General features: G+C 45.3%; 3 protein-coding genes across 4 annotated transcripts; all 3 read right to left on the minus strand.

The window, feature by feature from the left end:
- Positions 1 to 1549: 1549 nt before the first annotated feature.
- On the minus strand, positions 1550 to 80196 carry LOC119445821 (PAX-interacting protein 1-like). Of its 2 annotated transcripts, XM_049663659.1 has the most exons (22): positions 79863 to 80196; positions 78321 to 78704; positions 71480 to 71764; positions 69747 to 70001; positions 63370 to 63673; positions 61718 to 61842; positions 50083 to 50406; positions 37912 to 38074; positions 34881 to 34972; positions 34161 to 34256; positions 32078 to 32212; positions 28048 to 28169; positions 25404 to 25579; positions 23278 to 23321; positions 21985 to 22076; positions 20645 to 20759; positions 16592 to 16760; positions 11077 to 11177; positions 9476 to 9607; positions 8596 to 8671; positions 4170 to 4260; positions 1550 to 1994 (listed from the first exon to the last, which is right to left on the minus strand). In XM_049663659.1, exons 1-21 carry the CDS (start codon positions 80040 to 80042, stop codon positions 4184 to 4186), a joined length of 3447 nt encoding a protein of 1148 aa, XP_049519616.1. In that variant the 5' UTR covers positions 80043 to 80196; the 3' UTR covers positions 1550 to 1994; positions 4170 to 4183. The 2 variants fall into 2 exon arrangements, with proteins under 2 accessions (XP_049519616.1, XP_049519617.1); XM_049663660.1 differs by lacking the exon at positions 50083 to 50406.
- Positions 80197 to 92330: 12134 nt separating this feature from the next.
- LOC119445822 (rhomboid-related protein 2) lies at positions 92331 to 120867 on the minus strand. The gene is made up of 9 exons (XM_049663662.1): positions 120589 to 120867; positions 120340 to 120500; positions 120124 to 120147; positions 119823 to 119993; positions 118728 to 118898; positions 113198 to 113340; positions 108976 to 109088; positions 104008 to 104108; positions 92331 to 103647 (listed from the first exon to the last, which is right to left on the minus strand). The coding sequence occupies exons 2-9, from the start codon at positions 120412 to 120414 to the stop codon at positions 103336 to 103338; spliced, it is 1110 nt and encodes a 369-aa protein (XP_049519619.1). The 5' UTR covers positions 120415 to 120500; positions 120589 to 120867; the 3' UTR covers positions 92331 to 103335.
- A 19311-nt stretch (positions 120868 to 140178) lies between these two features.
- LOC119444030 (uncharacterized) lies at positions 140179 to 142735 on the minus strand. The gene is made up of 2 exons (XM_049663661.1): positions 142526 to 142735; positions 140179 to 141499 (listed from the first exon to the last, which is right to left on the minus strand). Exons 1-2 carry the CDS (start codon positions 142635 to 142637, stop codon positions 140310 to 140312), a joined length of 1302 nt encoding a protein of 433 aa, XP_049519618.1. The 5' UTR covers positions 142638 to 142735; the 3' UTR covers positions 140179 to 140309.
- Positions 142736 to 144179: the final 1444 nt, after the last annotated feature.

The following is a 144179-nucleotide window of genomic DNA, read 5'->3' on the forward strand; positions in this document are numbered from 1 at the left end:
CTACACGTGCTTTGATTTCGTGCTGACCGCAAGAACTCAAACATATTAAATACAGGAACAAATATCGCTGTGCTACACTGATCTTGCATGGTGACAAGTGATTTTTCTGCCGAATCTGCATTGCATCCCTTGTGGAAAAAAAAAAAAAAAAAAAAAAACGAAAACATATGCAGGCTACTTAATAGTTTGTCCTTGAGGTCCTAGAGTTCCACCATAATTTCAGACACTGTGGGCTACTTACAAGAGCCACATAGACCTACAAGAAATGTTTAGTAAAACCTTGGTTTTACTAAACACAAGCGAGAGTCTGTGCAATCACCCCACATACTACTTCAGGAAAAAGAACAAAAAAGCAAGGTGCAGGTTGCGCCATACTGATTGTTAGAAAGGATTTCCATGATGTGTTTAGCCTGCAGGTGGCGTGACCTTCGCTTGTGCCTGCTGGATCGCTATCTTGCACGCATTCGAAAAGCCAACGTACTGTTTTGTCTCACATGATTGTCCTAGGCCGCACCTATATCATGGCCTAGGCCAGTCTAGGCCAATTGCACGAGGCAAACGCGAACGTCAGCTTTTCGAACGCGTACAAGATAGCAGCCCTGTTGTGCATGAGCAGCTGTGTCGAGTACTGTTGTCTGGTCTCAGCACAATTCTAAGTGAGCAAAAATTGTAGAGCGAACTGAACAATGACACTGCATAATGCTTTGTTCTAAGCTTAGTTGTAGCTATACAGAAGCAATGTGGAAAACTTTAACTGCGTTTGGAGATGATATTCTGGGTATGAAGCAAATATGCACGTGGTACAACCGCTTCAAGGAAGGCCAAAAAATCTGCGGAGAGGAAGCCACCATTGCGGAAGCTTTCAGCATGTCAATGGCTTTAATGATGAGATTGTTGATGAAGTGCAAATCTTGATAATAACAGATCAGTTAACTGTGAGAGAAATTGCTCAGCAAGTGGATAGCAAGAAATATACTGTGAATTTCATTTTGATGATGATCTGGGTACACAGCGGGTACTTGCAAAGTTTGTGCCCAGGATTTTGACAGAGGCCCGACAACTGCAGCAGGGCAATGCTCCTGTTCATGCGGCTTATGAAGTTCAGTCTTTATTGGCACAGCACAAGTATTTCATCAAGTTCCTGACTCTCTGATTATGACCGCACGCAACTTTTGGTTGTTCTCAAATGAAAGGCACGTGAAAGAAACTCGTTTTCAAGCCTGACAGCACCAAAAGAGGATGAGTTCTAGTACTGTTTCGAGAAATGGAAGGACTGCATGACTTGCTGTGCAGAAGCAGGAGGGAAATACTTTGAAAGCGATAAGGACAACGAATACATTAGGCAACACTTTCTTTTTCTTTCTTTTTTCAGAAGCATGGTTAGATACTTTTTAGACAGGCCTTGTATTGCCAGTAAGCTAATTGTACGTCCACTTTTTAAGCTTCAAACAGCATGCAAATGCATCAGAATATTTTTGTCGTAGTAGTTGTAAGCATCCAAATGTGGCAAAAAGTGCTGCAGAGATGAAAAATCAACACAGCCTTTTGTAAAACCAAAATCAGCATTTAATACACAAAATGTCCAGACTGAACAACAGGTGGCAAATGCACTCTCAAAGTGCAGAACAAACACACATACAAAGAAACAAAAACAAAACAAAATGAGAGATAACATCATGATACTGACTAGACAGCTGGCATATGTAACCACTGCACAACACCTAACTTGTAAAATGACATATAACCGGCACAAAAACAAATCATTTGCATCTGCTGCTTCTATGAACACAATTTACAAATGAAAAGTGACCTTATGGGAAACAACCACATATACATAACACTGCAAACGTACGATTCTAAAAACATTGCATAGAGTGCTACTTCTTTGCACATATTAAATTTGAACATTGCATGAATCGGGCAGTTCTTGCAAAGGTTTGGTCGATGGTTTGTGTGTCACATCTGTGCATTCTGTGCATAAATTGCTCGTACATCTGCAAAAGAAAAAAAAAAATTAATTTTGGACTTTTTTTTTCTTATTTTTCATTAACATGTAGGTAACTCGAGTCCTCACCAAGCCTAAGCAATCAACATGCACTCATAAAGGTGCATGAAAGTAAATCGACATGCACTCATAAAAGAATAACACCCAAAAGGGCAATAAACACAAGCAAAAGAAAGAACGCTTGTAACAAATTCACAATGAGATACTAATCAGACAGGAGTCACTTTCCCAATGTTGTCAACAAAAAATTTCAACAGGCAAAAAAAAAAAAAAGTTAATGTATGTTACCGAAACTGATGAGCTGACAAATCATATCAGTTACTGATCCTTCAAGTTGGATGTTGGTATTTAATTAAATGTTTAACACTCAACCATGTTAGTAAATGTGGAGTATTGTATAGTACAATGGTAGTGGTCTAAGACTATGAAATGAAAGTTAAAAAAAAAAATGCAAAACACATGCATTAAACATCGACGCAATATATGAACAGCTGACGGCTAAAAAAATGTTCATGGTGCAGTGTTGCCAGAGTACAATCCTGGTGGATTAAACCAGCTGGGACTGAGCTCACTATATCCCCTTCAAAGGCGGTGTGTACAATTGTACACATCAAATTTGGCACCACGTCGCGCACCGGCCTTTGCTTAAATGGGATGACACACTTGTGAGTATTTAGCCATGCCTTCTAAGTTGACAGCTAGCACCGTATAATTTTTTCGCACCAAAGCTGAAGCCCAAACAAACACTCAAAATGAACGCCTGGAACTTTTACGCATCGGCACGTGAGTGCATTGCAATTCTTTTTCTTTTTACGGGTGTAAAATACTTTTACAAAACTGATGTTCATATCAGCTTAACACAGAAGGTTACGGCTTGTCACAAACGAGAAGTTTTTGCAGTTTTTTTTAAAGATGGCTCTGTGCCGTGCAGTGAAAAATGTGTGTGTACAATCATACACATGGCGCCTCAAGGCTGCCTGACAAGATCGCCTTGTTCTTGCATTTTGTTTTGTTTCTAACTGGTAATACTGAACTTATACGCTTACTTTATGCGTTATGGGTCTTAAGAGACCACTCAGTATGCTAGCAAAAGGCATCGACTACATTGGCTCAGGCTCTTTTTGCCAGAATAGCTGACGGGAACATCTGAGATGGAGACTTCTCGGAAGATGAAGTTGAAGAATCTGCCGAAGTTGTGGTTTTGCCACTACACAAAAGCAATTTAAAAACTTTTAACTACTTTAACTACATTTTATTTATGGCCTGCTTCAAATGAACATTCTATGCTCATTGACCACATAATCAGCAGCAGTGACGAAGAGAAGAAAAAGATGAAGTGTATTGATGAAGGAGATGAAGTGTATGAAGTGAATTGGGTAGCACCGAAATGTACAACTGGTCAAGAAAGTTTCTGGAATGTGGAAACCACACAGAAGACCAAATACAACTCAGGCTAAACACATTTGCAAAGTGCACATTGCAGGCCCCAAAGTCAGGTGTAGAATGCCATTCTCAACTTTAACCCTTTCTGGTCCAATGATTCCTGCAGGAATCAGAATGTGGTGCAGGAAAAATCTGACAGAGGAAAACAAACAAGACTATTTTCAGAAATGCAAGCGTCAGCAATGCTAATTAGATAATTTGTTCATTTTGAGCCACCGATAAATATGGCTCTCCCTGAAATTTCACACATGGCCATGCGTTCAATCGCACCGAGGGTTAGCCTCTGCACTCAATTTTTGGAGCCTGCTCCTTTGGGTGGTACAAAAGTGGTAATCAAATATTCAGTGGCCATATTTCACATTATGATATTGAATTGAGAAGTCTGAAGAACCACATGCTACTTGCAACACATTGAGTTTTTGGCAGTTAATGAGAAAAACCTTTGATTAATTTCCAAAAACTCTAGCGGGGAATTTTGCCTTTATTTTTCTCCCAAACTTTAGTCATTCAGATATATGTAACAAATTTTTCACTTTATTAAAAAAATTCGAACCAGAAAGGGCTAAGCTGCGAAGTATTGAAGCTTTCTCACAGCTTCTGAAAAAAACATGACAGACCGATTTCCAAAAAGAAAAAGTCTATGCAAAATTAAAAAAAGAAAGAACAAAAGGGGGGGGGGGGATGGAAAAAGAAAAGAAGAAATAAAGGTGGAAGCACTCACACGTCCCCCGACTGTCATGAAAGAAGAAAGGCATCAGACTCAATGCATTGACGCAGCACTCCTGTGAGGATGAATTCGGCTGAGTAGATGTCTGAGGAAGAAATAGAAAAAAAAAAAAAAAAGAAAGGCTTTCAGTCGACAGTTGAATTATGAGCTGCAGTATGCAGCAGAGCTTCGAAGGAAACATTCAATGGTACCACCGAAATTGAGACTTAGAATGCACAGCGTTCTAAACTCGAACCCGGATAAATCGAACCCACATATAACAAATTAGTATAGTGTATAACGAACAGCAGTAAAATCGCCTTTGAAAATATTTGTATAAAATCTTATTTTATATATTGAATTACCTATATATTGAACTTTTTTGTGATCCCCTTCGGATTCGATATATCCGGGTTTCACTGTATTACCAAAACAAGCAAAACACAATTTTTTTTTTTCAGATGACAATGAGCCATCAATACTAGGGGTATGTGAATACTTGAATATCACTGAATCGAATTGAGTAATGAATGTTCAAATAATTCAATGTGAAAATTGAATATCTATCATTCGATTTCTCGAATATTAGGTATATTCGATGTAGACCCAGCGCAGTACCGCATGTCGCGGCCCGATGCGGAGATTACGCACACAGTGCCCGAATGCTGCAATTCGCAGAACGGCAACGCGTTGGCTGGGGCCGCCTCTGTTTGTACAAGGTTCGTCAGGTCTACGGACCAATTCAAATGATAATGCGGCGCGTATAGAGGAAATGGCAACAAAAGCAGCGCTTATTTTGGAAAGTGAGGAAGCATGTGCGAAGATTGGGCCAATTCAAGACATGCAGATAGCGTTGTATACGTACGTGACGACGAACTTATCACTGCTTCAACAGTTGTCAATCTAACCCGTATGCGTGACCTCGGACCGATCACTGACGAGGCAACCATACGAACATATTAGCGGCAAGCATTCTGCGACAGTGGCCCGTTTTACCACATCGGCCAGTGGTAAATTTTCGTCACGGCGACACTACCTAGGCCATTAAGCCTAATCGGTACTGCTTCATTGGGTGTCAGCGACTTGAAGGGATAGTGAACAAAAATACAAAAAAATGAGGGAAGCATCCAAATTTAAATCGGAAGACGCGACTGTTCCGATGTGCAGTGTTTATTTAACATATTTTTTAACGGATGGCTGTATTTTTGGTGGATTGTGAGCGTGCTGTGGCTGCACGCTGGCATGCATGGTGCTGCGCGCCAACTGCTGTGACGTCATGTGTACCTGCTTGCAGCAGCAGGCGTAGTACCAAGGCGTTGATGTTTCGAAATTGTTCGCGTTTAAGTTTCTGAACACTGTACAGAATCAGGGCTGAGATTTGCAGGTTGTGTCGACAATATACACACGCCGATACAGGCAGTCGACCCTTACACAATAGCGAGCGTACGCAAAGAACACCTGTGGCGTCTGTTCGGTGTCTGCTCCAGTCCACCTAATACTTGCACCAGCGCTGTGGTGCGTCCACTGTGGGCTTTATATGAAGCTCTCCCATAGCATTACGCGGAAGTTTCATGACCAGATCAAAAGTATTGAAGGACCCTGCTACTACGATGCCATAGCGCCCTTTTGCTGATATGCCGCAGCTCTGCAGAAAAGCCGGCTCGTCTGATAGTCACTGTGCTCAAAGTGTTCGGAGTACAGAAAGTCACGCTTTGATGAGTCATGCTCCTTTCTGCAATGCTAGGAGACTCTCGAGCATGTGCAGCACCGTGTTTTCGTGCACAAAATTTGTAAACATTAAATTTTGTGAAACATTTGCTGGTATTCAATATTCGATTCGAAATCTGCAATTTGGTATTCACACACCCTTAATCAATACTTTTACAATCAAACTCACTTAAAGCGATTACACACATAACAATCGATTGATTGTAATGACCCCATTTCGAGGGCACTTACAGTCTTCGGGCCACCCCTATTTAAACAGCGTCCATGTTACAACCACAAATTTTTTAATGTGTTGTCCTGTTACAACGAACACTTTAAACCTGGTTGTGGTAAAAAGTAGTCAAAAGCATCTCTAATGCATGCCAATCGAAAACAAGACCGAAATGGGTGTGCGCCGCATGCGGACACCCATTTCTTGTTTTTGTTGGATGTGAAACTGAGGTGTACATTGCATTTCCTTTATATTACCTGTGTGATGCCACTGCATCAGGAGATTTTGCATTCGTCTTTCTCCTCTGACCGTGCTCTCTCTCTCAAAAAAAAAAAAAAAAGAGCTAGTCCTGCGCTGAACTTTTTCTCCCTCGTCGTTTGTTCCTACTCTTAAATCAACAACTGAAGCTTGCTGCTTGTCACGCAGTGTTGGCCGAAGACTCAGTACTCAAAGCCGGAACTCCGAATAAAAAAAAAAAAAAATATATATATATATATATATACCCACATATATATACCGTATTTATTCGAATCTAGGCTGATAGTTTTTTTCAAATAATCACATACGAAACTCTAGGGTCAGCTTAGGTTCGAGGATTTAAAAAAATGCGCCAGATTTTAACTGAAACTGATAAATACGGTGCATAGTTATCGCCATCTAGAAAAGTCAGTATCACAGCCGCTACTAGCCGCGCCAGTAGCCAACTGAAGTACACGAGCGACGTCGCCATTTTGACCTGCGTCATATCGGTAGTAGAGAGTTTTAGATTAGGGGGACGCAAGCGTAAGGGCCCCCTAGCGCTTGGGGCCGCGGTACTGCGCACGCGCAGACCGGTATGCTGCAGCATCGGCGCGCGGTGTGGCGTTATCGTAATGGCACCAAATGGGTGATGCCACTATAGTGCCGCTTTCTAAACGAATACTGTATTTACTCGAACCTAACGCGCTCTTTCAACACGACCCTAAATCTGCGTCGGCATTTGAAAATGGCTGCCTCGCACGAGCGTCGCGCCTAGCTACCGTAGCATGCGGAAGCTTCCTCCGTGTGCTGCAGTACACGTGCTTAGGCAATAGTCTACCGTCTGTCTTCACGTTCTCAGCGTCTGCTCTATCTATCAGCATGAAGTACCGAGTTCATCATGATGCCGCGTTTAAAAGGAAAGTGATCATCTGTGCGGAGACGGACGGAAATCGGGCCACATCACGGGCGTTAGGAGAATCCGAAACTTGCGAGCGGGGCTGGCGCAAACAGAAGGAGAGGACTTTCACCAGCAAAGCAATGCGGAACGGTTTCAGTGGACCGAAGTAGGACGTAATCTGCGACGATCCACTCCGGCGATACGATCGCCTTGGCCCTATCTTGAAAGCAATCTGCGACGGGGAAAGTGCGCCGTGCACCGTGTTTTCGCTGCGTTGAAGCGAGAGGCATGCTAGCACGAAGGCGCGCTTAGTCTCCAGTGTTCTGACAGTTCGTTTCCGCGGTCAACGAGTGAGATGTGTTCATGTTTTCTTGTGCGCGCGTGACACCGTGCTTGTTAATAGCGGTCTACTAATTTGCTATCGCATTCGATGCATTGCCTTTCGGGCGAAACTGCGACTTTTTTTATTCATCGCAACTTCAGTGCATCGGGAGGAAATCTATTTTTCCAAATGACAGAAAGTAGCATTTCTGTTTGAAAGCATGAGGTGCGCGGTACTGTAAAGGACTTTTTTTCTTCCTCACAGAAAACGGGCGCGCGTTACAATCGAGGAAGCGTGAGAATCGAGTAAATACGGTAGTTGTGCTAGCTGTAGAGACACCATCAAACGTTCAAGCCGGGAGGAACTTCAGCATCGGTCTGTCGTTGGAGGGGGCCACGGGAGATGCTTTTTGCGTGCGCCGCAACGAGAATGACATTTACCCAGGAACATTGATCATGCGCTCCTTCCAAAAATGCAGCATCTCTAATGCGCTTGATGGTACTGAATATAGCGCACTGTTTGAAGATGTCAGCAGCAAGGAAGATAGCGACGAGGCTAGCAGCGATGGTGACATAGAATGAGCTCGGCATGTTCAAATTTAATAAATGCTGTTTCATTTTGTGAATGCTGTCCTCGCCTTTTCGTTCGGCCTACATTCGAGGTAAGTTTTTTTTTTTCTGACTTCGAACTTTTTGGGGGTCGGCTTAGAATCGGAGTCGGCCTAGATTAGAGTAAATACGGTATATATATATATATATATATATATATATATATATATATATATATATATATATATATATATTTTTCTTTCCGGGTATGTTGCTATAGGCAACAAACGTTTATAAAGTGTTGAACTGCTTATGTGAGCTTCTGTGAGGGCAATTTGTGCATGTTTTGAAGGACACGTTCACATATAATTAACTGCTGGTATAGCAACCACTTTTTGTGGAACTGTCGTATTATAAAGGGGATCAACTGTATAGCGCATCATCAGAGTCAAATAGGAGCAAACTGATTTCAAAATTCAGCGTGTTTTTCTTACTGATGTTCTTAGACATGTAATCCCGGCAGAGATGCAGGTCGTTGTCACAGGATATGACTATGAACTTGGTTCCACCCTGAAAGAGAAAGAAGAAAAAAATTATGTAAAGGAAGGTTACAATAAAGTATGTCATGCATCAATGTCTACTGTAATGATCAGACTCGCAAGCACACACCTCAAAGGCACCATAGGTTTGAGAATCCAAACATATTTGCAGACTATGGCACTTTTTCTGCAGCAAAAGCATAAAAAAAAAAAGGTTGTCAAGTTGAAGTTAATTTTTGACTGCTATGAAATAATTAATTCTATTAAGTAAACAAAACTAATATAACCAACAGCCGAACAGCCTGGATCTGATGGTGCCATTATTTAAGATGTTACAGACCTGTTTCGGAACCCAAAGGCATTGTCGACACATCTCGTTAGGTCATTTCTTAACATACAAAGTTCCGGTGTCGGTAAAAGAAAACTAGGACTGTATTCAGTAAGGATTCGTTTCCTATAATTCTATTCACATCTTATGATCCGCCTCGTCGAGTGGCTGATAACAGTGATATCGAGGATGCGGCTTCGTGTGAGCCAATGATTAAGAGCAAATAAAAAAACTAAACAAAAGAGCCATTACTTGCTTACCTTGAACTAAAACACAATGCAACCAACCTTTGTTGATAAGCAATCAACAAGCATTATACGATTTACAATTTTAATTAATTGCAGCACAGGGAGCTGACTTTAGAACATTGACTTAGCGGTACCACCAGTCTCCCATAGGCAGTCTCCCATAGGTACCACCAGTAACCCATAGGCAAAGAGAACAAGGCTACAATTGGACTCTGTTGTCCCACCTGCGTCTGGCTTTTCAAGTATGCATGTGAATTACCTGTGTGACCGATGTGACCTGCTTAAGAGAAGGCCTCTTCTTCAGGTACACCATTCCGCCTGAACACTCGATGACTTCCTTAAGAATTGGGGGTGATGGGTAGACTCCAGGCGTGATGAAGAAGATCATGCCCTGCGATTGTTTAACACAGCATATGAAAAACGTAAAAATGGCCCTAGCTTGCATTAAAGACTTGCAAAAAAAAAGTACGCGCAGGGGAACATACTGTGCACTCTCAGCAGACAACGGATACGAGAGGAGCTTCTGCATTTATCTAAACGTTCACCATGACTAAGCAACCCATGAGCTAATGGTGGAGCAAGCCAACAGAGTAGTAGTATACCTGCCAACCTGTGAATTTTAGGATTTGTAAAAATTCCACGGACCAGACACCGAGGAAGGCAGTGGAAAAGGAGAGGGGATAGCATGCTATAAAGCTTGCCCCAAGCAGATGGCTTTTACGAGATACACGGCACACAAGCAGCAACAAACTTGGAACAGGTGACTCTGACAACCAACAGATTGTTTTTAGATGACAGTGACTTTCAGCGAATCCGCTGTAGCCAATTTCACCTGCTTCAGGAACTTTTTCTGCATAACTAACTCGAAACAAGTACCCCTCCGCTGTCTTTTCGCAAACAGAAGACTTCCAAAGGTAGGGTCTGAGACTTATGAGCAGAACTTTTTGAGTGCAAATTTTCCATAAAACTTGACCTAACGTCTGCAAAATCGTAAAACGAGTCCAAATACTTACACCCTATGAAAAATTTGGGAGAGTTGGCACATATGCATATAGTGTGAAGCAGAGAACAGGACAGGAAGAAACGAAACTGACAAACACGACGACTCGTGTTTGTCCGTCGTCGTCCTGTCCACTGCTTCACTCTGTACACCTCTATGACAACAGTGGGTCACCAACCCAATCAACCATCCTCCTAAGCTACCAAGACTTGCAACGGCCGGCAGCCACTCAACTGCTCCTCAAGGTAACATGTCACTGAGTATGCCAGACTAAAGCACAAAGTGCCACTGCTCTCTTAATGCCACAGCCAGATGATGGCACCCAGACCTGCTTGGTCCTCTTCTTTCTGGGATTTTCGTGCCAGAACCAGTTCTGATTATGCGGCAGGCCGTAGTGGAGGGCTCCGGATTAATTTTGACCACTTGGAGTTCTTTAACATGAACTACAATGCAAGCACATGGGCGTTTTTGCATTTCACCTCCATCAAAATGCGGCCACCCCGGCAGCAGCGCAATGCCTTAGCTAACTGAGCCACCACAGCGGGTGTTGGACCACGCGTCATATTACTTGGTGTTTCTTGTCTGTACTACCCACAACAGCTCTGCAGCGAGCTTGCAGGTGGCACAGGTGAGGAATGCAGGCTCGTTTTTTTTCCCTGGTGGTTGAGTGGATCTTTGGAGTAACTGTAGCTGCTAGTTATGATGACAAGCCAAGCTCTTTTGCTGATATCTTAAGTGAAATTCCTATGTCAGTACTTGAAGAAAATGTATTCCTAAACTCTGATGCCACGCAGAGTACCTCTTACTCTCTCCAGTGTGAAACAAATGTCTTCTCAACAGTAGTTCTTGCATCTACTTGCCTTGAACAGTGGTGTCCGGTCTGTTCTCTGTAGAACTTGATCAAGGCTAAAACCAAACGTCTTTTCTGCATCTGGGTCATCAACCTGGTATGGCCGCTCTTCTGCAAGTGAAGTGTACGAATGGGTGAGATGAGAGGGAAGTAAAAAGAATACTGAAACAGGGTTCGTACAGATCTAGGAGACAAAAATTCAAGGATATTCAAGGACATTCAAGGCCTCATCAAAGCTTTTTCAAGGATGCACAGCAGCATCCCATGAAGCTATTTTTTACTACAACCTTTCCAAAACACTCTACAGTTGTACTTATCTAAACGAAGTCGGTAAAAGCGGCACTTTACTTCGTCATATTAAAATTTCGTTACATTGAAATTGGACCTTTTATGCAAGTAAGTACACTGGCTGACATAGTACAGTGTAGACCGCTTATAACGCAAGTTGCCGGAGTCGCGAATATCTGCACTATAAGCGGTACCGCACTATAACCAAAGCAACAATTTTCAAGGCCCGCACATAGGCAAAACATGTGCACTGAGCCACCATGCGTATGTGACAGTCGAGGAATGCAGCTAGAACGTTTGCATTCAATTTACAGTCGAATCTCGTTAATTCGAACCAAATCACGTGGCGGCGCCTCCGGCACCGCCATAAATAAAAGCTTAGGAGAGACCCCTCAATGTCGCGCGCGAACAAAAAACGGCGGAAATTTCATCCTCTCTCAAATGGCAAGGTCGCCGATTCTGCGTTGCGCCGGAACATGCGTGTACGTGCCGACGTCTCAGCCACGCTACCGTAGCCACGCGTAGAAAATGGCAGAGAACCCTTCTTTCTCCTTTATGCTTCCTCTACTTCCTAGTCACGTGTTGACCTTGCACGCTGCAGCTACGGCGCAGAGGGAAGCAGCGGCGCTGCCCCAGGCCGGCCAACACCCGCTTCCCGATAACGGCAGAAAACGAAACTTCGGGGAGCTGGCGCCGGGCCGGCTGTAGCAGCGGCGCCTGCATGGCGGCGGGCGCGCACGGTGACAGTCGAAAGTAAGGGAGGTGCAAGGGGGGGCGAGGGGAGCCATCGAAGCGGGGAGTTGCCGAGGCGAAATCCGCTTCCCTGCCGCCCTCCTCCCTCACATTCCACGGTCTCTGCGTGCGCCCTTCCCCGTGCTGTGCTGGCGCCGCCCGCTCCCTGAAGTTTCGTTTACTGCCGTTATCGTGAAGCGAGCGTTGGCCGGCCTTGGCAGTTTCGTGGCCCTCGCTCGCTATGCGCGCCGTGATATTTCACGACTCGCACTCAAGATGCTGGTTTCAGCCTCACTGGCTGTTCGTTCGCACCACGTGCCCTTCTCCTCCACTTCGTCTCTCTTTCTTCCTCGAGCGCTCCTTGGGGCACCTGTTTGAGGGGAGCGTTCGCCGTCTCCGCTGACTTCTGTACTCCCAGGCAGCTGCACTGTAACCGGTATTTCGTTTCCCGCAACTGCACTATAAGCGATACGTGTATACATAGAGTGCTATGGGAAAATTAACGGGAGTCTGAAAAGACTGCACTATATCCGGTCCTGCACTATAAGCGGTTACGTTATAAGTGGTCTATACTGTATTTTCCTTGCATGGATGTGACCATACAGCTTTTCGCATTAATGCGCAATCCGAAAAAAAAAGAAGAAAAGAATGAATTTCACAGACGAAAAAAATAATCTTGTTGAATTTGAGAGTCCGCGACCAAAGATATGGTTTCATGCTATGTCGATATCTTTACATCGACGGTATGCAACGAAGCATGTGAAGCTTTCGCATCCACTCTGCCACCACGGCTGATAGCATCACCCACAGTGGGATGACGCTATCAGCCATTTTGGCTCGCCCAATGTTTGCACCCGCCGCAGATTACCTCCAAGATAAGGCACGAGGGCCACGTGAAGAAACAAATGCTAGCCGCTGTACCCACTTTTGTGCTGTGCACCAGATGTAGCATGATTTCGCCACATCGTCAGCCTCGCGCACCTTTCTCACGTCTCCCTCCCACTCCTCCAAAACACATGAGTCCAACAGCACCGACGGGGAAGGGGTGGAAGGAGGCAGGTGAGAAGCGCAAGAGGGTGTGACTGTGACAAAACGTGCACCGTACAGGGCGTGCAGATTAAAGGCGTGTCTGTGTGGACCTCGGGCAGGTGTGACGGCTCACATTTCTTTTCTTCATTTTTACTTTACTGTACCATTGTTTCTAAAATGGGAAGTTAGCTGGATTCATGCTGATCCGCCATAAGAAGCAAGTCACGAAATTGATCTTAAACTGTATTACTCCGGAAATTCCAAGGGTTTTCAAGGAGGAAAAAAGGAATCCCAGGACTTGAACACGTAGTTTTCAATTTTGAGGGTTTCCAAGGGTTTCAAGGACCTGTGTGCACCCTGTGAAATCTGCCCTGATCTTAAGAAGGCAGTCATACAAAAGCACAGTTAAGAGCAGGTGCCAGGTGCCAGAGATCATCATCATCCTATACATGTGCATTGAAGGATAAGTCTTTCCCAGTAATATCCAATGAAATAATCTTTGCTATTCACTTCATGTTTAATTTGAGAATTCACCATTCAAAGTTGTTGAATATTGATATGTGTTCGAATGTAAGGGATAACAACACTTATTGGAGTCAATAAGTGTTAACGCTGAAACAAGCGGGAACTGTTCTAAATTATCTTTCTGCAGAAGAGCTGTGGTTATTTCGTAGAAGCAATGGTTCTTGAGCAAACACACGAGGCAGGGAACTTCTGCTCAATAACATCCACTCATTCAATAAGAATGTCTTGCTTTTAGGCAGACTACGCGTGATTTTGGTGTCTTGATTTAAGAAAAGTGATTTGTTATTTGGCCGCTCTCATCGTGGTGCACCTCTTTAAAACAATGTGTTGTGCTCTATAGTACCACACTTCTCTCCTTCAGTGAACACAATGATCATGTGCATCTGACGAACTTGATAACTGAAAGCAATTTATCATTTATAAGCTCCTCGGTTGACCAGATGTCCAGCTGTGAAAATAATTAAATACGTCTATCAAACAACACAGATAGGCTTTCTTGTTACCAGACTTCACGCAAGCTTTGCACTATTTCACATTGTTTAAAAATAAGGAAACATTCTGAATTCGATTCAATTAGGAGAATTTCACTAACACCCCAGAACATTAGCTACACACCTATTAAGTCTATAATCTGTATTGTCGTCTTCCTGTTGCTTAATGTTATTTTTATTGTCTTAGTGTTATTCACTGAAAGGCAGTGAACATACAAAACATGTGTGTCAAGATGTGGCAGCACATAACTGCATGATGGCAGCCACAATGATGAAATTAAGATATTGCAAAGTCCCATATCGAACATTTGAGGTACCTCATCTGTGTCCTCCACCTTGTGCACAATATAAAACAAGTATAAGCTGGCATTCTGCGCATCTACTTTGTTCACGAGTCTGACAGGCCATATCACACCCTCTTGCCAACAGAATAGAAAACTGTGGTTATATATTGACTTGAAAACTAATTGCATGTTCACATCAATAGTGCATAGAACTGCTCCTTTTCTATGCCTAGCCTTCTCAGACTCAACAAAATTGTAGTGACGCAATGCATTTTAAAGCCGGTTCTTACTGGCAGCCAGTCTCTTACGAACAGGAAAAACTATTTACTTCCTTGTTCAGATAGCACGGCTATGTACAGTCGAACCCACTTATAACAATATTAAAGTGCCTAGAAAATTTCATTGTTATAATCGATAATTGTTGTAACCGGGTTACATGAAAAAAATCAAAATAGAGGGATGGCAGAGCTGTTGTGAGAAAACTGTAACGGCGGGGAGGCCAGTGTCCCGCCCCACCACCTTCCTCCATCTGGCTGCCGATTGTGTTGACTCGTTTAACTGTCTCTGCTTCCTGCACGTTCTGAACGCATGTCTGAATGCGTGTAACACGTTCGTGGCTGTCGGCGTTCAAGGATGGCACTGCTATATAGTAAAACCTCGTTAATTCAGATTTTACGGGACTGAAAAAATTTCCGAATTAACCGAATATTGAATTATCGAGGGTATCAAGAAAACAATAAACAAATGCTTTCTACGTCAATACGCTTTCATTTATTGAATGAATGAATCGGCAAAATCCTGTTTCTGTTTTGCAAAAAAGCAGTGCGGAAACTGCAATGCTCGTCATCTCGTGACTCATACTGGCGAAGGCCTTGCAACTTCTTTCACAGGGCGGCCGCGGCGCGCGTTTTCATCTGAAACACGCTTTTCACTACCGCGCGCACATCCCGATTATTTTTTCGCGACTGTTGCCAGGTTGCTGCCCATCGCGACGTAGACAGTGCTCTTCATCCTTGATAGCTTTGTACTGAGTAAAAATGAAACTATTGTTTTCTGCAACTGTGGCTGCTGTCGACGCGATCATGGACGGCGACCTTACGGTCCTGAAGGCGCACTGCCGACGCACGCACTGTGTCAAAACGAAACTATCGTTTGCTGCAACTGCGGTCGAAATCGCAGTCACTATCGACGTGATCATGGGTGGCGACTACACAGTCAAAAAGGCACGCGGCCAACACGGTGCTATGCGTGGCGGTAATTGCAAAAATAACTGCTTTAAAGGCACAAATAGGCACGAAGCGTTCGGGCGTCGCTGTCATTCACGTACGATTTTCACTGATGACTATGGCGATGCGAACTCCGTCGCTTTGTTTCGGTGGATGCTAATGCTGTTTTGGCGCTATTGCGTCGCACATATTTGCGGTGCTCCGCCAGCCAGCCAGCGTAGTTGGCGCGGTCCCAGTAGCCAGACTTCATCGTTATAACCGATAATGCGGCATGGGGGCATTGTAGTAAGCGGGTTATTTCACCATAGAAAACATACAAAAGTTGACGGTGCAGCAGCAACATAGCGGTTATAACTGATATATTGTTAAAACCGGTATCGTTAAAAGTGGGTTCGACTGTATGTCGACAAAAATATTATTTCTCCATTTAAAGATAAAAGTGTCTTTCATGAGCCTAAACACATTGAGACAAGTTTAGCATCACATTCGGGGTCGCTGCTTTCACTTCAGCCTGGATTGCCATGCCATTTGAAATGTACTTTTAAACGTTTATTGTTTCGCCTCACACAAAGTATCAATCTTCTCAAAAACCAGTGGCAAGAAAAATATTGAACGCTTGACATATGATATCACCTGCATCTAGTAGCTTTATGTTATGCCAAAATACTTAAGGTTATCATTTGTGTTTCAATTTTGTAAATAATGAAAGCCACCGTCCACAGTAGTGGACACTGCATCTGAGGAGGCTAGTGCTTCACTCTAGTATATTAAGTTTTTTTTTTATTTCCTCATCACAACTACAGCAGTGATATATTAATAAACATACTTTAATAGGCATCTAAAAAAAAATCCTTTTGAAAACCTTCATGCGCTAGTAATTGCATCATTGCATGCCGTTTTCTCCCTTGACAATTCATCAGCTAGGTTCAAAACTTCTGTGGCTTCCTTACCAACAAATGCATTGTTAGCAATGCTGTCCTGGATCCAGCGTGGCGTGACAACAAATTTCGCTGACCCAAAGGCTGAGAGCAACTTCACCGTTCGCTGGATCTTGTTTGTCACCAAGTGTGTGCATTCCTTGGGTGACTTGGCCAATGCACCGCCAAGCTGAAGAACACCCTGTATATGGGGGACACAATGATAACTCGTTAGCATGAGACTGGGACCCCTTAGTAAAGAGACTGATAAGCTGATCTAGTTTATTCAATGTCTCAAAGAAACACAGGTGCTTTTAAGACAAGCCATAGTGGAGGACTTATTAATTTTGGTCCCCTAGTGTTCTTTAACATGCACTCAAAGCTCGGTAAATAAATGCTTTTGCATTGCATTGCACAGATTGATTCCTAGCCGAGACTGGGACTTGAACTCATGGCCTCAAGATCGGCAATGAAAAACCATAGCTACTGAGTCACCACATTACGTACAACGGGGCACTTTGCTTTTGCAAGCAGTTCCCATACTTGCTTAAGGTTATTGATTTCCACTGCTTTAAAGGGGCCACATGATGCCAAATTTTATAGCTTGAATTATGCATTCCATGTTAAACTGTGTACATCCCACAGCAAGCTGGCAAAATTTGAGCACATTCGGCTAGGTAGAAAATTTGTATGCGAATGTTTTTTGTCACAGTTGAACCATACACCAAGCCAGCAACACTGGCGGTTGTGTGGCCTACGAGTTGTTTCGTTTTAGCATGTGCATCTTGGCTGTCAGCCTGAGAGTTTCTGCAGGTGTTCTCTGGCTTGTGCTGTTCTCATTGGATGAGTGAAAGAATTGCAGGTATAGTGCAGTGACGACGCCCTTGCTGCACCGTTGTATGCCAGTGTACAAGAGTATGGGGAGTCCTGCACAGCATGCACGTGGTTTCTGAATAATTAAAGAGGACGCAATGATGGCCTTGCACTTCTTGATGCCACAAAAGCCATGCCAATATGGTAGCCATTGTTGGTGGGAGGGCCTTAGGCACAACAATATTAAATTTAAATTACGAGTTACTACAATGTTTGCTGAGTGCCCAGTCGTTTATGTGTGTATATTGGGCATATTGGACCATCTACTCAGTCACAGCGATAGAGAATAGTTGGACGAACATGTCATGCCCCTTTAATGCAAAATTGTACCCTTTCTATTCATATTGTTACGTTGCAGAAGTGAAATATAAAGATATATTTACACAATTTACAAGGAAGGCAATGATGTACAAACAAGATGGCTGTAGAGATCGATTACCCCTCGACACGTCAAATCGTCGTCTTCCGACTTTGGCGCCACTCTCGGTTGCGCCGTAACAATATACAGTAAACTGTCGTCGTAATGAACTGATCGGGATAGGAACTTGACTTGGCCATGACCCTCCAGATTTCAGAAACTCTGACAGGTGGCAAATCATGCAGACAATGAAACGGCAGCCTGCTTTTAGATGTGAAGCAGCTCATGGTCGGGGCTATGTCACTCTCTCCCTCCCTCCCTCCATCCATCCACCGTGCGGCGTCCACACCTGCACTGCGCATCCTCCTCCCCCTCCTCTCCTTGTCTCATCATCTCCTGTCCTCTCGGCATTCCTCCTCTCGTCTCCGGTTTGCACAACGAATGGCAACACCTGCGGCTCCGCGTGCGATAATGCGAAGCAGCTTAGGTTAGAGGCGCGACGGTAGGCGCTGCGTACTCCGCTGGGGGCGCCACTGTAGCTCGCGGTATATTGACGCGCGCGCGCGCTCCGCTCCTCTCATTCTCCTGCAACGCCGCTAAGAGTGCCACGGACAGCGCCAGCGTCAACGCCAGTGTCAGCGCCGTGGACAGCGCAGTGGAGAAGAGGGCTCGACCCCATGGCTGCTTCGCATACTACTCAGGGTTGCCCTACGGGAATATGGTGTAATTTTATTGGCCATCGGCGCCAGCTACGCGCAGGGGCGGTGATCGAGTCACATGATGTGCGGTCCTTTCGTCTGTTACGCAGACAGTCCTTAAATACCTTCCGTAAAGTTGAGATAGCGCTTCTATATGTTGGAGAAAAACTGGAAAGCAAAACTTTCTATGCAATAAATATAAGATCGCTGCAAAACACTGCAGGCAGGTCCACTACTAAAATGAGAACCTTGCATTCAGTACAACAGAACGTCACTAGTTCATTAGTTTCAGAGAGGAAAAAAAAAAAAAAGCACTTGATTTTATTCAAAAGAAATTCTACTGATAAAAAAAAAACATTTTCCAGACCTTCTATTGATAAAAAAACATTTTCTAGACCTTTATATACTAGAATTGAGCTGTAATCAGTGATGACATACTAATTTGGTGTTCTAATTTGGCATACTAATATTGTGTAAAGAATTTCCTGATATTCAATATTAAATCCGACATTCAGCTTTCTTTCTTGATTCAATTCGATATTTGTTTCCAAATCTACTCTTTGGTATTCACACACCTCTTAAATTTCATTAAAGAACAATGATATTTACAAAAAAAAAAAAAAAAAAAACGCTTAGAAAAATTAAACACTAAGTTCACAACAATTGTAAGAGTTTGAAGAAGGAAAAACTTGGCATGTTGGAGGTAAATCTAGAGAATATCACTATTTTGAATAAAGCTTTGCAAGGCTCACGTAAACGAAACTGTAAAACAATTTTAAGCAAATTAAAAATTATATTTTCAGCTTCAAACATTCGATCAGTTGCCATTTACAAGACTGCAATATCTGTTCTCTCTGTGGAGTTGCATGGTTGTGAACATGATGCTTCATTCTTTAAAAATTTGCAATTTGTTTCAGGTTCTGCATAGAATCTGAGAGCCTTAATAAAATTCTGGGCCTGTATTGATGAAAAACAATTTATGCCAGAACTGTTCATAAAACCAAGTGCCAGCCAATGGCAAGCAGCTCTTACAAAACGAAAAGCTTCGTCAACTCAGCCTTTGCACTACAATCACTAGAATTTGTCTTTTTATTTTAGGTGCAACAAATTTAATTCAAGAAAGTTCGGTGCTTGCCGAAGGAGACTACTTCTGCATTTAACATGTATGTGAGTGAGAAGAATAAAGCAACCTCCGTAAGAAATTAACTTCCGACATATTTTTGGTGCAACATTGCCCAGTGTCAGCGCTTCATTTTATGTCGCCTGACAACCATGCCATTTTCACTGCAAAAATATTTACCACTGGGTTTCCATTTCAGTGCTGTCATCATGCAGTGTAATGGACGTTATGCACCGTGGACATTACGGCACTGCCCTAACCCCCCCATGCTGAAATTCATTCGAAACGCATCCCCTGAATTTGCTTCGTAAGAGCGAAAACTTCCTCATAAGTACAAGTTGTGACCCAAATCTGATTCCAAATCACAAAACCTTGGGTACAGTCACATTTTCAATTTGTTATTGCTTTGCATACTATGTCTGTACCGGTCCTGCCAGCCACAAACCCTTTGGGGTAATGTAAGCATCAAGAGCAAAGTAAACTTATCGTATACACTAGGCTTTAAAGTGCATTTTTTTTTGGTGCACAGCTGTTAAACTCACATTCGAAAAAAAAAAAAGCCTATCTGGCCATAATCCCCAAAACCCTCCTCACTTGCGCTGCCCCTCTCATCTCAGAGGTGGCACTCTCTCTTCACGCTTCACTTAATCAAGCAATCAATGCTAGTGAATAACACTGTACATATGCCTACACAATTTCACGCATAACCTATTTAACAAAATGTTATATCTAACAAATATAAGCAAACAAAATAAACCAGCAAACAAAATGCACGGTACCTTTTTTCACACATCAATTGTGCGTTCGAAGGTAGCCTGTTGCCATAAATTTTAGAACAAAAAAAAAAAAAAAGGTACATATCTATTCAGGTAAGTGCACAGTCACCTCGACCAGCGGCCCTTTCGAAGCTAAGGCCAACAATTTTTCTTTTTCAGACATTATCAAGGCACAAGATCTTTAAGACAGCAGCTGAGTGAAAAGGCTTAACAATGTGCCATTATTATGCAAAAACAACACAGTGCGGGATGCCAACTTGCCTTTTTCAGTTCTTCCACCTCCTTCAAGCCTGTGATGAGAACTTGTGGGACTTTGTCTTCCGGAAGAGTTGTGGTCACTGTCACCGGTATGTTCTCTTCCTCTTCAGGTGTTGGCCTAATAATAAAGATTACAGCACTCCTGTACCCGGCAGATGTGGCTGCTATATTTTGTGTGTGTGCACACAGACATATACATGCACACAGATCCATACACACACAGACACAAACACATGTTGACTCCAATGCCATAATTGCCATACCGCTTAATGCATGTAGCAAACGTTCAGTGTAAGCAGCACTCACAACAGAATTTACAAACATCAATAAAATTAATTGCATTGCTCTCCTCGAAATAATGCCATGGGACACACACACACACACACACACATAAACTGATGAATAAAAAAAATTATGAAATGAAAAAAAAAATTTACAAAAAATTAAAGCAGTATTGTGTGAACCTGCAATACAGTCACAGCAATAACTGAGCCACTTTGTCAAATCCCCATGTACTATTCTGTCGGCAGACCTGTGATGACCCTGCGGTTAATTTGCATGAACAATGTGACTGCACTGCACCTGCACATCAACACAGGCAGCTGGTTTTGGTTAGCTTCACCGCATACATAATATTGAGCTGAGGAAGAGCTTATAAGAACTATCGTAAAGCAATAAGCCTGCAATTTAGGAAACCACTGGCCAAGCATTTAAGCAACAATGTAGGAGCATGCCAATCACAAAATGCTAAACAGGGGCATTCTACTCTGTCAGAGAGGAAGGACAAAAAAAAGTGAGAGGAAGCCTCTGTGTCACTCTCTGTAACAGAGCTGGAGCACCTCTGAATATAGGCGAACTCCTCTCCTTTGCCCGCAGCCAGGCACGTCTCCTCCATACTCCCTGACCAAAGCCAACAAACACAAAGGCCCTATGTGCCAATCACCGAGGTAAGAACAGCAAATTCTACTACTGCCACCGTGCTAGGCACAGCAAGGTTACTATGAGCCGTGGATATCTGCCAGCTCCTTAAGGCAAAATGGTGTTGTTGCCAACGCTGTATAGATTATGCCTAAAACGACGTGCGACTTATGCCACTGTTTTTGAAATGCATCTGGAATTGGTACGAGCTCTCCACGGTTCCCTTCTTCCTTGTCTCGTATTAACGACTGCACTCTATAGAGTTTGGTTGCTCAGCAATACTGAACAAAGTTACAAAACTAAGGGAGTTGACGATTAATGCGTTAGCAGAATTCTACAGCAATCTAATTGTCTGCGGTACAACGAGGACAATGCTGAACAAAGCCATAGTAAAAGCTCTGCACAAGGCACAAATGTGAACAGACCTTTGCTGTTTTGGAGCCGTTGCTTCAGACTTCACTGGGTTTTCTTGCTTCCGCTTCTGGGCTTCCTTGAAGGCCTCCGAAGCTGTGAACCGCTGCAGACAGCGAACAAGAAAGAAAAGGAACAGCGAAACAGTTAAACGAAAGAAAGTAACAGAGCATAACAAAAACAGAAACATGCAAGGAAACAAGAATAAAAGACATCAGAAAATGAAGCTTCATACTTAAAGGAAAACTAGGGAACAATAGTAACATTGATCACATTGAGCTGACTAAAAAAGTCGCAGTTTCTCCAGAAAGGCGAAGCATCAATTGTGATAGCAAACTAGTAGACAGCTAACTAAGGACAGTACATTTATCAACCGCATAAACTTGTAAGCAGTCGCTTACTAACTAAATTAACAAGCATGGTGTCATGTGCGCCCAAGCAGACATGAACACATTTCACTTGATGACCACGGAAACTATGTCAAAACACTAGAGTGAGGAAGCGCAGCAGCAGCAGCAACCGAATTGACCTTTGTGCTGCCTCTCGCTTGAACGCGAACTAAGCAGCGAAAAACACAGCGCACACAAAGCTATCAGCACTCGGCGAACTCTGTCCACATCGCAGATTGCTTTCAAGATAGGGCCCACGTGCACCCTAACCATACGCAGCAACCACCAGAGTATGAGGCAGATGAAGCGTTCGCTCCCCTCTGCTTGAACTCTTAAAAATAGTGTAGTTCCACTGCAGGCGATGCTATAAGCTATGATGGTTGAGTGGATGTGCAGGATTCGCTTCATACCGCCAATGTGAAGATATCGTCGACACAACACGAAACTGCCTCTTTGGTCGGCAACTCTCAACTTCAACAAAATTATTATTTTTTTCCTCATTGAACATCGTTTTCCAATTGCCCGATAATTTGGCAAATTTTACAGGCACTTCATTGGTAAGAAACATCCATTGGCGACTGGTTATTTGCATAAAAGGTTGAATTTCAATATAACAAAAATTAGTTAAACCGAAGTAAAGTCCTGCTTTTACCGGCTTCGTTATATATCGAGGTTTACCTGTATACAGTGGAACCTCGTTAGTACGATTCTGTGTAATACGCTTTTCGGGATGATACTTTTTTTTTCTCTTTTCTCGATAATACGATTTGGTTGGATAATACGTTGGAGATAAGATTTATTTTCCGGTTCCCGTGAAGATCGTATCAACGAGATTCCACTGTATGTATTCTGTGTAAAATTTGTTCCTTAGATTTTGCTATGCAGGTTATCAATGGCTTCTGCCGCCATTTCACGTACCTTCCAGACCTCTTCTGTGAGCTTGATGGGTATTCTCCACGCCGCTGAAATATAGACACGACCAAAAGTGAAAACAGGCACATCAACCGAGGATTAGGAAAAAAGAAGAGTGCACTTGATTCCAACATTTCATTTCTGTTTAGACCAGATCATTCCAATATGCACCCAAACATTCTTTTCAAAAGTGTCATAACAGTGAAGTTCTAGTACTGGTATCTGTGAGAGGTGCCAATTCAGTTCAACAGGCATTTCAATAGACAAATGAAAAATTAACATACAACAAGCTCTAAGAGAAGCTGTCTTAAGCTGAACTTCCACTGAGGCAAACACATTTCCAAAGTTACTTTGCCTTTGTAAGAGAATTCATTCCAGAAGATTGCTGGGCTAGTTCCTGCTGTTGCTTTTGCTGCAACATAGTTTATAGCATGAAAAATAAATTTTAAAAGAAAAAAAGAGAGGGGAGCGGACAGAGCACTCCATTCTTTTCCCTCTCTATTTTTTGTTGAAGTCTTTCTTCTGCGTTTGAAAATATGTTGCAGCGAATCCACTCTAGCGCTCACTCCAACATTAACTGAAGAAGGACAGTCACTAGCTGCATTCTAGTAACCTTTGCCTAAACTCTCCAGGGGTGCCAAACCCTTTAGTCACAGGAAATCCCCTCAGCCTTAAGCATGTCTTTCTCATCTACATCCCATTAAGGGACATGAACAAGTGTTCTCTGATGCAGAGCACTCAGTCAAGCACATGGGGAAAGTGTTTGATCAGTCACACTGCAAAAGTGCTGGTTCACAGCATGTTAACGAGCATGTAAACTTAATCAAGCATGCCGAGTAGATATATGGCCAGTCATGCTGCAGTGTTAAAGTAAAGAGTGAGAGGGGAATAAGCACATGTGCAGATTTGTGTGCTTGCAAAACCCAGTTTCAGATTTCACCACAGTATCGAACTGGATCTGAACAGGAACTTTGCAATTCTTTTCACTCCAGAATGAAACAGAAAAATAATGGTTTTAGCTTCAGTTGCCAACCTTTCTCTGGAGCTGTTGATCCATGCATTGCCTGCCTTTGTGGAGCTCTTGTACGAATCAAATTCATGCTGTTTTCTTGTAATTATTCTTCAATTATGGAAAAGTACATAAACTGGTTCAAACCAGTTTGAACGGTTATTTTTTCACTACCATGTTGAACTAGAACAAAATCATTTTCTCTTAACGCGAACGACAACCGGAACAAAAAAAAAGTTTTGGTTTAACACTGGGTCTTACGCATGCCAATGTGGAGAGAGTGAGGATTACAGACTATTAGGCTAGTTGGTTTGATACAGTTATTGGGACCAATGCACTGTGTTACGACTGTGGTTGTGAACTAATGTTCAAGGAATGTATCGTGCTGCACAGAAATGTGGATAAAGATATGCGGGATCTCGTGGAAGCGAATTTGATAGCAAAAGCAGGTGCACGCTGCGTCAGCGTCTTGCCCCGTTCGTAACTCTGAGTGGAAGTGAAATAGCCTGTCTCGACATTGCAGGGATTCATGTGCGCTGATTGGTAACCACTGTATCCATGTGGTGGTATTTTGTCAATATAAATATGCTCCTTATGGAAACAAAAATCAGTTTAAAGTTAGCGCCCGTCCTTGTCGTTTTTCCTTGTCCGCGTCACCTACCGTATTTATTCGATTATAAGGCGACGGTGCAATTGGGGGGACCCAAGAAAAAAAAAAAAAGAACGAGTATGCACACCAATATAATACGATACAGAGCAGCCGTCCATTTATCGAGACTCGGCGGGAATCACCTGAAATACTGAATTACTAGCACAGCCAAAATGCAAAATGGCGACCATGAAATGGAGGGGGAGAAGGGAGCTTCAACATGCGGAGTGCGAGTTATATACGAATTTTGCCTTAAGGTGTGACTTCACGGCAGCGCGAATTTCTCCTTTCAGTGTGGCTTCACGGCACCACGGCGCGCGCTGCCATGAAGCCACACCTAAAGGCAAAATTCTCTTATAAGGCGGGGTGTGACTTCGAGGTTAAAAATTCTGGAAAATTCCTCGCCTTATATACGAATAAATAAGATAAGTGCTATTGTCCCAATAACTGGAGAGACTGGGTCCAAATGTTTACCCATCAGGTGCGGCACGAGCCCGTAGTCCAGCCGGACGTCCTCAAACTGCTGGTACTTGGGAGCTGTGGGCAGCCGCAGGGCCTCGTAGTGGCCCAGCATCACGTCCTGCAGCCACTGTGTGTTCACAATGCCGATGCCCCATTCTTGGGCTTTCTGGTACTTCAGACCCTCCTTCCTGCTCGGACAGAAGAGACATGGGGACCGTAAAGCCACCATTCCTTGTAGCAGCAGCTCTCAACAAACTGACCTTGTTGCCAGCTGAATAAAATAATTCGGACAGATTTCAGTGAAATACAAATGAACAAGCTGAACTGCAATTACCCACACAAAGAAAGCTTGCGTTCCATTCACGCACACAATTAGCGCTAGTGTGGTGTCTATCTTGTTTCTGTCTTCATTTTTGCGCTGTTCCTCCTGCTTCATATCTGTGTGAGGTGTACCATAAGTATCGTATATACGCGATTGTAACACGACTGCGATTGTAACCAGAGGGGTGACTTTTCATTGTGTCCATCAAGAAAAAATAAAACTGAGAAAGTAAGGCGAGGGGTGACATTTTGTTGCGTCCAGCAACAAAAAAAAAAAAAAAAAGAAAACTGCTAACGTAACACAAGACCACTGGATGCATGAAAAAGTCGCAGTTTCACCCGAAAGGCGAAGCATCAATTGCGATAGCAAATTAGCAGAGAGCTATGCGGAGTAAGGATAGTAGTTTTATCGACTGCATAAACTTGGACACATTCGCTTACTAACTGAATTAACAAGCATGGTGTCAGCGCGCACAAGCACACATGAATAGATCACACTCGATGACCCCAAACAACCACTGTCAAAACGCCTGCAGCGCCGCCACAGAACTAACTCCACAGAGCTAATGTAGAAGGGCGACTGAAATTTCGGATGCCATATAGTGACTCGAACTGATCCGCGGTGTCGAAAACATGGCAGCTGCAAACGAAGTTGCCACCATTCAAATGTTGCCCGTGACATCTGTGCCCTCATATTCGTTGTCGAAGCGGTTCCTCTCCTTTCCAAGTGTCGCACTGCCACTGCGACATGTTCCGTTGACTCGGCATCAAACTGCAACTTTGGTCAGCTACTCCTGATGAGGTGCACTGAAGCCGGCGGTGGTGCCCGACGGCATGCCGTCACGGGAAGCTCGCTCTTGATACGTTCAAACCCGTGAAAGATTGGGCTCATGAAGTCGCATTATAACCAGCATTTTGTATCACATGACTGCACCATAAGCAGCGTGCGTATAAGTGGAGTTGTGTGGGAGAGCAAGCAGGAGTCAGAAAAAGCAGCATTATACAGTGTAGACCGCTTATAACGTAAGTCGCCGGAGTCGCGAATATCTGCACTAGAAGCGGTACCGCACTATAACCAAAACAACGATTTTCAAGCCCTGCACGTATGCAAAACATGTAGACCAAGCATGTAGACACGCTTTGTACTATCGCGCGCACATCGCGATTACGGTTTCGCCAGTGAGCTGGCGAAAACATAATCGCGATATAGCCGGTGCTCCTTAAGCTCGACAGCTTTGCATCAAGTCAAAACGAAACAACTGTTTCCCGCAACCGCTGCGTAAAAAACCGTGACCGCTATCGACGCGATTATGAACGGCGACTTTGCGGTGCTGAAGGCCCGACGCACGCACCGAGTCTGGACGAATTAACTACCATTCGCTGCAACAACTGCAGTTGAAACCGCGGTCGCTATCTATGCGATCATCGATGGCGACTACGCAGTTTTTTAGGCACGCGGCCGACGCGCATACCGAGTAAAAACGAAAATACTGTTTGCCGCAACCGCTGCGAAGAAAACCGCGGCCGCTATTGACGCGATCGTGGATGATGACTACGCAGTTACAAAAGCCCGCGGCAAACGCAGGTGTTATGCGTGGCGGTAAACGCAAGAATACAGGCACAAATAGGCTCGAAGCGTTCCGGCGTTGCTGTCATTCACGTACGATTTTAATTGATGGCTGTGGCGATGTGGACTTCGCTGCTTCATTTCGGTTGGACGCTAGCGCTGTTCTTGCTTTTTTGCGTCGCACATTTGCGGTGTTCCTCGCTCACCGAGCTCCGAAAGTAGTCTGAATTAACCGATGTGCGGCCAAATAAGTCTGATTAACCAGAGTTTGATTGCATTGAATAATGCATACGCCGGCCGGCAGCACGCACCTTGTTGAGCAGCGTGCTCGCTGCCGCCCTTGTCGGCGAGATTTTCCTGCGGAAGCCGCATTATAACCGGTATTTCGTCTCATGCGGCTGCACTGTAAGCGGTATGCGTATACATGGAGTTATATGGGAGGGTAAACAGGAGTCGGGAAAGGCCGCGTTGTAGCCAGTTCTGCACTACAAACTGTTCCCTTATAAGTGGTCCAAGTTGTACTTGTTTCTATTCTTTTTTCTAACTGTGTGATTTGAACAGGTGCTCAGGGCCAACCGCCAAATCGACACACACCTAAATAAGAACTTCTTTAGGTGACAGCTCCTTCTATCCCCATAATTGCTAGCCCCCAGATGAATCTATGGAATACTGTGCACCCCACCGTGCAAGAATGGCTCTTCTAACACCACGCAATAGAGATGCACAGGTTGTGAACAAAGCCTGTGCTCGACTTTAACCAGCACTCACTTTTTGGTGATGAGCAGAGAGTTGAGACGCGTCAGGTAGGTGGTATACTTGGCACCGGTTGTCAGGACCATCTGTTTTAGCAGCTCTCGTTCTTCCGTGTTAAAGCCACTGGTGCAGATAATCTGCAATGCAGTAGGTGGACAAGACAAGGATTCACTGATAACTTGCCCGTCTAACGTGCCAAGCACTTCCATTTCTCAACCGCTATACCATTCTGGAAAGATTAAGCTCAAATACCGTATTTACTCGCATAATGAACGAACTTTTTTTCCCGAAAAATGTGCGCAAAGTTGGGGGTTCAATCGATGGTTCGCCCGAAAAGCGAACCATTGATTGCGATAGCAAATGCGTAATCAGCAACACGAAGTAAGGATAATGGTTTTATCGACCATATAAACTTGCAAACATTCGCTAATTATATAAATTAACAAGCATGGTGTCAGCACACACAAGCAAACATGAACACATCACACTCGTTGACCACGGACGATCACTGTCAAATCGTTGGTGTGAGAAGCGCGGCAGCAACAGCGAGCGAAGTGACCTTCGTGCTGTGTATCGCTTCAACACAAACTCAACGGCGAGAATGGAGCACGCACAAAAGTATAAGCCGCCATCGCACTTCTAGACGCAGCCCCCGATGCGATCGTCGGTGCTAACGGCAAAAAAATTATGCGTGGCTCTGCTATCACAAATACCAGGGACTAGCGGAGATGGAGGAAGCCCAGCAAAAGTTAGACTAAGTGTGTGGTTTGCCACTACTTCACTAGGCTTTCCCCAACTTCGCTGGTCTCTGGTGTTTGCGATAGCAGAGGCACGCATAATTTTTTTGACATGCCAGTGCAGATTGAGAATGCTAAGATTAGCAATATCTCGCTTCAATCTTTCAGAAGCGACGAGTGTCCAGTTCTCTGGTCGAAACCTGCCTAACCGCCGCCAGAGGCATCGGCTGCAGTCACGGACACAGGGCACGTTCGGCGCGAACACGGGGAAACGCAGTCGGCATTGGCAGCAGCTCTAAGCATGACACTACCACCTGCCTCACTCCTCCTTTCCACCTCACATCCGCTATGCTGCGCAATGCTATTTTTATACTCTGCTTTCACTCTCTCTCAGCTCTCAGAGAGAGTGACGACGCTGCGGACGGCGGAATGATCTTTATGGCGAGGTTCTAACAGCTCTGCTGTAAAATGCGCCTGGAGTGTCCATTACAGAATGTCCCCTCTGTAATGCCTCCGGGCTTTGAGGGTACTAATAAATGAAATGAAATAATTCCTATCACGATAAAAGTAGGAGACACACGGTATGCTTCGGCATCCGATTTGGCATCTGATACGGCATCCGATGCAATCGTACCTGTCGGATGCCATATCAGACACCGAATCGTACCGTGTCTCTCCTACTTCACGGCAGCAAGTTCAAGGAGCGTTCATTATGCGAGGAAAAGAAAAAAAACACACTTCTTGATTGTAAAAATTGGGGGGTGCGTTCATTACGCGAGTGCGTTAATTATGCGAGTAAATACGGTATAGCAACAGCTGATTAATGCAAAGGGTCCATCATTGTCAAAACCAATATTTGAGCAAAACTGAGAAGTAACAGATGGCCAAAGAAGAAAGACTTGTGCCAAGTTCCTCCACCCAAATGCATAAAGAACATATTTTGTCTGCCAACAGCTTGATTGTTTAGGGTGAAAATAATTACAGTCTGCAGTAGAAAATGCAAGTCCTGACACAGTGGTGAAATTTTGTGCTAAAATAAAGGTATTCAATGATAGTAACACTGGTTCTGTAAAAAATCTGGCTTTTGCATTCTAGAAAGTACATTTAAAACTTCCCATAACATAGCTTTAATATTCCTCTCTGATCAATAACATTGCTGCACTGCGTTCAGAAGCACACAATGAAATCACTTCGCAGGCAATTGTGATGGCTGCGCCATCCTAAAACGGGCGCAAGGGGCAACTGCGTCACTGCTTCTCAATTGACTAATCCATTTATAAAGGAAGGAAGGAGGAATACACAGAAAGACAGGGAGGTTAGTCAGTTCTCAGACTGGCTGGCTACCCTGTGCTGGGGAAAGGGCGTAAGGGGAATAAAAGATAATAGAAACGAGTATTACAAAAAATAGATAAGAGCAAAAGAAAAAAAAAAGAGAGAGAAAGGAAAGGAGAATACGGCACTGCTTAAAGTCTGTCTCTAAGACTAGTTCTTCGCAAAAAGTGCAACAACGATTTAAAAGCATTGTGTGCTGAGGACGGTCTCAGCCAGTGTGCCAGGACCCTTTCCTCCGACAAAAGGCATTTGTCAAGTCTATCTAATACGTAGTCTTGAAAGTTCTTTCCAGTGTGCACTGAAGCGGGGACACTCACAGAGAAGGTGGGCGATTGTTTCCTCACAGCTAGTTATCGCATGTATGGCTGTCGGCCATTCCGATTAGAAATCAGTAAGCATTTGTGAAGGCCACGCCAAGCCCCAAGTGGCACAGAAGCGTCTCCTCAGCTCTAGATATTCCTGACGGAAAACGAAGCCGCAGATTCGGATCCATTCCTTGGAGTTCCACTGTGCAAGTGTAAGTTCATGTGGGAGCAAACGAAGCCCTGCAGCTGCATCTGTTCTGGACAGCTGTATAGCTACACAATGGAGACCTGATCCATCAGTGCTGGATAGCCAACTCTCGGCAGTGACCGGCAACCGACTGTCAGCAGCGACTACCAGATTAACACCACCTGCAGCAACACGGTGTGTTACCGCTACCGCTGGCCAAAACATCCCGAAATTTTAAACTTCGAAAGCATGCAAGTCAGTGCAACTGACATACTCAAGCAACTTCACTTTCCGTAACAGCGAAGTCAAATGTGGAATAACAGGTGGGCACCGTGAGTTCTTTCTCTGCGCCGGGAATGAAGCAGCTGAGCAATCGCTTGGCCTCTTACTTGCACCATATTTGTCTACGAATACATGAATACATTTTAATCTGCGCTGTAAGTAACAAGAAAACCAATTCCCAAGTTATCTATCAGGGCTGGCGACAAGAATTACGTGATCGGAGCAGTTTGCAGACGGACATTTCCTGCGTGCACACAGGCCTCGTCCTGAATGAAGTTGTTGCACACGCAGGTAACGACAACAGGCACACGGTCCGTAACAGCCCTCCAAATCTACCGCTTTAATGACTAGATCATAAAGGGTAAAAGGCTAAAGCAAACATCAGGCTGCTAGACTGGTCACCTTCAGCCGGTAAGCTTGCACACAATAAGATTAAAATGCTGTTGGAACGGTTCGGCTTTAACCAAAGTTTTGTGTAGTCTAACCACTCACTGCACACCGTGGCCGAAATAGCCGCTGTCCGAGCCGTGCCTGCGGATGCTGTGGCCATATTAAACAAGAGAGCAAACGCTGATCAGAAGGCACTCAATGACGGGCCCTGTCACGTGAGCAAATATGGCGGCGCCCACTGCTACGGTGCTGTAAAAGGTCTATACCGTCAAACAATAAATAATCATGTGGTGACAACATTTTAAAAGAAAACTCTGACTTCTACTGACACTACGTTTTGTAGCGAAAGCTACACTGGCCGCATTCTTGCCGTTTCGCTGTGGCCGGTGGCAGCATTTTTTTCTCTATGGTCTGACCACCCTGCGGCATCTTACCGGCGTCTGACACACGTCTTTAGCCGGGCGAACTGCTTCGCTGGAGAGGGTCCGGAATGCCAAGCGCGCGAAGCTAGCGTCTGAGACTGAGGAAGAGCTAGCCGTTAGGCTCGCAAAACGCTTGGACTTGTCGGCTTATAATTTATACATGGCTTATATCGATGAGTGTATACCTAAGTATAGTAATTACAGCTAAATCAAAGGCTAACCAAGCTTAACTTAACCAGGCTAAACCAAGTTTTCGCTTTGCATATCCAGGGCTAGCTGAGCTAAGCTGCAGCAATTTTTTTCCCATCCACCTCGCATGTCAAAGTGCTCCAACAGCATCCAGTTTTATGCATAACAAAAGTTACATCAGATAATAAAGGGTATCCGCACCTGGTTCTTGCAAGGCTTGTTCTCCAGGTAGGGCGAAGGAAAGTGCAGGGCGTGCCAGGGAGCTTGCAGCTTCTTCCGCAACAGCACGTCATTCAGCCAAAATACTGTGACGCACCGTTTGCTTTCACGCAATGCCTGGAGAAACAAGTGAGACCACATGCCCAGAAAATTGAATGCACACACAGAGTGTAAACATGCAGTAAACTAGAGAGGCTAGAAAGAAAAACAAATATTACATAAAAATGCAGGTCCCAGCTGCTGGACATAAGAAAAGAAAGCAAAAGAACCAGACAGACAGCTGCCATTGGGCTTCTTGGTTGGACACAGTGCGATGTCGGTGCTAGGGGACAGGGACACAAAAAGAAGACAACACAATGCCTCGGTGGTGGCATAGTATTGACATGACACCATCAGTGCCATATTGTGTTGCCTTCTTCTAGCGTATCTCTCCCCCAGCACTGATATCACATCAGCTGCCAACATGCTTATCCCAAATGTGCTTTTGGTGTACTTAACAGGAAACATCTGCCTTTGCCACATTTTGTGATGATTCTGTCTGTGCCTTGAAAACCCTCATAGCTCGCGGGAGACTTGTGCGAGACAATCACTTTCTTTATTCAAGGTAAAAAAAGTGCAGTGCTTCCCTCATCCCCAGCTGTAGTGTAATGCATGAGGCAGTCGTAAACCAGCAATGAGGTAAAAAAATTAACCCCGTAAAGCCCAATGTATCATATATAATACACTTAGTTTGATACTTCAAAGTGCTCATTTAATGTGAAACGATGCAAGAGCCATAGCAGGGTTGCTGACACGCTGGAGTGAAATTTCAGTTGGGGATAATTAAGCAAACTAATGATTTATATATTAGTTCCTACACTAATTCAAATAACATTTCATTGTCTTTTTTGATACGAATGTACTCTCCATGGGCTGAAATATAGGTAACCAAGTTGTTCCAATTTGCCTTGATGTGGAATGGTGTTTTTTTTACTTTCTTGGCTTAAATGATACTGGTAGCTGTTGGCTATGATCTGTGGTTGCTGAAAGTTATGCTTTTCTCCCAAAAATGTCTGTCTTTTCTACAACAAGATGCAGTTTTTTGCAGTTGGAGGGCAGCAGGTTCAGTTCCCTGCTATGGCGGCCACATTCTGACGGGGATGGAATGCAAGAAATGTTCTTGTACCAAGATTAGGTTACTGTTGTAGAGCCCCAGGCAATCAAAAGCTACACTGTCCCTCATTACAGGCTTTGGATATAAAACACCACAAATTATTGTTGCAGCCCCTTAAAGTGCTAGCGCCTTTTAGTTCCCAAGACAACCGATGTTTGCTTCGTATGTGCTGCTTCTGATATATAAAACTACCAGAAGCATGTCCTGCATATTTGGGTTAAGTATGGCAGTGGCTGCAGATGAGTACAGCTCCAAAACTTCGAAAATCTTGGGTACAAACAGCAAAAAATTCAGCTTACTATTCTTTTTTCTGCTTATAATCCATGCTAATTGCAAAGCACGGTGGAGAATCTCGAAATTATACGCACCCAAAACATTTTCATTCTGTTACTTTGTACCTAGTTTCATACAGAAAACAGCCATCACCATTATGCCCACATGCACCAGAGCTTTTAGCTTTTTATGAACATTGTGAGCGTACAGCGCAAAGGTCAAACATAGATGTAGAAGAGACAAAAACAAGTACTTGTCTTTGTTTTGCCTACGTCCACGTTCAACCTTGGCGCTGCACACAGACGATAATGGACCACCAACTATCCCAATCAATCACCATTCTAACCAATTTTATGAGGAGTCTACTTCAATTTCTCTGCAGGGTAACAACCATTATTTATTGCTAGGACTTTGTGAAACATTGTTCTTACTCAATGCAAAAATTTGCTTACTCAATTTTTTTATTAGTGGCCAAGAAATTACACTTTAATCAGCCTACTACAAATAAGGTGTGGATCAATGATTGATGTGTAGTTTTAGTGGCGTAAGGGCCAAATATGGCAAAAGAGCGCCATGCACAAGTGTCAAGCAGTGTTAACTAATTGTGTGCTACACAACAAGTCAACCATATGTACCAACCTGCTGGACAACAGCGCTGCGTTGTGTCTCGCAGATGACATGAGTGCAACGGGGACTGTACATCTCCTCCACTTCACCGCCTCGCTGCATTATGACCTGGCCGGCCAAATGAAGACAAAAGGAAAAGGAGCCATTGAGCGTGACATGCCACAGGCAAAGGACGCATTCAAAAATAAAAGTACATTTTAAACCAGGGTTCATGGCACCTTTTGGGCAAAAATATATTTTTTTAACTATTAAACTTTTTAACTATTAAAGCACGAGGATGCACGACAGCTTGAAATCAAAAGTCTGTCTGACTACTTAAGGCATCTCTACAAGCACAGCTCGTAATGAGTGATTGTCACTGTTTGGCTTATGATAAGCTGTCCTCACAACATAGATGGCATTCATCATTGCCTTAACTGAATTAAATTTCCCACAATATTTGCAGACAAATTTCTGTATTGCAAAGATGTTATTGAGGCATATCATGTGTTCAAAAAAGGTTCAAAATACATGGTGTTCTATGGACAAGAAGTTATAAAAAATGCTTCTTTATATAGAAAATTTCATTATAGTATTGAAGTTTGTTATACCCAGGTTTAACTTAGATTGCTTCTAAGCCCCAAATGCAGCAGCGTCACTGGAAGGTCTAAATAATGGAAGACCTACTAAGAATTGATTGGTGACTGACTGCGCAATTCAGAAGCATTGGTCTAGCACTCAATAACAACTCACCTTTTTCCACTTCAATATCTCGGAAGATTCGTAGAGGCGGTCGTAGTCCACAATGCAGAATACACAACCCACTAGGCACATCTCCGTAGGCACTGGAAAGAAACAGAATGGTTGCCTCAAAATGCCGCTGGACACTCAATCTCTGGCAATCAATCAGACAAGAGGGCAAGCGGGTGCAAGTAATTATAGCAAACATTCACTGTTAATGCAGAAAGCTGGGTTGGTTGGAATTTAGACATTCAAGCCATTTCCAGCACTTCGGAGAAAAAAAAGGAAGCTCCTTGAAAGAGCACAGAAAGGACGACCATACAGTACAGTGTCCTTCTGTACTGTCGCATTTTCTGTACTCTTCTAAGTGTTCCTTTTCTCCCCTCAAGCTTGGAAGTTATCTGCAACGTCCTTGCTGTTAATACCACAATCAACAGTGATGAAGAATGACAAGCAAGAAAAACGGGCACATGGTGCAACTAGCAATTTTCATTGCACTGAAAAATACCACAGAAATGTGTACACGTCCGGGATGCCACGTAGTTATGACTACTCTACATATAATTATGGCTATGACGGGGCAAGGCAGAAACAAGAACCAACAATTGCGTTGAACGAATCTTTTGCTGACCCTTTTGCAAACTTGCTCGTGTGTGCGTTCTGCACCACAGCACTTCCATTTTCCACCTGGCATGCACAGCCAGTTGTTTCTTTAACATTTTAATTTGCTTCATTCTCAGCAATAATAAGGGTGAGCTCAGTCACATTTCACCCTGTGAGGACAACAGTCTTGCTACTGCGACTAATCTTCCTTTGCCTATGTTATGATCACAACAGGACAATCATGGCCCAGAATCATACTCATGACGTCGCCTGCACTGTGTGGAACACATGAATTTGCTCCAATTAGCAGAAGTTCTTCATTATTGCATGTCTACTGTAACCTTGATCTTCTCCTTTTCTTTTTTTTTTTTAAATGTGTATTCTGTATCTCCCGAACTCCTGGGTGTGACTGCAATGTGTTAATCATGGCTTGACAAGGCAGCCTCACTGGAAGTGCTAGGCTTTCTGTCCACCTTTTGTTGCAAAAGCAATTATATAGACACCCGAGGCGCACTTGCGCCGTTGCTGTTGGAGCAGACACTGGTGCCACCAGTCGTGCCAACGCTGTCGTGCTGTCCTGGCACTGATGGCTCACGCGTGGCTCGCATGTAGGTGAATAAAATATCTCTAGAGAAGCATAGTGTGTCTGGCTGAAAAAACAACTATGCCAAGCGGACGCACTGTGCGAACGACGTTTTGTGCGAACGGCTCTGCAGCAGAGCCAGGGCAGCACTCCGATTTCTTCCGCTGGCACGAGCATTGTGTGCGCACCCCACCACAGCAACACTGAAACGCTAGTGCTCGCGTTTCAGCGCAGTTGTGACTCGTGGTTCATATAGCAGTCTGAGCAGAATGTACGGTAACGTTCAAGCTACAAACGACGACGGTTTTCCTTCAGGTCCTCGTCTCGCGCACCGACAAGGTGCAACGTCTGCAATGCTGGTGGTTCCTCGTCACGCCAGTGTTAGTGAGACGCCTGGTAGCCGCCAGAGCGCTGTTTCTACTGCGCAGCAGCAGTTGTTACGCTTGCTGCGTCGCACCTACATGTCGCTCTCGCATATTGTTAGAAGACCGTCCAAGAAGCCTCAGCACAAGGCTAAACCTTGCCACTGCTTTCAATGCTTCGCCCTTCGTGTGAAACGGCCCAATTTTCTTGCCTTCACTCTCTCACTCGTGCACACGCAAGCTTGCGCGTTTATGCAAAGTACAAGAATGCGAGGAAGTAACGTGCATTTAACATGGCATGATTTTACTAAGGATTTCTCATGTCTGACCTCACCGGTTGCTACAAATGAGCCATCACACCTTCATACGTATGAATTTTAAAAAAAATATTCGAAGGTGCTAAACTTTGTTACGAAATCAGCAGTGTGGCATGAACAAGGAAGCCATATTGATGCAGCTTGCAGCTTGCTTGCCTAGATTTTACTGTGATCAAGTAATGGGTTAGAGATAAGACTACGAATCTTCCATTTTTTTTTAAATTTAAATCAAATACGAGGTGGCCAAATAATTGTATTCCACCTTTCAATAGCCAAAATATAATTTATGTATAATTCAAACTGCTGAATAGACTATTTTACCAGCACAAGTTCCAATATTGATACGAGGCAGAATCACAAATTTAGCAAGTCACAGCACTGTGCATGAATTGAATCAAACCTTGCTTTTTTTGTTTATCGGAAAACTCATGGTGCACACCATACCATCAGTGCTGCTGCGGTGTATACTGTACGTACAGTATGTGAATGTGTGGCGTCTCTAATCTGACACTTCATGCACCACTGGTTGCTGTTCAGCAAAAACATGTCCTTATAAAAAAAAGATGCCATGGGCATGGCAATAACCAATTAGATATGTGCAAGACGTTACGACTAGTTGGCATCCAAGCCTAGAAATAAAGCAGCGTTTGACATCAAGTAATAATTCATGTTTTGGAAAGTAACAGCGTTAAATGGACAAGGCCTTACTTTTACTTGTAAAGGTCAGCGCTGTTACTTTCAAGTGGTGTCTGCTGCTGCCTAAGAAACACTACGCCTAAATGCTGCAGCTAGCAAAGACGAAGAGCACTTTAGGTAAAAATGCTTTTAGGCATGCTTACCCTAGCATGCTTATTGGCCTGTAAACTTCTAGAATGTTGACATTAGCTCAAAACTGTGATTTCTTCAAAAATTAATTCAAGAACCAAAATGCGAAGCACTACACAATAAGATGAAGGCTACCAAGTCTTAAAGAATATCCAGTGGCAAAGTCACCAGCCAAAGCCAATTTCAAAGTTATCACTTCTTCGTTCACGTTATCTTAATGCCGCATTATTAAGCAACCACTTCCGTATGTGCCAGCTCTTGTCCATTAGTTTTTATAAATGCGATGAAATAAATGCCAGATAAAAGCTAGTGAAAAAAAAGTACTTTAGACTGTGCAGGAAACAACAGTGTACCTTGTGTTCTTGGATCATGTCCATAGAAGTGAATTTCAACCGGGGCATTGGCATTCACAGGAACTTCAGTGCCAAAGTTTCTTGCATCATTGGCCAAGTGCTGAGTTGGTGGTGGTACAGGTGCACGAACTGACCGGTAGGCTGGGTTCATCATGGGACCTTCCTAAAAAAGTGGGTGAGAAGAACAAATAGTAAATAAAATCTAATGCAACACTTAAATGATGTTCAGTAAATGCTACCTTTACTTCCTGAAGTATTAACCCTTTCTGGTCCACTGATTCCTGTAGAAATCACTGTTCTACAAGAAATATACGACATCAATAAAAACAAACAGCAAACCTATTTTCAGAAATGTGAGCATCAGCAATGCAAATTAGTAATTACATAATTTGCAGACTTTATGCCGCAGATAAATGTGGCTTTCCCCGAAATTTCACAAATGTCCATGTGTCGCATTGAGGACAGGTTAGGCATCTGCACTCTATTTTTGGAGCCTGCTGCTTAACACACATAACCCACCTTAAGCGACAGAAAAATGGTCTTCAAATAATTTGTGGCCATACGTAATTATGATCCCGAACTAAGATGTCTGAAAAACCACATGCTGCTTACAACACATTTACTTTCTGGCAGTTTACGAGAAAAACCTTTAATTATTTGCCAAATGACTCCAGTGGGGAATTCCTGCTTTACATTTTCCCCCTAACTTTTGTCATTCAGATGCACGTAATAAAAAATTTTCACTTCATTAAAAGAAATTTCAGACCAGAAAGGGGTTAGTGGTTATGGAACACCTTCAGCCCAAGATGGCTCCTAAAACAGGCATAGGTAAATGTAGAGAGGTATGGCAAAAAAAAAAAAGAAAGTAAAGAATCTCATAACAAATCCTTGCAACCAAACATGACTCATACAAATAGGTATCAAAACAGAGCATACAGGATTTAGTGTGAAGTAAGTAGATCCCTCACGACCCATCAAGAGTGCTTCTTAGCTGCGAGTGAAGACCTCGCTGTTAGAAAGGACGCCAAGATTGGCTCAAAGCACCAGAGAGCCCATTGCTCCCCTACTGAGCACATCCACTCTTCCAAGACATTAAGACAGGCTTGTTAGTTTTTCAACCAGTATCACAACACAGAAAACACAAGCAAAAAGAAAAGAAGCAGGCAACAGAGTTGATGTTGTCTGTTTTCTTTGTCACTAGATTGTCTGTGCTGTAGAAAAACAGTTACAAGAAAATGCAGATCGTTAGTTGCTGTTGTAGCAGACGAGGCCCACATGATGTACTGTACGTGCCGTCAACTGTGGTATTTTGCATGCCAAATAACGCTTTCATCCTAAAAGGCGGATGTGGAATGCAAAGCAGTCCATTTACACAACAATACAACTATTCAATGACAAACAACTACCTTTGTCTACTGCATAATATATTTAACTGTATAACATCTGTCCAGACACAATGATATGCAAATATAATAATCAGATAATTGGGTTTTGTGAATATTGTTGAGAGTGGACTACCCCTCCTTTTCATGTCGCCAAAGTCTTTCCCCGAAATCATGAAGATTCCAAGGGGAGTGGTGCGAACACAAAATTCAACATGCGTGAGTAACTGCTGCGTGCAGTTAAGCAAATCAAGTATTTTCACATTCACATGCGCTGCAATCAATTTTTTTTAGGAATCATTCAAGTACAGTATAGAAGCTTCTGTTGTGCACACGTGCATCTTAAGCTACATAATGGAATGTCCCGTATCAAAGCATTTATGTTAAAAAAAGAAAATTACATTTTTTTCTTCTGAACTTGCAATTTCTTAATACGAGCACGGCTTATTTCCAAACATGTATTTAGATGGTATCGGATCTCTTCTCATTCATATTGGTGCATGCCTTGCACAATGCTGGCGATAAACAGAGTGACCTAGGTATTTCATCAAGACAAACCGTGAGGCATAGTAAGCAGACCTTATACTTGACATAACCCGAGAGAGAAGCAAAATCACTAAGGCTGAAGTCGGGAGACGGTGGAAACTAAAAAACACAACTGTTGACACAATTCAAGCCAGAATTTTGATGCTTCCTTCTTTTCTTGTTTGGAAGACTCCACTGAAAATGCGATGGGGGCGCCTGTTTATATTGAAAGATCTATAGTCAAGAGCAAGATCTCCAGCAAACTTAGCAAAGCTTTTTTTATCCGCATGGCATAGATGTTCCAATGAATTCCTCTCATCTTGCAAAAATACATCAGAATCAGCTGTGCTCTGCACATGGGCATACAACGTGAGTTACTATGCAAAATAAATTTTAAATATCTCTAATTATTATGATCATATTTGTGCAATGCAATAATTAAAATGGGGAGATAAGATGTGCACAACTTGTACTATTTTTTTTTCCCTCAGCAACATGTAATTATTACAGACTGCAACCAGATTCATGTTGGCAGGCTTCCAGCCAAACAATGCACTCATGCGGAAGGTTGCACCTATGACACAGTGCCCTTTAACAGTGCAAATTACTTCACGCAATGCGAGTGTAAATGGCACATGCAAGTGAGATTCCCAATCAATGCATAACACAACCGGCAAAACCAATGCAAGCAAAAAAAGGGTCAGTAACAGAAGAGCATTATGCTGTGCATTTGAATTACTTTAAAAGTGGGGTGTGCTAATATTCGAAAAGTTCGAATATTATAGAATATTACATATTTTAAAATTCGTCTGTGATTAGAAAAATAGATACTTGAAAATGTTCTAATATTCGGTCGGATACGAATATTCGAATCAAATCGAATACATTGCTCGCTGTGGGGGAGCAAACACGGTTCTTAGCATTTGTTTCTATCTAATCTAAGAATCTATTGGGACGATTTTGGGCTGAAATTTGTGATGACTTCGTGCTGCTAGCGAAATTCCTCCTGTAAGGCACACTTAGCCACTGAACGTCTAAACATTGCGGGAAAGCCTGCCTTTCAGTAGCAAGGGGCACGGGTTTGCAGACAGAGAGGGTGCGCTTTTTTGCAGTAACTCCCCCACTCCCAAATTCTGAGCTTATTGCTTGACAGCAAGTGCGATGAGTGACGACTGGCACCGGGTCAAATGCCTCCGCGTTCACGGGCATTTTATGCGATATAAGACACGGACAGGCTGGCCAGGGCAGCCCCTAGTGGGAATTCCTAAATTTTCCAAGTTAACATGAGCCAAATACACAATGTTTTAGTATAACAGCTTACTAGTCAAATTTTTTAACATTTACAATGTAATTGCAATGTACCAACATAACAAATTATCCAACTTGCAAATAAATGCATGTGCATATCATTATTCGATATTTGATTCGTTATTCGAAAATTTTTATAATCGCACACCCACACTTTAAAGTACGAATAAAAGAATAACATCGATGTTCACTTCAACAAGGCTCGGGGTGAAGAGGAAGTGGTGCATCTGTGGCGCTATGTTTTGGAACAGTGCAAACAATTTCATGCAATGCAAATATACATATGTACGCAGTACATATGAACGTTTCCAATCAATATATAAGACACCCGGTGGGACACTTGCATAGGGACAGGGGGCATGTAGCACTTGAGTGCTGTTCAATGCATTTCAAGTATGTACAGAGCACATGGAATGAAACGCATTAGGGAGATTTTAAATAGAACACCAAATAAGCGTATTTACTCGAGAGTGTGATGTCAAGGCACTATGCATATGGTTGCTAAAGATGGCACTGACTCTGATCTAAGCTTAAGAGCAAAAACTATGCCGATGTAACACGAACTGGAAACAATGGAAACGTAAGTGCTCATATTGGCTGAGCCTAAACTGATGTGCTTTATTGCATGAGCATAGTACACTATGACAAAAACCCAGTAGGTGCACTCAGTTTAACATTGCGTCATTGCGTGCAGCATGCGGCTGCACTGCACTGCCCCCACAACGAGTGCAAACTGCTTCATGCAATGTGCACATGTACAGTGCATGCAAATCATACTCTAAAAATCAATACACTGATCACAAGAATAGACTATAGGGCCAATCTCGTTCCTAACCACTAACTTGCAGAACACGAGAACAGGACAGAGACATGCACATACTAGTATACTCATCGGAATGAAACGAGACAGGCAAATTTTGAAGTACAATATCGAATAATCGAAATTACTTGAGAGCGCGATGTCACGTCCGTATGCATCTGGTCGTTAAAGGTGGCAGGAACTATGATCTAAGCTTAAGAGTCCAAATTATGCCAATGTGACATGAACTCGAAACATAGGAAACGAAAGCATGCATATTAGTTAGCCCTAAATTGATGCATTTCATTTCTTTAGTGCAGCTTATACAGTGCAGAATGGTACGTATAACCTTCATGAAATTACAAGGGCTATGCCGTGTCTTCATTTATATGTTGTTTGGCTGGCTATGTGCTGCAGTACCTGTAGCACTCCTGACATTCTAGGCCTCTGGATGGTGAGTATGAGAGTGCTTTTCATTCCCCAGAGCGTTGGAACTTTTGGCATACCATAAGAACTCCTTCAAGATTGTAGTGAGCATTGTGGCCACAGGCAACAGAGACCGTATATTTTTGATGAAGACTGCACATGCGTACATGCAGCACTGCCTTTTTCGTGTGCTGCAAGTTAGCGAGTTGTAGTCCTATGACATAGCTATGCCACTCTGCCCTCACAAGTAAGGCTAACAATATCATGCAGTGTTCATGCGAGTTGCATGTGCTAATGAGACTCCTTGTCAATGCATAAAGCATCTGGTAGGACAAATGCAAAGTGACAAGGAAAGATAAGTGTTTTGTCTGCACCTCATAAATACTGTGTAGCGAAAAATACGAACACCATAGTGGGTCACGCTCTCCAGCCCTTTCTAGTGGGTCGATCCCTCCTGCGCTTTCCTCGAGAAACGCCGCTCAGTGCTGAGAGCTCGGACCTTCAAACAACGGACGGCCCAAACGGCTGGTGTCTAATAAACGCCTTTGCAAGTGGTGGAGAGTGCTTCTGCCTACAGCGTAAATCCTGGAGCTTCGATCCCGTACCCTAGGCTCAACCATGCCCGAAGACGCATCCCAGCAAGTGCCACCTACCCCATCCCAGCAAGCACCTCCTCAGTCTGTCATGTGCTCTGGTGTGCCTCGCCACAGGGACCCTGCCATTTTCAGCGGCGCAGACGAAACCGATGTGGAGGACTGGCTGACAACGTATGAGAGGGTAAGCGCTCACAACAAATGGGACGACCCCGCAAAGCTCAGCAATGTGATCTTCTATCTCACGGGTGTAGCCAGTCTCTAGTACAGCAACCATGAGACCGATTTTCCGACATGGTCCTTGTTCAAGACTTCTTTGGTGGCGGTGTTTGGTCGCCCTGCGGTGTGCAAGCTGCGAGCAGAATCGCGTTTGCGCGAACAGTGCACAGCAGCCGGGTGAATCATTTACCAGCTACATTGAAGATGTTCTAGACTTGTGCAAAAGAGTCAACGCGACTGATGTCGGAATCCGACAAAATACGAAATGTCATGAGAGGAATCGAAGACGATGCGTTCAACATGCTACTTGCGAAAAATCCTCAGTCCGTGTCAGACATCGTTACTCTCTGCCAAAGCTACGAGGAGCTACGAAGGCAGCGCTCGTTGACACGTCGCCCTTCATCGCGTAACGAACACATTGCTGGTTTGATCACCATCTCCGACCAGTCCGCATTGCTTACAGAAATGAAAGCGTTCGTTCGGGAGGAAGTTGTGCGCCAGCTCTCTTTGCTAACCTTCGCTCAGCCACCCCATGTGCAACAGCCCGCAACGAATGTTATGCCCACACTCCGTCGCGTGATCGAGCAGGAAATCGCCGAGGTCTTGCCAGACCAGCATCCCGCTCCACTAAGCTACGCTGATGTCGTCGCGACGCCCTAACAGGTCCCGACGGCTGCACCACTCAGCTACGCTCTCTCCGAGTGTGCCTCTCGGTTATGCCAACATCGCGGCTAGGCCCCGACCGCAGCCCGCCATGCTGTCATACCAGCAGCCGCCCTGCACTACTGCGAACTCTTACATGGATGGGACTTACCCCAGCGAACCAGTGGCGTACTTCCGACAACCGGCCGATATGCTTTGCATGCGGCTATGGCGGTCACATCGCTCGTTATTGTAATCACATTCAGCCACCTAGCGCCGCGTCAGCCGTGACAAGCCAGTTCAACCGTCCATATTCCGACCCCCATTCGGCTATGTCACCGTCTCCACGCCGTCGCTCAGTCTCGCCGACGCGACCCCGTCCCGTAACTCGGGACGAGGAAAACTAATCGTCGCAGTCCAAGAGGCTAGGGCTGCGGCGCCATCGAAACGTGATAGTCCTCAACGCAGTCCTTCAAATGTGATCGAAGTGTTTGTTGACGGTGTTCGTGCATCTGCACTCGTGGACACTGGAGCTGCCGTATGTGTTATGGACGCTAAGCTTTGCAGCCTACTTCGGAAAGTCACAATGCCCCTTTCTGGACTGTCCCTCCACACAGCCAGTGCCCATATCCACATATCCACCCCTTAGCGGCTTGCACTCCTCGTGTTGTTATTGACGACCTTCTGTACACCATAGAATTCATCATCCTCACCTTGTGTTCTCATGACGTTATCCTCGGCTGGTATTTCCTCTCGCGCCACAACGCCGTTATCCATTGCGCACGGGCCGAGATGGAACTCTCGCCGCTGTTAGATTTGCCGCTCACCAACAATACTTCGCTGTCGAGGAAGGTACTTGTCCAAGACGACACCCACGTTCCTCCCAACACATCAATGGTCGTGGCCATGTACTGCAGCGGCCTCTCCGACGCTGTTGCACTACTGTCTCCATCTGACCGCTTTCTCACCCGTACAGGCCTGCTGCTACCTTATGCGACAGTGGACATCAAACAGGGCTACAGCACCATTTTCGTTTGCAACCCATTTCCATACTCTGTGATGCTGCTCCGAGGGCAATGTCTCGGCCATGTACAAGCGATTGAAGACGTACAAGTTATAGAGCTCCCCGATGACCATTGATGTGCTAGTCCCAGTGCGCTCACTGCTCTTTCTACCTGTGAGGGACCTTCCAGTGATGTGTTCAGTTTTTCTATCGCCGATGACCTTACGCCGGTCCAGCGATCTCAACTTTTGTGCCTCTTAGAAGAATTTCGTTCTTCTTTTGATGTCGGGCAAACTTCCCTAGGCCGGACATCCACTGTTACGCACCGCATCGACACTGGCTCGCAACCGCCATTGCGGCAACGACCGTATCGTGTATCTCCTGCAGAGGGTCGTGTAATCAATGAACAGGTCGACGACACGCTTCGCCGCGAGGTGATACGACCTTCCAACAGTCCATGGGCATCCCCTGTCGTCCTCGTTACGAAGAAAGATGGTTCTGTGCGGCTCTGTGTCGACTACCGGCGCCTCAACAAGATCACCACACAAGGACGTCTCCCCTCTCCCACGCATAGATGACGCCACTGACAGTCTACAGGGCACAGAATTATTTTCGTCTTTAGATCTGCGCTCAGGGTACTGGCAAGTACCCATGGCAGACGCCGATCGGCCAAAGACAGCTTTTGTAAAACCCGACGGCTTATACGAATTTAACGTAATGCCTTTTGGACTTTGTAATGCGCCCGCAACTTTTGAGCGCATAATGGACACAGTTCTGCGTGGCTTGAAGTGGCACACATGCTTGTGCTATCTTGACAATGTTGTTTTTGCGCCAAACTTCACAACACACCTTCAACGTCTACGGTGTGTTTTGACGTGCTTAACAAACACTGGCCTACAACTAAACCTAAAGAAGTGCCGATTTGCTGCTCGGCAGCTGACAATCCTCGGTTACGTCGTATCCAAGGATGGGATACTCCCAGATCCAGCCAAACTTCAAGCCGTCGCCGAATTCCCTAAGCCAACGTCTGAATTGCGCAGTTTTATTGGTCTGTGTTCTTACTTCAGACGCATTATTCGCAATTTTGCCACCAACATCTCACCCATGACGAAACTGCTGTCACGTAACGGGCCCCTCACTTTGTGGTCGTCCCCGTGCGATGAGGCCTTCATGACGCTCCGGCATCTACTTACGTCTCCGCCAATTTTACGCCACTACGACCCGACAGCTGCTACTGAGGTGCACACAGATGCCAGCGGCGTCAGCCTCGGCGCTGTTCTTGCCCAACGCAAACAAAGGTTTCCTGAATATGTCGTCGCTTATGCAAGTCGTACGCTTACGAAAGCTGAGACAAATTACACTGTGACAGAAAAAGAATGCTTGGCCATCATCTGGGCTCTGACTAAGTTCCGGCCTTATTGATATGGTCGTCCATTTGACGTAGTCACGGACCACCATGCACTATGTTGGCTGTCGTCCTTGAAGGACTCCTCGGTCCGTCTTGCTCGATGGGCACTTCGCCTGCAGGACTACGATGTCCAGGTGCTGTACCGCAACGGACGCCAGCATTCTGACGCAGACGCCCTCTGCCCTTGCCTGACAATGCCTGCTCCTCACTATCCGAGAATATTGTTTCTTCGCTCGACCTTAACACCATCGCTTCTGAGCAACGCAAGGACCATTGTATTGCCTCCCTTATAGACTTGCTTTCTAGTTCGTCGGCACAACCAAGCAATCGCACGTTGCTTTGCCAAGCACGTCATTTTGCCATTTGCGACAACCTTCTTCACCGACGCAATTATAACCCCGACGGGCGCCAGTTGTTGTTAGTGGTACTCCGCAGTCTGCGTTCCGAAGTATGCGCAGCTTTCCATGCTGATCCACAGTGTGCGCACTCCGGAGTTTTCAAGACTTAACAGCGCCTTCAACAGCGGTATTACTGGTGTGGGATGTACAGCTACGTTCAGAAGTTTGTTCGCTCTTGTCCCGATTGCCAGCGCCGGAAATCTTCACCCGCATTTCACCCGCCGGTCTGCAACCTTTACCTTGCCCTACCCGGCCGTTTGGGCGCGTCGGCATCGATTTGTATGGGCCCCTTTCCCTGACGTCGGCTGGAAATTGCTGGGCCACCGTGGCCATCGACCACCTGACGCGATACGCCGAAACAGCCACCTTACCGGCAGCTACAGCGCGTGATGTTGCCTCCTTCCTGCTTCGACGATTCATCCTGCGATCATGGGCCACCCCAGGAACTACTCAGTGATCGTGGGCGTGTCTTTCTGTCCGAAGTAGTTGAAGCCATTCTCAAGGAGTGCCACGCTGTTCATCGCACAAATGCGGCATACCACCCCCAAACCAATGGCCTTACAGAACGCTTCAACCGTACGCTCGGGGACATGCTTGCTATGTACGTCGCCTCCGACCACACTAATTGGGACGCCATTCTGCCCTTTGCAACTTACGCGTATAACACTGCCACTCAGAGCACCACTAGCTTTTCACCTTTTTTCTTACTGTATGGTCGGTGTCCTTCGCACACCATCGACACAATTCTACCGTACCGGCCAGATGCATCTGAATGTGCGCCCATTTCTGCCACTGCAAGACATGCTGAAGAGTGCCGCGATCTCGCACAGGTCTTTACATCCGCGGTGACACCACTTCTGCACCCATCTTCCTTCCTGGAGTGCTTGTGTGGCTCTCGATTCCTTCCCCTACACCTGGTCTCTCATCCAAACTAGTGCCCAAGTATGAAGGCCCCTACCGTACTGTCGAACCACATCTCCCGTCAACTGCGTGATCGAACCAGTTGAACCTTCCGCGGTCATGCGCCGTCAGTGGACGTGACACTGTCAACGTCGAGCACCTCAAGACCTACTATGACCCTGTCATAGTGACCAGCTGTTAGGTCACCCGACAGGCTCCCTCTTCGTTCCTGGGGGTGACTGTAGCGAAGAATACGAACGCCATAGCGGGTCACACACTCCAGCCCTTTCTAGTGGGTCGATCCCTCCTGCGCTTTCCTTGAGAAACGCCACTTGTGCTGAGAGCTCGGACCTTCAAACAACGGACGGCCCAAATGGCTGGTGTCTAATAAATGCCTTTACAACTGTAATAGTACCACTATGTGGCAAGTCCAATGGGTAATATACAGAAGATACATGTCCATGAAAAATATCGCATCAGTTCTTTTCATTTTCAAACGCAATGCAGCTTTTCTTCTTCTAATCAACAAAGTTGTTGCTGCAATCTGTAACACAAGCAAATTGCTTGGAAATAATAAATGTGGCATAGCCACCTGGAGCGAGATTGTGCAAGTATTTCGTCTTCCTAACGTTTGCTTGCCCTCTTGAGATTCGCTTTCGTCACCACACATAAGCGCAACGGAGTGGGAGTGCAGTGCCCGGCAAATCACGAGAGGGCAAGCAAACATTTGGAAAATGAAATGCTTGCACAATCTAGCCCTTGTCTTTTACTCATATGTTGACTCGTTTATTTGGCATGCCAAGCCTCTAGGCTCATCTCCTACTAAAGGCATTATCTATCCAGCTTGGCTTAATTAACATGTACTCCTTGATCATATTGCCAACCCGTGAACTTTAAAACTTGATATGGCGTCTTATGCTGCCTCAAGAGGGTTGGCGCAGGTACCATTACAATTCATTTTTGTATGCACATTACCACCTTTTACCAACGTTAAAGCTCTTTTCGCCAAACAGGATGCGCAACATTCATAAAATCATTAACGAAAGCAAATTCGTGGACTCTACGAAAAATTCAGGAGAGCTGGCAGGTATGCTTGAGAGTGTTGAAAGTGTGTGCATATAGAGAAGCTACAAAATGCAACACCACATAGATATAGTAGTGTTGCAGTGTTTTGGTTTAGGCAGAGGAGGTAGCTATTCCCACGAGCATGAACAAGTGAGCTTGTGAACATAACCAGCAGAGTTACATTATATTTTACTGATATAAGTTTGTTTTTTTTTTTTAATGCAAACAGCTACTTTTGGGTAAGCTCTAAAAAATTTTCTGCTGAAGGCTATCATTCAAAGCAATGCATAAATAACAAGTGGAGAGTCAATGTATGTGTCTGACATTTCTGCTTATACCCTGAACCAGTGTTCCGAAAACAGCAGTTCATAACTTCCCAGAGGTCCTCGAGACAAAATAACTGATAGTTGGATTTTGGTTTGCATTTGAAGCAGCGTGAAAAGAAATTAAACCAAAGGTCTGCTAAGCCTGAGTTACGAAAAGAGCCCACAGAGCAAGAAAACTAAACTTCTGGAGACAAACACCTTAGCCACCTGCAAAAATATTGTTCAGTGCTCCATGCAAGCACTTCTGCAGGGTTCAGAAATTCATGGCAGATCTTGGCTATCTAGATGAACTCTCACTCCTTTGAATTAGAGTGAATGCAGCTATTATGCCGGCTATCCCCTTGACTTGTAGTTACATTAAGGCTTTCGACCCCTGCACTTTCTGCCTTGCCACTGTTGTTAACATAGGCCTTATCATTTGCAGATGACGTATTCCAAGCCTTCACACAAGTGCGTCGCTGCCAACTTCGCCCTGTAGGCCTCCACACTAACTGATCACCAGACTTCGGATGTTAGACACCCTATGAACTTCCTTTAGCAGTTGGGCTTCTCCTTCGCCTTAAAGAAGCATCACTCCATCTATGCTGCAGGGTGAACTAAAGTAATAATTAATAAACAAAGGAATGTCTTGTGTCCTAAATTCCAGACTGCTCACAGCATTCACAATATAAGTGTGCCATGGACGAATGTCTCTTGAAATGTCCACGAACAATGTTTCCATGACAACCTGTGCGAAGATGTATTCTTCAATTTGATTGAAATCAAACCAAGAACAAGAAACCGTATTGATATTAAATCAGACTTCAGACCTCGATTGCCTTCAAATGAAATTGAAGTTGGCTTTCTCATTTTGGCATGCAACGCTGCCTCTCTTATTGATCACAGACAAATGACAAATCAAATACACGAAACGTGAGCATGCGTTTAGTCATTGCAGTCAGAACTTGACTTTTTCACACATGCTCTTGCATTAAAACAAAAACACTTCACATTCAAGAGGGGTCACTGAATGATTTGCAGCAAGTGGGTTAAGGGGTTCCACGACAGCTAAACAGGAACCCTAAAACAACTTGCATCACGGTGCATCCTCAGTTGACAAACATGCAGCTTGTCCAACTTCTGTGAGCGGTCCAAGAGGACATGGGCCCAGCTGCGGCCTTTCCTATCATGCACCAACCCTAATGTGCTGGGCCTGTTGCTGTTCCTCGCTGCCTGGGGTGGGAAGCCGCACGACGCCATGACCCAGGGTGTCAGCAGCCAAGTCTCCGGGCCCTCTGGCGACACCTTGGAGACGCGTGTTAAGCAGGTTGGCCAGTGCTGTCTTGGTCTTGGGTGTGACCTGTGCTGGGTTGGGACCTGCTGCTGCTGCCGCGGCTGCCGCTGCTGCTGCAGCAGCCTGCTGTTGCTGCTGCTGTTGTAGTGTGGCTGCGGCTACTGCAGCCGCTGCTGCTGTGTTTGCAGCAGACCCCACTGGGGGCTGTGGACCACCCACAAAAGGCACCTGACAGAGCAGACATGGCGATGGAAGGGACATAATGTGAGGACTGGGGTCTGACGACGACACAGACGGTGCTGGCCTGAGACACACGTGCAAGGCATAATTGCACTGCATCGACACTGCGTAAGAGGCACTGCACTGACAAGCCATAAACAAGTGCACAGTGCAAGATATTTTCGATTACTCTGTGAGATTCAACGCCTCAAGGCAACAGCTGAGCTGTGATAGACGCCGTATTGGAGGGTTCTGGGACTAACTTTGGTGTCCTGGGGTTCTTCGGACATGCACATAAATGCTTCTACACTCTGCCCCCATCAGAATACAGCCGCCATAGCCAGGAGTCGAATATGTGACCTCACGCTCACTAGTAGAAAGCTGTAACTCCCATGCCATTACAGCAGTTGCACTGCTTCTCTGATGCCGAATTTTCTTGCCCCACAGCTTGTGTATTATATTTATTTTAGAGGCGCCAAAAGAGATGAAATATGAGGCGCTCAGTCAAATGTGGTGACAAATGGGTGCTGGCATTGTGGAAATGCATGGAACTGAACTTTACACAGCATACATTTTTACCACACTGAATGAAGGCCTCAGTGGTGTAATCTCAAACAGCAAACCTTCATGTGATGCCACTGTTTGAGATAAAGACACAACTCTTGTTTTTGCCATCGCCAAGATAAGCACAAGTGGGCAGTGCCTCGCCACATGTGGTAGCAACCACTCAAAATTTCAAGTATGTGTGCAGGGTCGCACTGAAATGCTTTATAGCAAGCCTTCTGCCAAGTGAAAGATCGGACACTCACTTTGTGACAAACAAGTGGTGCTTGAAGTTGTAATACTTTTTAGCATACCTTGAAAGGAAGCAACCATGTCTCTCATCTCCACAATGTATGCGATACTATTCTGCACAGCCTTATGGCAGAGATGTACAACACTTGCTTTGTGGCAGATAGAATGGTGCTTGGAAATTGTCTTGGGTCTCCTATCTATGTAAGTAATATAGCATGAAGAGCACTCGTGAATAAAGACATGATACTGAGGCAACTTGCCCAGCCAGTGCTAACATGTTTTAAAAATGAGACGTGCTGCTTTATCCTGCAAATGAAGCAGCTGGCAGTCTTCCCGCTGACCCATCCGTAAGCCCTGACAGCACAGACAATGTGCTCTAAACCAGCTCCGCATCCTCAACAGAAGCTGCAGTGTCGTCAGCGATTCCTGCTGCTAAGCTATGAGGCTTTGTTAGCGTAATCTTCTCCATGCGTTGGCACTCAAATGTGGATAAAAATAGCTGTTATTTGTGAATCTACAGTGCAGTGACAGTTATCGCCATATTGAGCTCTTATGTGACATTATGTATTTTGTAATTAGTAGTCAGCAATAACCTTTACATTCGTGGTTAAGCTGTCTAAACCTCGGGACGCCACCAAGCTTGCATGCCACCATGGGTCTCCTGCCACTAATTTTGATTACAGACGATGCCTACTACACTATTTTGAGCCAAGGAAGTAAGCAACTTAAGTGAAATGCAAGGCGGGTGAAATGATGTGCTCCATTCTACATGAGGCCTGGATTGTAACCTACACACACACACTTTGCACTGAACAAGTTTGCCTTAACAGTATGTCATAACATCCAACCAATAATTTAGTTGAAAGGCTTCAGATAACCAACTTTGTAAAAAAACACCAAAGCTGTGAAGGGACGTAGCAAAGTATTAAACGGATCACCTTTCGCCGACAAAGTGCATTGTGAAGTGTTGGTGTTCCCGTGCATGGTGTGAATTGTTTGGATACACCATTCATCTTCACCAGGACACATCCAGTCAGACGGAGCCAGTCACCAACCTCCAGTGATACATACACTGCTGCTTTTCCCGCAACATCCCGCGTTCACATGGCTATGAAAAACGAAGTCCTTCGACGCACCATACCAGCATTGATAGCTCCGTTGAGATCAGACCTCCCGTCCAGCCTCTCCCGCTGCGAGGAGGTTGCGTTAAGAAGGATACGAGTGGGTGCTGCATTGACGCCAGCTGCAACCTGTCTATGGGCTCCTTACTGTAGGCCTGCCTTCGGTGCGACCTGCCACTTCTGCCGTCACCCAAGTGCCCTCACAGCTCTACCGCGCCTCTTGTGAAATTGTGCTGGAACACACTCATCAAGAGGCCACTATGGTCTGCACCATAGATCCTTGTTCGATTTCATTATACATAACCAACTACACACATATAAATAACTAGCCGGCACTAAACGTTTTATGGCACAGCGCAAACATTGCAAAAACAAAAACAAAACAAAACAAAAAAACATGCGCACTATAAATGAATGTGAGCTGCCATACCTGAGAGAACTTTGAATTGACTCTGGCCACAGATTTAATATGTGCAACCTTCGTACACAAGGAAAACTGTAGGTCATACAGTTAAACCTCAATATAACGAACTTCATTAGTATAAGAAAATTCTCGATAAAAAATGTTTGAAGATTTTATAACTTCTTGTCCACAGAACACCAGGTATTTTAAATGTATTAGTGATTTTAATATATAACGAAATTTCACTGCCACCTTGAAAGAATACCGAGGCGATGAACGGAAACAGCCGCGGGCACAGGTGGTCTAATGGTTGAATTACATGCTATTGCTTGCACACACTGCGAGTCACAGAGCGGCTGCCGATGCGGAGTAGCGTGTTATAAACATGAGTAGCTATAGTACTAAATGCAGACCCTTTCGCCATCATGTCCCGTATAGAGTCTAGGTACAATAAGATTCTATTGCGCTCCATGCAGTGCGTCTTGCGAGTGCAAGACAAAGCGCGCACTACAGAGGGTGCAAGGTTTTAGGTGAGCCGAGATGGCCGGTGGCTTTATGTGTGCTGTCTTCCTGGACATTTATTGCTAGAGGTCACATAATCCCGAGTTTTGGAGACACAATGAAGCAAGAGACAGACGAAGCATTCGCTCCACTCTGCCTGCACTTTTCATAATGCCAGTGTTGTGGCCAAGAGCGTTTGTGATCATTAGGTGAGATCTGTTCATGTTTTCCTGTAAACATGTGACACCATGCTTATTAATTTCATTAGTAGGCAAATGTTTAGTGCAATTTATATGGCTGATAAAACTACGATCCTTACTTCGTGAAGTTGTCTATTTCGCTGTCGCTATCGATGCTTTGCCTGTCGGCCGAAACTGCTACTATTTTACTCATACAACTGATACTAGAAAGAATGCATAACGGCTAACAAAATTTCGGACGCTGTACCGGATCTTGCTCAATTTCTCAGACATGACAAGTGCGTACAATGCCGTATATTTACAACACATACGACAGCTGTGAACAACAAATTATCACTCGTCGCTTCACTTGCAGACGATTTTAAAGTGAAGCTTTCTTTGTGAAGTCAGATTGGTTTTGATGCTACAGTGGTCGGATTGCGTGGAAAGTGGCCTGGTGACAGCATTGTCCCACTGTGGGCAACACTATCAGCTGCAGTGGCAGAATGTATACAAAAGCTGTGCAGGCTTTACTTTGTACTGCCTATGTGAAGATATCCTTGACATGGCATGAAACCGTATGTTTGGTAGCCGACTCTCAAATTCTTTTTTTGTCATTGAAATTTGTTTTTGCTTTTTCCGATCGCCCAATAATTAGAAAATTCCTACAGCCCCTTCTATGAAAATAGATTGGTTGACGACTGTACTTATTTGCATATAAGGTTGAGTTTCGATATTACAAACTTTCGATATAATGAAGTGCTGATTTTACTGACTTCATTATATCAATGTTTAATTGTATTTACGCACATATGCATGAGAAAAGTATGTCACTACCAATTGTGAAACTTTCTGTTCTTACAGCACCACAGCCTATTGAAACAAGAGTTCTGAGACCAATTAGGACTGTTGACCAAATATATTTTCTTGTGCTGGTTCAGGTACTCCATTCTTTGCATGCAGCGTGTTGTAATAAATAGTGTGCTGTGCTCTTCTGTTCTCTTCCATGACAATGCTATATCCTGGATATCACTGCCGCCAACACCAACGTGTAAAGGTGCTTGCATTCTTCAACAACTGCCAGACTGCCTCCGAACACCTGCATACTTCCACTACGTATGAGCCAGCCATCATAGGCAATGAATGCCTGTGTTCAGAACACTGCATCTTGGTTTCTAAACACATAAGACCTGGCATAAAAACATAACAGTGCTGTCCAAGCTTCCATTGACCTGTAGCCTTCATTAGGCAAGCTCAAATGGGCCACGAGGGATATGAATTTCATGACGAACCTGATGCTTAGTCGACAAACGATCAACTGCAGAAACAACCAAAGAGGAAATCAATACTATGCCTGTTTGCATTGCACTGATACCGTGCTGTTCATAGGTGAAGCAGTCCTCAGGACTTGGTGCCTGTGCTAAGGTTGCGTGGTATAAAAAGAAAGTGATGTTCGCACATGAAATGTCAATGGAATGTTTCAATTGGTTATGCCTGGGTATTTTTCAGACAATGCAGAAGCAAAGCCTTGCTGCCCGACGTGTGTGATGTGGACGGAAAGGACAGCGGGACAAGCTGTAGTGTGCCAATGAGTGAATTTCATGGTGCCAGCACCTAAGTTGGCGAGCTTTCTGGAAACAGATCATAAACTGCCGAGACAAATCAAGAGGAGACTGACATGCCTTTATGCACTGTGTCGATACGACGTGGAGAAAGCGAAACGTATGCTGTGCAGCCGTGGCTGACAGGGCTTGGGTAAAGCAAAGTGCAGCCCATGGATGAATAATTTCTGAAATAATTATTTGTGAAATGGTGAACTTACACAAGAATTCACTGTGGAATTAACTCAAGATTTCACTATAATAAAATTTTGATGTAACTAAGTAAAGTACCTAATTGTATGGTGATAGCAGTTACATGTACACTCAACGCACAGGTTGCGCTGTCACCACCACCGTGCTGTCATGGTATCAATGGCACATGTGCGGCCTCCGCCTGGCGAGTTCGAAGGCCTCCGGAAGCGCGCAGTGCATTCGACTGCGATAATCGACGAAGCTAAGTGGAAGCACCCTAATGATCAGTTCAATTGACTCTGCAGCCAAGCCACAGGGCAGCGTGCTGCCTTCTGCTGCTGGAATGAGCATTGTGCGCACAAACACTAGTGTTGCTGTTGCGCAGCTGTCTTCATACCACACTAACGTACATACACTGACACGAGTGCAATGGACAGCCCACTTCAAGCTACAAACGCTGGTACTTTTCCTTCGTCTCATCTGGGGGCACCATAAGGTGCAACGCCGATGGCAACGCTCATCACGCCAGCGTCGCGAGCCAGCTAATAGCTGCTGGGTTGCTGTTTCTGCCATGCAGCGCAAGTTGTCTAGCTTGCTGTGTCGTGCCAACATGTCACCCCCATGTGTTGAATTGAACTGAATTCTGATGTTTGACATGTCAAAACCCCGACTGATTATGAGGCACACTGTAGTGGTGGACTCCGGATTAATTTTGACCAGCTTGCGATCTTCAACGTGCACCCCCGTGTGTTCTTGAAACACCGCAAGAGGAGCTTCAGCACAACGCTAATTCTTGTGGGAATCCTTGTGTCTCAAGGCGACTGCCTGCACAGTTGGGCGAGTGGACATGTGCCAGCAGATTGAGGAGAGAGGGAAACCCCCCTCACGTGGGCTGGGCACGAGATAGCGCCACCGGGCGAGCTGCGCGAGTTCTAGTCGAGTTCGCACTAGTCTCTTTGGTCTCCAGCAAGCGCTGTGTGTGCAAGTGTACGCCGCCGCTCCGGTTTTCCAGCACCTGGTTAGCCAACCACGTTTCTGCCAGACACTGCGACTACCCATATCCCAGCTCGTAAGTCATAAACCCCTCTTTATACAGCGAAGCTGTTTAAGCCAGCCGTAATTTGTGGTCCGTGGTTCGTGTCAAGAAACTTCCGCGCCGCAGCCATATCAACCAGGAGGAAGAGGAGGAGACCGCGTGCATGCGCACGCGGTCTCCTCGCCAGCTCCCTTCCTGCCCAACCCCTGCCTCTCTTCTCTCCGTGGCACGCTGAGCCAGAAGAAGAAGAAAAAAAGAAGCTGTCCAATTGATATCGAGCGGCTAGCTTCCAACGCGTTCGGCGTCGGCAAGCAACAGTGTTCTTGGCACTATGCCAACCTTGGTTAGCCAGCCTGCGTTTGTGGCATGCCAGGAACGCTGTCGCTCGTAGGCGCCAACGCGTCCAGCGCTAGTCACGTGAAATGTCGCGAAAGGGAAGGTACCTCCAAAAATGATCGCTCGAGAATACATTCCTACCTGCGTAGTTAAGTTAAACCAAGTTAAGACCTAGCAGCAACTAAGTTAATACCTAGCCGTAGCAGCCAGTAAGAATTGAGGATACAGTTTCGCTCTGCCTAAGCTTTGCATGACCAAGCGAAAACTTGCCCGTTTTTTAGCATACCCTCAAGGAATCGCCAAGTGATTTAAACTATAGCTAGCTGACCAGCTCAAAGTGCTAGTTGCAAGCGTAATAAATGCTTTCCGAGTGTACATGTGGTTGTCTGTTCCCTCGGGCTTGAATCAGACCGCAGTGAATGGGCAGGCATGACGCAAGCCTGCCCATCAACTTCAGTCTGATTGCCATGGGCAGGCATGAGCCAACTGCGGTGCGCGATGTGCCGAGACATAGCGCTGTTAGCACCCCCTTACCTCTACAACCTTGCCATCGCTATCAAATGCTTCTGCTTAACCTTTTTTTATGACTGTTATACAGTAGACTTCTATTAATTAGACTCTGGTTAAATGAACTTTTCAGTAAAAATTTGGCCCCGCCAAAGGTCCTGGCCGGCGGACATAAATTTATACGGTACCAAACTGGGGCCAAGGATGGCAACATGACAAGTTCTCCCATAGTGCGAGGATGACGCGCCATTTGCAGTCAAATTACGGTAGCACATTCAAAGGATAAGTTATTTTACATGTTAAGCTTGCGGAAGCAAATTGCATAACGGAGAATTGCTTACATCGCATGACGAACTAGTGAAGTGGTTAGTCTAGGCAAGAATTATTATAGTATTTACTCATTCTAACAGACGCCTTTTTTCTCAAGCAATTTTACGAGAAAATTGCTTGGCCGTCACCCAGTGCAATCCGATACAAAACCAAAACCACATTCATAGCCAGCCCAGCCAGTGTCATCGCCATCCCAAGATGGCAACCAAGGATGTCGACAAGACAAGTTCTCGCATAGTATGAGGACGACGTGCTGGTTTCAGTCCAATTACGACAGCACATTCAAACAATTAGTTATTTTACATGCTAAGCTCATGGGAGCAAGTTGCATCACGGAGAATTGCATTCGTCACACGACGAACTAGCGAAGTGTTTAGTCTAGGCATGGCTACCAAGTACCATTTGCGATTGTTGTGGAGTCATATGATAAATGCAGATTATGAAATGCTGCTATGGACCGTACGGAGGAAGACATGTTGTGGTTCTTCATAAACTGCGATAAAGTGCTGAGAGTCATGACAATGGAAATTAAGTAAATAAATTTTCATTTTGTGGAGGTAACGTTCTTTGGTTTTGTGTTTTTCTAATTGCCAAAATCAGAGGCATGCTACGTTTTCCTTGCTAAAAAGTTGGCTTTACATTCTATTTCTACTTTGCCTAGGAGCTCTAATGCCATTTTGACATTAGTTTTCTACTTCGAACCTATAAAAAGTGGGCGTGTGATCAATTCAGGCATGTTCTAGAATAGTCAAATCCTGCTAAACGAATCAGCAGTCTATTTTGGTTTTCTTTCTGACTCTCGCTTAATTCGACCCACTGGATAATACTACCAATTTTGTCGGTCCCGTCAGGGTCGAATTAATGGAAGCAGACTGTATCGAGGTTTAACTATATTGTTCAATATAATCATTTAGTACAATGTCACACAGACTTCACGTGCCTTCTTACACCAAGTAGCATGTTTCAAGGGCGGAGCCAATGCTATGACACCCCGTCGAAATAGGTGTCTGCCAGGGAGGAAACACGTTGGAGGAACCTGCCTTAAAGAGAAGAGTGTTGCAAAAAGGACTCAATTATGTTTTAAAGACCCTTATTACTATAAGGTGTTACAATTAGGGATGTGCAAATACCAAATACCAATAGATTTTGAATAGAATATCATATACAGTTGAACCCACTAATAACGATATTCAAATGCCAAGTCCTATTGTTATAACCAATAACTGTTATAACCGGTTGCACGAAAGAAGCAGAGGGGACAAACATTCCAACATTTTATTTAAACAGAAAGGAGCACAGTCAAACCAACTTATACCACTACCAGTTTTAACAATACTCGAATGTAACAATGAGCAGTTGCCCCACCGTGAACTTTTGTGAGTGTTCTATGGTAAAATAAACTGCTTGCCATAATGTCCCTATGCTGTGTTGTTGGCTATAACAATTATATCTGGCTACTCGGTGTCTGCGCGAAAAAAGGAAAAGAATTCGAAATCCAGGAAAAGAAAGAAAGAAAGAAAAAAAAGAAAAATGTGTGCCGCTTTGTCACCTCCACCTCGTGCTGTGCACCCCACATCGCACGCCCTTTAGTTGCCCCTCTCCAGTCTTCCTTCCTCCCCTCCGACGTCAGTGAGAGGGTAGAAGGGAGACGCCGGCGTTGCGATAGGACGAAGGCATGATGGCATGCCATGTGGGATGCGCGGCACAGAGGGTGTGGCAAAGGTGCTCGCATTTCCCCCAAGCCCGAGGATTTTGCGTTCTCATTCCTTTTGGAGCGCACGCCCCCGTAGCCTCATTTAATTGTTATAATTGACAACGTGGCATGGTAGCATTGTAGTAAGCAGTTTATTTTGCCATAGAACACATACAAAATTTGACTGTGCATCGGCTGCTCATTGTTATATCCGATATATTGAAACCGGTATCATTATAAGTGGGTTCGGCTGTACAATCAAATCTTGATAATAACTTGAAGAGGCCCGAAATTTTTTTCTAATTAAATAGAGAAGGCCATAAATGAAGCTCAATACGGTTTTTGCAATCGGAGATGGGAGCAGCAGCCGGCAGCGTGGTTGCACTACCGGTTCGGAGGGGCCACCACATTAGTTGGCGCGCTGCTGTGAGCATGGTCAGTGGCAGTGTATGTTCGAATGAACCGTCGTAAACGCTTACGTGTTTCAATTACAGGCATTTTCGCACATTGAAATTAACATTTTGACAAGACCACAGTGGCTGTTCGAATTAAGTGGGTTTGAATCAATGACATTCTACTGTACAATCAAGAAAAAAAAAAGAAGAGCTGAATATCGAATCAAGTATCAATATAAAAAAAGTTTAATGTTTACGCTTATAAATTTTGTGCAAGAAAACCAGCTCCAGCACATGCTCAGGAGCCTGCTCTTATTGTATAGCAAGAATGTCACTAGGTATCAGCAAGCTTGGTACCTAGAAACTGAGAAGTACAGTACGGTGAACTCTTATTGAAGGGAATACTAAATTAGCATGCCCCTATTGATTACAGCTTAATGTTTACATGAAATCCTGAAAGATACATATAGTTTTATCAACAGATTGCCTATTCAATTAATAAAGTATTTTTTTCCCCTCTAAAGCTGATGAAATAGTAAATTTGCATTGTCTCGAATACCAATTAGGTTTTTGGAAAAACAGTGGGCCACAGTGTGCTTCATGGCAATCTACTGGTTTAGGAAGTTTTGCTTTCCAGATTTCCTCCCCAAAACAGAAAGGTTTTCCTATTTTTATTACAGGCAAATTTTGTGTGTAAGCGCATTAAAGGTTGGTCTGCACGACAAACATCATGTGACTCGACATACTTGCTCTGCACATAGTTTTTGTTGGTGCAGTGTGGGTCGGCCGTGGTTGGTGCCAACACTAATAGAGCTTCACTCTAGGGCTAAGCATCTACTACTACCTGCTGACAGATTCTGAAATCAGGAGGGCAACAGCAAGCTTGCCCGATGCACGCTGCTCTGCCCACATCCACTCCATGATCCGTGCAACTACATCTGCAGCCGAACAGTCGGCACACTGGTCAAATAACATTCTTATGCTTGCTGTGTCAACTGACGAGCGTCTACGAAGGGTGTCTGAAACGAGAGGCCGGCACTATGCAATATGTTGCAAAGGTGGTGGTTTGTTGGCTGTGCAAGTATCATGCAGCCTGTGCGACTAGATCTGCGTCGACTTGGCCCCCGAGACCCAGCAAAGTAACGCTGATTAGGCCAAACAGTCTAGGCAGTGTGGCCTTTACAGAAACTCTCCACTGGCTGGCGTAGAGGCGGGCAGCAAACTGTCACGAGAAGCTTGCTGCTACAGTCTGTTTGTACGAAGTGTTCATGAAATAAGCTCCAGGCATTTCGAATTATTCTAAATAGATGGTGCGTGACCTGCAAACAAGCAAAGCAGTTTTTACATGGACAGTCAACTCATAGTTACATGTCTACATAAGATACTAAAATTGACGTTCACAGATGACATAGCCAGTGTGACAGGATTTATTCACCGAATGCAGCAAGCTTAGTAATGCATAGCGCTGAACACTCCTTGCCAAGTGCAAGCCCACCTGCAGGCAAGCATTTCCTTTATTTTAAGTACCAAGTGACAGTACTGATGTTTGGGCTCTCTTAATCCTAACACCGTGCATGACAAGACACACTGAGCTCCAAATGCGTGCCAGCACTCATGAACCCAGTAGTCAAAGCCACACCACCAAGAAACAGTCCAGCACATTGGTGCCAAGGAAACTGTTGTGCAAAATCTATCCTGTGGACATCTAAGCTTCTGTCCTGCTGCAGTCAGAATGTTTAAATGACAGTATAAATTCCAGATCTTTTGAATTTGTCAAGTTGTTACGAGAGCTTTCAGTTTACAGTTCTTGGCTTCGATTATCGGCAATTCGGTTTGTGGAAACACGTGTTGGCTGGACTTGTCCCGGCACCTCAGCAGTGCAAAGCGTGAAACCGAAGAGAAGACCAACACTTTGACCACTCATGGTCCTCGTCGAAAGTGTAGGGCCATCAGAACTCACCAAGCAAGATGTCCCCTCTGTTAGTCTAGGTTCCAATCATATGAACACTGCTTACTGTCCAGATGGCAAGTTCCCATACTGAAAAGTTGCAAGTACACTGAAAAAGTTTGGTTTCCATGGAGTTGTGCATAATTTCACCCATCTATTTAATCAACATGAGCCACAATAACAAGACGTAGATGCGAATTGATCAAGGTTGCAATGATGCAGCTCTCATGACAACCGCAGCCCCACACAAATTCAACCAAAAAGCCTATCAACCAGCACTGACCTGTTGCTGAACTAAAGGCTGCTGCTGCTGCTGCTGCTGGAACTGTAACATTCCAGGTGCAGCCTGCGGTGGCCTTGCAACGCCCACTGCTGCAAGCTGATCTCGAGGCCCTGGCATGCCAACACCTGCAATAGCACGGCAGGTGCACAGAGTTAAATTTGCCCCATTACACTGAAAGGGTGCTGACATAAAAATTTCAGCCTTCATTTTTACACATGGCAAACAGCTGTTAAGGGTTCACCACGTGGCTGCTTTGAATGAATGAAAAATCTCAATTAACCCTTTGCAATACAATATACACACAGAATGTACACATTGCATACATTCTACAAATGCATTCATTATGGCGGATTCGTTCCAAACTAGACGTTTTTGTTTAATTCACCCAAATCTTGTGCCTACACTCTAGGAATACACATTCGCGGCACCATCTGACAAATGAAGCATTAATTATGCCATAATGAATCTGACAAATGAAGCATTAATTAATTAGGCCGTGTGAGCAGGCAAGCACAAAGAATTTTTTTTTGGGGGGGGGGGGTTTCGAATGCCTTGTGACGTTTATAAATTTGTCAAATGAGTTAAATTCTTCAGACTCTGCATACAAGAAAGTATATTATTTTGCTCCTAAGAGTCCTCTGGCAACAGCAGAATTAGTGCATGGTGACAAATGTGTGACCACACCACTCCGCGGCATGCGACACAAGCACGGGTCTCTACATCAAATATACTGAATATTCGAAAAGTAGAAAATTGAATACAGTAAAACCTCGTTACAAGAGATACTCAAGGGACCCGGGAAACATGTCTCTTGTAACCAAGGTCTCTTGTAAGCAAAAATTTTAAAAATACCGGAGAGTCGCACTAGATCACTTTATTATACATCAGCATCAAATTGTATTTTAACACATCTACAGGAAATTGCTCAGTATAGCTTAAAATTTTTAGTGACTGCAAATTGCATCGGCTTCCTTCCCAACTTCTGGAGGTAAAGCACTTCACTTTGCAAACCTTCCTGTTGCTTATAATACCTTTAAAGTGCTCTTAGATGTTCGTCAGCCTCAACTACCGACGCTTTCTGCCCTAATGACAGAAAGCATAATAACAGAAAGTTCGGTGCAATTTGTAGTGGCAACCTTGCAAGAAATGACATTCGGCTACGGAACGGAAAATAATCGAGCCAAGGGAATGAAAAGTGCAGCGCATACCGGTTGGTACGACGTCGGCTGCGTTGCGTGAGCGTGTCTGGGTTGTGTCTTCTAAATAGTGAGGAATTTAATCTAGGGACCTCTAAAGTTGTCCTTAGTAACCGAGTGTCTCTTGTAACGCTGTCTCTTGTATGCGATGTTGTTAACATGGCGAACATAGGAAAACCAACCTAACCATTTTAAGTGTCTCTTATAACCGAGTGTCTCTTGTAACCGTCTCTTGTAACGAGATTTTACTGTAGTAGATATTAGATTTGCGGATTGAATTATTAGGATGTTCACCATTCAATTCAATTCAGTGATATTCGAGTATTTGCCTAGTTATTATAGTGGCCAATTGGGATGGTAGTGGAGGCCAACAGGCACTGGCCACCAATGATATCATGTCCCTTACTGGGATACTGTAATAGCAGAAAAGGCCAACAATGATACCATGTTTCTCACCAGGATACTGCGGTGGTGGTGGCCGCTGAACCATGTAAGGCTGTTGTTGTGGTTGCTGCTGTTGCTGAGGCCCTTGCTGCTGGGCCTGCTGCTGCTGTTGCTGCTGAAGCAACTGTCGCTCCTGGAGGAGCTGTTGCCTTCGCTGAAGTTCAGCCTGACGCATCTGCTGCCACTGCAGCTGCTGCTGCAACTGCTGAGGAGTGGGCACACTCTGGCCTCCAGCAGTGCTCGAAGGTGCTGGGTCTACTCCCCCTGCAGCTGCAGGCTGCTGTTGCTGCTGCTGCTGCTGCTGTTGAAGTTGTGCCTGCATTTTAATGATAAACAGTTCACAGAGGTGCTCAGTGAAGCATTATTTTGTGTATGGCAGGTTCCTTTAGGATAGAAGCTCGGGTTAGTTGGTGTAACATCAGGAATAGTAAAGCAATGCAAAAGACAGAGACAGGAAGGAAGACATAAGAGGCGCACAGGTGTTGTGGGTGTCTTACATCTTCCTTCCTGTTCATATTTTTCCCGCTGCTTTACTGTTCACCGCACCCAAACATTTCAGCCTCCAGCTGCCATCCAGCTGCCAAAAAGAGAAATGAGACTTCCATGTGATTAGTAGTACTGCAGCATTAAAGGAAAGGTGGAAAGCTAAGGGTGTTGTTGGCCACAAGTATGCCACAGTTAGGTACTGCATCTATGCGGCAGTTGGGAGCAGTTGGGATCCCTTGTTGCAGTGTAGCCCTAAGCACGGTGCACAGGCCACAGAGTGTACATGCGAGTTTCTGCGCCTGAGAAAAGATTACAGTCAATCACTGCAGAGCTGGCAAAGTAATGAGATAAAGTATGCTTTACATGACCATGGTGCTTTGTGTTGGGCACACCACACAGGCACAGTGTCCTTCTACTGCAACGGCGATTGAGAGCTCAAAACTGGGTTTGCCGTGTCTGACCATCCACCCACTCCCTCAATTATGTCATCACTCCCTTCCCATAGTACACTCAAACCTCATTGTAAGGAAGTTGAAGGGGGAGCCGTAATTACTTCGGTATATCCATTATTGTCCTATTCTGCAGCATATCTCTACTTGTGTGCACCATTTTAACCCTTCGAGGGTCACAGTTTTTTTTTTTTTTTTTTTGCCAAATGCGACCTCCCAGGATCGATTTTTTTTGCTGTAGATTTAAAATCTTCAGACTGACCTATTACGGCATACTAAATTTGGGTCCCCTTTAATAAGAGCAGAGCATACTACACAACTCAATTCATAGGTAACAATGCTACTGATAGCTAGCAAGATTCTCGTTAGGTAAAGTGATTAGCCTCTTTAGTACAGCACTGCGCTTTTTTGCACAAAATTTGGGAGCATAAAGGTTTGTGTTAAAATTTTCTGATATTCGACATTTTCTTTCTTGATTTGATTCAATATTCAATTAGAAATCTACTAGTATTTAGTATTCGCATACTTCTACTTTCTTTGTCTACAAAGACAAATCTAGTTCATTATAATAATATATAATGATTATATCCATTGGCAGAACAACTTTACTTCATTAAAATGAGGTTTTAAATACGACCGTCGAACCCGGGTATACATCGAACCCACATATAACGAATTATTGTGTATATAGAACAGCTGTAAAATCCCCTTGAAAATTTCTGTATGAAACTTTTATTTTATATATCGAATTACCTACCGTATTTATTCGATTGTAAGGCGGTCATGATTATAAGGCGAAGGTGCAATTGGGGGACCCAAGAAAAAAGAAAACTTGAATATGCACAATAATATAAGGGGATACAGAATAGCCGATGAATTATCATCACTCGGCGGAGATCGCTTGAAATACTGAATTACTAACACAGCCAAAATTCAAAATGGAGACCATGAAATGGGGGAAAAGTAGTTTCACAGCAGTGCGGTTCTCACTCCCCACCTTATACGCGAATTTTGCCTTTAGGTGTGGCTTTACGGCAGCGCGGCCTGTGGTGCCGTGAAGCCACACTGTAAGGCGAAATTCGTGCTGCCGTGAAGCCACACTTAAAGGCAAAATTTGCGTATAAGGCTGTGACTTCGAGGCAAAAAATTCTGTGAAAAAAAAACGTCCCCTTATATTAGAATAAATACGGTATATATCGAACTTTTTTGTTCTCCCCTTCAGATTCGATTTATCAGGGTTCAACTCTATAATATATTTATGCAGACTTCAAGGAAAATTGCATTTCTTTGGTACATGCATTATTTCTCACTTTCTACACGTGGTTATCTAACCATGTTTATGCTGCGGCAGACACCGTGGCCACCCGTACACCAGCTGGGAAGGTGGAATCCCCATTTTATTCTCTTCGAGAATTATCTAAGTGATGTTAACTATGTACAGCTAGCTGGCCTGCTAGATTGCTTATAACGTAACAGCATAAATTGCTTATAATGTAAGTCACCGAAGTCGCAAATTGCCACACTACAGTTAAACCTGGATATAACGAAATTGACAAATTCCCAAAAAACTTCGTTATAAAGAGGATTTCATTATATGCAGATTCGGCACGACAATTCGAAAAAGAAACATTTACCGTATTTACTCAATTCTAACGTGCCCTCGATTGTAACGCGCACCCATTTTCTGTGCACCCGTTTTCTGCGACCAGAGAGGAAAAAAAATCCTTTACAGTACCGCGCACCTCATGCTTTCATACAGATATACAACTATCGCTCAAGATTTACTCCCAATACACTAAAGTTACGATGAACAAAAAAGTCCCAGTTTCACCCGAAAGGCGAAGCATCGATTGCAACGGCAAATTAGCAGACAGCTATACGAAGTAAGGATAGTAGTTTTATTGGCCGTATAAACTTGTAAACATTCGTTGTTTATTAAATTGGTAGAACAATGCCTAAGTACACGTACTACAGCACCTGGTCGAAGCTACAGGAGCTAGGCTCGAAGTGCACAGGAGGCGGCCATATTGAAATGCCGATGGCAGTATGGTAGCGCAAATTTAGGGTCGTACTCGATTCTAACGCGCAGGCAATTTTCGGACCCGCTTTATCGGGTCCTAGTGTCAGATTAGACAAGTGAAGCGCAGAGACTTGCGCAGTAACCAAAGAGTGGCGCTGCCAGTGCGTTGAAAAAAAAAAACACTTTTTTTTTTCGGCATCATCAATTGGAAAAGAGTGCCGGCTTGGTGGGCTAGGCCAGCTGTAGCAAGCGGCGGGATCAGGTTTGAATGAAGGGAGGGGGAAAGGTCGCGGCAAGATCGCCGGGTTGAGGGATGCAAGCTCGCCTTGCGCACACTCGCACGCACGCACACGTGCGCTCGCTCTCGCCTCGCAGTCGCCGTAAATTCAAGCGCGCCAAGTGCGATGCCGTCGCTTCACATTCCATCGCAGCGGAGAAGGTGCTTCCGGTTGCTGCTCGCGCAAAAATGACAAAATTTGGGGTGAAATCTCTAGGTTGTCAGCGGGAAAAATTTGTTATTTCGAGGGGGTCTCCCACTGTCACTTCGTTACGTACAGGTCTCAAATACATGTGCTTCTATGGAGTAACGGCGGGGAATAGAAAAATTTAGTTATATCCAGGAATTCGTTATATGGAGGTTCGTTAGAAGCAGGTTTAACTGTATAAGCTTAGGTAAGGTAAGGTATCACACCTATATCCAAAACACACCATACCCAAAACAGATCTAGCAGCCACGTGTGTCCGGGAATTGAATGATACAAGCGGAAGTGCCCTCACTTTCATTGGGGTGGTGGTTCTTCCCCTTTCTAACTGCTGTACAGCCACTGCGAAGCATTTCATTGACTCTGAACTAAATCGGAACTTTGGCCACTGACTCCTGACGAGACAGCGCTGGTTAGGCCTAGATGGCCAGGGTGTTGGGCGGTAGGCCGTCGTGGGAAGCTTGACCTTGATATAAGCTTGTTCCCGTAGATGAATACACATTGATCTGGTGCGAGATCACACACACAGATTGCACTGACGGCAGCGTGCGTGAAGTGGGGTTCACAGGCAATCAGCCGGCAACTACTGCAAATGCGCATAGCAAATTTGTTTGTGCACATACTGGTAGGAACGGCAAAATCTCGTGTGTGAACCGAACAGATAAATTTCCAGAACACAGCCTAAACTGGCTGCATCACGAGGTCAAAGTTGCGCGTGCGACATCTGCACTTCGCAATGACAGGCACCACGATGGTCGAACGCGAAATGCATTCGCAGCCTAGACTAATTTTTCTGCTGTGCAGGAGTTGTAAACAACAAATTGATTTTATAGTCGAAATAATTTTTTTTGGCTTGCTCGATAATTCAGACATTGCAAATCTGTTCATGTCCGAAAAAAATCAGTCGGCGCCTATATTTACTTTCCGCCCACAAACTGAAGAGTCAAAGAGTGACACTGTGCATGCGTTCGCTGTGAACCACACATCACTGACAAGCAGCTGGAGCAGAAGGCTTCTTTGTCGTCTAGGCAACCCCTGCGCGTCCACCAATTTAGCATGCAACGCTGTCTTTTTTAACAGAGGAGCTGTTTAAGCCGGCCGTTAGTCCGTCCGTTGCGGACCAAAAACCTCGCTGAGCGATGATTCACTGTGTTGCCTAGCAACATCGCCTAGCAACATCGCCTAGCAACGGAGTGCCACCTCCTCGCCCAACCTCTGCAGCAGCGCCGCTCGCTCCTCTGCCGTAGCTCTGCCTAGCTTCTCCCCACAGCAGCGTGGGGGTGAAGCTAGGCAATGACGTCACTCCAGAATATATAGCTCCACGTCGCTGAGGCGTGGAGACACACTTTGCCTGGTGAGTTTACCTGCCGAGCCGCCGACACAGGCATCGGCTGCAGTGACAGACACCGGGCGCGTTCGGCGCAAACGCAGGGAGGCGCGGTTGGCGTCGGCAGCAGCTCTACGCATCCCACTACTTAAGGCAAGTGAAATTCTACGCAGGAATGATAAGCAGAATGGAGCCAATGTGGAAGAAGACGATGAATGCAGGAGCAATGGCATGAGCGTGTTTGCACGGTTGCGCCGAGGTGCGCCAACAGGCCAGCTGTGGAAGAAGACGACGACGCTCGAGTGAGAACCAAATGAAAGCTAATGAAAAGGCCAAGTTAAAGCTGAGAGAGAACCAAGTTCTTTTTCTTCTTCTTTCTGGGGTTTTACGTGCCAAAACCAGTTCTGATTATGAGGCACGTCATAGTGAAGGGCTCCGGATGAATTAAGTTAAAGCTAATAAAAGCCAAGTTAAAGCTAGGGAAGGGCGGTCAGCTTCGCTGTTTGCTCAGACTTCGCATCACTAGTGTGAAGCTGCCCCCATTTTTTCCCCCTCCATTTCTTGCTCTTTCGTTCGCTCTGGATCTCCTCCTCCGCATGGCCCTCGTCGCTCTCCCCTCGATCGGCGCACCTCATTGAGAAGCACGCTCGGTGCTTGCTTGTCTGCGGGATTTTCCGGCATCCGCATTATAGCCAGTATTTCGTGTCGCATGGCTCGACTATAAGCAGCAAGCGTATACACCGAGTTCTATGGGAAGGCAAACGGGAGTCACAAAAGATTGCATTATATGCAGTCTTGCACTACATAAGCGGTTGCATTATAAGTGGTCTGAGCTGTAGTCGCAAACTTAATTCAGGGTCTCTTTGGTTATCCCTAAGACGACTTGAAGACGAAAGCTTAAGTGCTGATGCATTAAACATGGACACATGACGTACACATTACCATTCATTTTCTTAGTCTACTTTGCTTAGTAATCCCTCTTAATTCGCTTAGCCATCCCCCTTAATTCACTTAGTGTACTTCGCTTAGTCATCCCTCTTAATTCCAAAGATCAAGGCTTCGACTCCCACCCAAGGTTGTGGGTTCGAGTACCTTAATTAACTCTATCTTAATTAACTGTGCCTTAATTAACTGCAAGTTCATTAACACCAAAGGTCATGGGTTTGACTCCCACCAACAGTTGTGGGTGCGAGTGCATTAACTCTATCTTAATTACCTGTGCCTGAATTAACTTCATCTTAATTACCACCAAAGGTGGTGGGTTCGACTCCCACCAAAGGTCTAGGGTTCAACTTCCTTCAAACGCCAAGGACGCGACTCCGACCAAAGGTCGTGGGTTTGAGTGCTTTAACTCTATCTTAAATAACTGTGCCTGAATAAACTTTGCCTTCATTAACACCAAAGGTCGTGGGTTCGACTCCTACAAATGGCCGTGGTTTGACTCCCACGAAAGGTTGAGGGTTCGTAGCCTTAATTCACACCAAAGTTTGTGGGTCACACCAATGAAAACTTCGCTTAAACCAATTTTCATACCATCTGGGATCTGCATAATTTTTCTTTTGGTGGCCCCTTAAGGCAATTCAGGCGCTCGACTAAACCAGATGTTGTCCAAACACCAACGTCACCTTGTGGAGCTGTAGCTGCTGTGCCTGCTGCTGTTGCCAGAGGGCTGCCTGCTGCTGAGGATGCAGGCCACCCTCGGGACGCACTGGAGGCTGCCCGGGGAGCCCCTGCGGCAACTTGGCCTTGGGCTCGTCACCGCCTGCAGGCACAGCAGCGGGTCGCCACTGAACTGCTTGCTGCGGCAAGGATGCTGGGACACTACCATCAGGAGTCTTCCTCTGCTGCTGCTGCTGCTGGAAGTTGGCCCACTGCAACTGCTGCAAGGAGATAAACAGGCACAGACCCTTGTTAACACGATGTGAGCTAAAAAGGACCAGCTGCAACAAAACTTTGCACAATACAAAAAGCCTTGTTCCCAAGAGCATAGATGCAGTGACAGCTCAGTGCTCAGTACCAAGTTTTACATCCGAAATGCATGCAGAAAGCTTTAAAATGTGAAAGTTTTTGATAGTGAAACTGGGAGAGTGGGGAAGAAGCAGTGAAACAACCATTACTGGGCCCTTACATACCGTATTCACTTGATTGTAATGCGAGTTTTTTCTCATAATTTTCATTGCTTCAACACAACCCTCGCGTTACATTCAAATAACGGCAAAATTAGCAATTTTAAAACAAATATCCTAAATTCTGTTTTTTTTAGCATTACATAACGTTGGCAACCTTTACATCTTGATCCAATCCATAAACAAGTGAAACAAAGTCAAAAACTTTTTTTTGTTGGAATCAAGGCCATTTTCGCAGTACTTGTGACTGGTGATCACAAAGTTTATGAATTCGGGCTTGCTCTATAATATTACGAATGTTGTGCCAAGTTTTGTGAAAAATTCATTTGGTTGTTGGAAAAGCTTTGAAGTTAAAAGATGGCTCAGAGGGAGCAAGATTTCATAATAATGCATACAAAAGCTAAATTGTGATGGTAACAGCGCCGTCCTCTTGTGCCAGCGCAAGCCCTATGGTAGAGTACTTGCTTCGAACAAGTTTATTAAGACAAGTTCCTAAAGTAGGCCAAACTGACAAAAGCTAAACCACTGAAACAGCCATAGTGATATTTTTTGTTCCTTGTTTGTCTCTGCTGTTCCAATTAATCTTGCTGCTGCTTGTGTGCTGCGTTTAAATGCAAATCATTATAAACAAAGTGTGAATGTACTCACAAAAAGTGTGTGATCAGGGCAAACATTAAAAAAAAAAAATGCATGCTATACCCTCCCCCCCCTTTCCCTTTCTCTCATGTCCACTGGGATATTTACGAATTTAGAAGCTCATAGGTTGGCAGGTATGGGACAGTTTTTTCGCTGGCTTTTTCTGCATAGCCATTCTGTGCAAGGAGTAGCTGTGGCGTGATAACTAAAGAAGAAGAGCGTCTCTTTCAAATGAGACCAAGATGACCATGATCGGAAAACGGCAGCTGCGTGTCACAAAACAGACCATTTCTTACATGTTTATCAGTAGGAATTAAGCTCACTGACATGATATAAAACGTTATTAACAACTAAAATATTGATCCAAGACACATGAAAATTTATGAGATCATGCATTAATCACCGTAGAATCCAAACACAAAACTTTTAGAGAATTGATTTTTCTGCGATGTTTTGGTCTCTTTGGTCACTTCATGTTTCTCTGTAGTTTCTTCTTAACATAGCCTGTTAATGCAAATCTGTAGCAGTACAACTGTTGGCAACATTCACTGTTACGTTGCCTGTAGCTATAGTAAATCACTGTCATTATGACCAACCTGTGGTCCAGCGGCCTGCTGCTGAGACACCGAGCTGGGCTGTTGCTGCTGCTGTTGTGGCTGTTGCTGTGGCGGGTACGGTGGGCGGACCAGCGGCCTCTCGGCTGCGTACGGGTACTGGGGCGGTGGTTTCATGATGGCCTGTGGCGATGGCTGTCCCGGGGCCATACCCTGCGCACCAGCCAGCATCTGCTGTGGCTGTGGCTGCTGCTGACCGGCACTTGGAGAATTCTGTGGGGGTGTCTGTTGCTGCTGCTGCGGCTGTTGCTGTCCAGCCACTTGGCCCTGAAAGAGAGGACAAAAAAAAAAAAAGAAGAGCAAATTCTAAATCACAAAATGCCGTAGATCTTGCGCAAACTTGACGATTTCCAAAAGACTGCTTAAAGGAACCCTGAAATGATTTTGACGATTGTGTACAAACATACCGAGTCGGCAGGGTATCCTTCTGATCATGTGTGCGGTATGGATTAGGTGTGCTAAGGGGTGATTCTGTACAGCCACCTACCACGTGATAAAGTGTGCCCTGCACTCCACAAAAGTGACAATGCAGAGAGGGCATGTAGAGGGTGAAGTGGTAGTTTATAGATGGGTGGGGGAAGGTGATGACTTGGAGTGCTTGAAAATGTGATCTTGACGTTTGGTTAGCTTTTTATGTGGGGTTGGGAATGTTCTATGTTGCAACCTATAATGTATGGTGATTTCCTGATAAGAGACTAGACGGCGCGGGTGCTATGGCTCCTCCGTTGTGCGAGGGGCTCAGCTAGTGAAACCCCGAGCCTTGAGATGCGCCATCTCTTTGCTTGGGGTGTCATGACGCACTGGTGCCCACCCAAACTTTATTCGTCTCTTAGGGGATCTCTCTGGAGTATTTGCCAGGAGGTTCTGCCGTGAGAGACATTGTGGCACCCTGGCTGGGAGTCTGTTATGACAGTGTCCGCGGTCATCTGTGCGATATTCAATGCAATGGCCACTTCCTCAGCGGCAATGAGGTTGTCGTTGGGGATGAAAATGGTTGTCAGGTGTTATTGGCCTATGATGATGGTGTCTGTGGAGGCTCTCCTGCCGGGGTGCAGGACGGCGTTGGTGTAAGCAACTAGAGGATAGTTGCCCTACTGTTTGGTGACGACTTTAGCACTTGCAGCCCTTCCTCCTGCATTGTGGATAAGATGCATGTTTCTTGGTAGCGGATGAACCAGGGTCTGGCTCCGTACGCACATGGGTAGCAAGACCATCATTTGGGGTTTGTGCTGCCGTGGGGCATTAATGCCCAGTCTGCCGAGAATGGTTCGCCCCATTGTCGCAGTGGAAAGTCGGACCTGTTGATGGGTCAGGTGAGCCTCTACAAGCTCTTCAGTGGTGTCCCGGAGCTCTAGCTTCAGCAGCTTGTCTGTAGATGTACTGATTGGTAGGCCCAGAGTCCACTTGTAGGCTTTGCGTAGGAGGGTGTCAAATTTCTTGATGTCAGTGGAAGAGTGCATACGAGATAGGGCACTATTCCGATTCATTATTTGAAAATTCCAAATATTTGCACACCCTTACGGCTCAGGCAGCCCAACTTTCCTTGGCAGTGTCATTCTGATGAACAAGTGACCAAAGTTCTACACAGCATTCCAAAAATCTCTACCACCTCGCACTATGAAGTTACGACACAGAGTGAGCGCCGCCCCCATTCTCACACCCATGTAACTGCCCTGTTTCAAAGCGATGCGAGTCATGGCCCACCAACGCCTCCTCTAGAAAGATGTCCTGCCACAGTGCGCCAAAAACCTGCTGCCCTTACCTTTCCCCCTTTCCTCCTTTCCACTTGAGGTGGTAGCTAGTGATCGCTGCAGTGGTCGCTTGCAACACACATGCACGCATGCGCACACCACCGCATGGCCACCTGACGCCGATACCACCGTGACACCATACCACCCCAACCCTCTTGGCGGAGATAGGGAAGTAGCTGGTGCCATCTCATGACAACCAACCACAACCCAAGGCACGACGGCTACAATGGGTGAGCGAGCAACGCCGCAGGCATCTTTTTAGAGGAGGCGTTGGACCCACTCACGAGCGCTGAGTGCCATGCATTGTCATGATGATTGGTACACTTATTGAAAGACCTGTTGCTCAAGCAGCGCGGTATTGAATGCCACCCAAGTGAAGTCACAAACTAGTTTGGAATAACTAGTACAAACAGTTGTGAGAAAAAAGTCACAGTTTCGCCCGAACAGCGAAGCAACGATTGCAATAGCAAATAGCAATACGAAATGAGAAAAGTACTTCTATCGGCCGCATAAACTTGTAAGCATTCGCTGACGAACTAAATTAACAAGCATGGTGTCGCTGAATGCACGCACAAGCAAACATGAACACATCTCGCTTGATGACCGCGCCACTTGCTGTCAAAACACTGGCATGAGGAAGCACGGGAGCAGCAGCGAGCGAATTGACCTTCATGCTGCCTCTCGCTTCAACATGAACTAAGCAGCGAGAACACAGCGCACACGAAGCTATGGGCACTTGGCGCACTCTGTCCCCACCACAGATCACTTTCAAGATAAATCCCACACCGCAGGAGTAATCCCCTCCTACCCCCTGCAGTGCCTTGCAAACGATGGAAGACTGTGCGCGCGAGACCGAGCCACCATCATTGGCTCACCCTCACACGCTTTTACTCGCACATACTGCGTACGGACGCGTGGCCACGACGTTGTCGCACTTGGACTATACAGAAAATCACAGCGACGATGACGCCAACGGCAGAAATGCGCCTGGAGAGTCTATATAATTGCTATCGCAATAAAAAAAATTGTGCGGATCTGACGCACTGTGGAAATTGGTGCAAGCGAAGCTTTGCTAAGCCGACAAGATGATATGGCTCACCTTTTTCTAAGAGACGAGCCAAGGGCTTTTTTAGATATTGCGCAGCAAATTTCAGCGATGAATATGTCCCACAGCTGTCCTCAGCCACTGAGCTTGCAGACGTTTGTGAAGAAACGTGACAGAGTGATACCATTAACAACAGCATCTAAACCTTCAGACGTCACAAAGAAAGCTTTTCACCAAGCACAGCCTCAGAGATGTCCTACTGAAAATGTAAAGTTGGGGTTCAGCAAATATGGTTGCAAATCAATGGCAGCATGGCTGCAAGGACTTGTTTTTCGGGCATAAATTTCCTACCTTTGTTGTCAGCTAGCACAGTGTAGACTAGCGAGCAGAGGGCTGGCTATAGCCGTGAAACAACCACCCACTGAGTCAATCAAGTGAGAAACCAAGCACCCAGCAGCAGATGCGCTAGACCCCATGGAGGTAGGCAAATAATGTTCTGCTTTAAAACGAGTAGAGAGATCATAACTAGTCAGTTTTCGAATAAGAGTATGTGAATGCACATGCTGCGGCAGATGAGCCTTCTCAGGAAGAGCTGAAAAAGCAGGATGCAGAGTACAGGTTGAATGATTCAGGTGCTCATGTCGGAGATAATTAAAGGGACAGACAACCGCTCAGAACATGAATTGAGGTAATCCCGCGGATGGAAAGATCGTCTATCGTATTGGCTAGAACGGGCCCTGTTTTTCTCATTAAACGTGGATTTATATTTTTAATTCTTCACTAAAAGTCGTGAAAAATGACCTTTGGCGCCCTATGCGGCAAAAACATGAACCTATTTATGAGGTCTGCCACGTGACCTTCTACCAGTGTATGCTGTTCCTGGTCTTTTTATTAATATTGAAATGCAGTAACATTTTTTCTATTATAAGTTTTTTCTAACTTACAATGTGCAGATAAGCCTTCATTTGTAGTGAGTAGAAAAGTGGCACTGCCTTCGCCTTCGTTTTCGATGACTTGGCTTGGCTCGTCTATCGACTGAATAACGACGACGGGGGCCAGCCAGCCACGACGTAGGCGTGTACTCGGGTAAAAAAATGCGGTGCAGCTATAAGAAAGGTCTGTACAGCAACGCAAACTTATTGTACCAGTCTATTTACCTTTAAAAGTGGCTCGAAATTGACAGTATAGGTAGTTAACCACAGTTGCACTTCCTCCAGTGAAAGCAGGACGATGGGCGGCTTTCACAATTTGCGAGGCGGGCTATCGGCATCGCTATCACTTCTCAGCGTTGCTGGAGGAGGGACTCTTATTTTTTAGAGGCTGCTCAGATCGAAAAATTCTGCTTACAAAATATCCACGCACTTTTGGAAGTAACCGCTGCAGGTGTAAACACTACCGAGGGTGAGCTTTTCGTTGCGCCATAAAAAGCTGAGTCCATAAATATTGGTTGTCCGTCCCTTTAAAGGAGAACAAGTGCCAAACACAAAGTACTACTAATAAAAAGACAGGACTAGCCATCTTCAAGAACTTTGACCAACTAGTCTACCACTCAATCCTGCCAATTAAGATGCAGTGGAACACTGTTCCTAGCCTTAGCGCTGTCACGGCTGCAACCTCGCGTTTTCGCAATTCCAACCTAAATCACACTGACTCCTATGTATTATGTTCACCTTTGATACATTGCCATTCTATAATGTTCCCGCATTTTCCGTTGCATTTGAAAGCGGCAGTCACGTAAATTTAGCGGTACCGAGGGAAATGTGCTCTTGCACAATGCTACAAAGACGATAAATGTATACGTTGCTAACAACTGGTATGTTTCAACAAGCTACCAAAGTTTGCAATAAGCGCGACCGAGCTTGTACAAGCATATCGGGAGAAAACGTGCACAGAGCAGTTGGCGAAGACTTGGCGAAGCACTTCAAGAAGTGCGCACCAGTTAATACCTACCGGGTACCGAGCGCGCAAGGATACATTCATTTTTGGGCTGGCAACACATAATCGCCATTTCTCTTTAGTCAGCTTCGCCGCAATAGAGCTGTGTTATGTGGTGAAGCATATGCAAAATATTGCAATGAGGCATATTAAAAGTGCCCTGACAAACTTTTCTAACTAATCGTAGAATGGCCTCACTATTAAAGTACCGAAGTTGTCCCATGAATATCATGCCATAAAAATTTGTGGATCCTTCAATTATAACTGGAGTTATCACACCAATACTCAGCTTTCTCTCTTCGTTTCCACTAGTGCGCTGGAAGCTACACAGCGGAGAAGCCAAGTAGGCAACGCCTTGGCCAAAGTTGAGTGTCGTGATGGCGAAAGGGCTCATCGTGGCACCCCATGGCGGTCGCTGTAGACTACGCTACTCAGCACACCGCTGCCGTCTCGCGCAGCAATGAGCAGTGCAAATATGAAATAATTTTTCCGTCCATTTGACATCGCAGACAGATATAATTTTCATTTATTTAACTCAAAGCTAGCAATTACGTATTACTGAGTATGCTGACGATCACAAAATCAGCCAATAGCGTTGGTCAGCCAAATGATTTCGATCAACTTTCGATGAAGACATTGCGGATGTGAGAGCAGGTTCACTGCTTTCGACATGAGATTTTAAGTTCCCTGCTGCATGCAGTGCAATAATATTTGGCTCACAGGTTAGCAGATGTTAACATGTTCTGTTACGTTATTAGATCGGCAACGTTTTTTTTTACTATGTTTGAAAACTGTTTTAGGGCCCCTTTAAAAGCGGAAAGGGGCCACTGTCATGGAACATCGTACGCATCCCTTAATTATACACGTGCCGTCCCCAGTCGCAGCACCCGTGCCGAGACATCGAATAACTGTACTGGCAGTCATTCAGAGCTGCTTCTAGCGTTGCTGTGGTAATTTGGGGCCTTCCTCACTGTTACACTTTTTTGCCACGGTCCCTTGAAGAACATATCAACGGGGTTCTGCTGTATATAGTACTAGCAGTGACACAAGATATTTTACAGCTGTTTGGAAAGGAGCCCCTGAAGATGAAGGCACAAAATGCTTTAGCATTACAATGACGCAAAGTGACAACTGAGATGGGACACAGGGACGACAAGATGTTAAGACGTATTAACGTCAAAACGGTTGAGTGGTACATGAGGCCCGAGATGAAATAAAGGAAAAAGAAAGAGAAATCATAGTTCCACCTAAACTACAAAGCCATCACCACAACAGCTAGTGCAATATTGTAGGGCAAATGATTTTGTAGGGCTTAGCACAGTGCCTTTTACAGCAAACATTTACTGCTGTGGCACGCGAATCTAACTGTGCTGTTTTGCTCACTGTGCTGTTTTGTTCCCACTGCAATGTTAATTCAAATTGTCAAAATGTTTTTTTTTTTTTTTTTTTTTTAATGAATGGTAGAGGCACAGAGGGTTTGCTGCATTGACAAAACAGTTCCTCTTCAGCATAAGCATTTTAGCATATGCTGCTCAGTGGTGTCATAAGTCCTGCAAGGAAGTGGGGGAGGTGAAGGGAGGAGTCCTGTTCATGTTTTCAGATTTCAGGACGAACACTACTCGTATTGTAGACATTGAGGCAGCAAGCTCTTAGGAAGGAGAGTGACCACTTTTGCAATGTCCCCCCACCCCTTCCCCTCCCCCGTCCTTTTTCTCACACACACACGCAAAATGATGAAGCTGCTGATTTCAGCAGTGCTATAAATTTTGGCCAATTTCACCCAGAAAACTGAAACTGAACTTCCAAAAATCATAACTGTCACACCCTTAGCCGATGCCCAAAGTGGCATGCTGTTTATGCTTCACTTCACCATCGGGCGAGCATGAAGCAAGCTCCTTTATCAAGCCGCGATTTCGCTCGATTTGTGCTCGCCTGGCGGTGACGCGTAAACACACACATGCATGCTCACACACAAATACAAAGCACTTACGGCACTTCTGTTTTTGCTAATATAATTTAAGAATAACCTAGAAGAAGATAGGCCTGGGTGCAACGTGCACTCATCTGCGAAACAAACAATCCACTGAGTTACCTGGACAGCCTGCTGGAATTGCTGAGCAGGCATTCGGGGAGGCATGCCCTGACGCTGCTGCATCTGCTGAATGAGCACTTGCTGCTGCGGATGCCTCAGCAGCTGAGCAACTCCCGGCTGGCCGCCCCCGGGAGGTTGCTGTGCTTGCGGCTGCTGTTGCTGCTGCGCCTGCTGGAGGTTTTGCATAGGCTGCTGGCCAGCGTGCACAGCCTGCTGGAACTGCTGCATGGTAAGAGGCCGCTGCTGCTGCTGTTGCTGCCTTTGGAGGTTCTGCATCAGAATCTGCTGCTGCTGCGGTGTCAGGTGACGCATCTGCAGCTGGCGCTGGCGTATCTGCATGATCTGCTGCGGGGTCAGCTGTAGTCCACCCTGCTGAGGCCACGGCTGCAGTAGTGGAAAGTGTGAGAAAATCATGCTTCTTTAGGTACACCGTCGATCAAACCGAGACCAAACCGATCAAGGCATTTAAAGTCCCACTAAATATGTGTCATAGGATTGTGTGAATATTGAGCAAACTCTAAAAATACTTCACACCCTTTGGGCCGCATCTTTGACCCACAGAAATAATCGTCACCTCTCTTGCTTGCATTTCCTTTCTTGAAAACTTAGCACTCACTACTCTCCTGTCAAGAATGATATGTCAGGATGACAACACACATGCCATTCATTACATGGAAGCACCAGGCACGCAGCGTTAGAGAAAAAAGAAAGGCATGCAAGATATATGAGAATTAGATATATTGTTGTAACACAAAGATACCCCCCAAAAGGTGTAAACTGTTTTAGAGTGTATGTTCGAACATTCGATCGAATATTGTACTATTTGAGATTTCATTTGCTTCAAATTTCAGTGTTTGGAATATCCAAAGTATCCAGAACAAGCGAATATAAATTTGAAATATGTACCATCTACAGTTTCTGTGAGCAAGTCGCATTGCGTTAACACGGCTTGTAGTGACATTTCTGCAGTGACATCGCCTTGCATTGCAGTCATTTTAGGAGTTTTCGCCACCTGCAGTTGACGCTTATCCAAGTCAGGCCTTGAATTACATTTGTGCGTATGAGGCACACTTGAAGAAAACCTATCAAAAAATAAAGAAGGATGAAAACCTAGCCCATCCCCAGTTATTAACATTTTGAGGGCTGGTTGTATTTCTTGCCAAATTAATATAAGTAATAATACTATCACAGAATTGAAAGCATGAGAATATTCTATAAAGAAGCTACGATTCTATGGTACATATTTTTCTGTTTTGTTTTATCTAAACACAGGCATTTTGTGGACAGATTACCAAACAGGAAAGCAAGCAATGCAATTTTGCACAGCCATCATTTGCTTGTTTAACACCTGCCACAAGCACATGTTTCCGGCAACTTTAGACTGAGTAAATGCTGCACTGTTTATTGCAGTGACTAATCCATTAACGTAGCAAATGCTTCAAGAGCTGGTTAAAAGCATGTGTTTATACTGGCTCGAGCTTAACTAGGACTAAAGCTAATTTTACCAGAACAAGAGACTGGCACATGCCACATGTTGCTTACCTGCCTCTGTGTCACAACGCCTTGCTGCGACACCACTACTGGCATGCCTGGTGGGAACTGCTGCCTTTGCTGCTGCATCTGCTGGAGCGACTGTTGCTTCTGTTGCATGAGCTGCATCTGTGTGACAGGACGAACCACCGTGCCATCTGGTCGCACCATGGTACCGTCTGGCCGCACCATGGCACTGCCCGGTGGCTGCTGCTGCTGTTGCTGCTGTTGCTGCTGTGCTGCTGCTGCTGTTGCTGCTGTTGCTGCTGCTGTTGCTGCTGTTGCAGCAAGAGCTGCTGCTTGTTGATGGTCATAATGCTTATTCCTTGATTGTTTGCCAGAGACACCTTAATGTCACCGCCCGATGATGACACGTTGACCATGCGTGTTGCAAACTGAGAGGTTGGAATCATGTGCTGCTGCTGTTGTTGAAGCTGCTGTTGAAGTTGTTGCTGTGACATTTGCTGTTGCTGAGACATTTGCTGCTGCTGAGACATTTGCTGTTGCTGGGGTATTTGCTGTTGCTGGGGTATTTGCTGCTGCTGGGGCATTTGCTGCTGCTGGGGCATCTGTTGCTGCTGTGCCATTTGCTGCTGTTGCTGAGGCATTTGCTGTTGCTGAGGCATTGGTTGTTGAGGCATTTGCTGCTGCTGCTGCTGAGGGACTTGCTGTTGCTGTTGAGATGCTTGCTGCTGCTGAAACTGCTGCTGCTGCTGCTGCTGCAATTGATGCTGCAATTGCTGCTGGTTCACCTGTTGCTGGTTTTGCTGTTGCGAAACCTGGAGCTGCGCAAGCTGTTGCTGAAGAGTATGCTGCTGATGTGGCGGTGGTGGTTGCATCAAGTGTTGCTGAATCTGCTGAATTTGCTGCTGCTGCAGAGTCATAGCTTGCTGCTGCTGCTGGGACACCGACAACTGCTGCTGTGTGACAGGGACCATTCCAAACTGCTGCTGTTGCTGTGCACGGAAGCTCATGAACCCTTGCTGTTGCTGTTGCGATAGGGCAGCAGCAGTGCTTGTCATCGGAGACGTAGTCACTGGCTGCGGGGTGGGCGGCTTTGGTGGCGTTGGGGGCTTGGGTTGTACTAATAGCCGAGGGTGGTAACGTGCCTCATCGCAGAGCACCTTGTTCTTCAGGGAGTCCGTGACCCAATCGGGAGTCACAATTTTCAGCTGTAAGCAGCCACCAGCCATGGCCTTCTGATACTTAACCTGTGTTAACGATAAAGAGAGAATAACTTTATCTTCTAAAGATGACGAGTATACGGACTCTTGCATTGAGATGCTATTCGGCTGTTTGAGATGTGTACCAAACCATTAATTTCTATCTCCCTAACTCTGCCATTCGGTCTCCTTTCAACTTTTCCTTAAAGGCCAACTGCAACGAAATTTTGGATCGTGTAACGAGCCTAGTTTCAGGTAATGTAGATCGAGAGCAACCTCTGTGCATTGTTTTACACTTGAAATACGAGTAGATGCCTCATAAAAAGCTCACAAGTGGGTCGTCTTTTTGTTTTTCCATTTCTCATGTTGCTAAATAAATCTGACACTTGAGCGAGTTGGTACATCTGTATGGCGGAAAACAGTGCAACTTCACACAGACGCAAAAAAGACACGCACCAGCCCTGGTGTACGACTTTTCTTTCTGCGCCCGTGTGAAGCTGCACTGTTTCCCACTATGCAGACATACGGAGACGTGGATGACATCCACGGGTGGGTTATACATGCTAAAACATAAAATGCGCTAAGACTTGATTAAGTACGCGTTTAGGGTGTACGCCTTCTGGAACCAGTGCCAGATACACTTAGGGATGTTAAGAACTCGCCAACCTAATGACTATGACTGATAGCTCAATGACAAAGCATTTCACAAATTGTTGCAATATCTGCATGAAACGGGCCTCTATGCTTAGAAATTTTACTTTCACATTACGCTGCATGGCAACCCATGCAAGAGAAGGTACCTACATCCCACATTTTCGTCTATGCACTTTAACTGATGGACACCAAGGCTAGCCCCCTGGTGTCTGCCAAGAAACTAAAATTAAAGCACGTCAAAAGTTAAATAAAGGAGGAGCATTAAAATATAAATAACAGCAGCATACCCCTTCCGCTTTGGCAGCCACAAGGTGCGTACAAGTTTTGTCCAGGGCCTTTTGGAACTTGCCGCCATGAAAAGTCACCATGGCCCATAAAGATTTCGTATCCTCCTTTGAAAGCTACAAGAGGAAAATCAGTTAAATCGAAAGAGCAGTTCAAGAACTCAATTTTTTTCAAAGCATATGTTGAGGAATACACCCATGTTTATGCAAGGCTAATAAACACAAACAAATCACAGAATGCCCACAGGAATAGGCTGCTAGACTAGGACCTAACAGCAGCAGCAGTACTTATAGTTAGACTCTTACAAACCACATTTGAATCCACACGAGTCCAGAAAAATCATTCAATTACTTATTTTAAGTTATTTTGCATGTCATACTTTTTCATTTAGACCCTGCAGCTGGCAGATCTCAGCAATGACAACCTTGCAGCAAATTGAGACACCTTGTCATTAGTGCACTTTGTTTGCATGCAGAATGGTAATAAAGAAAGGACAACAAAGACTTACCTGGGAAGGGCAGACGACCACATTTGAAAAAATCTGATTCTTGTGTGGTGAAAACGCTTCCAAACTGCAGCACAGGGTTAAGGTTTTTCAACATCACAAGTAGCCATTTCCTGTCAAGTCAAGCTTGTGCTATGATGAGCAAGACAGACGATCCCATTAGGATAGAAATTCACCTGTGCTAGGAGACGTGACACAGAATAAAAATTTTTAGTTTCATCCAAAGGACAAAGCAATTACAACAATAGCTTGCGCAACTACGGCAGCCAGGAGCTTAGGAATCCTTTTTTTTTTCCTTTCCACTACTTTCAGCTGGTACATTAACAGTGTTTCGTTTTTTTTCTTCTGTTAAAATTTTTCACTTGGCTTGAACTAGTGGGATGATTGTTAAGCTGCCATGCTACAGAATGCCCTGGCACAGGGCCCCGACATTAACGACCACCAGATGCCGACACCACAATTGTGTGCAGAACCTGTAGCTGTGATGGCATGTCCCTTCAATGGCAGGAAAGTCTGCTACCAGGGAAGCTGGTGAAACGCACTTAGCCATGCCGAAATGTTCACCAAGTAACGAGCATTCTGGGAGTGACAGAGTCTAATACAAAGGTATTGCTTCCACAAAGACACAACTCTAGATTGCATAATTGTGGGATCTGACCTTTACACTAATTTGTGCATAACTCTTGATTAAGTATATGACACAGTACAATTATTCTTGGGTACTTAAGCAGGGTGTGCAATAGATGATTCACATGGGTGGACCTCCCGACTTTATAAATGCTCAGCGGTTACTTTGTGCATGCAATGTATATTATGTGCATTGACTAAATCACTTACTGCACTATTGTCTGTGGTATGCTCTAATCATTCTAATGACTCTGGTGCGATTATCAGTAACAATGTGTAAGCCTTACATAAGGGTAGGTCACTTACAATGGTGATTTTCTGGTATTTATTTGAGATACCCCAAAGAGCCTGTCCACAACATTTTACAACAAGGGCAGGCACTAAGCATGCCAGTGGGAACCAATAGTAGTGAATGTGTTGTGACAAACACCAACTACAACTCCAGGCAAATCAAAGTGTGCAAAAAGCTGACAACAGCTCTCGTTGTAGAAGCTGAAAGGGGAAAAATGCAGGAACTGTCCCTGTCTTCTCCCATGTCCTGTCCTGTACCACTGGTAGATACACATACTACTAATTTGTGTAATGAAGTCCCACCCTTCTATGATAGCAGATTAAATAATTAACTAACGCATTTGTTACTATGTCCCTCACAAATTTCTGGCATGCAGCTGTCGTGTTAAAAAAGTCATTACTGACTGCGAGGGTTACTGCAGTGGAGGATTCCAGTATGACATACACCACTTGGCATGCTTTAGCATGCCCTACCCACACAAAATTACAGCAAACAGGTGTTTTTAAATTTCAGACCACACATTCTGCAGCAAAACGGTGTAGCCACTCAACCACCATGCCAAGCGCATTTTTCTTTTTTTTTTTCGTAGTCTACAGCTCCTATTTCTACATAAATCTTGAAATCTCATAACAGTTCACCTTACAAACTATTGCCACAGCATTCGTCGCAGTGGCTCAATAGCTATGGCATTCTGCTGCTAAGCACAAGGTCGAGAAGTTTGATTCCTGGTTATGGTGGCCGCATTATGACAGGGGTGGAAAAAAATTAAAATCAAATTATGGGGTTTTACGTGCCAAAACCACGATCTGATTATGAGGCACACCGTCGTGAGGCACTCCGGAAATTTGGACCACCTGGGGTTCTTTAACGTGCACCTAAATCTAAGTACACGGGTGTTTTCGCATTTCGCCCCCATCGAAATGCGGCCGCCGTGGCTGGGATTCGATCCCGCAACCTCGTGCTCAGCAGCCCAACACCAAAGCCACTGAGCAACCATGGCGGGTGACAGGGGTGGAATGCAAGCATTTGTGTACTGTGCTTTTTGATGCGAAAGCCTCCAATGGCCCACTGAGTGAAAAAGCCGGCGTCTGTAGCAGCGAAACGGCACCTAAATTCCCAATGGCTGCGATGCCACGTCACATGCGCGCCTTGACGAAGCAGAGCGGGCGAAAGGAGAACACCTGCTGCCGTGCCAGGTATTGCATGAGGTGCGAGGGCATCTGCCAGCGACACCACGTCACCCTCGACCTCGGAAGCCTGTGTTATCCGTGCGTTCCTTGACTATGCAAGCTCTCACCTGCGTTCTAACTTCGCCTCAGTAATCACTATAAATAAATTAATGTATAAAAAAGCAGAATTAATTCGAAAGTAAAAACGTTGGCAGTAGTGAGTTTCAAACCTACGACCCCAAGCTCAGAAGCCGGTCTTATACCACTGGGCTAAACCAGCGCCTCCTAGATAGCAGGCCTGTGCACTATGCGTTATGACATGATGCTACTTGGACCGAAATTTCCATTTCCAAGCCCTGCGTGACGAAAGTAGTGACGTCAAAATCCCTGCGGCTTAATCGGGAGCATTCCCTTTTGATTCTATGGCTGCTGGGCAAGGTAGTATGACGTCACGGATCGAAGTGCATCGGCCTTGTGCTATCTAGGTGGCATTGGCCAAGCGTCTAAACGCGTTCACTTGCCTGCGAGGAGTTTATAACTTGAACGACCGCTCAGCAGCGTTCAAGTGGACATTAATGCTTTCGCATTCACAACTTATAAAAAGTGCTTTGGTGTTCTCGGATTTTGGATGCACTTTAACTAAACCGAGGAAGTCAAAATTCCTCATAACCCACAGTGCAGTTACGGGACATTAAATCCTATAATTTTTTTCGTCAGCCACCTCTTGGCCCAATCAGATATCTTAACTCTACTAGGATGTAACAACAACTGAATTGAATCTTGCTGGGTGGAATTTTTGGCTTTTAAACAATTGAATATTTGCTAGCTGGGTTAATGAATGAACATTGATAACACTGCTCACAAAGATAAAATAAAACACGGCAAGTGAACGCACCCCATGGAGGTTTTATTTGGGAATCTGAACTACTAAGGTGGCATACCTTGCAGATCCTAGCACTGAAATGGGAGATTACACATAATTTGTTAACTCACGTTCACAATGAAGCAAAAAAAAAAAAAATTCCAACAAGACGACAAGAGGCTTCACAACAAATTTTTCCATGCATTGGCAATGAGACTTAGGTTATGCTCAAATAAAGTGGACAAAAAGGATACGGAAGAAGCTTTCCACACTTGAGTGAGAGGCGAACCCATGAGCTCTGAAAACAAACAAATAAAAAAATTATTTTTTCCAATTCACTTTAGGGTGTTCGTGGGGAACAAGACTCATGTTTGTGGTCTCTTACCGTTACAACTGGTTTCTCATAAAGATCCTGGGCTTCAGTTATCGTTGAGCTGTCAGGATTATCGGCGATTACGTAGGTGACATTGTCAGAGAGGTAATTGATCAAAGTGCCACCATTCTTGACCAGGAGTCTCTGAAACTGAAGCGTTCACGGCGTTAAGAACGTTTCCACGTGAAGCTTTCGCATTAGTGAAGCGAAGGTAGCGTAACGCGAGTAAAGCTACATGGTGCAGTTTAGAACAACTGTCTAAGTGTGCGCCCCCATTCTGCGTAGTCTCCCTTCGCATTCGATTTAACCATTAAAAAGTGCCACCAAGTGGTGAAGTAGATCTGCAAGCGTCGCAAAAACCTCAACGAGCGAACTTTTTACCTGCGAAACTTCAACAGCACCCTGCTAAGTTCGCTTATATATGGAACAATGCCTCCTTTATTTAGGAGGCATTGCATGGAATGATGACATGGATCACCCAAGAATTAAGACAAGCGTCGTCCCTACGAACGCTCATACTGGCGTCGCACTGGGACGCTCAGCTTGAAGCCGCGTCGGCGAGCTTTCGCTTTTATGCGTAGGTTTCGATGCCGTGAAAGCACGCACATCAACCTCTCAGCTCAGATCGAAAACGAACTGACTCCGCTGACGTGGCGCACGTAATTCAACGAACGAAAATAATTTCGGTTATTACTAGCCGCAGATTATAGCAGCCGCGCCTACCTCTTCATCGTCCTGCAAGTCGTCGGCAAGGCAGAACTTGACATTCTCAAACAGGAGCGGTTTATCCTCCGATCCGTCCGGCTGACTCATCTCGGGCACCTTCGGGACCTAGGGTGCAAGCCCGAGCTTTCCCTGTTCTAATAGAACGACGGTAAAAAATGCATAGCTAAAAGAAACGTCGGCGTCCACTTCACGTGTTTACTATTTACCGCAAGGTGTCCATTTCCCGCGTAATCACTCCAGTGTTGCGAGACTTAAGACGTCGTGTGGCAGCGATCCGCCATCTTCGGCCTCTTGTCGCCGTGATGCCGCGTTCACGGCTGTTAAATAGGTACGGGCGATTTTGTGGAAGTTAGAAGAAAAACCTTATCACTTTATCTAAACCTCGGCTTTATCTGAACTCCTGGCTAGCACTTACCAATGCCGGCGTTGCGGCGAAGCGCCCATGCTGGGAACTCCCTTTATGTCATTCCACCATCTCAGCAGCTAAAGGTGCAGATAAACATTCTGAATGAAGATATGGAATAATGGCAGATGGTGAGGAACCAGCACGGGGTGTTCTTACGCTTGGGGCCTCGATTCTACTATTCAACCACAAAAATGTTTGTTCCGCCGTTTGTCGAGTCCAGCACATAGCCATGCAAATTTGTATCGCTTCTCTCTTTTCATTTTGTACTTTTCGCTTGATCATTATTGATTGTTACTGCTATTTTATAATTTGAATATATAATTTCGCCTTTCCTCATTTCCTGAATATTTATTTCAGATTACAACTTGGAATATATCCATCGATTTCTTGGTCAATCTTCCATAATGGGTGTGAGCCAACGTTACTAGAACTAGGTTCCTAGTTCTAGTTCCTAGTTCTAGTAACGTTGGTGTGAGCTGCATGTTTGCTGGATCACAACTACAGACAGAGTACATAGGCGGAAAGTTTTCATTTTTCCGGGGGGGGGGGGGGGCTGACCATCCTTCTGAACCCCATGTATGTATGTATGTATGTATGTATGTATGTATGTATGTATGTATGTATGTATGTATATAATATTACCTTTAATAACAGTTACACTGGCAACTTTGTGTGACCTCGAAAGATTGTTTACTGAAGTGACGAGCTTACATGAGAACGAGCTTACTTCAGCAAGACCTCAGAGTATGAGACAATTCAGTTTTACAGCCCGAGTCCCCTTGCACCGCCAAGAGACTGGAGTCTCTTGGTTGAGCCACACGACAAGTGGATTCAGTTAAACACGTTAGGGAGATAGATGTGTACTTGTGCGACTTAATACGCACAAAACACATCCATGTAAAAGCAATGTAAAATCTTGCAAAAGATTTAATATAAAAGATACAATCAAGAAATAATTTCCTGACGAAAGGTCAGTTATTGAGAAGATAAGACATAACATATACAGGGTGTTTCAGCGAACACTTTCAAAATTTATTTAAGGTTGCCTGTGACAGATAGCCCGATTCAAGTTAATGAGTTGGTCTACTCGAAGAGGCGGACATTACTTGCACAAAAAATTGAAATGCATAATCGACTAATCAACAAAAATTCACTAATTAAGTTTTTAACTAATTACCTGATGGCCCATATTGCAATTTATAAATTGTAGCCGTTGAGTTCGCAAGGCGGATCTACTTGGAAACAATTCTCAGGATGACACCAGTTTCGAGATAATAATTCCCGAACTTTGCGGAGAAAGGCATTGACGTTCCAGTTAATTTTGTGCTTCAATGCATAAAGGCGACATTTTCTTAAGAAACTAACTGGAACGCCAATGCATTTCTCCGCAAAGTTCGGGAATTAATATCTCTAAACTGGTGTCATCCCGAGAATTCGTTCCAAGTGGATCGCCTTGCGAACTCCACGGCTACAATTTGTAAATTGCAATATGGGCCATCAGGTAATTAGTTAAAAACTTAATTAGTGATTTTTTGTTAATTATTTGATTATGCATTTCAATTACTTGTGCAAGTAATGTCCGCTTCTTTGAGTAGACCAGTTCATCAACTATAATTGTGCTATCTGCCACAGGCAACCTTTAGGAATTTTGGAAAGTGTTCACTGAAACACCCTGTATACACATTCAATGATATATAACAATTTCTAAACACAACTTATGACTAGAATTATTAGCATAAGTATAATGTGACTCCATAACGCCATAGTTTCATTGCATGTCAAAGCATGCCTTATGCCACTGGTTTCGTTTATTTTCCGGAGGCAGAACAAAGGATTATAGAGTAAAAATTATCAGGTGCCCAAACAAATAAACATATTAACAAATAAATAAATAAGACAGATATATCTCAAAAACGCGAAAGGACTCAATAGCAAATATAGGAACAACGTGGATTGTGTTATCGAGAGGCAAATGCAGGATATGACGAATAAACATTAATAAGGAAAATGCACAGATAGACTAGGGAGTTTCACAAATAGCGCAACTATGCATCTTTTCTTACCCAAATGGCCTCACTCTGCTTGCGCTGTTATGGACCCTATTTTCGTTCTTTTGTATAACTTTTTGCGTTGTTTTCTAAGCCAGGTGGTTAGCTTTGACTTGTAAGTTGGTACTTTTCTCTCTCCTATTAAAGACATCAGTTCGTTGTCTGATGCGATGATTTCACCATCTTGAATAAGTGTTTGTTCTGGCACTTGATCCGGAAATGAAGTTGTCGGCAATCTTATTCAAACTGATTTTGCGGGCGAGTTCTTTGTGGCCGTGCAAAATTGCCAGATGGTTCAAACGGACTTGTCCAGTTGTCGACCTAAAGTACATTTTCAGTCGCCGAAGGCAAGAAAAGGACCTCTCGGATGTGGTCGACGAGACCGGTATGGCCAACGCAATTTTTTTAGCTTGGAAATTTCCTGCAAAAGATTTCGCAGGTGTTCGCCCTTGCCCCCCGTAAACATTTGCACGACGTCCCCAAATGTGTGCAATGATGCCGACCTTTGCTGGCTTAAAATGTCAATAAGCATATCTCTGTGCAAAATCAGGCGTCCTGGTTCAAGGTCGTCACCATAGAACTATGTTATATATGCTTCGTCTTCCTTCCCTATGGCAAGTTGCTCAATGTGGGACTTATGCTGCCACATATCAGGTGGATACCTGTTTAACGAAGACAGCACTGTGTCAAGTACTTCATAGAACCTCTGGCGGTACATGTCAAACACGTGAGCTGAAGAACCTTCTTGATAGCGGCGTGGAGTCTTCTTTCGCCTAGCGACTAGAACACACGGGTCCTCAACTTATACTTTTCCTGCCTCTTCCATACATATGTGGGTCACGCGCTTCATTTTGAGAGTTAATATGCGCAGAGTGCAAGCTTGGGCCATCCGAGATGGTTGGTCCCTTCGCGTGCGCTGTCTCCCCCGCGCGCCTAGTGATATGTTCTCACTGGTGCTTATACGGTGGAAAATACGCTTCCCTTTCAGCGTCAGACGGGTTCTGGCGAAGTACCGATAAACGAGGGGCCCACTACTGGTTTTGTCGTTGTTGCTCATGCTGTGTTTGTAGCCGGTGCACATTGCAACGTCCGCAGCCGCGGTAGAAGCGAGCTCGATGCCTGTTTTCTATTTCTCCTTTTATTGCAACAGAAATTGTATCAACACTACAGGCAAATTTTCGCTGTGGTCGCCGCCGTGATATTCCGTATAAAGTCCAAAAGTCATATGAGTGAGCGAGCCCATACACTACGGGTGCGAGAAAAAACCCGTAACAGTGAGCCGTAACACTTGATGGACATTATCTTCCCACGCACTCAATATTCGGGTTAGTTGGAGGTCACTTGATCAAATGCGCGCATGGGGAGGAGAGCATCTAGCCCTGCCGCAGCTGCAAATTACTATGTGCGGTTGACGCTTACGCGGCCTGCGTGCCGTATCCAATAGTTGTAATCATTGGAGAGTGCAATGATCAAGGACGAGCAGGGTTGTCTGCTAACTTCATGTGCGCTGTCTTATTTCTTGGGCTGTTTTTCCGCGCCCCAAGTGTTGCAGATCGCATAGCCTAAGTTAAGAGACAGGGGTAATTGGAGATCGCCGACAGAAGCCGTCCTGTAGTGGACATAAAAATATGCAGATGATGATGAAGAATCTAATTTTCGGAGTTGCGGTGAATCGCACGACTGTACGAACCGTTCGCCCCCACTGCCGGCGTTCATCATAATGCCAGCGTTGTGATAGTGACTGCTCATGGTCATCCAGCGGGATATTTACAGGTTTACATGGTCCGTGAATTGTACGACGTTTGTTATTTTAATTAGTGAGTAAATGTTACTACAATTCATATAGGCGATATAACCAACGTACAGACTCGTGTGAGGGCCACACTTTTTTGCCGCAATTTTGACGAGCCTTACAAGGGACTGGGCCATTTTATCTCATTTTTACAACTACGAGTATGAAACCCGCCGTAAACATCTGCGATCGCCTCCTCTTGCCATCTATAGTCGTGTACAACTTTAGAAGGCAGCGGCATTTGCCCCTCAAAGGCGGGTGCACACGAGCATCCACAAATGGGCGTGCATTATAGACTGACGTCATGAGCCCGACGGCTGGTGTCCCCGCCGACGAAGGACATGGCAGCCCGCGCTTCGAGCTGGTCCGAGTCGCGTCAGCGGGACTATTTCTTTAGTCGCGGTGGAAATCGGCTGCTGCGCCTCAGTGGTCACGGCGGGGCGCCTCTCCTGTCTTCGTAAGTTATAACCGACTTTTTTTTTATATAGTTGCTACACGCGAAAGTACGCTGCACGAGAAAATTCGCAGTGCAGTGCGATCGGAATCGCCCTGAACATGATTGCTTCTCGGTTGGATTAAAAAAAATATTTGCTTTCAAGTTGGGGGTGCGGCTCTTACACGAATTTATACGGGAAGAATCTTTTTCGTGCAATTGTCTAATGCTTCGCTATCATTAATACTGCTTCGCCTTTCCGGCAAAACTGCAGCCTCTTTTTTTTCTGAGTCCTGTAGAAGCTCTGCTGCGCATGACTGCTATTGATTCTGATGTCGAGTGAATCCGGCTTGGCCTCACTTCGGTTACTTAGTTAATTATATATATTTATGACCTCTGCATGCACGTTGCGATGTTTCCATCCTCAATAAATGTTGTAAATTATTGTAAAGTTTTTTTTTATAAGCCGCTAGCATTACCTACTGGAAAGAGAAGCAATGCTGAGACACATATCATTCACGTGCATTTCACACACCGTTGATAAAAGACTCTGCCGAAGGGGTCACCGAAGTCTGCAGATCTTTTTTAGTGTCAAAAAAGTGCAAAGCAATGTGCAGCGAGTTGAACATACAGCAACATATTGATTCTCTAGACATATAGTCTATCCATATCATTAGAAATAATTGTTAGTTGGCTACCTCTTTCTCTTTAAAACTGTAATAAACTTTGTCCTGTGTACACATTGAAATATAATGTGTCTGTGCATGATGCTCACACTGGAAATTAAATAATATGTTGAAGGGTGAAAAAATACAGATGAGGTAGCCGCCATTGGTGCTTCTGATGTGCTTGTTTTCCTACTATCAGGATTTTCAGAAATAAAGCGATAGTATGAATAAAAGCCGTGCACTACCGCGTCAACAATGACGCAGTTAGCTTTTAGCCACATTAGCATATTAAGGAAAAATGTAGAAGCAACTCAAAAGCAACCATAAACGGTTTGGGTAACAGGACTCTGATATTGACATTTTTGGAGCAGGGGGGGGGGGGGGGGGCTTCGGCATCACGGGGGAGAGCCCCCCCTGGAAATCTCCGGAGGGGGCTCGAGCCCCGGAGCCCCCCCGTAGTCGGCACCTATGACAGAGCATATGGCAACTACATGTGTATGAATGTGGAATTCAGCCAGCAGTGGTGTGTAACCGTGACAATATTTAATGAGACCACACAAACTAGGCGACAATAATACTTTATGCATCATCACACAACAAACTATACCTGACTAGACACGACAAAAACCACAACCAGAGAAGCATTTAAACACAATAAAATTGATCAATAACACCTGAGAAATTGAACTTGAGCATGGACCTTGCCAGAACAGCTAATGGTTTAAAAAAAGAAAAACTTAATTATGGGGTTTTACGTGCCAAAACCAGTGCTGATTATGAGGCACGCCGTAGTGGGGGACTCCGGAAATTTGGACCACCTGGGGTTCTTTAACGTGCACCTAAATCTAAGTACACGGGTGTTTTCGCATTTCGCCCCCATCGAAATGCGGCCGCCGTGGCCGGGATTCGATCCCGCGACCTCGTGCTCAGCAGCCCAACACCATAGCCACTGAGCAACCACGGCGGGTCTAATGGTTTTAAAGAAGTTTGTATAGATTATATCAGCTGCGGTAAGAAAGCGCCACACCATCATATGTACCTTATACATTTCAAACACCAACCAACATAAAAAAAGTTTAGGGCCTTTACAGAATATGTGACCTTAGTTACACACTTTAAAAGGTGGTGCACAGTGTTGCAACAGGATACAGAAAAGAAGCTGCTGGACCACAGTTCCCACAATATGTTCTGCAATCGCAAGCTATTATTTCATTGTCACATCTTAATTTTTACCTTGTGGCAGTTTACATTTCCGGTAAGGGCTTAGTTATATTAAAAAAATAACCAGAACCAGTATGCCAAATATATTTCAATACAACCAATATCATCACAGCCTTACAGATTCACAGCCGTATGATTTCACAAGAAAGTATACAATATATACTACAATCACACCCAGTATGTCCTTAGGCGAGAATTCTATGTTTGCTGAGTGATTTGCAGACTGCCACTAGTACTACAGCATACTGCAGACAAATAATATCCATATCAGGAGCATTTGCAATTTCACACCAACTGTCTGGTCACAAAATATGTGTAGGTGAGCGTACATGCCAAAATCACATGGACACCAGTCAGAATGGTTGGTGAAAATGGAAAGTATAATCTAGTTAGCACCATCCTGTTCATGTTTTCGTTGTCCATAATAGTATGATAGCAGGAGTGCTCGACGGGGTGTGTGAGGGTGTGCTGCCATTGCACACACCTTTGTTCATTCCACGGTCACGTGCACAGCATTCTTGAAGCAAGCAGTGCAGACAACTTTTACACATTTGCATTGTGAATTTGAACATCTGACAGCTCAGCTGTACGGGTTGTTATTTTAAGATAAGTGCAGCGCCTTACGTCAGCATGTACTACAGTTAAACCTGGATATAAAGAAATTGACAAATTCCCGAAAAACTTCGTTATAAAGAGGATTTTGTTATATGGAGGTTCGGCCCGAAAATTCGAAAAAGAAACGCTTACCGTATTTACTCGATTCTAACGCGCTCTCGATTGTAAAGCGCACCCGTTTTCCGTTTTCGTCGAAGCACTCATCCTTGGAATGTCACACCAGAGCCACGATTTCGTAGCGAGGCATTATGACTTATTCTACTCTAGTCTTATCATCCACCGCTCACGGCCGGCGGATCCCATTGATAACGCGAGCGGACCGTCGCTCCGACCACTGACAAAGCGCGATAAGTGCGAAAAGGCATTATTACTTTAAAGGCATCGCTACACAATACCGGCCCAGGTACGTACTGGATGCGTGGACATGTGTCGTTTCGTTCAAGCGCGAGGCATCGGAAACGAAGAGCGAGCGTCACGATGGCGTCGTAGCCTCGTATAGTGTTACAGTAGAACCCCGTTGTTACGTTCCCGGGTGCTGCATTTTCCCGGCTGTTACGTCGTTTTCGGCTGGTCCCGACACAGCTCCCATAGAACCCAATGCATTGGTAACCCCAAGGGGTAACCCCGCTGTTGCGTCGCAACTGTGGGACCATTCCCGCATCGTACGTTGCGAACTGCCACCCCATGCCGGCCCGAGCGGCCATTTTGACTTTTCATGTCGCTTGGCTTGGTGACTTGACGATGGCATTGGCCGCCCAAAGTGCCGGGGGCGACAACTATGACGTATTTTTGGTTTCCGCCAGCAAAAGTATGGCCCTTGAGATCCGTATTTGCTATCTAAAGATGGTGTCTATGACGCGTTGTGGCCCTAAAATTGGTTTTGGCTCATACATGTTCCGTATAAAGTCCAAGGGCGATAACGCAGTCGCCGCGCGCCGTATGCTGTATGTGCGAGTGAAAACGTGCGAGGGGAGCCGACGACCGCGTCTAAATCTCGCGCGCGCACGAAAGAAAAGCAGGGAGGAAGCGCGCCTTCTTCCGTTGCGCTCGAGGCACCGGCGAGGGAGCGAGGGGGGAGGGATAGCGGGCGGCATTGTACTGTACTCTGGCATCAACTGCGTACTGTGCGGCGGCGCGCGGGCCGTATCTTGAAAGCGATCTGTGTTGGGGCAGAGTCTAGGCAGTAGGTGCGTCAGCAGCTCATAGCTTTGTGCGTGCTGTGTGTTCTCGGCGCTCAGTGTGCGTTGAAGCGATAGACAACAGCACGAAGGTCACTTCACTCGCTTCTGCAGCGGCGCTTCCACACGCCTCCTGCGTTTGACAGCGCGTGTCCGCCCTTATCGAGTGTGACGTGTTACAGCGTCTGCCAGCACGTCGGCAACATCAACTGGAAAAGGAGAGTGCCGGCTTGGCAGGCTAGGCCAGCTGCAGCAAGCGGCAGGATCAGGTTTGAATTAAGGGAGGGGGAAAGGTCACGCCCGCGACGGCAAGATCGCCGGGTTGAGGGATGCAGGCCCGCGTGCGCTCGCTTCGCATTCCGTCGCGGCGGAGAAGGTGCTTCCGGTTGCTGCTCGCGCAAAAATGACAAAATTTGGGGAGAAATCTCTAGATTGTCGGCGGCGAAAATTCGTTATATCGAGGGGGTCTCCCGCTGCCACTTCGTTACGTAGAGGTCTCAAATACATGTGCTTCTATGGAGTAATGGCGGGGAATAAAAAAATTTTGTTATATCCAGGAATTCGTTATATGGAGGTTCGTTATAAGCAGGTTTAACTGTACAACTCCAGACAGCACATCTTGTTGGAGTGTTACCCATAAAGTACATGCATTTCGCACATGTTTGGGCTAATCAGTGCTCCACTTCTTAAAGCAGCCAGTGATGAAAGGCATTGGGGAGGTGGTTACCAAAGCACTTTTGATCCTTTCTTTTCTTGCATATAGTGAAAACAAGCACGTTTTTCAGCCTTTCCTTTTGTTTCACCACAAGCAGATGGTGCGACATTATAATGACCCAACCAATCGCTAAATGTAAATTAAGTAACACTACAGATCCTGCAAAATAAAAAAATAAACAATTGCTTTTTGCCCTCTTCACTGTTGAATTTCTCTTGCAAAATAGCATGAGCAATTAATATTACAATGAAGTGTACATGGTTTGCATTCTGGTTCAATATAATTACTGCATACACCAGTACAACAGTTGCACTCTTGTATTAGCAGAACGTCCCAAAATTAGAACGTGAGAAATTCTCATAAATTATTTTCAGGTTTTGCACCTACGTGAGCAGCATCTATAACTTTCACAGAGAAAAACAAACATCTTCGTGTGAAAAGAACAACAAACTTAGCTTAGCCATGCCAATACATATAACTGTAATATTTGGTCTGTTGGCATGTTTTGTACCTGCTGGCGTTATCTCTTGACCTCCTTATGACGCCACAACGTATAGTTTCATTTTGTGAAGACAAACAAGCTTCTTTCAGGAAAAGAAGTTCACAACTCTGTTTAGTAATTATTTGATTAACTGCTAAATAGTCAGTTAAATATACTTTACTATGAAACAGCCTTACCTGCAAGACTTTCAGAATATAGGAAAAGAGTACTACATTGAGAGAAGCTCTATATTCCATTGTTGACCTCAGGAAAAGCATCCTCAAGCCATGATGATGGCTCAGTGGCTATGGTATGCTTGCACACGAGGTTGCTAGGTCAAGTCTAGGTGCCTTGGTGTCGTATTCTGATGGGCACGAAATGCAAAAATGTTCATAAAATTCAATTTAGATATATGTTAAGTAACCCCAAGTGCTAATTAATCATTAATCTACAGTGCCCTCCTCCCCACCTTTCTGCGGCATTCCTCATAGCTAGCAATGTAGATTTAAAGCATTAAACCCCATAAATTATTACGAGGCTACCCATTGCCATTTTATGTTACGCAATGGCTTTACTTAAAAGCTATCCATTTTCTACTCTCTCGTAAAAGCAACGTTGCAGAGGTCCTGCAACTACATGTTAGAGAAAGGAGTTCCTTTTTTTTTGATGTTCCGCTAATCAAATAAGATAAACTTCTGATAGAACTTGAGAACAATAATGAAAGGTTTTCTAAAGTAAACAATTAAGAATGTGTGCATCAGAAAAGCTGTTTGTGTTGCTGACAGCTGCTTTAATTATATAATAGATGCAATGGCGCGAGAAAGATGAGGCCATGAAGACACAAAAAAGTACACCACATCTGTACAATGTACAAACTAGGTCAAGCCTCGATCAGTACTAATAAGTTGAACCTTGTCATAACGAAGTCGGACCTGACATGAAAATACCTTCACTATAGCCAATATTTGCTACAACCACATGTTCGCTACACACTCATATCAGTGAGAAACGCTTTAGATTTACTTCGTTATATCCAATAATTTGTTATATTGTCACGAGCGGCGATCCTGTGGTCGGTGCTTAGACGATGACGACGACGACGGCGTGGCTTTCTGGTGTGCACGCGCTCTCCTGAACCATTGCTGTAGCATTGTGCGGTTTATCTAGTAAATATATCCATTGTATATATAAACAATATCAAGGTTTGACTCTAATTAGGCATGACTGATTGATTCATCTATTCATGGTGTTCAACGTCCCAAAGCAACATGCCAGACACTGGAGTTAGTGGCTCCGGAATAATTTTGATCGCCTGGGGTTCTTTAACGTAAACCTACACATCAGTGCATGACCTCCCTATTTCAATGCGGCCACTGCGAGCAGGAATCGAACCCACAACCTCGTGCTGGGCAGCACAACGCCATGGCGAATGAGCCACCACGGCAGGTATTATACCCTCTTTACACGGTCACCCTGAACGACCATCGAAATCAACGACAGTTGAACTTTCAAACTGGCATTGAAGTGATTGACTGTTAACTGCACTTACATGGACTTTCGCGTTAAATTTTGCTATCACGTGAGCGCGCTGAATCGAGAGTAATATGCGATAAATTATTGCATATTTCCTCGCTACTTTTGCATGGTTATCTTTAAAATCTGTTTTATTTATTATTGCGCTGTAACATTTCTCTTTCTTTGCAAAACATACCTAGTGGGAAAAATTTTAACGCGAATCTGAGTCGGAGCCGTTAGATTTTTTAGTTGGTGAGACATGTGTAGTAACATGTCCGTCATGGACCTTGTCCACACGAAACGCTTCGCAGCATCGGCAGCTGCGGGTGGCACGTTTTCATCCACGGAGGCTGCCATCTTCCCGTCTCCGTTCAGGGACTGTCAACTGCTCCGTTCAGGGACTGTCAACAGAGACCATCGACATCCATTGAGGCCGACGATCGTTGAGATGTCAATTACAGTTGGAGTTGCCGTGTAAATTTGGTAAACTGCCATTGACATCAACTGCCATCAGCTCAATGGCAGTTGAGAGTGCCCGTGTAAAGAGGGTATCAGATAGGCATGATCAGACACATCAAAAGGCACAGCAAGCTTGTACTGGGAACAACAAGCACTAACCTGTGAAGTGGATTGAGGCACATTCAATAAATTATTTTTTGAAATTGTTTAGAACGAGCACACTGGATAACAGGCTGAATATCACGATAAAAGGCTCAGGTTAACATGTAAAAAGCGCACAATGACATAGAAAGATGGGCAGCAATACAACCTGTGCATGACCAAAAATGGTTAGAACATGCACTAAACACCACACTGAAAGAAAGTTAAGAAGCCTGATACAAAACGCCTTCTAGATTCAAAATGTGACAGCAACGTTTTGATTTATGAGTAAAGCCATCACCTTTCATATTTGCCGAGGAAACGGACACTAGGTTGCGCAACGATCAAACTATTACATTCTAAGTTATAGCAACAATCGTGGGATTCAAGTCTCAATGTGCCCGTGATCGCTGATGCAGAGCAACTGCTCATTTGCAAAAAAAAAAAAAAAAAAAAAGGCTGTCTGTGAAAAGCACAGAAAGTTTAGTGAGACAGTGAGCATTCGCGATGGCAAAAACAGTGCAAAGAAGTGATTCTTGACATTAGCTCTATTCACATGCGCATCAAGATACGAGTGCTTATACTTTTTTTTTTCTGCTATGTATGATTTGTCTTATCTCTTGGTGCATTCATTATTCACTGAGGATTCAATACACGCAGCTCACTATAAAAGAAATTTCCTAGTTCCAAAAGTTTGCAAAATGTATGGTAAGAACCTTAAGTGTTGGCACAGTCCAGGCGGAACAGTCACCCCACAGAAGTAAAACAGGCAGCTAATTTTTAAACACCACTAGAAATTCGCTATGTTGATCTCCTTTCCTCCATTTCAGGTTATATTCACTGCCTACAGGCTTTTTCTGATGCATGCTAGTTTATTTTATAATGTTCCACATTTGAATACTGTCTACCATACATTGTGCATTGCAAAGATTTTTGTGCATTTCTTGTATTGCATTCTTTACCTTTCTCATGTAAAGCTATATGCCTAGTATTGAGTATGCCTAATTTTCCACCTGTATCGTTTCCTTTACAGAATTTTGTTATGAATTACAACTAGCATTGAACTAGTGATCTAAATGTGTTTTTCTTTTCTTTTTTTTCTTTGTGCTTTCAATGTATATATTTTACCCAAGACAAAATAAAGTTCAATTTCTTTGCACTATTTGCCATCACGTTTGTAGTGAGACTAGCTTGCCAAACGGAACACACACACAAAAAAGTGAGCAACACACAATTGTGTTAAAAATGAACTTTCCCATGACAACATCTGTGAGCAGCTGTGTTGGAATCTGGACAGGAAAAATATGTTGACTTAGTAACCCTGCTTTCATTTTTGCATTTTAACATTACTGACATCTGATAAGCACAAAACTTGTCTACTACTGCAGAGCACAATAAAAAAGTGACGCAATATTCAATACACCAGACAAATACTTGCAATTTTTTAAACACACTTTTCATAGCTTGCCTAATAATTATTACTGTACGTGACTCCCTGACACTGTTGTGCTATGACAACAAGTTTGGAGATACAAGCAGCAACACAAATAATTGTGGTTAAAAATGATTCTCACTAAACTATTTGTCTATGCTACTTACAACGCTCGTCATAATCTAACTTTGGCAATGGCAAGAAACCTTTTCTTTATAAAATCCTCACACGGTGTACATACTAGTATGTTTAGCACCTCAGCATACAAAAATGGAAAAGTGTTTCATCTCGTTGTTTTCAAACATTACAAGAAGCAGAAGAAGGACAAACAGATATTAAAAAGAAAAAAGACAATGTAAAATGGTTCGATGAGTCAACATCACGAAATTTCCTTCGACATGTGAAACAGTACAAGTCTGACTGGAAACAGCCCAGACTGCCCTGTGACCTAATTGTGTTTTGAAGGAGAACTAAGAGTAATGAGGGGCTAATCAGAAATAGAACATTCTCAAAGGGGCCAAGATTCATTGCAATTAAATTAAATTCTGGCATTTTACGTTCCAAAACCACAATGTGATTCTATGAGGCACGCTATATTTATTTGGACTAGTACCTGGGGTTCTTTGACATGCACCCAATACATGGTACACCAGTGTTTTTGCATTTTGCCCTCATCGAAATGCGGCCACTGTGGCCGGGATTTGATCCCGCGCCCTCGGGCTTAGCAGCGCAATGCCAAAGCCACTACACCACAATGGCGGGTTAAACCTGAATGCAACTAAGGAAGAAACATGGGAATAAGAGTTTCAGGTCAGTGAGAGGCGCATTCATTTCCTGCTTTTGTCTGATTGAAATAAGGCAGAGAAACGTTTGCAGCAGGTCAAGTCAAGCGAAGATAAATTATTGAAAGCCAACTGCACTTGTGTAGGCACGGCTAAGGCTGCTTGAAGCTGGCACGCGGCAAAAAGTGCTAGAAATTTTTGCAGAAATAAAAATGAAAAAATGTGTCCCAATTCTGCAAGGCACATTGGTAATCACAAATGGCAGTTGCAAAATGGACAGCGTGCATTCCAAGTCCTCAATTTATCTTCTTTGACAATACTTCATAAGCTTCCACAAGTGCAATGGTGGATTGGATATCATCACAGCTTTCCAATAGGGCCAACCGCAGTCAAACGAATCTCCAAAATTCTTGGTACATTACTGAAATTCTAAAAAATATCATTTAAAACAAACTCTGATCATGATTAAGTAAAACTCCATAAGCGGCTGTCTAAGAGATAGGAGGTGTCAAAATTTGACCGCATTTCCTTCCTCGTAATGCACACAAAATCACTGGAATTGCAGCACACAATTCGCCAACAAGCAATATTAATCACTCTGATAGCTGGACTTGTTCAAAATGCAGTCTCTGTTTCCCAGGCAATTGCAAAAACTGCCAGTGACAGCAGCGAGACGTTTAAATGCTAGTTACCAATCTGTATAAACATGAAAATGTGCTTTGACGTGTACAGCATGGAATGATTGCACAGATGCTTATAAAGAAGCTACAAAGCATGATGTCAGCAAAGCTTCGGCGACATTGTCATCAACGTCTGTGTAGGCAAAATAGATATAGTTTGTTCTCATTAATGAGCGTCTAAGCAGTATAACTAGAACAATCAACTTTTTTCCTGTGTGCCAAGAATGCTTATGCAAAGCTCTTTGCAGAAGGCACACGCTGCAGTCTTATACGAAGGGCGAACCCAGTCAAGTACCTAATACACACACCTAAAAGGGCACTGCAACACCTTTATAAAATGGCAAAAAATACCTTTGCGATTTCTGGCCAATGCTGCCATTAATATACAAGCCAAGTATTATTCCCTTGTACTATGCAGCTGGGAGTCTACAATCTTGTATAATAATTGCTCTCTCTCTCCTCTGGTGTTTAAGGCCTCCTCTCTTTTACTGTGGTCTATGACATCATAGATTAAACGACGGCCCATAGGAGCTAGCCACAGGACGATTGTTCATAACCATCAATTATTCCCGAGCGGAAAGTGAAACCAAAACTGTAGGTTTGGATTTCAGTTTTACTAGCGAGCCAGCATGAGCGGAACGAGGCTTTCATTTTTATGCTTTTTTGGCGCAGGCTTGGTGCAATTTCCCGCTAAGATGCAGTTTTGGAGCAGGAAGGTGCAGAGGAACTGCGCTTGGCGCAATTTGGCGTCTTTGGTGCAGCTGTTCCACCACTGCAGGAGCTATTGGCACTGCCCCAGCTGAGATGGAACATTCAGTTGAGGGAGTATGTGTAAAGCAAACATTACGCTATTATATTATAGGTCCTTTCCAAAAATTACTTAGGAAGTATTCATTGAAATATTCAACGTGTTCTCAGGTTTGAAGAAAAACTTGTTAAATCATCCCTCTAAACTTGTGAAAGAACACACATGGCGCAAAATAGGCAAGGTGTCATGTCCTATAAACTTTTAAAACTGATGATAAGCCCCTATACACTCTGAGTATGACAGGACAGCTGTTCATGCATTGCAGTTAGGACTGCTAACTCTTATGAAAGAGGCTCGCTACATCAAGCTATACTGGCCCATCACTTCTTGAGAGGTAAGGTGATTCAGTGACAAGTTTTCAAATGTTACCTGCCATATGTTATTCTTCAAAGTTACATATAGCTCGAAATAAGCATGTAGAGAGTGTATACTCATCTGGCCCTTGTTACACCTAACTAGGCTATAGTTTTTCTATTTGAACCACAACTCCCTTTATAGCGAGCCACCATCGAAACTTTCCAAGCTGACAGTAGCACCATAACATGCAGCCTAGTGACAGAAAGTAGCAGTTTTCAATAGCACACATTTGCAGCTTAGCAATGACATTTGCTATCACCTATTTCGAGGCTCAAGTTTCGGGGTTCCGGTCAGCGCAACAAATGTGCTTGTTTTACATGATTGAACCGGACTGGGGCATAAACACATTAAATGTGATAATAGTGCCCAAGAGTTCAAATTATGCCTTAGTCTGCAGAAATCAGGCTGTGCTAAGCCACTCCAGCAATGAAAGACATTAGGCTCTTTTTACCTAGAATTGTCTCACTTAAGATAGAGTCACTGGTTTTTGGTAGTACACAGGATACATTGCAGTACTGTCAGGCCAATGTATGTTGCCTAAGACACAGTGGGAAACATGCAGTGTGATGACTCCATTTTCTTAAAATCTACACAGCCAATGGCAAACCTGTTGCCATTTACCCACCCGTATTGCTCAGTTATTGCGACATCTTCCGACTTCCAGAAGCACGGACAGTGAAACACTGACAATAAAAATAGACTAGCAGCACTGCAGAAATACAGCACTGATCTGGCAAAGACTGACAATACAAATAGCCGGTCAGTGCTTGGGATGCTACATTTCTCTTTGCAATCAGAAAAAGCATGTTCATCCTGCCAAACATAAAGATGAAAGCACAAGTTCTCATGGCTGTACGCATCAAAGGCAGTGATCATAGCTCTTTCTTTGCAGCAATGCCGCAGTTTATGCGAATAGGCCATCGATTATTCCTGCTGCGCAAAACTGTACCCTCGCTCGAGGCATTTTTTTCCCCCAGCAAACTCCTGGTTGGCCATTCTTACAAGAAGGAAAGGTGACAATCTCTTACGAGCAGCAAGGATCACCTGTGCGCTTACCTTCAGCGAACAAACTCTTCAGAGTACTCTGGCCCCATACCTTCACATTTCTGACTTTGGAAAGTACTCCTGGTAAAGGGCGTTCACTAGGACGGCGGCAAGGATGAGCACGACAAACACGGCAAAGAAGACCCGCCCCGTGATCACCTCCCAGCGATGAATGACAATATTGCGCAACAGGGGCAGGCCAAGCAGCAGGCCTGCCGTCGCACCCGCCAGGTGAGCGGCATAGCTCACACGATTATCCTCATCTTCCTCCATGTAGCGTGTGTACACGGCCACTCCCACGTCCGTGCTGCCAAATATCGTCAGGAAGAGGATCCGAACCCAGGCGAAGTCCATCTCTTTGAAGTTCTAAAAGGGCGAGAAACGGGAAGGAAAGAAAAGTAATTTAATTGTGGCGTTAAACGTCCCAAAGCTGCACAGTGGGTTATGGAAGTTGCCGTGGTAGTGTGCCCCAGATTAATTTTGACCACCTCGGGTTTTCTAACAAAAGCACATGTCATGAAATCCAAATTCATGTTGTTAGGGGCTCCTTTAGTTTCAAAGTGCTGACGTGAGTCCGGTCGTACGATTAGGTGTCATTTTCACACTTATGAAAGTTTTGTCCTCAGTAAAAGTGGCACGCCGAGTATTTCGGACTACTAAACTGTCGTGAAAATTATTGTTTGCCTCTAATGCACCTTTAAATAAAGTGTTTAATCGTTGGCTTACCAGTATAAGTGTGGCCAGATGACCTGCGATGAGGGCATACACGCCGCCGGAAGCACCAGCAAGAAAAACATATGGATCTGACAGTGATGATCCAAGTGATCCTAGAAAGAACAAGCGTGACAAACAATTTGAACAGTCAACAACAGCCCTGCAGGCAATGTTTCTAGTAACAGTGACCTGTGGCAACTACATCACGTTGCCTTCTATATAGAAAAAAAAAAAATGTCCCCAGGTACACTTTGTCATTACCGCAGGATTTGAACCCGGGTACTGAAGGTTGAAAAGCCAATTTGTTAATTGCTTGGCAATGGTTCCCCATTATTATTTTTACAGCGAAGCTGTCTATGGCTAGGGTTCTATGCATTTTTCTGTCCGTCAACACATCTGCGTGTGCAAAAACTCAGCTCCCGAATTTGATGCACAATTGCTTCATTCTATGCAAAAGCTTATACGTCTCATCTCTTGTATATGCATTTTCGGTAGATTGGTAGTTATCAATTGGCACCATTTCCAAATTGGTAGACTCTTGGGTAGACAATAAGGGTTTCTAAATGATTTGCTGCTGTGCGACCCACATCGGCCATGTGTACGCTCGCAGATGCCGCCCTCTCTTGTCGTCGTTCCAAGCACTTGCGTGCTTAGTTTCCTCCCGCTCTCCCGGCGTGGAAGTCTCGTCGCGTGTGTCTCCTTTTGCCGGGAGGCGGTCCTGGCGCACGTGTCTAGTTTCCTCCGGCTCCCTCAGGTGGCGGTAGTCTTCCACGAGAATGTAAGCCGTCGATCAAGACCGCCGATCAAAATAAAGGTGTGTGTGGGTGTGTCTTTCTTCGGAATGACCGCCGTGACCGCTCAAGAGAAATAAAAGTTGCTCGTATCTTTGATCTAATTTTTGTGTCACCTTTATGTCATGTGCTAAACTGCTTTGCTGGTAATCCATATTCACAGCAGTGGAACAGCGTGTGATTTTTTTAATAACCAGGTTTATATGCAACACACTAAAATTCAATACATGCCACGAGTGGCAGAGGCATTAAAACGTTACATCAAAGAGGGCTTGCACACGTTCATGTCCTCACTTCTGAGCTTCTTGTGCATAATATGTCTAATCATGCAAGAAAACTGCAAGAGAAGGTGGTAAAGGACGCAAGGGTGTGCACCCAAATCTTGGGAGGCCCCAATTTTATTCTCCAAGTGCATACTAGATGGCACCACCATACCATGCCACAGTGAACACAAAGGCTTCATCGAAGTGAATATGATCAGCACCTTGCTAGTGCAAGAAGAAGAAGTAGTTTATTGATGTGAAAATGTAGAGAGGTTGGCCGGAATATGGAGCATCTGGCCTGCTACTCTACGTAAGGGAAGGGGAAGAAAGAGGGTCACAATGGGGGATGATAATGGGAGGAACTAGGTGAAAGGACACATTGCATAAATGATTATCACAAGCGTGAGTCCAGGCCCGTGTCGCCTAAGAAACGTGAAAAAGCACGCATTGCCTCTGTTGTCTGACAACTCTGTGGCCCTGCGCCTAGCAAGAGGTCCTCCGACAGTGGTCTATTACAGTGTAGACCGCTTATAACGTAAGTAGCCGGAGTCGCGAATATCCGCACTATAAGCGATACCGCACTATAACCAAAGCAACAATTTTCAAGGCCCGCACATATGCAAAACATGTGCACCGAGCCACCACGCGTATGCGAGAGTCAAGGAATGCGGCTAAAACGTTTGCATTCAATTGACAGTTGAATCTCGTCAATTCGAAATAATTCACGCGGCGGCGCCTCCGACCGGCATTGCTCCGGCACCGCCATAGAGTAAAAGCTTAGGAGAGAGTCCTCAATGTCGCGCGTGAACTAAACAAAAAAAAGAAAGAAAGAAAAATGCGGCGGAAATTTCACCCTCTTTAAAATGGCAAGGTCGCCAATTCTGCGTTGCGCTGGAAGATGCATGTACGTGCCGACGTCTCAGCCAAGCTACCGTAGCCAGGCGTAGAAAATGGCAGTGAACCCTTCTTTCTCTTTTAAGCTTCCTCTACTTTCTAGTCACGTGTTGACCTTGCACGCTGTGGCTACGGCGCAGAGCGAAGCAGCGGCGCTATCCCACGCCGGCAAACGCCCACTTCCCAATAACGGCAGAAAATGAAACTTCGGGGTGCTGGCGCCGGGCCGGCTGGGCAGCACCAGCACGGCGGCGGGCGTGCACGGTGACAGTCGAAAGTGAGCTACGAGGGAGGGCGAGGGGAGCCACTGAAGCAGGGGAGTTGCAGAGGCGAAATCCGCTTCCCTGCCGCCCTCCTCCCTCACATTCCACGGTCTCCGCGTGTCCCCTTCGCCGTGATGTGCCGGCACCGCCCGCTCCCTGAAGTTTCGTTTACTGCCGTTATCGTGAAGCGAGCGTGAGCCGGCATTGGCAGTTTTGTGGCCCTCACTCGCTATGCGCGCCGTGATATTACACGACTCGCACTCAAGATTCTGGTTTCAGCCTCACTGGCTGTTCGTTCGCACCCCGTGCCCTTCTCCTCCACTTTCTCTCTTTATTCCTCGAGCACTCCTTGGGGCGCCTGTTTGAGGGGAGCGTTCGCCGTCTCCGCTGACTTCCGTACTCCCAGGCAGCCGCACTGTAACCGGTATTTCGTTTCCCGCAACTGCACTATATATAAGCGATACGTGTATACATGGAGTGCTATGGGAAAATTAACGGGAGTCTGAAAAGACCGCACTATATCCGGTCCTGCACTATAAGCGGTTACATTATAAGTGGTCTATACTGTATATAAATGTCTCAAGGTGGCTGCCAGTGTGAGTCTTTCGCGTGCATACTCAGGGCACACCACGAGCACATGGTCTATAGTCTCTATAACACCACGCACTGAGCATTCCGGGGAGTCTGTCCGTCCAACGATGTGCAAATATTTGCGCATGAAAGCGACGCCTAGCCGCAGTCTGTGTATCAAGCATGTATGAGGGCATGGAATTCCACGCAGAACAGGAAATTGCATATCGGAAATTGCTAGTGCAAGTTCGTCAATGTGCCCCTGAAGTGGCAAATGATGAGCAAAAGGACGTACACTAGCAGCATAATGTGCAACAGAGACTTCAACTTTCTGTCCGAATCGTTTACAGTTGCAGTTTAGTATAAACAGAGTGAAGTTTTTCAACTTGAAGCACCACTACAGTATAGACCACTTAAAACGTAACCGTTTATAGTGCAGAACTGGCTACAACGCGGCCTTTTCCGACTCCCGTTTCCCCTCCCCTAGAACTCCACGTATAAGCATTCCGCTTACAGTGCAGCCGCGTGAGACAAAATACCGGTTATAATGCGGCTTCCGCTGGAAAATCTCATCGACAAGGGTGGCAGCGAGCACACTTCTCAACAAGGTGCGTGCTCCCGGCCGGCGTATGCATTATTCAATGCAATCAAACTCTCGTTAATTTGGACTTATTTGGCTGCACATTGGTTCATTCGGACTACTTTCGGAGCTCGGTGAGCGAGGAGCGCGACAAATGTGTGACGCAAAAGAGCAAGAACGGAGCTAGCGTCCAACCGAAATGAAGCGGCGGAGTCCGCATCGCCACAGCCATCAGTTGAAATCGTACGTGAATGACAGCAACGCCGGAACGCTTTGAGCCTATTTGTGTCCTTAAAGCATGTATTCTTGCGTTTACCGCTGCGCATAACACCGCGCTGGCTGCTGGCTTTCGTAACTGCGTAATCGTCATCCACGACCGGGTCGATAGCGGCCGCGGTTTTCTCCGCAGTGGTTGCGGCGACCAGTAGTTTCGTTTTTGCTCAGTACACGTGTCGGCTGCGTGCCCAAAAAACTGCGTAGTTGCCATCGATGATCGCATAGATAGCAACAGCAGTTTCGATTGCCAGTTGTTGCAGCGAATGGTAGTTAATTCGTCCAGACTTGGTGTGTGCGTTGGGCGCGTGCCTTCAGCACCGCAAAGTCGCCGTTCATAATCGCGTCGATAGTGGTCACGGTTTTTTCCGCAGCGGTTGCAGCAAACTTGTTTCGTTTGACTCGGTGCAAAGCTGTCGAACTTAAAGAGCACCAGCTACAACGGGATTAAGTTTTCGCCAGCTCACTGGCGAAAACGTAATCTCGATGTGCGCACGATATTACAAAGCGTGTCTACATGCTTGGTCTACATGTTTTGCATACGCGCAGGGCTTGAAAATCGTTGTTTTGGTTATAGTGCGGTACCGCTTATAGTGCAGATATTCGCGACACCGGCGACTTACGTTATAAGCGGTTTACACTGTATTTAGTTGAAAGGAATTAGTCCTAAATGCAATAAATGTTACTTTACAATATAGGGCCCTTTGCTGAATTATAAGTTCATGTCCTAAAGCTGTCGTGCTAAGCTAAGCCTGACTGTGGGCTGTGGGGGACGAAGGCACAACATTAATTACTACCACCTTTTTTTTTGCCATTAAGTATGTTAGTACACAGCAGTTCGCACATTTTTTTATATGTACAGCTGAACGTTTGAGATAACGAACACTGATATAACAAATTATCTGATATAACAAAGTAAATCTAAAATGGTCCTCTCTAATATCAGCATGTATATACAATGTAATCTCGTTTATACGATCTTCACGGGAACTGGAAAATAAAGCGTATCATCCCGAAAACATAGTACGCAGTATTGTATCAACGAGGTTCCACTGTATATGCTTACAACAAATATTGAATATAATAAAGGTACATTTTCGCGTCAGGCGCAAAACTGTTATAACGAAGTTCGAGAGTAGTATATATGTCCGGCCTTGTATATTTTATGAATGTGGTTGCCATGGTTGTAAGCCAAATCTGTGACTTCATGAGCCACTGAGCCATCCCAATGGCTAGATTAAGGATCCTACATGGTAGGCAAGTAAAGACAAAGATCATTGCTACTACACTGTAAGGTCATCAAAAAAGATTGAAAATATCAATGCAAAGCCTTTCTTTTTACGTACCAGCCACCACTCCACCAGCATAAATAAGCATGACCCTCCACCACTTGTGGACCATTTCAAGTGGAATTCCAAGAATGAGCTGCACAAGAAGGTTGAAAAAGATGTGGAAGCCACTGAAAAATGAAAAGAAAATAATGAATGGCATATAAGCAAAGACTGCACTGCATTTGTGGTCAAAGCATGCATGGTGATGAAATTATGGCTCTAAGAAACAGGCCGATCACACAGATAGAACCTGGAGATCCAATGCCCAGGGCTTTTACACAAATGAGAGTCTGCGAAATTTTGATTGGTTCAAAGTCAAGATTCGACAAATTCGAAATGACCTGATTTTTTCTTTTTTACACTGGATTTTCAGGGAACCCAAGTTTTTTGTTTACGATGCACGGAATCCCAAGAATACAAACAAATGTAGAAAACGGAGAAGTCACATTTAACGCATTGTAACTTGTTCAGTACTCAAATAACGCGACGTTTTTTTTTACGCAGAGTGGTAGACAACATCCTTGACTTCAACCAGAGTGATGTTCAAAAAAATTAAGAATGGCCTTTTTCTGAAAGCTATTTTCAAATTTTGATGTTTTTGGCAAACCACTTATGTTTAAGTGCAATCTTTAAATATAACGGTGCTTGACAAAGTAACAAAAATTATTTCGAAAGAATGTGAAGACTAAAAAGTTCATGTGCCCCTAGTTTCATTATCCTTACTTTAATTAGCCTAGAGCATGGGTTCTCAAAGTGGGTTCCGCGGAACCTACGGGTTCCGCAGGCCCCTGCTCGGGGTTCCGCGAGCCACAGATAAATTTTCCCTGGTCCCACTCTCGACAAGTGTCTAAAATGGCGAACATGAGGTGCGCTTGATCCAAAGAACTTCCATTACTCATGCCCGAGTTCCGGTGCCTGAGTGTCAAAAAGCACATCACAGTGCGTAACAGCAACGCGCGAACTGCGCAATAAATACGCAAGCAGCTTGTAGCCACCCAACCTCTGAGAACGGGCAGCGCGCCTAAGCTTTCGCACTTGAATCTCGGAGGCCGTAACTTACCACCATGCGCCTTTATCCTATTTGTAGATAGGGCAGGTGCCGATAGCGTGCGCACTGACCTATACGTTGGAGGAAAAATAAAAAAATAAAAAAAACGCGGAGCACCGCAAATGCGCGCCGCAGAAGAGCAAGAACGGCGTAGCGTCCAACCGAAACGAAGCGGCGCAGTCCGCATCGCCGTTGTCCTCAGCTTGCACCGTGGTCCGCAGCTGCAAACGTACGCGGCACGTGACTGACAGCAACGCCGAAGCGCTTCGTACCTAATTGTGCCTTTAAAGCCTCTATTCTTGCGTTTATCGCCACGCGTAACACCGCGTTCGCGGCTAGTCGCGTGCCTCCGTAAGTGCGTAGTCGCTATCTCTGATCGTGTCGATAACCACCGCAGTTTCGTCCGCAGCGGTTGCGGCAAATAGTTTCATTTTCACTCGATGCGCGCATCGGCTGCGTGCCTTCACAACTGCGTAGTCGCCTCCCATGGCAGCGTCGATAGCGACCGCAGTTTCGTCCGCACTTCTTGCAGCGAAAGGTAGCTTCGTTTTGACTTGGTGCGTCTGTCAGTCGCCTGCCTTCTGAACCGCAAGGTCGCCGTCCATGATCGCGTCGACAGCGGCCGCGGTTTCGTCGACAGCGGTTGCGGCAAGCAGTAGTTTTGCTTTTACTCAGTGCAAAGCTGTCGAAGTTAAAAAGCACCGGCTACATCGCGATGGACGGACAATTTGTTGGCGAGCAGCTGAGTGACGAAAAAATAATCGGGATGTGCGCCCGTTGGTGCAAAGCGCGTCTGAGATGAAAACGCATGCCGCGAAGGATGTCGCGAGGCCTTCGCCGCTGCTAGCGCTAATCAGTCATGAGATGAAGAGAATTTCAGCTTCCGCACTGGTCTTGTGCTAAATAGAAACAAGATTTGACGATTCATTGAGTAAATAAAAGCGTGTTGACGTAGTGCAGCATTTGTTTGTTTTCTTGATACCCTCGATAATTCGGTTAAATCGGGGGGGTGGGGGGGGGGGGTGTTCCTTGGCACTTTATGGAGCTTAGCAGGGTTCCCTGGGATGAACGTACCTGAGAACCCCTGGCCTAGAGGAATAAATTCCTGAATTACAGGTATTTTGGTCTGTTTACCAGGTTTGCGATTCTTTTTCTCAAGATTCCTTCCGTATCCAAGAGCAATAAAATACTCATAAGATAGCATTTCACTTTTTCTTAATGAGGAAAAAATATTGTGATCGAGAAGTGTACCATTGTTTCTCTATGCATGCTCAAAATTCAGAATCATTGTTTTGGGCCCAGAACCTGCGCCTAAAGTAAATTTTATCAAAATCAGGAATGGTGACAGGGACCACCTGTTCGTTCTTATCTGGATTCACCCTACAGTTGACCCTGCCCTCATATCTCAGACCCCCAAATTTTTGGGGGAGCTTAGCCCATATTAACTGGGACACCTTGTATTACACATTATTTCAAGCTTCCGCGAACGTCACACAGGTTAAACCACTTTGATGCTCTTATCATTTTGCAATTTTCTAGACTCGGTTGATGTCCCAGAGCAACACAAGGGGCTATGAAGCTTTCATTTCTGGTTTACAGCAAAGTTGAATACACTGCTGTCTTGATGGCACATTTTTGAGCTTTAGGGTGAACCTAGTCAACGATCTGACTGAGAAGGTGGGGCACCATGGGCAGGTTGTGAGGCTTCTGTGCCTTCCTAACATCCAAGCGAAGCTGCACATTTCCTCTGCAGAAGCCCTGGATTGTAACACGCATCAGCATAGTCACCCCTGCCGGAAGGTTCAAGAGTCTCCTGTGTGCAACAGGCGACCCCCCCCTGGGCATTCCTTTTGTTCCACTAGTATAGAGAAGCCCATATAGCATGCCTTGCACAGGTGGAATGGGCTCTTGAACACATTTTGAACCAAGTTTCAGACAATCATTTCCCAGTACCAGCTCCGCTCCCTTGCTGCGACATGCGGCGATTAAGTCCCATGAAATGCCATTGGCACATACAATATTTTTGAGAGCTGGAAAGGAGTCCTCTTTGCCAACGAAGAATATTGCACTTTGTCCGCAGAGTCACATACTAATACGTACGGATCTTTCCACTTGCTAGAGAACAAATGTTGTGGCCTCGAGATCAGCATTGGCTGTGACTGGGCAGGAAACCATGGTGCAGTGCGCCAAAGAGTAGGTTGAGATGGCATGCTCAAGGCCTGTCTTGCAGTTGATCATGACAACGCTCTCACGAGACACTTGCCCCAAGGATAGCAGTCCAGACTCAAGCGTTTGGCATTTCTCCAGGAGCTCCTCATAGTTTATCCAGTGAAGTTCTTTCAGTCCTTGCTCCAGCAGCCACAGGCCTACTTGTTTCTGTTCATGCACTGTCCATTAAGAAGGGCTTCATACACAGTTGTCACCCTTGTTCCGGGCACAGTACAAGCCATTTACAACTCTTATCCTTTCAGGACCTGGAAACATCGTTGATTGACAGAGGATGAGGTCAAGATCCTCCTTTCTCGCAGCACTCATCCCTGATCGGCGGGACTCCGCGCGACGGGGACGTGCATAGTGCATAGAATGCATAGTGCACATTTTAAAATTAATTTTGATCACATGTGCGCTCTTGAGCACCCAATGATTGGTATACAAATGTTTTTGCATTCTACTCCCATGACTGACCGTAGCCAGGCACAGAATTTGTGACTTCGTGCTCAACAGCGCAACAGCGCAAGCGACACGCTGAATTCAATCATCCAGTAGATATAGCTACGCGGCAGGCTGCGAACTCTCACGCAAAGGCAAAGTTGGCTGCTGAAACACTGGAGCAAAGGGAGGCCAGATTAGCACGTTACAGAGAAGCTTACCAAACGCGGAAGCGTTCATTAATGGAACACTGTGTACATAGCCTTTGCAAAACCATGCCAAACAGAACAGAGCCAATTTTTCCTCAATCTATAATCTCCAGTAGCATTACGTAGCTATGTGAATGCATTTCTGAACCTTACCTTCACTCCCTTATTCTATTCACTTCATTTAACAGTGTACACACCTTCATGCCCCCCCCCCCCCCAATAAACTTTCTCTCAAACTCACCCTGTGACGTCCTTTATCTTAAATAACTCAGTACCTCTCTGCAAAGTTCAGTTTTCAGGTGAGCGCAACAATGTTAACACTGGAGCTTACCCAACGTGTATAAACATGTAGGTGAGGTAACGCCAAGCTTCTTTTCGTCGCCGGGGGTTGTAGATGAGTGGGCTATCCCTTGGCACTGGGCCTGTGGCTGTGAACTCTCCAAGGGTCACGCAATAGTATATGAACACGGCAACCTGTCAAGAGGGTAAAAAGCAAATAAGAACTGTGAAGTGTGTGAAGTATTGGACAGCAAAGCCATGCAAACTTGGACAGCATTGGCTATAAATAACTGAAGCTGAGAATGGCAGTCCTCCTCCTACTTGTCCACTGCTACTAGCTAACACTGACTGAGAGAGAGAGACTTACTAACAAGAACTGAGAGGTCGGCCTGAACTACTGAGTTCTAGCCTGCTACTCAATGTTGGGGTAGAGGTAAGGGAAAAGGGGAGGTATGGTAAGGAGAGAAAATTAGATGTGCATGAATATAAAAAAAAAAAGCTAGGAACACTTATTGTAGTCGCATATCCAGTTCACTTTCTCTTAAAAAAGCCTCAATGCCCTTCTTGGCCTGACACAGTATTTTGGCGATGGACCTAAAGGAAGTATTACATAATGTTGCCAGTTATCAAGGCAAGCCAAAGATTTAGCCAATGATTGCCTCTCTTGCAAGCAGTGGCACATTGACAGGGGGGGTTTCGGGTGGTGTAACCCCCCCCACCCCTGAGGCCGAGTTAACTTCCCCCCTCACACACGTCTAGCCCCACAAGTCCAACGTGTACCTTCAGTGCTCTGTTCACATTGTCATTACCATTCAGGAGGTGGCTCGAGGTCGAATTTTCCCTGACTAACAAAAACACTCTATCACTGTCTTGTATTTATTCTTTGACTCTTAAATAACTTTGAGCAAAACGCTGAAGAAATAAACATCGTCATCATCCTTGGTGTCATTATTATTATCATTATTAGGCATATTATTTGCTGTTGGATTCCTCAGGCTAAAGCAAGGAAATTGCATATTATGCAAAGTGCTTGCTCCCCCTCCCTCCCCCCGCGACAAAAATTCAACCCTCCCTGGCAGAGATCCTGAGTGCACTTGTGCTTGCAAGTACAGTGGGCACGCACAGAGCTTGTGGTCGATAGTATTCAGCACAGAGCACTTCTCGCAGTCTGGGCTGTTTGCATGGCCAATAACAAGGCAATAGTGCTGAGCAAAGACCATGCCAAGTCTCAACCGACGCAGAAGACTTGCGTGGCTTCTTTGGTTGTCAATTAAGCAGACTGACTAAGAATAACACCTACCAACCTAGCAATGTAGCTGAAGAAATCAACTTGTGCCTACATTGTAAGAAGTGTACCATGCCCTACAGGGAACTTGTTTTACACGGATAACACACACATGTTCTGTATTCTCAAGGAAATAAAAATGATGATAATGAGTAAGAAGATAACCTTAGTGCAGTACTTCCAAGCATCTTTCGAAATGTGACAATTTGAAGCCCGTTGTATGAAGCCCTGTGTTGAAAATAAGCCTGCCCCATTATCGACAAAATTTTCCAGGAACTCTATGTGCTCACAACAGTTAACATAGCTACAGGGATGGAAGCAGGGATGGAAGTAGCCAAGGTAGTTTTGGAGCAGCTCTGGGAGCAGCAAATTCGGCATATTGGAGCAGGTATTAAGCAGGAATTCTTTGTTTTAGAGCAAAGGACACGCGTTTTGGAGTGTGCTAGGTAAGGCTCAACATGAGTGAAATACAGACAAATCAAGAAAAGATGTTCTTTATTTGACTTTGCCGAACACTATTAGGTTACGGCGAATCAGTTCTGCAGAAGCCCGCAATGTGGAGGAAAGTTCATTAAAGGAACAAAATGTCATACACCTGACAGAGGAAACCCGTATGCGGTCCTCGGAAACCACTTTGAGCTACATGCCGGACGTGCCAACTAAATGTGGCCAAGGAAAAAAAAAAGAAGCCAGAGGTTTACGGGAACAGCACTCATTGTTTGTTGATAGGCTTTTGTTAATGCTAGTTAATCTTTTTTTCTTTGTGCACAAGCAACTAACATTTAAGTTTAATTAGCTAACACTAATTACCTCACTTATTGGATAAGTATATTGGATAATGCATATCTTAGGTAGCTTTAAATTCAGTTATCGCCCACATTTCAACATCCTCCACAACTTTTTCATTGATACCTCTTCGATTATGTTAGTTTATAAGGTTATCTAATTTGATGTATTCGTGTGTAATGAACAAGAAATACTGACTGTGACAACCATGAACAGTACCTATAAACATACAGTAAACGCCGTTAGTGTAATGCCCCAAGTAATTTTTTTAATCCTTGGTGGCATTCAGTTGGCATAGCAGAGTACCACAGGATAAATGCGGTTACTTTTTTGGTCATTGCATGTTTGCCAATATTTTACATAACTTGGCGAGAAGAAAAAAAAAGAACTGACATTTATGAAAAGAATAAAGGGAAAAAAGTGTTCAGTGGCTTTCCGATCAGCATTGGCAATCAATATTTTGCACAGACTCAATTATTAAGTCAATGTAAAATGGTGACCGCTATTTTGAATGCCCAAACAATGGTTTCTTCAAATTTTCGGACTCAATCTGCGCAAGCTGCGTTGTGAACATCATTGCCCCGAAGGCAATTTCTGTCGTTCGCGTATTCTCCGACCTTTTACGCCTGCCATTTGGTGGCTACAGTATACTAAAACTGAAAATTTACAACCTCAGTTTGTGTTGTGCAGCTGCAAAAGTCTGGCATTGTGTAGTCTGGTTGTGTAGAATACATAGTACCCGGAGTGCAACTATGAGTGACGACTACAGACGCCATTGGATATTTCTGGTCAAGAAGTTTCACGAAGGCAAGCAGCACGTTTGTCAGCAGGGTGGTAGTGCGGCACGCACTACCACCCCGGTAACCTGACGTGGTGCACGTGCGAAACATATTTTAACGTTACACCCACGGTGTTCGCTATTAATGGATGCAGATTTACCAATAGGGCTTACAAGTGAGCCCTAAAATGTATAACGACAGACCGTACAACTTATTAATTCAGCTCAGAGCGCGGCTTTCTTTCCAGACTGTCCCATAAATAGAGCAGCAGCTAAAATCACCTTTACCTGGTTCGAATATTACGCGAAATGCGTAAGACTTATATAAAATATTCAAAATGCATTGTATAGCACAAAGGATTTCTGTTTTCCTGCGTCCTAGTTACAATGCGCCACAAAACACGCCCACACACCAAGGACTGCAACACTGAAACAGATTGCTTTAGCTTGACTCCTAGGACTAAATGCTAGCCAACACATGGCAAGCAACACGAACATCGCGCAAAATTTAGCGAGTTCATTCGAAGTTAGTGTTTTGGCTCAACTTGGCGAAGCTCGGCGGTTTGGCGCAAGATGGCACAATTGGCACAGCACTTCCGGCCCTGTAGCTATGAATGCTTCAATAGCGGTTGCAACAGCCAGGTAATATTATGCATCCAATCCACCACCGCTTGGGATAATGACTAGCTTTGGTCAGTTGCAATTCTATGAGAGGCCTTCGCACAGGGTCACAATAATCATGCTCATTGGAGAGCTCGACACTATACAAGTAGAATGAAGATCCTTGAGTTGGGAAGCTAGGCCATTCCAGAGGCAGTAACACGTGGCACAGATGGTGAAGAAAGTTTTTAGGTACAGCAGAAATATTGTCAAGCAAGGGAAGTTTTGAAAGAGAAAGATTTGACAAGGGAGAATTATCCAACAGCAAACATGGCTAAGCAACTTTATATGTCGCTTACAGGCAGAACTCTGCAGATACTATTGGCCATCTTTAAAAGGATATTTATGAGCTTGCAAGATACGAGTCTACTTCTGTTAATCAGACTGATGGTACCAACGAAATTGATTGAATTATCTCGCAAGTCAAATGAAACAAAAGGCACAGAGAACGACTAAACACACCACTGATTCATTTGGCAGTTTTTGTCTAATTCTAATACGCCCCTGAAACGATTGTGCAGCTACTTTATATAAGTTCGAAGCAGAAAATAATGTCGAAATGACATTACAGGATTTAAACAAAGTATAAATCTGACGCTCACACAATTTTCTAGCAAGAAAAATTTTGCATGCTTTCGATTCTGGCAATTTTAAAAAGATGAAGCAGGCAAACTTTACCTTCACAGAATAAACATTTATTTACACTTAATATCCATCATCACTCTCAGGCTGCACTTTATTGCTGTGCGTGGACCACAAAATGGTATCTTCCGTATGGTCCATCGCACGTTCTGATATTCTCAATTTATCAAACGACTCTGCAACAACTGCAAACAAGACGGTGGCCTACACTGAGACTAACCACTTTGCTAGTACGTCTTGCAATGCCTGCACTTCTTGGGAATGCCAAAAACATGCGACATGATGCAACTTTGTTGCCGCTTGCTAGCATGTAAAATAACTTATATATTGAATTATCTTTCGCGGACAAACGCGTACACAAAAATAACCATCTCAAACTTAAGTGCAAGGAGGTGATTCTCTTACATTAAACACTAAATTTGAGAGTACTGAATGGATTCACCAAAGCAGTGTTTCTCAATCTTCAAATTATCCCAGGCTTCTTGACATGCGAACGTGTCTAAAAAGTTAGGTAGAAGTTTGCATAGGAAAACAAGTGTGCATGGGAAAACAAGCAAAACCATATTATATATGTGCAGCGATCAGGATTACATTCACACATTACTTGCAGTGTATGCAATGCTGTCTGCTGTTAATAGGTGTTGTAATATCTGGCTTTACCGAAGACTGTCATTCACAAGTATGGTTCCATATCAAGCCCTTTACTTGATCTCTATTTGACATGTATCAGACCTGCAGTGGCTCAGTGGCTATTGCATTCTGCTGCCAAACACAAGATCGTGGGTTTGATTCCCAGCTGCAGTGGCCACATCTTGATGGGAGCAGAATGCAAAACGCTCATGCACTTTGACTCAGCCGCAGATCAGGGAACCCCTGGCGGCCGAAGTTAATTCAGAGCCAACTCTATGTCATGTCTCGCAGCCCTTCTCATAGTCCACCTACCTCTCCCTGTATCTCCCACTTCCCCTTACCTCAGAGAGGAGTGGCAGGCTAGAGATATGCTCTCCAGGTTGACCTCTCCTCCTGTCCCTTCATTAAAATCTACTCCTCCTCCCTTCTTATGTGTTGCTTCAGGATGTTGAAACCCACAATTTGATTTCTACCCGAATAGAAAACTCAGTCTCGCACAAACAGGTGCCTTTGTCAGCTGTCTCACTCATTAGCATTTTTAAAGAACATACGATTCTTATCAACCGTGGCCCTCTCTGTATTAGTGCCTACGGATCTCTCTAATACTTTTTCAAGTGACTGATGGCAAATGGTAATTTCCATAAACAATACGCATATCAATGGTACCTTTATACAGCAGAGCACTTTACGCTTCGCTGAGCATCCTCCTGGTCCTCTCTGAGTACTGTTGATGAACTCAGAACCACAGACCATAATCTGAGAAACACTGTGCTAAAAATGACAAAAGATATGTGCACCTACCTCAACGAGGCTGACAGTGATCACGAAGAGAGGTGGTGGCATACAGCTATACTCGTCAAGGTATCGACGCACCACCGTGGCTCGCTGTTTTTTAGGAACAACTGCCATCGCAGCATAGCGAACCAGTCTTAGGAACCGTGGTCTGTGTTCACCCAAGTCAGAGGCGTGTACCTGTAGGAAAATAAGTTTTTTTTCAGCCCTCACAACTGCATGACATTGACATAACGCAATCGTGGTGATAATGTAACAATTAAACAGCAAAAGAATGTTAACATTATGCCTGGTACACGTAGCTGTCAAAAATGAAATTACATGCACAAACTGTTTTCGCCAAGTTTTTTGCAATAAGCCATGTACATGCGTTCACATTTACAGGGTGTCTCAGCTAACTTTTAACCACGGTTTAAAAACACGTCAGTGCATTTCAAGAGGACCATACAATAACCAACAACGTGCATTTGGTATTGTAATCCTCCTAGAGTATGCCACGGCGGCCATATTTCGATGAGGGCGAAATGCGAAAACACCTGTGTACTTAGATTTAGGTGCACGTTAAAGAACCCCAGGTGGTCCAAATTTCCGCAGTACCCCACTAAGGCGTGCCTCATGATGAGATCGTGGTTTTGGCACGTAAAACCCCATAATTTAATTTAATTAAAAAATTTTTCTCCTACAGTGCTTCAGCCTATTTTTAAACGCTAATTGGCAGAAGTCTGCTGTGACACCCTGTATGTTGCATCATATATTTAGCAGCAAGATGCACAATATCACTAAGGATGCGATGCATACAAATTTCTGCAGCGTTCTGCTGCAATATAGATTCCTTAGGTCTGGCCAACACCTTGTCAATGTGGCAAGAGTGAGAAGGAAAGGTCTACTTTATAGGTAATTCTAGAAAAGCTATTTGTGCTTTCCTGCCATTGGCCGTCAATTTCAACTTGACTTCAGGGCCGTAACTAGTGCAGTTTATCACTTTGAAAGCTAGCATGATCACGCGAATAGAGCTTCAAAAGCTGCACGTGCAACGCGGAATAAATGAGCAATAGCTGTGCTTGATGTGGCAAAAAGAAATAAAGAAAAGAAAGAGAGACACACCATTCTTTTGAATTCTGCATAAGATAGTTTTCGGTTGGAGTCCCAGTCTGCTCTCTCCACGATTTCCTCGAGGACGCTTGGAGGAATGTCGTGCTGAAGTTCCGCATTTTGTTCGTGCAACAGCTGCAGGATATCCTCGAGAGGAATCTCGCCGTCGTGATCACGGTCATACTAATTACGGAGCGTAAAAGAGAGCGAGAAATTAACATCATGACGAGTGGGCAACTTGAATGACGCATACGTGCGACACCTACACGTACTCACCTTACCGATACGCTGAGTCTGCAAAACGTGCACTCACCTTATCAAAGATGGGCCTCCACAGCTGAAAGCGAGAAAAGAACAGGACTCGTTAAAGTTGAATTACACAAGAGACACACTACGAGCGCATTATTGATAATTAGCCCGTTCAAATCGCGCGCAAATACCGCTGAGCGTCAAAGCGCCAAACACACCGCAACTCTGTCTCGACAAGTTCAAAGTGATCGCAGAGAAGTTCAAACGGATCCGTATTTACCCGCTCCAGCTCAATCACGACGTCGTCCGAAGGATATCCAGCGGTGCCGTACCGTTTTGCAGAAAATTGCGACATCCCTGAAGTTTTAGAAACGACAGACACGAGGAGATCGAACTTGTGCAGCCCACGCCCTCAGTTGTCACAGAACCGCGACTGTCAACCTGGAGACAGGAAGGACGCGCGTTATCGACAACCGGTGGCAGCTATTTTCACCCGCGCAAGTCAAGCGTACTGTATAATGAAACACACGCTTTCTTCACGGGACGCGCGCGCGTCAAGGCCACTGCGGGCGATAGTTTCAGTCTGTTGCACAGCAGAGACACAAGTTCCGACGGTCAGCAAATAACGGTTAACGGCGCGAGAGCAGACAGCGCGTTGACCGCCCTTACAAACAACGGTATGCAGGCCGCAGGCACACTAAACGCTGGACGGCTGAATGCCGTGAAAACCCGGAAAAGTGGCATTGTACAACCCCACCTGTGCACAATCTTTTCAGGTGCGCAGCGGCGCCAGTGCTAGGTCGGGAATGTAGATGGCACCACAGCACCGCAGCAGCTGCAGTGGCCTGCAGTGTTCATTCAAGTTCTGTGGGAACAGGAATACTTTATAGGCGCTAAATTCAAGCGATTCATTGGCGCGCATTTGGTGGCAAACGCAATGAAGCAATCAAAATGAAGAATTACTTTACCGTTATTATACATACGGATTAATAACGAGCAAGCTGACGATTACCTCTGTACCGCCGGAGCACCATCCTGATTTATATATATATTATTTATTTATTTATTTATTTATTTATTTATTTATTTATTTATTTATTTATTTATTTATTTATTTTGTACCGTAAATCCCTGGACATAGCTTCTTCATTCTTATAGATGGTAAGGTGGAGACGGTTCTTGAGGGAGACTAAAATTGAAGCACACGCAAAAATATCTCGGAAGCGCTGATTGGCGTTTTGTGTTCCGTGGAATACGCCGTCCGGTGTCTGAATCGAAGACCATTTTGGTTGCGGGACAAATTTAGATGTTCCCACCATGAGAAATTTAGTTACTCCTATTATGGTGTTTCCGCCTTTCGTCGTAATATATTTTGAACCTCGCAGATGTTAATCAGTGGCAATAACGGACCGCAACCCTACGTCAAACTTAAAGAAAAAATTATTAACAGGACGAAAACAAGAATAAAAACTATATGCGCAAAACCGACAGTGCGATTAAAACCTGGTTGCCGAAGCGATAAGTTTTCGGGCTAGGTTCGGGCTCAAGTTCGGGCTCCTACATTTATTTGGGCGAAAAATTGTTTATTTCTACCCCTACGGGACGCTAACCGATTTATCTTAATTGTGCCTTTAATATCGAGTAATAAATTGAATACACCGTGATTGTCATTTGTTTTGGATGGTCACAGTGCTAAATACGTTTAAAACATTTAATTCTATAGAGTTGTACATGTAAACTGCCTAACATCTGCGTTTACCTCCTCTGTTGAGGTCGACGGACCTGTCAGGGACTAAAAATTAAGGTTTGGCAGCGATGCCAGCCTGTGTGACAGGTTGTTCCGTTCAGTACAGCCTGCAAGCGAGTTCAAGCCTGTTTCACATGGTGCGATATTACACTGCATTTTTCGCAGCTACGATTTCCGCAAATGCGAACTATGCATTGCCATTTCACATGCACCGAGCGCGGCTGCTGCTATTTTCGACTTTGGAAGTGTCCAGCTGAGGACTGAAATACTCTTGACGTTAGTTTGCTTCGGGTGAAAACAAAGTCAAACAACCTAGAAACTGTTTTCATGGCGGTTGCCTATGTTTGAGTGCGTTACTTTATCAAAACGAAAAATTCACCGACGATTACGAGAGAGGGTACTAGCGGCGCAGCGCGCTTTCTCGCTCTCTCCACTAGCACTAGATAGGACACGCGGGATGACCAGCTAGTACGAGACGGACTGCTGTATGACAAGGCCGATTTTACACTTTTTTTGCAAGCCATTTTAATTTGACGAAATCGAGAGCGACGAACAGACAGAATAAAAGATCAATATCCGTTTTTTTTTTTTTTTTTCGGTTTTTCATATGGCAATAATGGTGCCAAAATTCATCAAATGTTGCAAAAGGCCTATTGAAAGGATGCCCTAAAGGAAGTTGCTGTGTTCAAGTGGGTTCAACATTTTCGGGAGACAGTCAAGGCCCCAAGGACGATGCAAAATCATGACGCCCCTCCGCCTCGTGCGAAGATGAACACCGAGATCATTCATTGTGCAGGAATTCGCTATAAAGGCGCTCGACTGTATATATGCAAGATGAAGGGTGCCTTGCGTGAATGAGCGAGCAGTGTGAGTGAGTGAGCAAGCGAAGGAGAAAGTGTGGCCTGCCGACCGGCATCGCTATCCCAACCTCAACGCTCTATCACCTGCGATTTCTTAAAAAAATAAAGAAAGAAAGAAAAATGTTTGCGCCCTTGCGTCTAACAGAAAAGGTCATTCCAGAATTATTATTATTATTATTATTATTATTATTATTATTATTATTATTATTATTATTATTATTAATTTTTTTTCTGGGAAGAAAATTTCTCATTGGCTTTCTTTATTTCACTGCTCCTCGCGCGCTCTTTCTTTCTCTCCCCGTTGACGCTCACTCGCGCTCGCACTGAGGCTCATTACACATAAGCAAGCGAGCAGTCGTCCTATAGTATGGGCGAGTACAAATGAAGCTGTACGGACCCTCTCAAAACATCCTCATTCCAGGTTACTCGCGTTCGCGAAATGCGCTCGTTTGTTTTATAGACGTCTTGCATTTATTTGTTTATTATTACTTTTTTAAAGAAATTGATCGCTGCAGTTTGCGCACCGTAATAACGAGAGACCCCTCCAGCAGATCAAAACTTTTTTTCGCGTATAACGAATCATCAAAAACGCTGGGGACAGGGCATGCTCTGCGAGGGCCTTCTCAAGACCACCCATCTATGCCTGCGCGTATATACTATACATGTATATAGTATACGTGCACACACTATATACGCATCCTCTAGAAACAGTAAAACGATTCGAAGAGCGCGAGGGCCAGAACACTCGAGGCAGAGCGGAAGATCGCGGCTTACCGTGGATACTTCTATGGCCTGTGTATTCCCTTCGAAGGGAGTAATCCCTGCCTACACAGGGGCTTTAGCCTCTCTCTGCTTCCTACGAACGACCAGAGATGTAGGAACACGCATAGGGCGATGTCGCCTGGATATATCGTTACTCGCCTGCAAAATCCGGCCGGATATAGCACTGGGACTGACCGACCGACCGTTATATATATACATGTACATGCTGTTGGCCGGAGCTGCAGATTCTGCAGCTGGTGCTCGTAATATATACGGCAAAGCCACCCAATAAGCGCGGGAGTATGGGATATCGCGCCCGCGCTGTATTTTTTTTTTTTTACTTGCCGCAACAGGAAATGAATAGGACATCCCCAATTCTCAGCTATATCAGAATGTCATCGTCGGAGAAGGGATCGTCATTGCACAACTAATTTCTGCGTTATTGCAATGTCCTATAGGGCGAATATAGCTGCATATAGCTCGTCGTGCACTCGATCTATATATATATATATATATATATATATATACATACACACGTCCGTCACATCTGTCCATGTGGGCGTGCAGAGAAACCTCACATCGCTGGCTTCGGGGTCGACGCACTCCAAGGCTTACGCCATTGGCTGAGCGCAGCATTCGGGACTGGATAATTAGAGAACGTTATTCAGCGGCTAAATTTTCGTGCTGGTTTAATATGCTTCCCACCTCCGTCTGTTGTTTTACGTCCATTACAGTGTAAGTTTAAAGGCTGCGAGCAACGTGTGTCAGTGCCCGTGATTTACGACGCATGTGCAGAAATATACAGCTGAATGTCGGTAAAATTGCGAGAAAACGTTCGGCTTGCACTTACAAAAAGACGGGGGCGGCCCGGAGGATACGCTGCAAACCTGTTTAGACTCTTAAGGTTGTTTTCACTCGAACTTACACTTACACCCTTGTACCCTTATACGGGAGTAATGGCCTCAGTTATAGACAAAGTTGCACTTTTAAGGTTGTAAAAAGTTCTACAGTGTGCCTCATACAGAAGCTACAACACACGGCCACGTAGATCTTGCGTATGATGCAGAGTTACCAACAGCAAAAAAAGGGAACTCAAAGAACAGGACCTGATCCGACTAGCGCAGGCACTGACTTTGAGCCGCATGACGTACAGTCATGCTTTCAGTATTGTATAAAATATTCACCAATATAATTTTGAATAGAATCAGGGCAACACTTGACACTTCAATCAACCAAGAGAGCAGGCTGGCTTCAGGAAGGGATATTCTACGATGGATTACATCCATGTCATCAATCAGGTAATAGAGAAATCTGCGGAGTATAAATCAACCTCTCTATATGGCTTTCATAGATTATGAAAACGCATTTGATTCAGTAGAGATACCAGCAGTCATACATGCATTGCGTAATCAAGGAGTACAGGAGGCATACGTGAAAACCTTGGCAAATATCTACAAAGATTCCACAGCTACATTGGTTCTCCACAAGAAAAGTAGAAAGTTACCTATCAAGAAAGGGGCCAGGCAAGGAGACAATCCCTTCAATGCTATTCACTGCATGCTTAGAAGAAGTATTCAAACTCTTAGACTGGGAAGGCTTAGGAGTGAGGATCAACGGCGATTATCTCAGCAACCTTCGGTTTGCAGATGACATTGTCCCATTCAGCAACAATGGAGATGAATTACAACAAATGATTGAGGACCTTAACCGAGAAAGTGTAAGAGTGGGGTTAAAGATTAATATACAGAAGACAAAGATAAGGTTCAACAGCCTGGCAAGAGAACAAGAATTCAGGATCGCCAGTCAGCCTCTAAAGTCTGTAAAGTAGTACATTTATCTAGGTCAATTACTCACAGGGCACCCTGGTCGCGAGAAAGAAATTTACAGAAGAATAAAATTGGGTTGGAGTGCATACGGCAGGCATTGCCAAATCCTGACACTTTCCTGTCGTTGAAAGGGAAAGTGCATACAATCATTGCATTCTACCGGTGCTAACATATGGGGCAGAAACTTGGAGGTTAACGAAGAATCTCCAGAACAAGTTAAGGACTGCAGAAAGAGCGATGGAAGGGAAAATGTTAGGCCTAACGTTAAGAGACAGGAAGAGAGCGGTGTGGATCAGAGAGCAAACGGGCATAGCGGATATTCTAGCTGACATTAAGAGAAAGAAATAGAGCTGGGCAGGCCATGTAATGCGTAGGGTAGATAACCGGTGGAACATTAGAGTTACAGAATGGATACCAAGAGAAGGGACGCGCAGTCGAGGACGGCAGAAAACTAGGTGGGCCCGGGTGATGAAATTAGGAAATTTGCAGGTGGAAGTTGGAATCAGCTAGCGCAAGACAGGGGTAATTGGAGATCGCAGGGCCTTTGTCCTGCAGTAGGCATACAAATAGGCTGATGATGATGACGTATAGTCGGAACCGCATATAAATTTCGAAAAAGTGGCGGTGGTGGCTCTCGATCGGCTGATACACAAGGCGTGTTAACAAGCGTTTGCACTACCACTCGGGACGGCCACCTTTCGTCTGTAGCATACGGGGGTGGGTGTATAACACGCAGTGCGCAGGAAATCACATAAAAGCACACCCGGTAAGCCTAAGGAGAGGCTACAGCGCACGATAGCGGGACGCTGCGCCCCTTGCAACGTCTAGGATATTCCGCACGGGACACCAGAGCACCGACAAGAATCCCAGCATGAATATACATACAGTAGATCACGCATGTCTCACCGGTTCCCCGGAAAATGCACCCAAGCTTTCACAGCCGACGGCGACAAACCAATGCGCAGGTACTCGCCAGGAAGTATGAAAACCCCGATGACGTCTTGTATGTATGTGCGTGGACGCTGCCATAACAGCAAGAAAAACCGCATTCGCCCACCAGCTCAGTCGACAATCACGGGATCGAGATAAATGCGTCGTCGGTTTCCAGGGCGAGCGCTGCGGAGGCAGAGGAACGAGCGATAGCGTAAGCCATCACGATTAGGCTGCACTGGCAGTGCGTCATAACCCTGAACTGTCGAGAGTTCAGCGCTGTGACGCACTGATCAGGCGGTATGCAGAAATTATTCCCGCGATAAATTTCGAGGGCCGCACATAGCGTTCTGAAAGGAGCGCGCCAACTCGAACTATTAAAGCGAAGCTTTCTATGTCTCACTGATTCGTCCGTGAACGCCGAAAACGCACTGCTGCAAAAGCCAACTTACACAGTGGAACTATCTGCGCATCTGTGCACACAATAGAACAACGGCTGCGCATCTGCGCACATAATACAACAACGGCGCACGACATACGTATCGTAGAACACTACAATCTACATTCGCAGTTGTACCGATAAGAACAATGGGAACTGCAACGCCACGCTACCCAGACGAACTGTGTATATCTGCATTGCATTACGCGCGTCACGCAATGCATTCCCGGTTAGGCCGCGGTTGCAGCGCACGGCAGATGAAGCTGCCGTATGCGTAAGGCGAACGTGATCGTGCCCGTAAGGCCAATCCCGTGTATCGGCAACGGCATGCAGTCCGTGAAAGTGTGTGCGTGTGCGTGTAATGAACGGCTACATCATCCAAAATAAAGGCTGTGCAACTTGACGAAATGTGTCTTCATTCAACCTCAACGTTCAAGAAATACTATCCTATACAAGCAATCAAATCACACATGCATCGCATCGGGTCGCTCAGCCTTTCTTGGGTTCGTTGCGTGGTCGTTGGCTTTGGACTTCGACTTTGATTCAGTCTGCATAGGAGAAAGCTTCGCGTTTAACCATATTTCTTTAAGAAAGGGGCTTTGATTTTATAGACACACGTAGTGTGGGCTCTGGGGCAGGCACAATCAGCAGGCTTAAGCCTGCGCCTCAGCACACGCATCCGGAACCGCGGGAGGAGCACGCAGAGGAGTTCCACCCCCAAGTCGACACCGTTAACCTATCCATGAGTCCTACAACACTACTGCCGGTCAAGAAGGGCACTACCACCACGGCACAACGCTCTCACGTGAGAGGAAGCCGTAGTATGGCGGAAACTACAAACACATATCCACGTTTGAGCCAGTACCACGTCATACACCTTGCTCTGCATTCAGGTAAATTCCCACACTGCCATGAATGCGCAACGCTCTATACGAGTATGCGGAAGCACAACCTATAGCCCACACCCCACCACACAGCAATGGGAGGCAGCGCTGTCCAGCTCGACACGACGGACCAGAGGAGGTATTCTGTAAGAGTCCACATAGTGGTCATATTCATTTCGTCTGCTGCTGAAGTGCTGAAGTGCTGATTGGCTGTGGCGCCTGGCTCCTGTTGAAGCGCACTCCAGCCCAGCCAATCAGAACTTCAACAGCGGATGAAATGGACATGTCCACCAGGTGGACTCTTACAGATTACCTCCACAGCTTGACCTGGTCGAACGGGCGAGAAGGGCTGCTAAGGCCGCTGGACTCCTGCTCCTGCACAGAGGGGACCACGCGCTGCAGAGCGTGGTCCAGAGACTATTTCTTGTATTTCGCTTGATTACACAGTTATTATACCATTAATTAACTTATCAAATATTATAATCAGAGCGAAATTGTCCATCGAAAAACTGTAGGCCATAAATGAAAAAAAAATCCCGATCCATATTTCTGTTGCTCCATATGTGCCACTCATAAGGTTTTTTTTTTTTTTCAAGCGTTAAAGAAAGCCCACAAAACAAAAAGGTGCCCACGTAAAGAGCAACAGAGAGATGGGTCGGTAATTTTTCATTTATGGCATACAATTTATGATTGACAATTTCGCTCTGATTATAGTATTTAAGAAGTTAATTATTATTAATAACTAACTACGCGTATGTAATTAAGCGAAGAAAAAATGTAGTCGGACTTCACCTAAGGGACGGCAATCAACATCACCTTGGTCCTGTCCAGCTACGTGGCACTCGCATATTTTAAAATTTACGCACAAGTTACGTGGCGCACCGCATATAGCTAGTATAGTGCTTCTGAGGGTGGTCTTCTCTGGAGCACCGTCATTTGCACGTCGCTCCTGGAAGAATCAGGACGTGTGTCGAGTGAGCTCCCGAACAACACTTTGCAATGTGGTGAACGCGGTTGACGTCATGCATCCGGGACCTCAATGAGATGCGACGTAATGCTGACGCATTTCTCTCGCATTTACCGCTAAATCGTCACCGAACCTTTCTCTCGGTGTCTTTCTAGGAGAAAACTGACACCAGCCAGCCTGGACCATCACTTTGCGTCTCAAGCTTATTAACTGGTCTCCCCAGCGTCATTGCGAGTTTTAATAAAAGCGTGTGGGTATTAGTCATCATCATCATGATATTTACTTCCACCGCAGAATGAAGACGTCCGCGAGCATATTTAATTTGTCCAGCTGCTGACCAGCTCGTGTGCCCTGAGGACCAGCATTGACTGGTGGACACAGCGCGACGGGCAGCGAGGGACCACGGCGTCCTGGACTGAGGATGACGCCCGCCTAGGGACGAGCATCATCGTTTGCTTTTTAAATTAAGTTTATATATATCTCTCTACCCATGTTTAATAAACTATATAGATATTCCGCAAAAGGATGGATAGTTGGGCGAGTTGGTACGGTAACATATTCTTGGTATAAGCGCGAAGAAGACACGGACGGTGGCGATCGTCCTGTTTTCTTCTGTCACCGTCCGTGTCTTCTTCGCGCCTATACCAAGAATAGATATTCCATAGTTCATTGTATCCCTGTCTTGTGTTAGCTACCACCATCCTATGCTCGCAAATTCGTTGCTTTTTGGCTAACTTCATTTTTGTAGACACCATTAGCTCCTGACCTCCCCCCCCCTCCCCCCACACCACACGCGCACGCACACACGCACACAAGCCGCATAACTCCTATGTAAAATAATTCAAGGTATCATATATGGGGCAACAAACGCGATGTGATAATGTGAGATTAGTGAATATGGATGTCATGGGGCACCCATTCTGTTTTTAATAACGAAACGAATATGATGAAATTCAGGGCGACAGAACATGGAAATGACGCGCATTTGATATGAAGCGAAACAGCCAACTATCAGTTCACAGATAACACTTAAGCTGCTGCAACATACAGATTTTCTACATCCAGCTTTTGGTAGCTTCGCCTATTGACTCTTGTTTTCGTGACTATAGATGCGCGAACGCAGTGCTCACTGCTTTTTGTCGACTCACAGTTTGCGATTTCACCTTCAGGAACAGAGCGCGAAAGAACACAAGGACGACAAAAAAAAAAAAAAGAATAAAAAGAACGAAATCTGGATAAGCGACTATACATCAGAGCTGTGTTTCGCAGAATTAATTCACACAAATTCGACTAACTTACACTTTTGCTAACTTCGTTCTCAAGAACATCATCAGAATGCGTAACACTTGAAAGGAAAAAATGCACGGATAGCTAAGAGAGAAGGACAATAAGAAAGAGAAAGTTGGAAGTGAACAGGCGTTCTGGTGGATAGCAGGCTGTCTGTCTGCATAACACAGTACAATCTGGTTACCAGGTGTTCTGTCGCTGAAAACCGTATATCAATAGATTGCGGGCTCTTTCAAAGCCCCAAACAACAAATGTGCTGACTTTGTGAAAGCGCGAACCGCTCAGCTTTTCCCCTGTGATATAGCATAAAGAGTAAAATTCTGTTTATTGTGCGATGGGCTTTCATATGCCACACCGAAAGTGACTGCACATATAACCACTTGAACTAAGCGCCATTACAAGCCCCGTTTACTGGCGCCGTCATTCAGCGGTTCCAGCGCGAAGCTGAGTGCCCCGTTGCTGTCCTGCTGCTGGATTTCGAGACCGGCACCGTAAACAAATTTTACTTACGTATATCTCAGAGGCTATGCGCGCTGGCTCTTTCACTCGGTGACCTCATCGAAAGGCGGCGCCCCAATTCTGCGTATCTGGCGTTTATTATTGCGATAGCAATTATATGGACACTTCTACCGGATTTCTGCCGTCGCCGTCGCCGTCGCCGTGAGGTTCCCTATAGATAAAATCTTCGCCGCGCGCCGTATGCCCGAGCGGAAGCGTGCGGGGACGCGCGCTATCACGGAGAGCGAACGCACTCAATCACCCACGCGCAAGCAAGGAAGCGGGAAGCCAGCGCCGGAGGGAGCGCGGGGGGGGGGGGGGGGCGCACTTCTACGCTGCCAACAACCGCGCTCGTCGCTCGTCCGCACCGTCTCTTATCTCCACACGGCTCTGACCTTTATGCGCCGTGCATTCGCCGCTCAGTTTCCGTTGAAGCGATAGACCGCACGTACCTTCACCCGCTGCTGCGGCGTATATATGCGCTTGCTGCCAGCGTTTTGACAGTCGTTGTCTGCAGTCATTCAGTGTGATCTATTCATGTTTGTTTGTGCGCGCTCACACCACGCTTGTTCAATCAGTTAGTAATAGTCGGGCCACATTTTCCAACGCACGCTACACATGCAATGCTGCCCGGGTAGGCAGTGCAGCGCTACAGGTGTGTCCCTTCGCACGTGCTGCCCACGGGAAGCGCTTCTCATCAACACCACCGTTTCACACGCGCCTCCTCGTGGTCATCGAGTCTCTCTTCATGTCGGTCTACTTACGCCGCAGCACACCTGCTTACTTAATCAGCTCATGTTTACTACAATTCATATTGCTACCAAAGCCGCTCACCTTACTTCGTATGACATTGCTGTGTTGCTATCGCATTCATTGCTTCGCCCTTAGGGCGAAACTGTGACATTTTTTCCTCCTGATCCTTTCCTGGTTTTCCGCCGACCGGTGAAATAGCTCGGAAGAGCGTCGATCCAGGGGCTTTAGCGTATTTCAGGGAGCCTACTTAGTCGTGTCTCGCGCTTACGTAGAGGTTAGTAGCGTAGTCTAGGAAGCCAAATGCAAGCGCTTTCTTTAGGGTGCATATGACAACCGTTGTAGGTTCCAGCCGCCGCCAGCTAATTTTGGGGGGTGAAACTTTTCGATAAGTGTCATGATACGTGGTGCAAAATGACGAAATACAAGCCAGAAAAGACCACGTTGCCCCCAACTGTTCATGCTACGAAAGTATAATAATTAAAGAAATGGTCAGCCCTTCCACTGGGGTGGAGATGGAAGACCAGCGAAGCTGTACTATGATGGGAATTATGTATTTCCAATTATGACTATGATATGTGATGCTGTATATGGTTATTTGAACTATTAAAGAATGAGAAATATCCGGTGGTTTTCATTTATTTAGTGACCACAGGGACCATGGCCTTATGGTCGCTACGGTACACCGCCATAGGGTGTACGGAAAAGGTTGGCAGGTTCGTCGGAAACACGTCACCAACGCCGCGCGCGTTCGCTGCGAACGCGGGCAAAACGCCGCCGCCATCGACAACAGCTCTGCGCGTTGTTTGTGTGACCGCACACAACTGCCGTCAAAACGCTGGCGTGAGCAAGCGCGCCAGCAGCAGCGAGCGAAGGTTCATGCGGTATATCGCTTCAACGGAAATTGAGCGGCGAAAGCACAGCGGATACAAAGGTAGGAGCCGTGTTGCAGATCGGTTTCGAGATACAGTGCGCGCGACTGCCCGGCGCCGCACAAAGTACAAGCTGCTCGCAGAGCAGAAGCCGCAACCCCTCCCTCCTGCGCTGCCTTCCCGCTGTCCTCCTTTCGCGTGGGATTGAGTCACCAGTTCCCCTTGCGCCCGGTCGCAAGATACGCATTTGGTGCCGCAGTTAAACGTCGCCCCCCCCCCTCCCTCCCGTCCCCCCACGGCCTTTCGCGCGACGGAAGAGGTGGCGCCACGTTTGCTCTTCGCCGTGCGTTCGCTCCCCGTGAAAGCGCGCGTCCCTTGCGCGCTTTCACTCGCACATACAATATACGACAAATGGTAATTTTTTCTACATCCGGACGCGACCATCGAAGAGTGAGCGTTTAACAGCTTCGCTGTAAAAAAGGGACCTCAGCCGCCAAAGATATACTCGTATAGCGTATGTGAGCGCAGTACAGATTACGTCCGCCTTACCGGTCAGCTAGCTGCTACTCACAGTTTTTCTAAACGCTCAATCCGAACTTTAACATCCTTTATTTTACGTGCAAGTGGAGAGCAACGGCACATGCATGCAATTCACATGCTTGAGTTCAGATAATGCTACCAGGCGCGCGCTACCATGCAATACAATTTATTGCTTCGTGGCTTTCTGTCAAAAATGTTGCTTCGTGTGTTATCAAAAATAACTTTGATCAGTTCGAAATAAAAGAAAAAGGCAACATATATATCGAAGGTGTATGCACGTTTCCTGTGGGAATTGCAATAAAACTACCTTAGATAAAGTTAATAAGTCGCGTGACAACACGGGTACACATGTCAGGGCGCAACAACAACAACAACAACAACAACAACAACAACAACAACAACAACAACAACAACAACAACAACAACAACAACAACAACAACAACAACAACAACGAAGAATAAAAATTGGAGGACGCTTAAGCTTCGCCTTTAAGAGTGGAACGCGATAGCGCTATCGGGACGCGTTCGCATCGCATTTTTCTTTCAGTAGGTTTCACTGCAACGCAGAACGTGGGAAAGCCAGTTTGCAAAGACCAAGCTTAGACCGATTCCCTTAAAGTTGGCTTCACTTTTAAACAGAAATGCATTGCTGGGAAGACGTTTTTCCTGTGGCAATATAAGTCGTCTTATATTAAAATGTGAAGGCCCTAGGACATTTTTCATTATTTTATTATTTGTTTGCTATTGCCCCGACGCGCGCGCGTGTCCAAAACGCATTAGGCCGGCCAAGTCCCAATTTGACCTGCCGAGGATGCGAGCGCCATCTGGATAATATTTTCGCAAGTAGCCTACCCGAGCGTGCCGCTGTTGGTATGGTAGAAATGCTGGCAAAAGGGGTTTGTGTTCTATGACCATCTATGACAGAAAGTGATCACCTGACGGCAACTGACCAATCGGCGGCGCGGCGGCGAAGAGAGAAGGGATGCGGTACTTTCCAGGTTCCAGTGACTTTAGCGGCATGCGAGGGCGTAACTATTTCGTATTCTGGATGTTTCGCGCGCTTTTGTTTTTTTGTGTTTCCCCAGAAAAACCAACGAGGCAAAGCTCAGCATGAAACAAATGCTTCATTCGGAGGTTATTTGAGGTGCCCAACACTTCGTAATTGATATGTTTACGATTCAAGCAATAATGAAAAAGTGCACTAATTAAAATAAATCAATTAACACTTCATGATTAAAAAACACTGGCTGTAAGTACACACGACTACAGCTGCTATGCAGTCGGTACAATTTCGCTAGAGCTCCCTCTCTCTCTTTTTTTTAAATCTTGGTCCAAGTGAACAGGGACACCCGGTATACATGTTGGTCGATTTTTTAAAAGAAGAAACGTGCATAATTGTATATTTAGACCACTGAATAACACGTTCCTTGTAATTGTTTGGCACGCACTTTTTATTGTACTTTGTTGGTTGATAGTGAAATCAGCATTGCCGCGTTTTTTTTTTTCATCTTTTTTTCTTTTGTTTTAATATCACTTCCTATTTGCATTGCCTTCGGGGTGGTGGTGGTGATGGGGGGGGGGGGGGGTGCAGACACGGTGATGAACAAGAGCACTGAAGAAAATGCATTCTCAACGTTTAGTCACGAATAAAGGTTCTATAAAAAACAGGCATGCTCCCAATCATTTCCTCCAATTCCCCAGCAATATCAGGCAATTTTAGTTCAACAGAGCCTTCGAGATCTCGGGGCCACTCTCGATCTCGGAGGACCAGCCGCACTTGATCGCTCTTGCTTGTTTGCCACGAGAACCATTGCATTGAGAGGCCAGGCCAGGTTAGGTTACGTCGTCCGTGACGTCACAGGCCGGGCCGCCGGCAAAGGGCTCATGTTCTCGCTGCGATCGAGGGTGGAGATTGAAAACTGACGGAGTAGTTGCGTAAGGTTGATAGGAACAAATGCAATCAAAGCCGAGTAAAGTGGGTAATTAGAGGCACGCAATAGCACGTGTATTTCCCCAGTAAGACTGTTCTGATCTTCTACATTTCGTTCACTCATTTTGTGCGAACCGCCAAATTCATGGCCGATTCCCCACAGTGGTATGTGCCACATTGCGCAGAGGAAACAGCAAAAACAACATAGTGGGGATGGTCTTGTCCTGCCATGTGTGCCATTATCTGTTGGAAACCTGAAACAACTGACCATTTCTTCTTAACCTGCCGTCAGTTTGCAAACGACAGGAAAGAGTACTTAGAAGTTTAATTCCGACAGCGACGTACGTATTCCTGCAAATTCCCTAAATATTCTCGTCTTCGGGGTCTCTCCGTTCGGCTTCAGCCACAGGAACGTCCGCAAGGCTCTTCGCGAATACATCTGCGACACACGTAGAATATACCATGGTAACTTCCTGAACAGGGGCGTAGCCAGAAATTTTTTTCGGGGGGGGGGGGGGGGTTCACCGGCCCGACCGGGGGGGGGGGGGGGGAGCGTTTGCTTTCCTCTACGTGACGTGATCGATAATAAATATCGGTAGTTTAAGCAGACTCTCTACATGTATATCAAAGACATGGGACACCCCCCCCCCCCCCCCCCTCTCGCATGTGCTTGTGAAGAAATTAAGTAAAAAGTAAAGTAAGCTAGCTCAGTAAAATACAGCGAGTACAACAGGTACAGTGGGCGTTTGGAGCAACGGTCTCTCATCGCGCCGCTGAATGGACCAGTCTTCGAAAACGCATCATTGAGATGACCCGCCCGATCGGAGAAGACATCATTAATTGTTTATCTCCGTTAAGCGTAGATGGCGTCGCCCTCGTCGGGGCGAAGTGCGTTTCACAAGTCAAGGACGGCTATACACGTGAAAATGTACTTGTGACCAGGCTATACCTACTCCCATAGCAATAGCTTGCTCGCTGCGTCTTTGCGCTAGAAAACTTAAATACGCGCAAAAACGCGTAATGCTTGTTTTCCTTGGAAGTTTTCGTCGCCCTGCATCCTCATACGAGAGGGTTACATTTCCTGCGGCAAGTGCATGGGCCGCTGTGTCTTCCGCTGTGTGCGAGCGTGCAGCCGTCGTTTGCCTTTACGTCAACAGATTCAGAATTGTACAGAATATTTCACCGCACAGCATAGATATGGCATGTGTACGCAGTAGTGCGTGCAACTCATTTCTGCTTCACTTACGCCGGTGCAAACAGGAAGCGGCCTTGTACCTCACAGAATCTCGACTGATTGGTGTACTAGTGATGCAGGACTGAACTCCGGTCTTGTTCAGTACATAGTGCACATAATCAATTTCTCAGGACGCGTGAACTCCGACGAGAACTGTCGGCGCCTGCAACAAGAGTTTACTTACGCTGTACTGCGCACACCAGTAATCTATGCTTGTCGGCTATCTGTTTTGTGCATTCTGTTGCGAGTCGGTGGAATTTCACTGGTGGCATCAACCCCTTCGTGTGTACATTGCTGGTTTGCGATTCCACAACACAACAGTGACTACCAGCCTTCCGTAGGGGCACAATCGCAAAACAAGAGACGTTTCGCGCGCAGACCGAGTCAAATCGGTCTCGGACCGCTTTTTTCGCCATGGCGAAGCGGAAACGCGGCTGAAAGTCGTTCTGCTCGACCGGAAGCTACACTAGCATGTAAACATCCGGTCGTAAAATTGAATATGGCACCAAAAGTGATCGACGCGATCAAGAACCACCCCTTGCTCTACGACAAGAGTGGTACTAAAACGTACTGTCAGCAATACTCGCGATAGTATCCAACGTCGTGCGACCGGAGGTGCGGCAACGAAGCCTTGGCGTGACCCAACTTCTAAAGCCTCATTCACACTTTCGACTAGGCGAGGTCGCGCGACCGATTGCGACTGGCGACCAGAAAGCTACTCAAAACGAACGATGTTCACACTTACAAATGCGACCGACGAGTCGCTAAACCGAAATGTATCACGATGTGCCGTTCACGTCTGCTTGAAATGTCATCGCCGCGTAAAATAAGCGCCTGCGTATACGGACGTCCTGTTCCTTCGCATCTGATTGGTTCAGCTGTTCTGCGACTGCGGTCGCGCGACTGAAAAATCGAGCAGTGAGCGACTGGCCCGAAGCGGTCGCATTTCGAGAAAAGCGACCATTTGCGACTACTTGCGACTGGTCGCTTTGCGACCAACTTGGTCGCGCGACCTCGCCTAGTCGAAAGTGTGAATGGGCCCTAACACTTTAGAAAAGCCAGGCGAACCCACCACCGCCGTTTCCGAGGTGTCCGCGTCTTCCGTTATTCATTGTCCATTTCCATAAAACAAGTAGGTTGAAGTATAAAAGCCCTTTCTTCTCCCACTTCCATGGCAGACAATAGTTAGGCAGATTCCTCGTTGGCGCTCCATAATTCTCGCACGTGCACGGTATGTTGCAGAAGTCGCGGGGTGGTTTTCTCGTCGCGGCAATAGATTGGGGGCGTAGGTCTCACGTAGGACGCGCAGGCTTCGGCGAGCCCCAACACAAGGGCCAGCCCGGGTTTTAGCTTTGCTGTTCCCGTTGCCGCTTTGGTGTTCTGGAGGCGCCGACAATAATACGAAATGATGAAATGTTATTAGAACTTGTAAATAAAAGCTATTAATGAAATATAATCATGCCTAGGCACCAACCGCGCCCGTGTGAGGAGAATTACGGAACGCCAACGAGGAATTTACCGAAGGTCGCAGATGATACGCGAACTTGCGCAAAATGATCACTTTTGATCACGGGTGGGTCAATGAATGAACATACCATGCTCGAAATGCGATAATGAGTGCTACTACGCCGACAAACGTACGCAGACTAGATGGATGTGGACGAAAGCGGCAGCGGCGGCCGCGGCGGTAGCAAAACAAATGTGAACAACTTGGACACGCGCGGAAAAGATTTTCCGGCCGCTTTGGCCTTTCCGCCTGCTTGCCGCTTCCTAAGTGTGAACGTAGCCTAAACTGTTTTTCTGCCTGTTTTGCCGCCTAGGCGGGCGGATTTTTGCAAGATTTTGCCGCTGCCGCCAGCTTCGAGACCAAGTGTGAACGTAGCCTAAGATCCTGCGCGAGCGCGGCCTAACCGGCACCTGAAGGGAAGCAGCGGAAATGTATACCGGAAATTTCGACCACCTGGGGTCTTTAACGTGCACCTAAATCTAAACGGGCCTCGAGCATTTTCACCTTCATCCGTAATGCGGCTGCCGCATTTGTTGCTGCATAATGCGACCGCCACATTCTCGCCCAAAACCTCACAGAGTGTCAAAGCCTTGACAAACACCGTGACAGTTTGTTTTCCATATGCAGACATGATTCGCTGTAAATTATCATCCCAAACGGAAGCGCCCAGGAACGAAATTGTGATAGTAGCACCGGTTTCTTGACTTATGTCAGCGCGAAGCGACGAGAAAAAAGTGTGGGTAAGTTGGGGGGGGGGGGGGGTTGCGCAAAAAAATTTCGGGGGGGGGGGGTTTGAACCCCCCCAACCCCCCCCCCCCCCCTGGCTACGCCCCTGTTCCTGAAGCAGTAATTTGATTTCTCACAAAATTGCCGATCCTGTATTCGAAATCATTTTAATACCCCCAAATTTGCTCTCTAATGTAAATCAAACGTCTTCATTAAAAAAAAAAAAAAAAACAGTAGAACCAACGTTGCCATGGGTTGTTATGTTTTCAAGCGATAACTTGTCATAGGCGGAATTCAAGAAATATTCTGAATGATCTCCGAAGCGACGGCAAACAACATGTTCTGTCCAGGTATACGTGGCACTTGCATATTTTTAAAGTTGGGCTCAAGTTACGTGGGGCACCCTGCATATATGTTTATATATATGTATTACGTATTTACATATCTACATGGTAATTTGTTTTTCACAATATTTGATGCCGATTCCTTTCCATGCATTTTTCTTCTTTTCTATCTTCCGTCTGATTGCATTCTGATAACTCAATGCGGTCCTGTTGACAATGCGTGCAGGTCCAACGCACATGCTGAAATCGATGTGAACCGGAGGCATAGATATGTCCATTTGATGCGATACAAAAAACTAGTTTGGCTTGGTTTGACGAGTTTTATGTGGGAATAGCAGTGGGACATATATATATAATGCTCATTCTGGAGAGAGAGAATAAAACATTTATTATTGAAAATTAATAGCCGTTTTGTGGTCGGACCTCCTAGTCCGGAAGACCATTGGCTTTTGCTGCCGTCCGGGCTCGGTTGACCAGGGCTTGTTGCTGTTCTGGGTCCGAGCTGGACAGGGTCGCCTCCCACTCGACTGTCGTCGGATTATGTTTGGCCGATATTTGCGGATTCTGTTGGCACGCCCAGACCATGTGGTATAACGTGGCCGTCTGGGTACAGAATTTGCATTGCGGATTGTATGTCATGGAATCTATCTTTGATAATACATAAGGATTTGGAAAGGACAATGTTTGTAAGCGTCTCCATGCTACCTGCGTTGCCTTATCTAATTTGGGATCAGGCGGGGGTAAAGTGCGTCTACTCAGCCGGAGGTGTTGTAGGATCTCAGAATATGAAAGAAGGGGCTGAGGATCGTCCTGGTCAGCGAGAAGTTGTGCTGTGGAGGAATCGGCGGAGCCCCGGTGTAGAAGTTCTCGGGCGGAGGCATGAGCAATCTCATTGCCTCGAACTCCCGCGTGCCCTGGTACCCACAGCAGCTGTTTCCACTGACCCTCTTGACGATTGGCCGCAGCCTGTTGCAGTATTGAGTGTGCGAGGTGGCCGACTTGACCTCTTGCGAAATTGCGATACGCCGCCTGAGAATCCGTGAGAACAAAGGTGGCTCTTGGATTACGCATGGCTAAGGCTATACCGGCCTCTTCCATGGCTGTGATGTCCATTCCGGTGGCCGAGATGCAGTCTACCACCTGTCCCCTGTGTACAACTGTTTCCCATTCTGGAGGATTGGCCAAGAACTGGCGCAAACCTGTTGGCACAAACCGAAATTGCTAAATCAAAGGAAATAATGTAACTCAAAGAATATGTTGAATACAATTCACCATTTCATTAAGGGATCGGCCTGTGATCAGACATTTAAAAGTTCCGTTTTTATGTAGGAAGTTATGTTTTGTTATGCATAAGAGAGGTGGGCATACTCGGTACTTTCGGTACTTTTGGCACGCTGGTGCTTTTATTCGGCACCAGTGTCCCAAGGTGGCAGTAAACAGCCAGAAACTGACAAAAGTCTGGAGAAGAGCCAAATCAATCTCGCTGAAACACTTCGTCACTTACTTTTATCTGTTCTGTCCCCTCGTTCCTTTAACCGCCGGCTTCTCGGCCAATCTCCCGTGGTTGCTAAGCGCTATGGGGCAAGCAGAAGTCAGGCAAGCAAGTTGCGAGTGAACGCAAATATGAAGTTTTAAGCGTGCAAAGTAGATTCCGCGCACACGGGACACGGACAGTTGAAAATCTACGGGATGGACTGTTCTCTCTCGCAGAGGCGACTGCTGCCGGCGATTATGACGATGCACTTACATATACCCACGTAGCATGTAGTACTTTGCTAGTGCTAGCTTATATACGATGCATGACTTAGTGAACGGGTCTTCATTCTTTTTGCTTTTTCAGGTACAAGTTAAGGAGACTGGCTTTATTTATTCGCAAAAAAAAAAAGAAAAGACACTCAGACTGGTCAATTTTTCTTTGTTTTATGGTACCACTGTTCGTGCCCTCCGTCCTTTTGGTCAAGTTTTGTTGCGGCTGCTCTAAACACACCATTCAATTAATTAAAAAGTGAAAGAAAAAAAATCCCGGCACTCATTGGTGGTAAATGTGGCAGAGAGAAAAAAAAAAAAAAAACAGAAGTCCTCACAAGCAACCGCTTTCTCTATTTTCTCCCCCCCCTCTTGTTCCCCATTCTCTGTCTCTCTCAATTTTATACGGTGGTTTGCTTGGGCGGCTGCACCAAAGCTGGCCGTGGCGTGCCGGGAAAGTAGCTGTTGACCGTGATGGAGATAGGATCTTCCAGCAGAGATCCCGTGATGTTCAGGTCCTTGGTGTTGGGCTCGGGTTCTCGAGCGTACACGGGTGCTTCGCAGGGCAACCTGAAGATCGTCTTCTTGGCACCCGTCATCGCTCTCGGGTAACGGCTGAGCACTCGGAGTAGGCCGATGATGGTGATCGGGAGCGCTATCATGCTGATCACAAGGACCGCCCCGTAGGCGACCGTCGCGTCCGGAGGTCGGCGGTCGTACGGCGAAGCAGGGAAGAGTAGATCCGCCGCCGAGCCTGCTCCCGACACAGCGCCACCCCCGTACCTGACCTCCTGGAACTCGAAGGAAACCTCGATCTTGGGCATAACCGGCGCGGCGCGCCTGTAGCTGCCCTTGCCACTTTCTTCGAAGAAGACCGGAGGAAACTGCTGCTTGCGGGGCCACAACATCGCCGGCGAGATGATCGCGGCGTTCAGAGCAGAGCCATTCTTACAGGGCTTCGACTTGTCGCCGCCCGAGCGACTCGAAGACATCATCTTGTTCAGGATGACCTTCTTGATGATGTTGATCGCCGCTTCGGCAGCCGCCCTCTGGCGGCTTTCGGTTTCGTCCCTGGACTCGTGGCCGCCAGGTTGGTGCAGTTCCGCTACCTTGGTGCCGAGCAACCTCTCCGCAGATCTCTCGGACTCGTTTCGCGCCGAGCGCCGGCGAACGATGATGATGAGGGGATTAACGCTCTTGTTCTTGTGGCCGACACCGCTGTTCACGACGTAGCGGGGACCCACGACGCTGTTGTTCTCGCTAGTGGGGTAGCCGTGCAACTTGAAGAGGTCGGAGAAGAAAGGATTCCGCAGCAGGGACTTGCCGAGAACCTCGCCATTGCTCGTGGACTCGACGACTATGTACGGCGGACGTCGTCCACGCGATCCTTTGCGGTGCTTGCGTTCGGGGGCTCCACCGTCGGTATGGGCGCGCTTCTTCGGGCGTTTCGAGCCCATGGAGCTGTCCATGTGAACCTTAAAAGAGGAGACTTCTACCGCCTTTCGACTCGGCAATTTGATTCCGAAGATCTTCAAGCTCGGAAAGCTCGCACCAGGACCCCCGAGAAGGGCTTCCAGTCTCGGGTCTACGCCTGCAAGTAGCCAAGCAGAAAATGGTGACAAAGCTGGCGAAGGCTTATTGGTTCCATTGCCAAAACACACGGGTCTATAGCACGAAGCATGCCTGGTATGACTTCGCAGTGGCGTACTGTTGCCGACTGCGAGGTTGCTAGTTCCACGGCCGCTACATTAAAAAAAAAAAAAAAAAAAGGTGCGGCCTGCTGCGTCGCGTCGCCGTCAATGGGCGAGCGCGTCTCGGCTGAGTTGACAATTGCGGCCGCTGTTTTTGGTGAGGACGCCACTGCTCCGGTACGCAAGGCAGACGCCGGTTCGTGCTACAATGTGGTTGCCTCAGGATTATTGCGTGTTGGTGTGCTTTTTCGTGCGCATCCTCGTGTGCATTCTCGTGTGCTTTCTTGTGTGATTGTGTGTGTGAGCAGCTTGCCTCATGTTTCCTGTGCTTGAGTACGGTTCTTTGGTGTGCGCGTGTGTGGCAGACGGTTTTTTCTAGCGGTGTGACGCCGCGAAGCTCTTGTGTGCCGCTGTGCAACTCGAACGCGAGAAGAGACGCTACTGTGAAGTACCACGAATTCCCCTGCGATCTACAGCGTCGGGAAGCGCGGCTGAAGAATATTTCTCGCCAAGGGCAGTTTTCGATTTTTCGAAAAAAATCATTACTTTTTTGTCCATTACGCCTGGACCTGCGCCTACTGATGAAGACGGGTATAAAACGGGATATGGTTGCGACTAACTAAAATCGAGATCCTCGGTTCGTCTCTTCTTCGTTAAGCCGACTTTAAGGTTTACGGGAATGGTTGACTTCGGGGCTACAAAGGCAGCTCAAGAACATTCACTATTCGACAGGGGAGCAGCGCGAAAAAACGGAATACAAGAAGGGGAACACACAGCAGCGCTGGTGCGTGTTCCCCTTCTTGTCTTTCGTCTTTTCCCGCTGTTCCCCTGACGAGTATGTACTGACGAGCCCAAGCCCCTACGGGGGTGCAACCTTCACTGTATCTGCTTCGCTGTCCTACCGCAGCGAATACCCAGGTACTCACCGTGAGCAGAGTGCGCGCCAACCTCGTTGCTGGCCCTGCTGACGAAGACCGCCGCATTGAGGACGACCAGGAACCGCAACAGCGGTGTGCCGAGCGACGTCCCTGCCGGCATCGTCGTGCGTCTTGCGATCCCTGCGTCAGCTGGACGATCCTCGGCGGGGACCCGGCCAAAAGCGCGAGCCGCTCGGAACGCAGCCGCGAGCGTCGGTCGCGCGCAGGGAAGACGAAGACGATGACGATGATGATGATTTCCTTAACGTCTTTGGCACATACTACCTCACGGGGATTGGCCAAGAGTCAGGCAGGTTGTACAGATGCGCTAAATAAATGAATCGAGAAAATCTATAATTTTGATGAATGAACTAAAGCGAGTAAATTCCAAGATGGTTCGGTGGACAGTCGTTCAATATTCAAAAGGAAAAAAAAAGTAAATGTACTTATGAGGCAATAAGGGAAATGTGAATTGAATAATATCGTTAACAATGAAATTGGTTTGATTCAACAATGAATTTCTCTACGGCGATGCATACACTCCTGTGTGAGTGTCCAAGCACAGAAGCTCCGAAAGAGCAGTAACGGAGTGTTCAATGGCAGGCCGAGCTGTCGCATTGTAATTTGCAATGCCCTTTTTCTCAGGAAGGAGAAACGCCGGCAGTCCAGTAAGTAATGGTAAATAGTTTCTAATGCGTTGCAGAAATGGCACAAAGGGGAAATTGCCAGGCCGGATTGGTGAATGTATAAATTTAGGCGTGGGACTCGACAAGAACGAACCGGCTGGGCTCTGCGAAGCTTGCCGAAGAAAAAGAAGAAGACACGGTTTTTCACTTAGTTTAGGCGGCGAACACCGAATGATGACGAAGTCAACGCCAACAATGACGACAGAGGGCCAAAAGGCAACGTGGGCTTCAAACTTTCCTTTTGAGTCATTGCCATTATTTGTTATTTATATTCGAGCTTCGAATGAATTTTCGAGATTTTCATGGTCATAATGACATATATTTGCCCATTTACAAGCACTTATTTTTCGAAAGGACAAAAGCTACATGACGTCCAGAGGCGCCCGCGCTTCGGCGTTCTTCTTCTTTTACTTTCTTTCAATTTCTCTGAAAACTAGCCAATAACAATGAAAAAAAAAAGTTGTGAAAAAGGCTTTGAGAGCACGCTCAGATTGCGTTGAGAATTCTGTTACGTACTATATAATTCTATATAGTTTGGACAATCCCCCTTGTACGTATGAGCCATGTGTTGAGGACACAATAACAACAATTTTGTTATTACATGCTTAATCATGCGTATTCTGCGTAAATCTTACCATCTATGCTGGTTAGACTGTGGCGATTTGTGGGCGACATGCGTACGAGTCGGGAAAAATCCCCCCCCCCCCCCCCCCTCCCTGTCCTTGACTTTGGCTAAGAGAAGCTTTAAGAAGGCTTAAACAGCGTTAGTTAGGTACCGTTTCAAAACCACCTAAACTGCCTGCAAACCGACGGCCTCCTCTTAGGCATCCATGTTAATGCACATGGCGGCCCAACATAGAGGCCCTGAAACCCCAACAGTGATTTACTTTCCTCATTAGTTCAATTACCAATATTTCAAATGCGAAATGTCTGAAATCCCGGAAAGGAAGCCAAGAAGAAAATAAGAGAGAGAGAGA

This window comes from Dermacentor silvarum, chromosome 3 (assembly GCF_013339745.2).
Source record: "Dermacentor silvarum isolate Dsil-2018 chromosome 3, BIME_Dsil_1.4, whole genome shotgun sequence".
NCBI lineage: Eukaryota > Metazoa > Arthropoda > Arachnida > Ixodida > Ixodidae > Dermacentor > Dermacentor silvarum.

Bases quoted from the DNA above. Each gene is read 5' to 3' on its own strand.
- LOC119445821 (XM_049663659.1), bottom strand. From the start codon at position 80,042: ATGGTGCGGCCAGACGGTACCATGGTGCGACCAGATGGCACGGTGGTT. The intron at 9,608-11,076 runs GCAAGTAGATGC...AAACAATCGCAG, and splicing joins ACCGGACACCACTGTTCAAG to GGCATGATCTTCTTCATCAC. The intron at 8,672-9,475 runs GTAATTCACATG...TTTCTCTTTCAG, and splicing joins AGGTCACATCGGTCACACAG to GGTGGAACCAAGTTCATAGT.
- LOC119445822 (XM_049663662.1), bottom strand. From the start codon at position 120,414: ATGTCGCAATTTTCTGCAAAACGGTACGGCACCGCTGGATATCCTTCG. The intron at 109,089-113,197 runs GTAAGCTCCAGT...TTCATTTTTCAG, and splicing joins TACATGTTTATACACGTTGG to TGGCTTCCACATCTTTTTCA. The intron at 103,648-104,007 runs GTAAGCCAACGA...TCGCCCTTTTAG, and splicing joins ATCTGGCCACACTTATACTG to AACTTCAAAGAGATGGACTT.
- LOC119444030 (XM_049663661.1), bottom strand. From the start codon at position 142,637: ATGCCGGCAGGGACGTCGCTCGGCACACCGCTGTTGCGGTTCCTGGTC. The intron at 141,500-142,525 runs GTGAGTACCTGG...GGCTACTTGCAG, and splicing joins TGGCGCGCACTCTGCTCACG to GCGTAGACCCGAGACTGGAA.